The sequence below is a fragment of the Lates calcarifer genome, linkage group LG12, assembly GCF_001640805.2.
Source record: "Lates calcarifer isolate ASB-BC8 linkage group LG12, TLL_Latcal_v3, whole genome shotgun sequence".
Taxonomy (NCBI): domain Eukaryota; kingdom Metazoa; phylum Chordata; class Actinopteri; family Centropomidae; genus Lates; species Lates calcarifer.
Window position 1 is genome coordinate 16,066,911 of NC_066844.1, and position 121,896 is coordinate 16,188,806.

A 121,896-nucleotide genomic window follows, 5' to 3' on the forward strand; every position below is an offset into this window, starting at 1 on the left:
ACTATTACACGCACAAAAAAGAAGACTAAAAACTGGGTTATTATTGAATTCTCTTGAATGCAATAATTGATCTTCTCTGACGCCTGCTTGTTCCTCCGAAACATGGGAGCAAATCTTTTTCTGTTAATTTGAGTTTTGGTGCCAGAAATGTGGTGTGATATTTCACTGAGAGGAGAGAATTGTAAAGTCCAGCTGTTGGGTTTGACAGCTTTAGGGCACAGCTGGTCTCAGTCTGTGTGTACGTGTGTGTGGGTGGGTGGGTGAATGTGAGTGGTGTGATGTGTGTGTGTGTGTGTGTGTAGCTGATATGCACTTACAAGTGTGCATTACTTATCCAGTGGCTCATATCTGCTAAGTCAATTCACTTTAATTCTGCTAAATTGTTAAAAGCTGATGTAATCAAGTATGGTTTTCACTGATTAATTATGCCTTTGAAATTATATTTCAAGGCAGATTAAGAAAGACTGTAATTAGGTGTGAAATATTAGTGAGGTGGAGATATAAAATCAGTATGAATTTCATCATTATTTAAACACCTCTGGGCTGGTGTAAAGTACTTTGCAGGATATAATAGGAACAATGTAATTATGAATATTTGATTCACCCAGTAAGATTTTGCAGATTGATTCAGTCTTTTCTAACCATGCTTAACTTGTCATCAACACTATCTCCCCTTGGTCCTACCTATGGGACTCCAGTGGATGGATGGAGGGAAGGAAGGAAGGATAAGTGAGGTAAAGGTGGCCTGTCCCCTGGGTGCAGTGGGGAGTTAGATGAGCCTTGGCTGTAACCTACAGGGATCAAAGGCAGCACAGTCAGACCCAAACACACCGTCCTCTCCTCTCCTCCTTCTCTACTCCTCTCCCCCATTGTTCTCGCCTCTCCTTCTTATCTGATCGGGCATCCACTCACTCCTATTTGCAATTCTAATGAAAATCAGACACCTGCCCTGCCAACCTTCGCCCCTCTCTGCAAATCCCTGCCACAACAACAAGAGAAAGACAGACAGAGAAGAAAAGCGAGTGAGGTAAAGAGATCGGGAGAGAGCCCCTATCAGAAGAGGGATATTATGTTACTGCTGGCCTGGTAGATTGGATTGTCAGATGGCTCGGCGAGGGAAGAAAAAAATGATCTCTTTCATTCTGGGTTGCTACGACAGAGGTCCTCTCACACGGTGAAAGACTCACGATATGATGTTGGCTGTCGGACTGGTCAGGGGACCTAATCACCCCCGCGGGAGGTCTGGCTTCTGTCATTCCTCCTCCATGTTGGTGGTGATCTACAAGGATTGTAAAGCCATCAGTCCTGATATGCATCGGAGAATTGAAAAAGGAGCTTGCTTCCAGATTGTCATTTCAGTTCCCTTAAAGCTTTACTGTATATATGTCATATGATTTTACAGAATATGTAACACCAGTTAAAGACTCAGTTAAAGTGCTCACTCCGAGCAAAAGTTCGCTGTGTGAATTTGTATTCTCCCCATTACCTTACCTCATCTATCACAGCACATTATCTGCCCTCACTCGCTGATAGCCAAAGGTTGAGAGTATCAGCAGTCCTAAATGGGGCCTTTAACAGCCAGCGGACTAAAGAGAGGAAAAGAAGCAGGTGGGGAAGGAGGGAGGTCAGCATGATGCTATCAGTCCATTACAGACCCCCAAGGACAAAAGCAGCTTCTCTCCCTTTCAGTCTGGCCTAGTTGCGGGCAATGCAGGACCACTTCCCTGCGCTCCACATATGGGTACCTGGACAAAGAGGCCTTGATCCAGGTGTCAAGAGGTGCCAGTCATTTTGACTGCTCTGTGTGCTGAGTTCAACCCTTGTTTTAGATTACTCTCTGCTAAGGGACAAAGCAACAGAGGCCCCAAAAGGCCTCCCTCTACGTTGGTCAATCAAAAGAAAAGACCATTCTGTAAGTAGACCACCCTGCTTGTCAGAATGTATTTGAATTTAGGTATTGATTCAGGTCCTGATATGCTGTGACATTAAGGATTTCTTGTAGCCACTGGAAAGCATGTGTAATAACCAGAAAAAGTACTACAACAATCAAATTTAGTTCAGCCTTGACTATAACCAGCCCCTTCCTTTGTTCCCCTTCCAATAACCCCAGTGCTACTTTGCTGGGACAGAGAGAAATGTTTTTGACATGTGTGGGGGGCCTAGGGGACAGCTAAGAAAAAGCAACACACACCTGTTTCCCCCCTTTTTAATGCCCTCCCCACCCCTGCCCTCCCCTTGCAGAGCAGCTACTGGGGCATGGAGAGTGGACCGTACCGGTTCTTAATCCAGACGGGCGAGGACAGTGGTATTGTCACCCATTTAGAGGGTGCCGGGGACACGTGGCTCACCCTTTAGCACGCTTAAGGGGTGTGGGTGAAGGCAGGCTGCGGGCCGCAGTGGCAGGTGCTGTGACGGATGTCCTGTGGAGTGCCAAAACAAACACAGGGAGGCGAGGTGGGGTCAGGGTGGGGCAGTCAGAAGGGTAAAGCGGGTATGGGGAGATTAGTGTGCCTGGCCCTGCCCTTTAGAGAGAGGAGAAGGGGAGGGAGAGGTATGGGCAGTGAAAAAGAGAGGTGTCAGGACACAGGGTCACATTCTGCTGCATCATGCCTGTGTGTTTTCAAGCAAGGTGTCGAACAAATGACCTCAGAGTCGGGTGCAGTATGAAATAATGCAAGGGAGAACATGAGAAATGTCCAAGTCAGCTTTACTTTCTCGGGCCAAACAAAGAGGCAGTGTTTGTTCAACAGTCAGCTCTTCATCTACTCGTACTTGTGAGACAACTTTGAAGTCCAGCTCCAACTTGCAGCAGTGGCAGTGGGAGGAAGTATGAATCAGGTAGAGTTTCACTTGCCTCATGTCCTCTAATGGCCCACCCAATCACCAGGACATGAGCATTACACAGAACATGTGCACAGGAAGCCTGGAGGTATTGCTGTTACACAACAGAAACTGGATACGCCTTGTTCGCTAACCTTGGGTCCCTGTCCTGCCCTCAGCCCCCCTCACACCATTATGAGGGCGACGAAAGAAGGGCACAGAGAATGTGTGAGCTTGAACCTATTCTGGACCCAACACCAGTGGGCCAATCCGGAGGCAATAAGAACAGTGTGGATAAAAGGTTGCATGGAGTTTGTGGAGATTTCGCATTGCTAGCTAAAGGTCCAAGACACATCTGGAAAAGTCTTTAATGTTTCCATAGCAATGACATGCGGGGCGCTGGGGTGCTGGGTTAAAGGAGAGCTGGGAGTGGAGCACTAGAGAAGCCACAGGTTAGGCTGCAGGCTGTGATTTGGATCAGGCAGATCTAGGGGCTAAAATACAATCTGACTTTCTGGGTGTTGGTCTGTACTTATGACAGTGGGTCAAAGCTCAACACTGAACCCTAAGTGGATAGAGGGAATAATCTGATCACAATGGCACAAATACAATGCGTTCTCCTCTAGATAAACACCACTGCCGAGGCAGTCATTACATGGGGAAACAGGAATGAGAGTAGCAGGTGGCAGTATAACTTCCAGTCGCCTTGACCTGCTCTTGAGTGAGCCGTGGGCCTCTGGGATCCTCTTAGTCTAGTCAAACTTGATAAAACGTCTTTTCTGTTGTTTTAAACTTTTCCTACCTTTTCATATGCTAGTCTGACTCTCTTGTCCTTTGTCATTATAGCTGTCTTTCTCACTACAACTGACCACATGTGAAGGCAAAAGTGTTCATAGCTGTTCAACACTCAACGGCCTGTCGCCATGGACGTGATAATCGCCCTCACAGTGTTGCAGTCATTTTTATATACACAAAGTGATGGATAGCAATTGTGTGAAGACTGAAAAAGCCCTTGCCTACATTTATTCACATGCAGTCAGTTGTGGTGTGTAGTGGTAGTGCTTTTCTGTTTCTGTTCACAGCTTCCCCTCAGTTTCAATGTATGACACTGGTTTTCAGATGCTGATTGACTAACCAACAAATTCTTTTGGTCGAAACATATGGATGCCTTCACTCCGTCTTGTATAATTTTTCATTATGTATCCGCAGCATACCGTTCCATAACCAGGGCTGAGGTGTTTAGTCAACCAAGCAGTGTACATGAGCGGTAAACATGAGCCGAGGAATGTCTGATAGAAGTTCAGAGGTCAGAACGAAGCATGCCTTGGCAGGGACAGAGGGACATAGCCACCTGGTCATCTGGGTTAATTATAAATGAGGCAGGCCGCAAGGGGGGAAGATGAGCTGGACAGCTGTCTCTCCAGACACACATATAAACACACACACACACACACACACACACAGGATCACAGCCCATATGCACAGTCTGCTCCGCTGAGCACCAGATCCCAGGGGCCCGTCGTGGCTGAAAAGCCCTCCGCCGCAGCCAGGTGGAACTGGGGAAAAGTTCACCATCACAGCCGCCAAACTCTTTTTTCACTCTCTCTCTCCCCGTCTCTGTTGCTCTCTCAGAGCCTCCCACGGAAATACAAGATGAAGTATGTTCCTTGGATTCGTCTACTGTAATTCTCTGGTATTCTCATGACTATTCCGATAGGAAATAGACTTTGGAGGGCCTTTGGAGGGGAGAAATTACTGATATATCAAGAGTTAGAAATTAGTGGTGAAATGAGCAGAGTGGAGATCAGTGCTCAAGAGGTGAAATTCTTATTATTCACGCTTTCTGAATTTGAAGAATTCAATCTTTTATCTCAAGGAAAATTTCAACCTGTGTATTTGTGGTGAAGGCTGTACCTCCTTGACCCCAGACCATCGTCATGTATACACAAACACTGAGTATGCTCATAATATCGCTGGACAGGGCCCATTATCAAACAGAAATTTGTCACTACATCCCTTTAGCTGTGCCCGTGGGGCTCTGCGCTAATAGGAAGTGCTTGGTTTAATTGTGATATAAGTGTTCCTCCGTGCACAGACAGGAATATGAAACCCCACAGGTGCGATTACAAGACACACACCAGCACACAAGAAGTTTGATTATGACATGATGACGAGATGTAGTGGTAATGACACAGAGGAGGAAAGAGGGGAGAAAAAAAAGCAACGCAACAGGAGAAGATGAGGAGTGATGGATAGGGATACACCAAGAGAGTGAGATAAATGAAACTGAAAATCAAGCAAGAAATGGAGTAGGAGTGATCATTTGCCAAGGAGACTGATATACCAGCCATATGTCTTCCTCACAGGTTATGAAACCGGACCCACATCGCATTTTGAATATCAGTCATATTCCACACCCGTGTTTTAACTTGATAATATTTCCCTCGCTGAGTGTTGATGGAGGTAAAATGATGAGGGTGATTATTTTTTGCTGATCTTGTGCATAAGGCAGCGCGCTGCTCGAGACATAAGTCACACAGCCTCTGAAAAGTTATACTGTGGTCCCAGCTGATAGCGAGCTACATGAAATATGTCTTGGTTTTCCTGTGCCAGATACAAGAGATCTAGGAAGCAGAGACAGACAGTTGAGCATGAGCTTTTGTGGAGGCATTGTCTGCAAAAGTGCTGACAGTAGAGAAACAACCCCCCCCCCCCCAACACACACACACACACACACACACACACCTCCCCCCACCCCAAATGAAAGAGCTTTACTGTATGCAAGTGTCCAGTCACTGGAAAAGCCATTGCAATAAAGTGGAGGCGTAATCCTGGCAGGGCCTGTCTTTTCACTTAGGAAACCCATAAGAATCCAAGCCCTGAGCTCAATGCCTCCCCTGACGCCCATAGCTGAGATAGCAAAGACGGCACTACAGGCCACTGTGTTTGAAATAAACACAAAACCGGTGTCCACTGGGCACAATAAGACTGATGCTGGCTTAATCACTCTCATGGCATCAAGAGAATACTCTATTTACGTTGTAAACAAGTGTGCGTGTGTGTATGAGTCCTATTTGTGTGTTGTAAGAAATATGTGATGTTTCATGCAAATCAGTGTGCACATCTGAATGATGCATGAGAGCTTCCTCGTTCAAGGACACATCCTATTAATATGATACCCTTCCTACAACCTTCTCATAGCACAAATGCCAAACTGTAGAAAAAGCCCCCCCCCCCCTTCATTTTTTCTGATTGTCATACTGATCTGCTTCTTTTGAAGTCCAATCCATAACGATCACCACACTTCACTGTAATGTTGTTTGTCAGAGCCAAACAGAGGAACATCCTTAGCCTTTCATTTCTAGCCGCACAATGACAGCTGGGGGCAATCTGCTGTGTATCAACCACGCAAACCTACTTCTTCTCACAGGCATGTGCCTTTGAGAAACGACAATGTCACCTGTCACTCACAAGCACCATTAAAACAATCAGCCACCCCACCGACTCCCCCAGGAGATCTGATTAAGTGGTCCTGGCAGCATTGAACTCACTAAGAAAATGAAATGCCTTGCTGTTGTCCCCTCTTATCGTGGTTGAAACCCACTGTCAGCAGCATGCAGAAATTGGCCTAGAAGCACAAGATGGATGGGGAGTCTCATGTAGAGATGTGGTCCGATAGAAATGTTAAATGGATGCGTGGATTGATACTGAAATGAATGCGGTTTTGTTAAATTGTGCAATCGGTGCTCGGAAAGAATCAATAAAGTAATTTACTTGATGGTAAAATAACATGCTCTCTTATAACCATTGAGTATCATCATATTCTTGTTTCTTGTGCGTTTTCCAATTTTAACAACAGTAACAAACTTGTCAAAGTGCAGCAAAGTGAACCAAAGACCTTCAACTCAACACACAACTCAGTTTTACTTGGAAAGTACTTGAATTGTCACTTCAAGGTTACACTGTAACTGACCATGAACTTTGAACTCCCCAGAGTGAAAAGAGACTTACCTTGTAAGAATCCTTAAAGTACACAATAAAAACTGTTGAATTACTTTACTAAAACATAACTTTGAAATTAAGCACTTTACTGGTCTCAGTGTGAAACACAACTTTCTCAGTTTAGAGAAGCTGATCTCAGCCCTGTGTCACCCAGCAACAGCATCCAACCACAGCCAAACAGAGCAAAAGTTGCGATCAGCTGCAAGCTGAGCCCAGCTGTTGCTGGGGCCGGGGGACACAGAGCAGAGAGTAGGGTGGGGTGGCAACTGACTGTCCACCGCAGGGAGAAGGGAAGGGGCAGCGGTAAGGTGGCGATGGCAGTGGGTGTGCAGAAAGGGAATACGGGGGATGGAAGGGATCAGGCTAGAGTGTTGGATGAGGGATCGGGTGATGTTTGGCCAAGGCCTGAGGAAGTATCATATGCGACACCTTCATGCGAGAAGGTTACTCCGGGCTGAGGCAGCCTCCTGGACCACAGGGCTCAGGAAACGCTGACGGACACGCATACACAAGTCGGCACAACAGACAACAGTCTGCTCACACTCACACATAAACATTCAAAGATGAAGGCAGACACTGAATCACATTCTCAGCAAACGTCCCGTTTGCCAGCATACACACTCATTGATTAATCCATATGGGCTAGCACAAACACAGCAGCTCCTAACAGCTGAGCGGTGAAATTGGAGGGCTCCACCCAAACAAAGTTTAGCAGGTCACAATCAGTTCAATAGTCTGCTGTCCCTCTCGGGGCCTTGGGACCATGGGAACTCTGCACCATGTGCAAAATCCTGAGCAGCCATTTATAATCTCATCAAAACAGACATTACTCTCCCGTGATAGCAAGTATTTAGGCAGGAAATGATAAGATAATGCAAAACAGAAGTCTCTTAGAGGACAGTGGAAACATTTGGCATTTCAAAAGCCAGACTTTCCATATGATGCAGGAAGCATTCCTAATGCTATGAGGATAAAAGAATACCATTTATCTTGAATGTTAGGTCATGTGAATGCATCATCATGCCTAAAAGATAAAAACAGCACTTTCTATTTTATCTATACATCTGTCACTCTTTCATCCATCTATCCATACAGGATCAGCTTTAGTGCTCATGTTGCGCTTTTATAACAAAGATAATTATGCTGAGCTTAGAGAAACTCCTTTTCCTCTTGGCCAAAGTGTCCAATCAGCAGGTGGTGATCCAGAGATTGACATCTGAGCGAGATGTGATCACAGATAGCCCTCCCTCTCTATTCCACCTGGAGTTGGCCCAGCACTCGTGACTGACAGCTCTGCTCTTAATAATTCATCTGGCCCTGGGTGTCTGAAGGTCAGGAGATCATCTGCTTGGGCTTGGGCGCTGAGGAGAGGTGGCACCGTCATCAAATATTTATTGACCCGCTGTACTCCCAATACACTCTCAAAATACACAATCTCCTTCGCTAAACACAGCACAGATTCGCACCCAGCAGCTCCAGCGGAATAGCAACAGCACTGATACCGTTTGACTGTGTGCGAGGGCTGCTGGTTACAGAAGTGGGGGTGCAATGAGGTGGGGTATGTCGGTCTCTGTGCTGCGCTTGTGTATGAGTGCTGTTTTGCTTTGTGCGCATATGGATTATGAGTGAGTCAAGAGACACAACTGCTGATGAGCCAGTGTGTTATCTTGTTTTAACTGTACAGCCAGATGGAAAATAGCTCTGAATGCACCGACGTTCAACATTGCACACACTCAATGGGAAATTCCAATATTTGTCAGTCTGTGTTATTTTCTTGTATATTTATGTATTATCACTATTGGTCATAATAGTTTACTCACTGCCTCTTTTGTGGAAATGTGGGGAAAAATGGAGTCCAGAAAGCACACCATGACTCAGGGAAAGGCAGAGCACCTCCTCCAGCTTTTCAAAAAAAAAAAAAAAAACAGTCTAACAGAAATCATCTCAGTCTCATGAAAATGTCTCTAGGTGTTGTAGAAAATAGCAGAGCACTGTGCATCCACTCCTGGTCAACTACCCAGATGACCCAACACACACTAGTTTGTTTCCATTAGTGTGAAGCCATGCTTTGCTTTCAAATTAGCTTGTGCATACAACAGAGAAGTGGTAGTAAATATGATGAAGTGGTGCGTGTCTGTAACTTTCCGAATTGCAACACAGGGATTCCCAAAGAGACCACTCTCCATGTTTAGTTTCAGTTGGGCTCAGTTGCAAGAGTTTGAGATGATTTTGATTGGAAAGACATTTCTTGGAAAGCTGAAGGAAGTTTATGCTCCCTATCATGATTCAGTCCCAGTTTACATGCACAAAATATTATTTCTTTCCCTTTATTCCAAAAAAGACAACATTCCTCCTCAGCTGTTTACATGGCTAATGAAAATGAATATTCCACTAATATTCCTATTTACATGTTGCTGTGCATACTCAGACTGTGCATGTAATACTGCCTTGCAAACTGTTGTCTAGTTGGTTTCTGTACAACAGATAGAGCTGACTGCAAGAGAGGCTGTGTCACAAAGTGCTGTAAAAACCCAACTGAGACACATAGTCCGAATGTACTGTATAAAAACCTGAATAATAGCGACATGTTCTGCATGTACTCCTTGATTGGAAAATGCTAAATTCAGAAAAAGGCAGAATATTGCAATATGCTGTGTATATGATCTGTATCAAATTCCAAATATTGTTCTTGCCAGAATCAGGTTTCCCAAAGCTCTACAGCAGAGGTTATGTCATCGCCAAAGTCAAATAATGTAAGAATACTGGTAAATAATTAAATTTCCCTCCAGACCCCCCACAACACTTATGGATAAGCGGTATAGATAATGGATGGATGGATAAAATTCCTCTCTAATGAAACATATTTTCCATACACTTGACCAGCATACAGCATTCATAAATCCACGCTGCATTATTAGTCAGTTCAATATTTGTTATTGAAAGTATAAAAGCTGCAGCCAATCATCTGACCCATTATACCCCAGAAAGTCACATTTCTGGTTTCAATTCCGATCTAAATGCTGTTCATATGAAATATTTTGTGAGCAGCAAGAACCTCCATATGTGGACATGTCTCCACCAGTCAAGCCCAGCAGCTGCGGAGACGCCAGCAGAACTGATGACCTAATGCTAGTCCTGCTTCATCATGATCACTCCTGAAGGAACACACACACACACACACACACACATACACTACACACTGAAATGCACAAACTCTCTCTAAAGCCAAGGCATTACGCTCCACTCACTCCCAGATTTCAGGCAGGTGCTGCTGTTGTTTGTCGGAGCGTTTGGCAGTACAGTGTTGGATTGCAGCATTTTGGTGCATCTGTATCAGCTTGATATGAGCAATTACGTGCTCCTGGTGGTATGCTGCAGACCTAACTTGCAGTGCCTGACTGTTCTAGTAACAGGGTTTCTCAATCTCAGTCTGTTTTATGGCTTTTAGAGACTATTTGCACATGTCAGAATAGTTATCTAACTGCATTCAGTGTCTTTGTGTGCAACTTGTGTTTGGGGAAAAGTTCTGCATGCTTTATGGGCTAACGTGAGTGCACATGCAGTATGTGTGGTCGGTCCTGTGCTTTTACCACATCACCCATAGGTGTGAAGGAAAACAGTGTGTGTTTCCTCAAAGTTTCTGAGAATGAGCCATGCAGCAACATTTTGAGGCTCTGCTTATAAATCTGCATATCACACTTTAACAAACCAAACCGGGGGTGTCAGGGCACGGAGAGAATATTAATACACGCAGGTGTGTGACTTGAGTAAGAGTGCATGGTTTTGTGCGTGCATCGCTCCGGCAATTATAGTCTGCCGGTAAGAAGTCTCCATTGTAAATTACAAAGTTGATTATTTACTTTATTCATGAGGTAAGAGACAGGGATTGTTTATCATGCAGTAGGTGAGTGAATATCTGCCTCAGATTGAGTGTGCTCATGCGTGAGTGTGGAGTAATTTTCTCCCGCGTAGAGGCTGATGAGTTGCGCATGTTTGACTAGAGGCGTGCACATATCAGAGGTGGATGTGTCCATGGTGACACAGTTGGTGTAGTGCCAGGGAGTGGGAGTGGGTTATGGGGGAGGAAAGAACTGGAGAGGGGAGGAGAGAAGGGAGGGAAGAGATAGAGAGACAGAGAAAGACAGACACCTCTTATTTAAATATTTGTACAGCAGGGTTTATATGTTACAAAGTAGCGCTATGTGTTTGTGTATAGGTTGACTTTGCAATAGGTCTGTGGCACAGAGTGATTTAATATGCTGGCATTTTATATCCAAGCCGTATAATTATATATCACTGTAACTTTGTCAGATTAATTAGTCTGATTTGCTATTTGGCATTCTGCTGGAGATGCCACAGCTACGTTAATTGAGTTGATGAATTCACTGGAAAACAAACAAACAAGCAGGCAAGATTTATAGAATACAGAAATGGCTCGATATGGATAACTATGCGCATATAAGGTATACAAAAATGTAGGTGTAGTTTGCATTTATATATGTTCACATACTCAAATAATGAACATGTTTAATCTCTGTTTTTTTGCTTTTTAAATCTGAAAATCTGTGGTTTCAAGACACACAGCACTCATGCAGCTTATGTCATTCACACAAGATTCTAACAAATTATTGCTGCATTCATGTGCACAGAGAACAAGCCATGACAAACAACTGCGCATTGTGTGAGGATATATGGAAGATATGAGCAGTTGTGTTGGAGCTCAGGGGATGGAACCACAGGTGTTAAACAGCTAAGCGCTTTAGCTGCTCTGGGGGAAAAGATGTTATTGAACCAGAAAGGCTTCTAAAACAGCCCCTCTCTGCAGGGCAACTCAAAGCCCAGGGGTCAAAGGTCACCGTGAGAAGCGCTGGAAGCCATTTGTTTGGTTGTCATGGCTCAACAGGTGAGCCCTGGGTGGGGGACCAGGCTTCTCAAAACATCTCACCCGGCATGAAAAAAAATAGCACCAGAGGCTCAATATCAGGAATGCCCACCACACATGGTCACTCACTCACCACACACGTCACAACAACCTGTATTTACCCTTATTCTGCCCAGTGTTCACACTACACTGTTTGCTTTGTAGCTTTGTGAGGGGAGGCTGCCCCTGAAAAAAAAAATGCAGAGGGAAGGAGAAAAAATGGAAAGAAAAGCCATGGCCACCATCGATGCTCAGACCAGTGTTTGTTTTTGTTTGAATGTCACGGGGTCGGGAAACTTTTTTTTTTTTTTTTCTTTTTTGAGGGAGACACCAGAGCTGCACCTGTGCTACAAGTGCCTCTACACTGGTAGCTGCCCCTCCAGCTGGGTTGTTTTGTGAAGGATCAAGACACTGGGTTTGGACCACAGCAGACTAATCATCACAGTGAACATGTTGCTGCACACATTCCTTCTCAGTCTATTATACACACTGTGTGGCCAATGAAGCATTTTCTATAGAAGCTGCACAGCTCATTTATACAGCTTTTGGCGGATTTCCATATCTTCACAATGAAGCCTGATTGCTTGTTGACCACAAGTCATTTAAAGCAAATTTTAAATTGTCAGCTACATATATGAGCCAATGATTTTCTGTTAATGGTTGCAGTGTCCAAGTTAAAGTATAAAAATGGGGCATACAACATATTTAACAAATAGAGTGCATTAAATTTTCACTGGGAAGCACTCTTTATGATTTGGCAGTAAACTGCTGCTTGCGTGTTACTGCATCAATAATCATACGTTAATAATAATTAAAGCTGCACAAATGAAGATTTTCATATTAACAACTGATTAAATGAGTATGTGCAATGTCAAAGGGGTCACTCATACTGACAAACACAAATCATATCACAAACCAATTTTGCAGGTCCCCTGAGTTCTATGGGGTGTTAGCGTTTTTTTGTTTGTTTGTTTGTTTGTTTTTACAGTGTTATGAATTTATATCCAGCATCCATTGTATCCAGCAACAAACAACAGACAGCTGAAGTTCGTGACTATCAAAGACCTTACACTGATCAAAATAAAACATGTTTCTAAACACTTTAAAAGCTGATAATATGCAAATACAGCTTGAAATTCACTTACCACTGCTATAAGTACATATTGCTTTTAAAAATATTGCACTTTTGACAAAGCCATCTCAATTCAAGGTCCACTTATTGGCTTGCTCGGGAGGTTTTGACTGTATCATGCATAGTCTTCCATATACAGTCAAAAGTTCCAGAACAAGCACAAAGGTAGACCCTGAGAGGGCCTTGAGTTGGTCAAGAAAGAACTCACTTTTACATTGTACAAATTCTAGTTTTACTTAAATAAAAGGCCAGAATGCTTCTTAGACCACTGACTACCAGCTGCAAATGTATATGAATAGACATCTTATGGTAACTGAGGGTAACGGAGCATAGCCTGTTCCTCAGACAGCAGATCAGTCTACTAACAAGCATGAAGCTATGGTCCAAAGCCGAACATGACGGCGCATTAGATGAATTATCAGAAGGGGCTGTGACTATTTCAACGCTGTAAAAACAAGGCAGTACACATGAAAACATCTGTTGTGTGTGTGTGTGTGTGTGTGTGAGAGAGAGAGAGAGAGAGAGGGAGAGAAAAATATGGCAATTTCAGACCAAGAAAAATACATGGAACATCATCATCTCAATTTTCCAGCAGTCCCCAGGCTCAACAACACATGTGCAAGTAGACACACAAACACACGCACGCACACACACACACACACACGTACAAGCACAGATGTCCTGTGTCGTCTCGTCTTGATGGGCTCTGCGATAGAGATAATTATGTTTAAATGCAGCCGTTTAAAGATAAATGAGCAATAGTAAGTAATGGTGGCTTATTTCCCATCTGTCTGTGCATCGCTCGGCAGCTGAGCCTTGTGAATGAATATCAGTGTTCTCAATGCACAGAATTACTTCAGAATCACACTTTATCTCACCCATTATAAGCATGTAGTATAGGCATGCAGCAGCTCAGAGGCTGTGTAACACCCACAAAATCCTCTGTTAGAGAAATGACACCTTTAAGAAGATAGTTATTTCATGGTAAATAATGTGGAGCAAACATGAATGAAAACCAGAAAGGATGGACTTGTTGTTCTTTGTTACCACAACAGTCTTCCTTGTTCTGACTCACAGACCTGTAAACCAGATAGCAAGAGAAGAGTGTTTAAGGAAGACTTAATGCTTTGCAGGTTGATTGAAACCAGGCCATTGACATGCAGGAGAGTGCTGTTGGGTGATTGGAAAAGCAACTGTGCAGAGGGAAAATAAAAGACGGTCCCGGGCTGAGTGAGGGAGGCCCCCAGAAAACATCCTGCACGCACTTTAACAGAAACTTTACAGCTTCTCCCAGAGAGAGCGAGAGAGAAAATGGCCGCCTGGAGCCTCAGCCACCTGTGTCGATACATTATTCTGTTTTTGTTTGTCTTAGTTTCATCTCTCTTACTGTCGGTTGCCTCTAAATCTCCTCCTTCTCTTTTTCTTGTTCTGTGGCCCTTTTTCCCTTCCTCCTACTTTCTCCCCTTCACACACACACACACACACACACACACACCATCAAGTCTAGGGTGTGCAGGTGTGAAGGTTGTGTAAGCAACTTATCCCAGGTGCAGATCAAATGTTTCTGCTATGACAAATGCTGCATAGCATTTCCACATTCCAATACGTTATTAACCTTCTGTTGCATTCTAATTGTTTGAAAAGTCGAGGCACTGAACGGCAGATTTGAACATTTGATACATCTGTTGTTTATGTCATATGATACAGAGACTTCAAAGATTTCTTGACAAGGTTAAGCTGGCTGTAAAATCTGTTTGGGAGAAGAATGAAAAACAGTTACTTACTTTTTTCAGGTCAGTTGAGTTCGAGTGAAGTCTGTTCTCGTCCACTGTTGGGTTTTTTTTGTTCTTTGGCAGAGGTTTCACCAAATCAAACCCTTGTAATGTATTGGGCATGAGACTGGAAAACAGACGGAATAAGCATTTGATAAAACTGGGTGAAATATGTGCTCAAATTGTTGCACAAACTATGACAGGAAGCTTTTTTGGCCTGCTGAGCCTGACCTGCATTTAACAGAACAGACCACAATGTGATTGATAATCTCCTAAAGAGGAATTAGATTGAAGAGGTAAGCTCATCATAAGACGCACAGACTCCCATTTGACAGTGCCAGAGCCCATATAACTGTCACCAGAAGCAGAGTTTTCATTAAACCCTGTGGAGTTATGATGACAAACTGGCACTATAAAATATAACTGTCTCAGTAAGTAACAGTAAGAAGGCAATAAATTGACAGGTGAAGCAAATTCTTTGTTTCTAAATGGATCAATTACCAGCCTTTACAGTGTATTTTAATTGAGCATTGAAGGGTTAGTGACAGGAATCTTAGATGTACAGTATATCTAAAAACTCTGTATGGTTAGACAGCACCAGAGATAGGTATGAAAACCACTATTTAGCCCAGAAAATAGCTTATGAATAACAATAATTTCATGTGTTATCTCTATGCATTTTTCACTTTTTGCGTGTCAGTTCATGGCACGTCATACCTCTACTGACTAAATTCTAACCCTAACTAAAATGGTGTGAAATGATACACAAAAAGCTTAAAATGTGTAGATGTAACACATGAAATGTCCATGAAAATAGCATGCTATTTAAACATCATCTCATGATATTGAGATATTGCATAGTTTTAGCATATTGCATTGAGATATTGCATAGTTTTAGCAAAGTTGCTTGGTCCAACCTGAAATATCTCAACTGTACCTACTGAGTGGATTGCCCTGAAATTTTGTGTAGACATTCATGGTCCCCAGGTGATGAATCCTAATGACTTTGGTGACCCTCTAACTTTCATCTAGTGCCACCATTAGGTTAACATTTGTGGTTTTGAGTAAAATATCTCAAGAAATATGGGATTGATTGCAATGACATCTTCTTGTTTTGTTTTTGTAGTTTTGGTGAAATAATGCTTTGATTACCAAACAGGCACCAGTAGATACCTCTTTGCAGAGCATTTAAAAACTATAAGGATACACACTGCCTCGCAGCTCAGCAGGGGAGCGTGTCTCCTTACCTTCTTGTGTCTTCACACATTTCTTCAGCAGCTGGCAGATGCTTTGCTAATCTTTCCAATCAGGCTGGCATTTCCTGTTCGATCTAGTGTCAGAAAGACAAGAAAGAGAGGCAGGAGGAAGATGAAAAGGCTAATAATGGAGGGAGATGGAGAGGAATTCTTACAGGAAACATTGGTGTCATTACTCCGGTGGACTGTGCACGTCTGCAGGCACGGACACACATATTTACACCTGCATATGGGTCAGCAACAGTCAGACCAAATGTTCAATCACATGCCTGCATGTATGCACTCATGCATGTTGACATATAAACACACATAATGGAAAAGGGCGTGAGGAGAAACACAATATGGCAAGCATGCATGTCCATAGAAACCTGAAAGACAGCAAAAGTAAACACACTGTACACTCACTTTGGAATCATACTTTAAAATAATATTATGTAGCTGCAAATAAATGTCTGTCTTAATTAATTCGAAATCCATCTCAATCGTGCAAGCTAAATATGACATTGCAAGTAGAGGAGGGCCCCATTCCAAATAGGTCCAGGACGAAATCTGAGATGAATGTGTTTAATCCAAGACAATCAATCTTCTCCCCTCAGTGACTGCCAGACTTCAGCGCTCGCCCATCTCACCTAAACCCCAAGTTTGATTTCCACTGCAAATTTCCCGTTATGGTCATGTTTTAATCAACCTCGGTTTGTTTGACTTGGAGGCTCCTCACAGGTGTCAAGAAATTGATTATTCTTAGGACCCAAGTCTGACTTCTCCCCACATGAGGTGAAATATCCAGCAGAGGCCGGCATGCTCAAGATATGCGATTGTTTCACAGGACTGGTCTGTGAAAAAGAATAGAATGCAGGTGTGCTGAGTATTGTTCAGCTGTGTTGGTTTTACTGTTATTATTGCAATTATTAAAATACTGTCGTTGGCAATATTATAGTGTATTTTAGGCCTCTGCTATCAACCTGGGCATACAACCAGACTAGTGTCAAAGAAAGAGAGCAGGCTATAAAGCAAGAGACAGAGAGAAATTGTGAGTGTCTGGCTGGAGACATGCGGAACTGTGGCGCATCTGCCTTGTCACGCTCCTGGCCTTAAACAGCCTGAGGTGCCCATGCTAAATAAGCATAACAAAATCAGCACAGGAGGTGGGGAGGGGGAGGTGAGTGTGTGTATGAACAGGAATGGAGAACATCAGCCAGATTTGACACCTAGCAGCACCTCACCGGCAAAACTAATCACCCCGTCGTGTCTGGAGTGCAAAAGGTTAAACTGATCTGCAGGAGTTAAGTCGAGATGGAAAAGATCCAGACAAGTGTGAATGACAATTCATTGCTGTCAGAAGTTGTAATGAGCTAATGGGGAATAAATGCAACCTGTTGAATGACTTCAGCAGTGAAATAAAGCGATGTTTACAACATGGGTCTCAGATGTCCAAATCTTGTTATTAACTCGAATTTAATGCCCTCCTCCCCACCCCCGTCCACAAATCCAGACATCTGCTGTGTGTTCATAGTTACAGTACATGTTGAGCAACTCAAAGCCACCAAGAAACTTCAAATTCATGGGTGTTTTGTGGCTTTTTGCATTATGCCAAATGCTACCAGCCAGTAGAGGATTCAGTTTTGGGAGTCTGGCATATGGAAGACATTGTCAAGATCTTGTGTAATACTAGATGTAAAATTATCACATTTGATGGCAACTTGTTTTGCATAGCATACCACATTTGTCAAGGTGCTGAGGAATGTTAATTTACACTGCATGGCTGATTCTTATTTTGGTCTTATTTAGTTTTATGATTCACACCAATGAGCAATATTGTCCTTGAATTTGACTTTTTTTTTTTTTTTTTACTTTTTTTTTTTTTTTTTACAATGTGCAAACGGTTCTTATCTGTGTTTTTATGTCTGTAAGAGAGAGCGAGTCCATCCATGCACATGTCAATAACACTGTGTGTGTCTATGTGAGTGTGTGCGTTCATATGTACTTTGGCTCAACAAGTGAAACTCTCAATGTGAGTCCAGTACACCACATTTCATTTCTTGAACTCCAGCATTCTTCCAGCACCGGCTCCAAAGAATAAAGTGGAGGTGCATGCTAAAATGTTATGAGTGTCGATCGAGAACTTTTCCAGCTGGATGCACAGCCCCGACAGTTTCTGGCTCTGCTTTTGCTCCACTTTATCTCCCCGTGCTTGCTCCTTTACGGGGCAGAAAACATCAGCGGAAGGAAATCTCACTTTACCTTTCCCCTTAACTCATTCCCTTGAGTCTCTTATATACATACCCATGCTACAATGCTTAACTTTGATATTGTTTCAAGGAGGAAGATGCAGAACTCACTGGCTTTGTGCACACAAGTCAGATGTGTGGCAAGAGGTCTCCTGTGCTGCAAAGGAATTGGACATACATCAGAAGCAGTGAACATCTGCTAGGTAGTTTAAGCAGCACCTTCGAAATCTGGCCCAAACTCAGGAAAGCTCAAAAGGCCTTTTGTTATTGTCTACTCGTTTTTCAATAAACAGATGCAGATAAATGGAATATATTTTCAATAGGCTATAAATCATGCTGTATCTCGCCTACTTTCACTGTTCAATACCTACGAGATCTGGTCTATAAAAGTGTCAGCAATCTATCTTCAAACTTCTTACTTAGGCTTTAAGATTCATAGAAGAAGTTTTTTTTTTCTAAAATGGGGTCAAACAACTAAGAAATACAACCAGTTGCACAATCTGAAAACCATAACTTATTTTCTGCATATATTTGGATAAAATCCTGCTGATTGCATTCTGTATCTGAAAAAGTTTTTAAAAAAAACTCTATTCAGGAAGTTTATATCAGTTGTCAAGAGATTAGCAAGCTCCTAATTACAGAGTATGAGTTATGGCCCACAGTCCCAGGGCTGAGTAGCCATGGTGAATGGTGAGTACTGCAATGTCTGTAGATGAGGGCTTAAGTGGCCATTACTGTGCTTCTAAAGCCTGAAGAGGAAAATGGTGAAAAGTTTGCCACTGTGGTCTCTGAAATGTTTTATAGCTTGTGGAATCCTGAGTGTAAGTGTGTCATTTTGTTCAATTCGACTTTGGGTTAGGGAGATGGAGAAATTCACTCCCTCCCTGCAAAGAGTTTTACATACTTTTAAACACATCCTGCATTCCCCACAACCCGATGGAGAAGGCAGGCGCACGCACATATTCACACATAGGCATGCACACACAGCCCCCGGCGCTGCTCTGTGGGTCTTAAGTGTGCATAACATGGCAGCCATTATCCTATTAGCAGCAGCAGCAGCAGCAGCAGCAGAGGCCTGGGGGCAGGCAGGGGTGGGGAGTGGCAGGATGGAGGGGGTAGAGAAAGGAGCAAAGAAACTGGCATCAAAAAACAGGAGGTATAGTCAACGGAAGGTGAGGAGGCAGCAGCCTGGGCAAAACAAAACAAAACAAAAAAAAATGAGGGAGGGAGGCAGATGATGAGGGAGGTAGAAGGAAGGAAGAAGGAATGACAAGTGCACGTGGGAGGAAAACAAACTGACATAAGCTTAGCAGCTGTAGCTACAGCAGTGCAACAAATATACTAGAGATGCGTAAACTACAATTACCACAACACAGGATTAATAACTGGAATTAATAGAGGAAACATGGAAGAGAAAAGAGAACATTGAATCATTCCAGAAATAGTGCCTTAAACAGGATATACCCACAAAAATCTCCAAATAACCACGCTGGGAGACCTGCTGTGTGAATATCATTACTACTGTACTAGGCATGCATTTGAAAGCTCTTTAAAGTACTTATTTTCTCTTTGAGCTTCAGCAGAGGCCCTGCCAAGCTTGATTTGGCCGGCATCCGCAGATCCCAGCTCCAAAGTCAATCTCCCCTTTGAACTGCCCAAATAATGGACTTCTCCAACTGCTTCATTATAACATGCTAATTTCCATTATGATTGATTAAACCAAACTGCTCTTCTTCTCTGTCACAGACCAACCCCGAGAGCTCTGTGCACAGCGGGGGCGTAACGACGGGCTTATACAAACTCTGTACCCTCTCTACTCCCAATTACCCCCCCCCCACTCTCCCACCACCACCCTCCCTTTTTCTTCCTTCCTTCTCTCCCTAACTTCCATTCCTCACTTTCTCTCTCTGTATTCAGCCACCCTGTCCAGGGCTCCTTTCACAAGGTCTCTATTGAAGCCAGGGGAAAAAGGCTCAGTGGCAGCAGCTGGCCGCTCTTTTCTCCGAGGCAGGTATAGAAGGGCTGGGAGTTCTCTGCATGAGCGAGCCCCACTCCTCCAGCTCCATTCAGCTCTGCTTTTGCCTCCGCTATTCACCGAGGCCCTACTTTGTGAGGAAGCAAGGGAGCACAGAGAAAAAGGAGGGATCGCCCTTTTCTCTCTTTGTACTCCACATAGCTATACAAGCGTTCCCAAAGCCTCCGCTAATGAGTAGGCCACTGCAGTGTTGTGAGTGGAGAGAGAAGCAGGTTTGTGAAAGAAAGAGAAAAGGTTTGATTAATATGGGTTCATTCTCTCCACTGATGGACTGTCAGTCTTGTATGTTCATTAGCCTACTGGGTGGCTTTGCTTTTTAAGTACATTTCTGTTGTGTATGCCCACTTTAGAATATTTTAGAGGAGGAGCAGAGCAATTAAATGTTTTCATTAAATGTGCAAGTGCAAATGCAACGAACTGTGGTTTTATTGAATTGCTGCAATTTGTGTGCTTCAGAGGGAAAAGTGTAGCAGTTCTTAAAATGTTTCTCTGAAGCCTCTCCTTCTTACACACACATACACACACACACACACACACACACACACGCTGCTCTCTCTCTGTGACATCAGTTAACACACCATCTAATTGCCATTTCTCCACAGTTAATGATACACTTAAGATAATGTAATGATGCTGAATGAATTGCTCGTAAACATATACAACGCACACCAAGGGAGAGGCCATATGGCGTGCCGTGTAGTAAATGGGTATCCAGTTACTTCAAATAAATTGAGTTTTCCACCTCTGGCCTGTGGTGCCATTGAGCATGTTTGAAGACCTAATTGAATTTAGACTGCTGGCGGACCGTTCTGATTTAGCCAGCTAATTAAACCACTCACTAGATGCCGAAACGCCGGGCCTAGGTGTAACCAACCATGAAATGTGACAGGTCAAAGGTAGGTCTGGTGATTTTGTATTTCATGGGTTTAAATGAGGGAGAGTTCAATGTGGAACACCAGGGAAGAAAATGGCCTTTTCTAATACAAGCTTACTGAGTAAAACGCACATGGTTGAGTATAGGAAAGGCAACGAGTTCAATAATTCTAACAGCGATAATCATATTCTATACAACAACAACAGCTGCATTTAAACCCCTCCTGACAATGAAGAGACAACAAGAGTGAGATAAAGACAAAGGACAGAATGAGATTCCTTCTTGGTGCAAACACATTCACACTAAAAACACAGAAACAAAGAGTGCTGGCAGACAAAAAGCTGTTTGGCTGCCGCAGCCGTGCAACACAGAAGTCACCTTTCAGAGAGTGAAACAAGCACATTCCTCTCCTTGCGCAGAACAAAAACTGTTCCAGGCCATCGCTTCTTTTATGAAATATTCAATTGACAAGGCCTATTAAAACAACCATAGCCAAATACACAAGAGAGTCACCCTTCCCCACCCTGTCTGTCAAAAAGGCTGTAAACCAACAAGCCACGGCTTTGACTTTGTCTTCGCAGGGTGAGGATGTGAGCAATGTAGACACAAGTAAACACCTGTTGAAAGGACGTGGAAACTAACTGCCATTTTGGCCCTGCTTTCAACAATGCATACCTTCATTGCGAGTGACACTTGTGGCTTGAAGTGTAAGCATAACAGACTGGGCAAGCACCTCTAGCCACGCCTACCTCATGATGGAACAGGTTAGGGAGCTGGTATGGTTTGTCTCTCATCGCTTGCCGTTGGGCTGCCTTAACCCACTGACAGGAACTTGGCACAGCAGAGCCTGATTCACTCTCCTTCATTAGACAAACATCGATGAGAAATGTAAATGTTAGCACACACTTTTAATATAAATAAAAAATAATACGGGGAGAAGAATAGCCGGAGCCGTGGTGTTTAGACACCTGCAGATCATGTGGTTATGTTGAACACAAACAGCCACAGAACAGCTCTTTATTCAGACTTTCTGTTTTCACCTCCTCCCCCAAGAGTTGTTTAGTGAAATATCAGTTCTTTATGGGGCCAGAATCATTCATCGTATTAATTCTGATTAGGGATTAATCAATTATTGATATCAACAACCAATTTTGGTTAAAAAAAAAAAAAAAAAAGAATATGAAATCACACAATGCACACAATTTCTGTAACAACGTTTTTAAACTTATGTGAAATCTATTTGACGAATAAAATCAAAAAACATATTTTAAATAGCAAAACATTTTATGTATCAAATAGTTCTGCACTTAGAAATTACTAATAGAAACTATTCATTATTGGAAAGTACCATTTGCCCCAGAGGTAGCTTACACCTGCAGTGACTGAGCAGCTAAAATGAACTTATTCGTGTGATTATTTGGAGTCTGTCACGTATGTTTCTTTTATACTTATACAGGTTCAATGTCCTCTAAGAAGCAGTGTCACGTTTAGCCAACTATAGAAAATCTACATTTTCTTTTCACCAAGGTAAATGGATGGGATAATGACAAGATAGGCCATGATAATAAGTGCCTTAAATAGTGCTGCTGTTGTCTGTACTTAAAATGAACTTTTGTAAACGCTGTGCACAAGGCAATCCTATTTCATTAATGCCCTGAAGAGGAATTTAGAATCCACTAGGCAGCACTGTGCTGAAATGTACACCCTGAAAGAAAAAAAAAGCAATTTTTAATCAACCAATCAGTTTGTGTGATGCGATACCTTTGAATATGGGTGTGTGTGCAATGACTGCAAATCTCTGCAACCCACAGTCATAAGACCATTCTCTGCGTGGGTATCTCCAACAAAAGCATAATCCCAGCTTTAGCTGCTCCTGTTGGAGCTGGTTATTTGCCATTAGCATTAGCCTCTGGGTAGCCACCAAACAGCAAGTCGGTTGGATTTATACTGTGTTACTTTATGTTGACACGAATCACTGACACAGATCAACCAGGTACTCATCCAGTGGAGTTAGCTGGATTCTCACCACTGCCACAGTGACCACAGTAAAATGCAATTACTTTTCAGCACAATGGGGTCAGCACACACACCTTGGACCCCATTTCATGATAGGGGAGAAGAGGCCCCACCTATAATGATCTGACCACTCTGTTGGTTAATATATATATCTATCTTCTTTAAACTTTGAATATTATTGGTAATGAACTGATAATCAAGTGACATTCCTGAAAAGGTGCTTTCTGTGTTGCACGGCTGCAGCAGCCAAACAGGAGAGGTAAACCAGAGCCTTTAGTCCAGGGTCTGTTAGGCAAGAGGATTTGGTCTCTTGCCCATGACTACTATCACTTTGCGTGTTGTTCCTTTATATTTTCTCTTTCCCTACATCTGTTTTGCTTTCCCCGTCCCCTCTTCACTCATGTTTTCCCCCTTGTAGGCCACGCATCACGCCACTTAGCAGGCAGCCTGGTATCGACAGAAATGCCCAAACTGTTTCTGCTTCCTATTAGTGAGGCATCTCCGCGCTGCTCCTGCAACACCCGTTAGCCATCTAGTCCCAGTATGATGAGCTGGCTGGGTTTCACGCCTCTCCATTTTATAGTTGATGAATAGCTGCAGCAGATGGTTTGTTATCTTTGAAGATTCCAGTAAGAAGAGCGTGATAAATCGCTCCAGACCTTACAAACCGCCCCCCCCCCCAACCCATCTCTCACCATCACCACCATCACATTACCCCTCCAGCACCAAAAAAAAAAAAAAAGACGAAAAAAAAAAGTGAAATGTGAACAATATGTAGTTGACTCATCAAGTTCACCTAGGAAGCTACAGCTTTCACTTCTCTCATACCAGCCTCAAAATCTTCAGTCTGCATTGACACTTTCATTCTACTCCAGCTGTGTAAACACCAATATGGTTGGTGTTAAAAACGTGCAGAAAAAAAAGAGTCAAGGGCTCATCTGGTGCAGTCATTATCCTCTTTACAATGCTCTCTCATGACAGACTCACATCCACTCTTCTCATCAGTCACAGCTTCACACAGCAGCACACAGGAGAATGGGGCGTGGGGTGAGGTATGAGGAGCGGACCAGTTATGGTAGCAGAAACCTGTTAATGCTTTCCTTACAATGTGAATTCTTTTCAGGACCCTCTGTTTCTCAGATTATAAATCAATCCATACCTAGAGAGAAATATCACCTCAGGATGGTGCCATGTGAAACGTCTGGTGCCCTCAAGGAAGGAAACTTAACGTCTGGAACGGGGTGCACACTTGTGCTGCTCAGTGCCATAAATTTATGACAAAAACAGCACAGCATGAGTGATAGATGAGAAAATGTCCATCCACAGTAAAATAAAAAAAAACCCCACAAGAAATAACTGTATATTAAAAATCAAGCAAGCAAAAACTGGTTGATCTTAATCAGGCTGGATTTACAGAGACAGCAAGTCACAAACTTCCACATTAACACACACACACACACAACATTTCTTGCGAAAGACCACTGAACCTGAGCTTAGTGTGCTGGTCAAAATTTTGACCTGGCATTTGCCTGCCGTATTAGTAAAGTTATTTGTGCGGCGAGTCATCCTGGACAGGTCATCCACCAAATAAATCACATTAAAAGACGTGTCAGCGGTGCTCTCAAAATAGACCCCCAAAAGTACCTGGTCCACATACCCTATCTGTTGAAGGAGCATCAAAATGCGGGGTTGAGCATGCTTGAGATAGCTGCAATTGTGGACATCCTGCCACTTATCGTAACCACAATGTGTACTGGACACAGAACGTTTGAAATAACAGACCAGATCAGTGAAAACTTATACTTAATACTGCATTGTACCACATGGTGCAGATATATATGCTTATTAAACTTCAATAAACTGCAGCTTAACTTATCAGATATTCGTATTGTATATACAATCCTATCATATCAAACCTTTATATTGAAGCAGAAAGCATAAGTTGTTTATCTCAGTGTTGAAATAAAACTACTGTATATCCAATCATGCTCTGTGATAAGTTGCCTCTCTATATTTTTAAACATAGGCTACTCTTGTCAAATTTATTTACAACTTTTAAAGACATTTTACAGATCCATACAAGCTCCAAATCTAAAAGTGATATGATTGCAGAACAAACTATAGAAAGTGGTTGTGCTGCATTGCTCAGTTTTCCATCACCAATGAAGTCATGTTATAACAGGGTCTCATTTCTCAGATATTTTCCTTGCTTCTAAGAGCTATAGGGTCTCACCTGTAGGGCTACTGTGCTCACTCACACATGTATGATGCAATGTGAAACCTTTGTCTATTCATTGGAAAAGCAACGAGGAACTGTGCCACTAAACTGCCTGCAGTGCTGCAGGTGTGAATATCTGTGTCCTCGCTACTGTGATTAATAGCAACGAAATCTGGGACTTCTCCCAACGCCAAGTGATCACAATAGCTCTGACAAAGTCAATCAATACAATCTGTCAGTGCTAGGAAAAAAATGTGATGAGGAAAAAGTGTTCACGGACCATGAGGCTGACAGGACCGGTGATTTACTGCAGATGTGCATTTTTGAGATAACGGCCGAACATGGCTCCAACATTTGGGAAGGATTTTGTTTTAGCGTTATAGGGCATGCTCAAGTGGTGAAAAGATCAGTTTGGATGCACTGGATGCATGGGTGTGCCTGCACACACACCTTGTAAGCACACAATCACAAACGCAGATGCTCAAACACACCTGCACAAAGTATTAGCTTTTGAACAGTATGCACTTACACTGTGGTGGAGAAAGGATTCTGATTCTTTAGCTAAGTAAAATTTCATTGCCACAGTTTCAAATAACAAGTAACATTTGCTTTCAGAATTTTACTAGAGTAAAACTATTACCAACTAAATGTACCAAAGTATTAAAAAATTAAAGGTATTCATTATATAGAATGGCCCTTAATAAGAATAGTACTAACTTATTATTACATATATATTATAGATATAGATAGACATTATCTGTATTATTACTAATGCAATAACTTGTAACCAGCATATTAATTGTTTATTTAGTCAATATATGGTATATAGGTGGAGTGTATTAGTTACATTACAAACATATGATTACATATGATTTTATGCTGCTTTGTACTTCTGCGGCTCTTCTATATTTTGTAGGCAAGTTCTGTACGTTTTACTCCACTACATTTGTTTACTAGTTACTTTATCAATACAAAATAAACTAATACATCATGATTTATTTATCGCAGGTTAAGCTACCCAGCAGTGTGTAAAGACAATAAAATTAGCAGCAAAATTAGACTTCGCTACATCAATGGTTATGATCCAGTAATATGTATTATTGGGAAATAGGCCATTTGACACAATGAATACTTTCACTTTTGGTACTTAAAGTGCATGTTGATGCACTTTTACTTGTAACAGAGTATTTCTGCACTGTGGCATTGTTACTTTTACTTGATGAAAAGATCTGAATACTTCTTTCACCACTTCTGCTAGAAAGTAACATTTATTGCTTTTTATAAAAAACACATTTTGAAAGGTAATTAGTAACTAGGCATCAAATAAATGAAGTGGTGGGAAAAGTACACAATTTCACCTCTGAAATGTACACAAGTTGAAGAATAAACTTAATTTAAACTAAAGTTGTAATCTTAACTTGGTAATGCTCAAGCCTTAGAAGAAGTACTGTGGACCTACTCAAGCACCATATTTCAGTAAATGTATTTAGTCGCTGCCTTCCATTGCTCAGATGCACAAACACTGAAACAATGCACAAGAAAATTCATATTGTCAACTGAACTCACATATCCAGTTTGAATTTTATCTTACTTGACAGAGCCTCTGAGTTGTTGATGTGAATTTAGGCACACATCAAGAGAAGTTATAAAGCAGTTGCAGCCCTTTTGGCATGCACCATGCATGCTCATACTCACACTCACATACACCTGTCCATCTCTTAACATTTTCTTACTAAAATACATGGACTAATTCCTCAGGATGTGGCAAACGCAATACTTTATGGGCACATCATATTAAATGGATGTTATAAATACATGCAACTGTTGAATCTTTACAGATGTCTTGGCTGAGTTTAATAACATGGATATAAAAGTGTTTTAGGACAAGTAACACTAGCTGTTTGTTCCCTCCTGCAGAATTTCTTGTGTGAAAATTGGAGGAAACATAGTGCACTCTTTATGAATTCCTCTCTGACTTCTCCTTTTACATGTAAGTCTTGTTTTCATTCTTACTAACAAACACTTTAAATGGAACTGTTATGGTATTCAAACCAATTATGTTATTATGGCTTGTTATAATGCGATTACAGAGCTTGATCTCGGTGATTGTGTCTTTAAGAAGTAGTGAGAGTGAGAGGAGGTGGTGCGGTTTCACACCCCGGGGTGGGAAACAGAGGCGGGGCCAGAAACCGCTGATAGACAGCCTCTCAAACTCTCTCCAACTTCGCGATACACCGACAGGCCGTAACGACCAATGAGGTGAGGACTTGACCCGCCCGTCAAACCGCAAGAGCCAATCGCGGCGAGCTAAGGGAGGGCCTTGGAATCGCTGTTGTGCATCCAACGTGGGACTACGGAACGATCACCCAAGAAAAAAGGAAAAGTAACTCAAGAAAGGAAAAAACTCATGGTGGTGGTACACGGTCGGAAGGAGGGGGGGACTCTATTTTACTATTAATCGGTTCGTCGAGATTTTGTGACCACAGACTGCACCTGATAAGCTGCTGGTTGAGTTCCTCTGGAGCGAGTGTGTTATTTCAAACTTGGATTTATTTGGCCACAGCGGCGAAGTGCTGTTGAGATTTGGACGATACGCTGCGGCGCTCGGCTTGAGAGACCAACGCTGGAGTTTTCGGCACTGTTCCTGCGGGACTTAACTTATTTACTACATCCTCAACTTTGTGGTGGACATTGTACAACACCACCAGAAGTCATCGGGTAACCGTTTTGCCAAGTTTGAAACAGTTTTGCTGCTGCTCCGTTGATCAACAGTTATTTTGAGAGCTGTCCGGGCGCACTGTTTCCTTTAACATTTTGCCGTTGCATGTTTTCAGTCATGTCACCACAAGCCGTGGTCCTACCGAGAAAGTAGTTTTTAGCCTGTTTAAGGACACACTTTAAAAACTCCTAAGTTCAGGGCGACACACAAAGTTCGCTGTAACCTACTGTGAATCTCATTTGATTTTTTTTTTTATCCCGCGTCAGACACCAGAGGAGAAAGTTGGACTGGGAACTTGTGTCCTAAATGACTGTTTTGGGGATGGAAAGCGTTTTATTACACCACAATTGTTTGTACTAGCCTCTGCATGTCAAGAAGACTATTAATGTGCTATAAAAGTCACCCATTCTTCCTGAAACTACATTAATATTCCAATTTGTGGGTAAGAGGAGAGAGCTCAGCGGCCGCTCTATTAAAACTGGATACAAAATGGCGGCGTCCCTGGGACGATTTGGATATGTTTCTCGTTGTGTTTTTTATTTAATTTTGACGGTCGAACTATTTAACAGTTATGGATTGAGTTCAGACTTGCCGTGTGCCCAGAACTGTACCTGCGACGGAGATTCAGTGGACTGTAGCAATCTGGAGCTGACAGCTACGCCTCTGGACCTTCCAGCCCGGACTGTTTCCTTGTAAGTAAAGCGCTTAGTTGCCCTAGCCTATTTATTGACCAGTCCATAACGGGGTAACAATATTTGCAAAGAAAAAGTGCACAGTGGAAATGGAAACTTAAAAACTTTTTGTCAATAACCGAAATTAGTAGTCATTCGACAGTGGACCTCAGTTGACACGGGTTTCTCTACAGGAATCCCGTCTGAGAAGATTTTTGCGGTTGTGCTTTGAGTTGCATAATTGTCTCACAATTGTATCTGGGAGAGAACGTAAGTCAGAGTAGTTGTGTCTATTCCCTCTTCATAATAACAATTTTGAATGAGTACGTTAGGAGTAAAATTAAACCGATTCTGATTTGCTGTGGACCCCCTGTTGCCCCATTTAAGTCCCCCCGGACGTCCCTGCACCCCACTCTGGAAACCAGTGGAACAACACACACCACCGGCATTTATCTTTGCTTTGACAGTTGTTACACATCATGTTATAATTTGATTAGGATTGTCATTCATTAAAAAGTCACATAATCCTGCACAACAGGACAGCTCAGGGAAAATGAAAACTTGTTTGAGTACGACAGTCAACCATGTGTAGTATTTTAAGATTTATTGTGTCTTCCAGTGAGGACTTTTTGAATTTGGTGCTTATTGAATTAGGCTTGATGACTATCACTGTTACAGCAGTTTAACAGGTGTTTTATCACTGCTGGGGGGGGGGGGTGTGCACAAAATATTTCGTAAAGAGTATCCTGTTTTAGACAATAATCAGCCCATAAAACGTAGACTAATTTGCTATTTTATCACACCTTATTTTAAGGTTACTTTCCAACATATCTACTTTCATAAATGTAATTGAATATTACAGGTCAAAGCTTATCATCATCTTTGCAGCCAGTAAATTTTGATATCTCTCATAGTTTTTGACACATGGATATTAGACACATTCATTCTAATGTAGCTATCTAAAATGTATTCATGTTTCCAATGCTAGAATGAACAAACTGTCCCCTCAGGGTGAATAAACAAATAGACCCGAACATGTCATAACAAATAAACCTCTGCTTAATTCATTCAGATTTATGACAGGTATTATCCTAATTCCTGTTTCTGTGTCACTAGTCCTAGTTCTCAAATTAAATTTCTTGTGAATTAAGCATTAGTTCCCCAGGGTAAGACTGACAACAGTTGAAACCCTGTTTGCCAGCTCATTTAGGAAATGAGCCAATTTGGGACATTTTTATGAAACATCCTCCAATGTTTAGGGAACTTCAGCACTTATCATGCTGAATGACACAATTTATCCACAGACAACACTAGCCTCTGTCCGCCCAATCAACATTTTGGCCCTCACCGCCGCATATTGCAAACACAATCTTCAGTGGCAACTGTGCATCCTCACTGACAGTTAGGCATGTTTTTATAAACTTTTCTGTGTCTGCTGGTGTGTTAGTGTTGCTGGGAACGTGGGGTTAAAGACCAAAGATGCAAAGACTCTTCTGGCTCCCAGGTTCCAGTGTCAGGCAGTTTCTCTTCCCCTGGGAAGTGAGGAATGCAACTTTTAAAAAGTCCTCTAAAAACATGAATAACAGCACTTGTGCCCGGGTAGCCTCATTCCCCTCGAAGCACCACTTAGCCAAGTTCAAGTGCAGAAGCTGTTTATCATGTGTGTACGTAGACACACACTGCTCTTCCTGTCCTCATGGAGAATTGGACAACTATTGTAAGACGACTGTCCCAGCTGAAACAGCTGCTCTAAACCGTGTGGTTCGTGCAATGATGTGGTCCTGCATGAGCCTTGTCTCGCTCCAAGTCTGCTTCTTTTATCTCAGCCAAACCTTATCGGTCAAGATTTAAGGACCCGCAATCTTGTTGCTTTCAAAGGGAATAGCTTTATGGCTTTGAATTATCTTTTAAAACACCTAGGTTGCATATTTCCACACCACTTGAGATAGTCACATTATGTTGGCAGGTAACTCAAAGGGAACCAGCTCCATTCCTCCCAGGTCTGTAAACGAGCCAGATTAGTAGATGATTACTGTAAACCCAAAGAGACAAGTATGGACAATTTCACTTGTGGCCCAACGTGATCCCATTATAAGGTAACTACGCTAAGGCCTGTCCACTTGAGCTGAGGAAATAACTTTTTGTGTTGTGGATTGAAAGTTATTTTAGTTTTTGCTTGTGCACAGAAGGAAAAGCCGATTGTGGTTACATGTTATTTACAGAAAAAACATAAACTGTAATATTCTTGCAAATGTTACTTGGCAACAGTAATTGTTTTACCCTTAAAGTAGAGCTGACTAAGTGTGTTAGTGTGCACAATGCCTTAGTTTAAGTAAAAGGCGTTTATTCACGTCTACGTCCAGGCATCTGAGCAAAGTGAAATCAGTGTGGAATCAACTGTCTCTGTTATGTATACCCCAGGGAGCAGCAGTAGCAGTAGCAGTAGTGGTGGTGGTGGTGGTAGGGAGGACACTGTTGGTGGCTGTCAATAAACACAAGTCACCTTGGCCAGCTCTCCTCTCCTCTACATAATGTAGATGCAACACTCGCAGGAAAATATCAGTAACATGAGACACCTGTAGGATTTGACTGTTTAGTAAATGGCTAAAACATGTGTTATTGCAGTTGTTAATCAACAAGAACAACAGTTAGTCATACATATACTTGTGCAGACTTTAAAAGTCCTTTATGTTCTGCTTTTGCTGTCTGTAAAATGAGGACTGCTCAAGCAGAGAGTGCAAATCCAGCTCAAAACGAATGGAGATTTCCCACCCTTTTGTGTGGGTGAAGAATGATTGCACTGTCATGTAGTTGTTGCAATTATCTTTATACAAGCTCTTAAATTGGGATCACAGTAATGAACACACTGCAGTGGTACCTCAGGACTTGCATTTATACAGCAGCTCACAGAAGGAAATCGTTCTTAAGGGGAGTCATCCTATCTCCTCCAGGGTGTAGGAGAGGGAACATGCTCACTTTTTCTAATAGATGTATAGGATGTATTACTGTGACAGAAAAATAGGTCTTGCAATTGTGAAAAAGAAAATAGCTTGACAATAGCAAAGTTTTAGGAAAAGCCTTTTTTGTCACTATCATGAGGAGCTCCCATACAGTTGCTTTAAGCAAATAGTGTTGACTTGATGTTGCAGCTAGAAAAAGAACAACAAGGCCCTGTGTTGACTAATTGAGTTCAGCCAGGTTACCTTTACATTTAATGTATTCAAATAAAAAAAGGAGTTTTGACTAACCCATCACATACAGTGTGAGGTCTAATTCTGGTGTGAGCTTTTTAGTAAAAGCTGTGTGCAAGTAGCCTCTGTTACCCCGGACACACTTGTGAGGACAACATGTGTTCTTTAGGGGTAATTCTGGAGATCTAGATGAATATTTGTCCAGAGAACATAGGTGGCCAGAGGGCACATGTTGGCAGTTTATCCATCAGTAGCAGTCCTGTGGGTCTAGGTGAGGAAAAACCCCCTAATGCTTTCCACTTGTCAAAATAATCAGCTTTCAGGACCCTGATTTGAATGGTCCCGTGTGAAAAAGTGGCCTTGATGAGGATCGGGTGAAACAGTCATTTTGGTACATCCTGGCTGAGTTAAAAGTGGAGATGGTGAAGGGTTGTGGGGAAGATGTGTGATTAACTCTAATCGTTTTCTGTTGCTTTATCAATTATTTATTCCATCCCTATATTCACCCACACTGTGAACACTTAAGGTTACAAGGCTGATATAGCTTCTTTAAAGCCTCTGCTGTCATTAATTTTTTGTCAAACACATCCTGTGCTGTCTTGCATCAGTGCCTGTAACATTTAGCAAACTGACCACCAGCCTCAGATGTTTGTCCGTTGTTTCTGATTGATGAATAGCCTAATAACATTCAAAGCAAGTTTGCTCTCTCGCAGTCGCATATTCCCTCTCAGGAGTGGTGCCTTATCTTATTTGCAGCCACGGTAATGTGTATAAAAAGCATTTTTGCCCACAGTGCCACTGGCGTAATGGGATTTTGCAAGTAAATAAAAGCATGAGCATTACTAATTTTGGCTGCAATTGATGTGGTTGGATAGAGATAAAGCAGATACATGGTGTCTGTTTGCCAGTGTCTTTCTCATGAGAGACTGCAAAATCTTTATTTTATTTTTTTTACTTTTAGAGAGTTTTATGGGGTTTGTCTTCATTTTCATTTGTTTATGTTAAATCCTTCACCGTGATGATAACCAACTTGCAGGGAGCTCTGCTGAAAACTAAGAAGAAGCCTGATCTTGATTGATCACCTCTGTAACCTAGCATTACTCAAGTGGTTCCCCAAGTTTCCAAATGTGCTGGCCATAATACACAGTGTGTACCAAACGCTCTGCTTTGACTCAACCCCAAGACGTAGCCTTAAACCTCACAGTACAGCCTTATTGGTAAACACCACCCCCAACAGTTGGTTTTGGCTTCTGCCCTCAGGAAATGGGTTTGTGTTGGTGGTTTCCTGACAGGGGCTGGGAGCTCAGCTGGCTGGTTGCGGACTGGTCGGCAGAGGGTGGAGCAGCAGATCACCTGGCCTGGGGGAATTGAGGAAAGGTGGGGTGGGGTGGATTGGAGTGGGGGGTATTTTCCGCCCACTGCATTGAAGTGTTTTGTCAATGTCACAGTCTGCTGCTGCCGCCTCTGCCTTCAGGCTGGTTCCACTAGTCGGTGAAAGTCGTGTCACTGGTCAGAAACCTCAACCACTGCCACACATGTTTCAACACACAGAGGAAACCTAGAGGAAATGAAATATTACAGGACTGTCTGCTTGCATGTTACACATTATCAGACACAACTCCTTTATTTTTAGGTAGTCTTTTCATCTAACCTATTAATAAGCATGCAAAATCATTTTTGACTGTAGGACTATGGTTGCCTTTGGCCCAGTATTTATTTTACGGCCATTTCTGCTGCCAGTAAATTTGAACATGACATAAGGACTGACTGATACATGAACACTAAACTTCACAAATGCTTCTTCTCTGGCTTAAACAGATGAACATGTCAGCAGTTGGGGCAGAGCCGCAGCAACAGCAGCAGCACTCAGCAGGGCTGAGCCCCTTGTGGTTTCTAGGGCATTTCTCACTACGCAGCCTTGTAATCTTGTGGTATTGGGAGTGATTATACCAAGTTTGTTTATTGTCATAGTTTCCCCAGCCTTGTGACTTGCTTGTCCTCTGGCAGATATTTTAAAGTCACAACTCGAGCGTTTGGAAGGGTTTAGTATGATACTATCATTGGCACTGATTTTTATCAGCTGCTCTTCAGTTTTTCCTCCCTTATCAGCCTGTTTTGTGTTAAGTTGGATTGTAAAAAGAGTACAGGGAATTCCTATATGGAAAGTGTCAGTTTATTTTTTTTTTAATTGTAAATGATCCTCTTTTAACAAGCTGAGATGATTCATACAAAACATTAGCTGTGAACAAATTAGGAAGGAAGAGCTAAGGTTGAGCCCCTACTCTAATAACAACAGATAAAGCCTGACATTAACATTAAGATCTGGAATGAGCTCATGGCCTCACACTGGCTTTAATGACAATCAAACAGCTGCTGCCACAAGTCATTCTGCAGGAATCCAGTCAGCAGAATAGGATGGCCCTTTTGTGAAGACACTTTAGAGCGCCAAGTGTTTTTTTCCCCCTTTCCCTCTCCCCCGAAGTCGGTGTCTACAAAGTGGGCTTGATCGATGAATCATCTGTGAATTCTCTACATCTGGTAAGAGTTTGGAAATCTGGAGATGATGTTAGAAAAAAAAGCGTGACTTGGATGGAGAGTGAGAGGGACTGTGCAAGTGAAGCAGCTTCTCCCCAGAAAACAGGCAGTCCTTCGAGAAGTGAGTGGAGCTGTGAGTACTAAGTTGGGCCAAACATTTTTTTCAGAACCCCCCTCCCCTCCAAATATGCCTCTTTACTTTCTGATACTGAAGAAAGGAACATCTCAGAGCTTCACTGTCTAGACAGCCACACATTTGCATGCAATTAGATTGTAAAGATAGCACGGTCCACTATTTAGACACTTCTTTCTTCACTGGCTGAAGTGTAATTATTGCTCTGCTAGTATAATAAACAATACGTACAGAAAAAAATTGACCAACGATCATTCTCTTTCTTCACTTTGAAGTTCAGAGCGTAAGGTCAGTTGTCTGAGCAGTACTAAAACAATAGTCCCACTAAAGAGACATACACTATTTCTGTTATTTTTTCAGATTAATTGCGCACAGTCATTTCCTTTTACTCTTAATGAAGTAGTCTGGGACCATTTGTAACAAATTACAATGTTATCACACTAGAATTCAGTGCTTAATGCAGGAGCATGATCCCATGTGTGTAGACAGTGTTTGCACATATATACATATATATATATATATATATGCAGTGTGGACAGCATGAGTGTTACTGTGCTTCTCATCTGGAGTGTCCAGGCTGGCGTCATAAGGCCTGGCCAGGGGTTCACGCAGTGCCTTGGGCGAGCACGGATCCTTTTCCCAACCTTCTCCTTGTTTGTTTTGAGTTCCCCACTCCATCTCCTGCTTCAGCCCCAAACCAGCAGCACAGAGAACGGCAGTGCACATGGCCCCAAGATGTGGCCTGCCTTCCTGCCTCGGAAAACTTCAGAAACTGAGTCATGCTCCTAGCCCAGACTGATTTCAAAGGCTGGAGCTGTTCCTTTGTTGTGCTGTGTGTGGGGGGTGGTGGGAGTCTGTAATGCAATGGTGAATATGCTGACACTGCGCTGCATTTCTCTGATCTTACACCTAAGTTGTCCTTACCTTCCCAAGATCTTACACCTACTTATATTTTGCAGATCTTAGAACATCACATTTATCATTAAAGTAGCAAATTTTGTTCACAGGCTTATGCTTTTATCCTTGTCAAACTTGATAAGATACTGGCTTTTTTCCCCCCAGACAGTTTCCTTCCTCTGTTTGACTGGTGTGTAAAATGGTGGGCTGGAGCTGGTGTTAGCCTTGTGTACACTCTCACTGCAGTTGCCTGGCTATAAACTGGCCTTTAATGACAGGAAGAGTGGTATGTATGTATGTGTGTGTGTGTGTGTGTGTGTGTGTGTGTGTGTGTGTGTGTGTCTGCCTCTCTGACACACAGGTTATTATTTGACTAGTTTTATGATGAGCTGAAATCGACCACATTAAAGGGTCTTTGTCTCCCAGCTGGACTACAGAAGGCTCATCACTGACATCACTTCACACTTTCAGTGAGCAAAGTTCATACTGCATTTATCTGTGATAGAAATGGGAAAGATAATGATGATGTATCTCTGTATGTGTAAGTCCCTGCTCTCTTCCTCCCTCCCCGTATCTCCTCTCTCCCACACACAGACTTTGCGTTGACTTACAAGCATGGTGTCATATGCTATGACATCACTTCTGTACTCCCAGCTTTCCTCTACTCCCACAGCACGCATAACACAACTATTTTTTAAAGCCTTTTAATGAGTTTTATATGTCAGATCAGCTGCATGGTCCAGCTATGACGGCCTACTGCAGGCACTGAGCCCTATTTTTCTTGCTGAGACAGTTCACATAGTCAGATAGGCCTCTTTTTAGTTTATCACCTTGTCTTTTGAAGTCTTCTTTTCCAAGCAGACTAAGATTGAAGTTCATGTTTTTTTTTCCCAGTAGTTGGCTTATTATCAGCTGATGCAGCAATTCATTTTGTTTTGCCTTTAACAAGTCAAAAAAATAATAATGATAAATGCCCTTCTCAATTAGCATTGTAAGACAAACAGTTCAAAAACCTAATGTGATGCATACTTATAATGATGGGAAGAAGAGAAAAGCAAGGGCTCAAGTCTGAAACTAGCAAATACTTGTTTTTTTACACTTAATAGATGACCCAATCAATGACCTAATGAATCATCAGTGAATTTTGATTAATTAACCAACTGACTGTTTCAAAACCAGAAACATATCTTCATGGCAACAGGTGGTTGATTTCTGTTTCACAGAGAGCCTTCTTCCTCTTGATATGTGGTGGATATGTGTTGGGAGGTGGGAGGTGGGAGTATAAGTGCATCCCTTTATTCCAGACCAATCCTCACTCCAGCTGCCCTCTTTTTTTTCGTGTCTCTCTAGTTCTGTTGACAGAGAGGAGGTTATGCTGACCTTTGTGCTCAATGATGGTCAGTAGTTTTCTTGAACACAGTCGGTGCCCTTTGGAATAGACAATGAATGTTAAAAGTGGCCTAGTATCAGACAGCCCCATACTGAAAATGATCATTTCCATCATTGATTTTTTTCTGTGGTTCATGCAGTAATGGTTGTTTTAATGGTTGGTTTAATGAATTGCAATTTTTTTTTTAATGCATGACCTGACAAATTAACATTTACAGTAAATGATGCTTGTAATAACATGATCGTTAAATGTGCCTTTTGTTAAATCTATGTAATTATTGTTTTTAAAGGGTGAATAATTTAATGAAATGAATGTAGAAAATGAGCCAGGGGTGCACCAGTCACAGAAGTTTGAATTCAGTGGGAAAATTTAGTATTTGGCTTAACATTCAGATCTAAATTATCACACACTTTCTTTGGTTAAGTACCTGGCAGAGAGAGCTTTTGATTTTGATCCCGCTGACTAATGTCAAACAGTCCTGCCCATTTGTATAAACTAGTTGTACCATACAATGGAATGTAGTGTTTGAAACTTTCAGGGCTTTGAGAACGACATTGCTTTGTAGTGTTTGCCATGTTTAATCACAGTGCCTGTTCCCATGTCAAGTATACATCCTTTTCGGTTGATTGAATTATATGACGTGAACTTGTTTTGCCAATGTTAGATCGTAGAGTTTTAACTAGTTATTTGGATGGTTCTCATTTTCCTCAGTGGGTTTGTTTCTCCTGGTCTTGGTGTCTACCCCCCTGTGAAGAAGTCAGAAACTCTAATGACTTCTAGGTTTCTGATCCTGGCTTGGCAAATTCTTCCAGAAACGACATGATTGTAAGGTCACTTTCTGGAAAGCATTAACCACGCTTAGCACTGGCGTCTCCCCTCCCCAACCCCCCTTCTTCCACAGGAGAAAGGGGGGGGAGGGAGCAAGAGAGGGAGGGAAACGAGTGTTATCACCATCGCCTCATACAGTAGGTGTTAAAACACTGTGAAACTTATCTCATCTGATAGGCAAGAAAATAAATCTGGCTGAATGAGATGGAGAGAAAAAGACACAGTTGTGTAAACACCATAGGTGACTCAGAGAGAGGCGCATGCATGCCTGCGTACACACACACACACACACACATACACAAAGGACCAGTTTTGTTTGTTGCTGTGGCCTTTTAGCACCAGTATGGCAGGTTTTGCTCTCAAACGTGACTTTTTTCTTAGTCATCCCTTTGTTCTGTTTTGCCCTGTTCTTTATTTTATGCTTTGAGTTTCATGCCTATGACTATGTGCGTAGCCAATTCCCTCCACCTTTAAATACAAAAAAAAAAGCTGTTTGGAGGCAATGTTCCTAGATATAACTTTATTTGCTTGTAATTCAAGGTTCACTAGTAAAACTGCTGTGCCAAAATGGTGCCAAAAGCCGGTTGATAAAAACTACTGATTACTCTTCCAGATGACAACACTCTCCCAACTTAATCTTCTGTCTGTGTGTGTGTGTGTGTGTGTGTGTGTGTGTATGTGTGTTGGCTGAATATACTTACCTCCAGGCAGAGGCGGCCCATAGGAAAGCCGTGTGATTTTTCACTTAGCTTCACCATAACGAGGTAATTGCCCTCTGTTGCAGGGGACGCCAATTTAGCGATCGAGGCCACAATGGGAGGTGCCTCAGTAAATGATCAAAACATAGACACGCATGCACACCTCCCTGTCAGGCCTGTGCCTGGAGGGCAGACACATGCTCTGCTATTATCTTGTCACCCACACACAAGCAGGGAGAAAGGACTGGGGAGGGAGACTCTCATTATCTGCAATCAAAGACAGAAAACAAGAAAGGGAAATCTGTCAAGTCAGGCAGAGATTGAGATTGATAGACATAAATGGTATTAAAAAGTGAAGTGTGTATGATGTTAGAGAATTGACAAGTTCTTTGCTATAGTACTACCCAGCCTCCTCAGATTGGCTTATTATCAAATTATACATTGCTACTTTCTTTAAAATGAAGAATGAGCAACGTGAAGTAACCGCTTTGGCCACAGAGTTTGGCCCCAAACCTCTTCTCTTCCCCCTCTGCCACAGCATTTTATGGCCGCAGTGGTACAAGAGAATGAGGAATGTGTTGCATCAGGTAAAAGTGTCCCCAGTCTCTGGGAACAAGCAGCCATCTCTCGGCAGGCCTGTGAAACATTCCTGGGCCGTCTCTCACGTCTGGACAGAGGGATGGAGGGGTGGGAGGCAGGCGGCCCCGGAGCTGTGGGCTCCCTTTGTCTCGCCCAGCCTAACCCCACCACACAAACACAAACACCACTCTCACTGCAGCCTCCTCTCTGCCAACAGGCAGGCCGCATGCCAGTCAGACAGGAGGTGTATGTGTGTGTGTGTGTGTGTGTGTGACAGAGATAATACTTGTTTATGTGTGAAATAAATTTGATTCATACGGCGTGGGAAGCTCAATCTGAAATGCAGATGTGTGTTTAGGTGCACACACATACCCCCTCACTCGCTCTCTGACAGCGGTAATGCTATATCATCGGACAAATCACTCTCTAATAAGCCTTTGTACAAGTCAAGTGCCAGCTATTAAATACACTGTTAGCCTAAAGTGCAAATTGACTGCTGCAGATGAATGGGCCTGTGGGCTATGTTTGGAAAGTGAGCCAGGAGAGAGAGACACTCAGTATCAATAGTATTGATCTGGCCCTCCTTGAAGGCCGGCTGAATTGATGTACTGCAGTGTTTTCAGGCGTACTTAATGTGGGCGGATGAGACTGTTTGTCAAATGGGAGAAATAATTGTTGCTATTGATCAGGATCCGTATTTGTACCACTGAAAAATGCCCATGATAATAAAGTAAATGCTATGGAAAATATTGTTGCACTGCTGATATTTTGAGTGTTAATTGTGTTCCTCTGTCTAATAGTATAAATATAATAGTATATATACATATAAGGATTTGCACTATGTTCTTTTTACATCTTCTTTTCTTTTTCTCAGAAATCTCGGCCACAACAAACTGACCACCATCAGCGTTGAAGCCTTAGCCAACTTGCCCAACTTGAGAGAGCTGTAAGTAGTCACCAACAAAATACTTACATATGCTGATGATTTCCGGTCAGACAGTTGACAGCAAACCCCTGTACTCGTTCTAATGGACTTCCCAAAGTGTGTCGTAGAATCTGTTTTTCTCCAATGTTAAACTTTGAGTGTAACTTTGTTTTTCATTTTATTATCCGTGACTGTCAGTTGTGATGAGATTTTATCAATGACTCAATTCTGACGTCCACAGTTGCCACTCTACTTCCTAACATCATTCTCGTATGTGTTGCCTTGAACTAAGTCCAATTGAGAATAAAGTGGTGGTTTTCTATATTAAGCCTCCCATCCACCACCCGATACTGTGGCCAACGCTGGCCTTGTAAATATTTTATATGGTGAGGAGAGGGCTTGGCTCTGTGTCACCCAGCGCCAGTACACAAGACACGTACACACACATGCACGAGCTAACTGGTGATACACACACTGGTGACATCTTTGGCAGGCCGACCGGCCAGTCATACGCTCCTCGACATCTGTTTTACTCCCATGCTATTTTTGGTTTTTTAAAAGGATGACTTGCTACTTGCTCTGCGGCAGACGTGACAAGTCGTGCTTGAAATTTTTGATTTACACAAGGTTTGATTGAATTTAGCCACAAGTGATTGGAGCATGTGGAGTAGCCGCAATAACATTGTGGCATCTCAACTGGCATATACAATTGGTGGAGAAATTACAAGAACAACTTGACGAGCACTGAGTGTAGCTTTGGTTGACATGGTCTGTTTTTTTGGTCTAAATTTGTATTTATTTTTCTTTGTTTTGCACCTGTTTAGTGTCTTACCTAGAAAAATGCCTCCTTAGAGTCCTTTGACCTCATAACAACAAATCATTCTTGTGCATTTCTTTGTGCTTTCCTTCAGGGCACAGTTTTGTTCTCTAACGTATTCCTCTCTGTCTGTCTGTCACTTTTAGGCGGCTGGACCACAATGAGCTGACCTCCATACCAGATTTAGGACAGGCTGCTTCCAAGATTGTATTGCTCTACCTGTGAGTACCACCCCATTTACTGCTTAACATGGTCCCAGAATTATCTGGCTCTCTGTTACCATATTCTTAGGTCAGTGGCCTCTTTCAAATGCTCTTGAAATAGTCTCTTGACATCTGTTGACAAGGATGCATATGCTTGTACATCTCAGTAGCAATACTGCATTAATGTGGCGTTAGCAATGAATGTGACTGACATAAAACTAGTTTAAAAAAATCCCTCTCCCTTTGAGCTCTCTAAGTGTTAATATCTGTCATGAGTGATTAGTATGTGGTCAGGTAACTGGTTAGTCTTATTAGCTGACCATGTTGTCATGTCTACAGAGAGCAGTTCTGGCTGCTTGGAGTGTCAGCTCCAACTTGGTTGCTCCCAGCTGTGAAACTGTGCCCGTGGGGACTGATGCACTGGCATCTCACTGGAGATTTACTGCCCTATTTGGGAAGGGCATGTGTGCGCTTGTGTATGTCACAAACGTGAGCTTGGTAGTCCATCAACAGTCTCATTTCCACACCGTTGAAGGAATCTCATGGCGAGAAAGAAGTAGTTTGGTAATGTTATTCAGGCTGCAGTTTGAGGGAAATGCAGAGTGATATTGCATGTTAAACATTTTGATAATTGTAATAGAACTGAAGTTCAGAATTCTTTTATTGGTTAGAAGTTGAATTTCAGATAATAAACTGAGGCAAAATCGAGGTATCGGTATTTAAAGAAATGCTTAAGAGATGCCAGACCCCATTATTCATTCAAGGCTTTTAAGTCTTCAGTGTTATATAAGCACTGACAATTTTCTATGTAACTACGATGCTCAAGGAATGCTAGGCACACAAAACAAACAGAGTACAATGAAAGGCTTCCCAAGGTTAGACTGAAATAGGCCTGAGATAAAAATCAACAGTTTGAAGCTGATATGAAAGCTTGTTACAATTCTTATAACAAGATAATTGGCAATGCCTCTTGTTATGATTGTGATACCGCATAAACCCACACACAGAGTCATAAGTACAATCGTGACAGTGTTCCACCCATGTCATCTGTTGGGTGGGCTGTTGTCTTCTACCATGCCACAGTTTTTCCCTCTCATTTGACCAAGGAACATTCTTACATCTCACTCAACCTGAAACAAGAAAGTTAACTCTGTCATTTTTTTTTTTTTTCACACCTTGCTAGCATGCCAGCCGACTTCCTGGTAGTAAAGTACGCAGCTGCTGGTTGTATCATTGGTCATCGTCGTATCATTTTCAGTGATGAGCTTTGTGGGAGTCACACCGTTGCCTCTCCCTGTGTGTCATCTGCCATGCTTCTCAGAATTTATCATGATGCACTAATGTGGTCAGAGTATTTCTGTAGGCTGTGGGCCGTTAGTAAGGGAGGGAATTTGAGGTTTTGAGTAAGCAGTTCTGACAGCTGTCTGTTAAAATGTGTCATGTTTCCAAAAGGTTTGAACTGTTATTATTGTGTGATCTAGGTTTTCTGTCTGTCTTGATTTGTAGGGTTCAGCACAAACTCGGACTTGCCTTTGACTCTGCCTTTGATACAGAACAGATTGAAGCCAGTTAACCTTTACTTAACTGTGCCGAGTTGCAGCCCCTCCAAATGATCAGGGTGTCTTTTTTTGGCCTGACTTGAAGCCTGTTGCTAGGGGGAAGGCCTGTAGGCCTGATGGGAGTGGAGGCTGGAGGGAGGGTCGGATCTTTACAAAGCCACGCAGCTGAAGTGAAGGCTCGCTGAAGCACTTGCAGCTGCAGCTGTCAGTCACATGGCTTACAGTAAAATGGGTGACAGCGAGCAGGGGAGGAAGGATGAGAAAATAGGGAGGGAAGAAGGGACGGGGGATGTGAATATGTCAGATCCAACCATTCCTCTTCTACCACATGTCGAAAGAGAACTGGTTAAGGAGAAGTCAGTACAAGGGGTAAGGAAATAAAAAAGGCAAGCAAGAGGTGAACTTAGGTTCAGGGTTATTCCCAAAAGTAAATCCAATGCACTCTCCAAGCCCTGTGGAGTGTGAGGGTGTCTGTGTGTGTGCCCTGGCAGAAGCAGCGGCATAGAATGCAGGGCAGTGTTCCTGCGCCATTAGTTGGGAGATAGTCTGGAATGTCGTCTGATTACAAGTTTGTGCGAGACGGCGGCTTACATTCACACACACAAACGCACACTCACCCAAGCAAATGGACAGAAAATCTGTCTTGAGCCCGTCATCCAACAGTAAACTGTCCAAAAGACTGAGAGCCCATTATACTGTATATGGTTTCTACTGTCTGTTCATAAGCTAAAGTAAATGACATATTTCCAGGATTCCAGGATGGTTCTCTCGGTGTTCTATCAAGCTTATATTTCTGCAAATGAGGTGTTAGGGAAGGGACAGTAACTGAACAATAAACATTTGCTGTTAGTTTTTACTACTGTCCTTATCCTCCTACATACAGTATTTATCATATCAAGAGGTGACGAAAGGAGTCGTTTGTTGGTAATGACACAAAGAAGGTCAAATGGAAGGTTAACATTTTTACAAAAGTAGAAATACATTTTAAAATAAACGTCTCTATCAGTTACAGTATAGTTAATACTACTTGAAGATTTCCATTTCTATTCAGCAATTGTCAAGATTGAGGATGATGATTAACTTCTGCCAAGATAATCATCAGACTGCAATCTTTTCAGCCAGAGGTTGTTCTGGGTTATTTGATTCAGAATCTTTGACAGTTTGCACTGACAAAGAACTTGATGACCTACCACTGTGGGTGTACAACATACAAAATTATAAAGAGTAGAAGATTAGTAGTCATTTCTAAACTAAATATGAAGTAGGTGGACTAAGAAAGAATAGGTGACTGGGCTGGGTTTTTTCCTTGCTTCCTTTTTTCTTTTCTTCTTTTTTCTTAATCTCTTGCCTGGTTGGGAGGTGACTCAGTCTTTTTCTTTTGCCTTCTTTCAGCTTGCCTTTCACCCCCTTCCTTTCATTGACATGTCTAGCAGCTCTTTTTGATTCCTGCAGCTGTAATAGAATTCATTAGGCCCAAATAAGCCAGGATTGTATGTGGTTATATTGCTGCATTTGTAATTTTTTTTTAGGCTAATCAGTGTCAATAGGGTAAACATCCATCAACCAATCGGGGCAGAGCTCTGACAATCATTTTAACAGGAACATAGTTTCACATAAAAACAAAAGTCACCTGATTATGTAGAAGCTTTTAAAGTAACCAACCAAAGACCATATGCCATGCTCCCACAGTCCCACAATGTACTTGGCGAGCCCACTGACATCCCGCTGGCTCCCAGAATGCCACAGCAGGATGGCAAAAAAAAAGTAGCGACAAAAAGTTTTAAAAACACAGTGTCAAAGTGACAGCAGAGCAGCACAAACTTTCCCATTGTGCTCATCGCCTATCCAGTCAACATCAAAGGGGCTCTTTAAAACAGCTCGGGATAGAAATCATATGGCCCGCTGGATGATCTGATTTTGAAATAATTCTCCTTTTGTCCCGACCACCAGCTTCAAACGAGAAGGGACGGGCCGAACAATCGCCCCCAAAGATGACACTGGAAATGGGAGAATGAGCATGGTAGTGTAAACCCCGATGCACTTTCCATACATCAAAAGAAGTGTCAAAATGAGCCGGGCTCATGATAATCTGATGGTCAATGGGGCAGGGTAATGAGATTTGGAATTAAATGGAATCAAGGGCGAATAAGGCCCGCAGACATCAAAGAGAACAAGAGTGAACCAAGCTCCTCTTTATCAGAAATGTCACTGGCCATATGATAATCAGTTTTTATAAACGCTACTATTGTGTGTGTGGACTTCAAACACACTGAGCGCAGAGGCTTTATCTGTCTCTCACACGCAGCTGGGCTCTGGCTGTGGGCGGGATAGAGGAGAGGGAATTTGGTTAGAGCGGTGGAAGAGGAACGGGGGTGAGAGAAAGAGTGAGAGAGGTCAACCTCTCCCACCAGTTTGAGACTGATCTGTTTTTCCCAGCAAAGGTTACCAGCTGTTGACCCTACCTTAGCACCCCACCCCCCCACCCCATCCCTCCCATGCCTCCCCTCCCTCCCCGTTTGCTCATGCTCACTGTAGCCACTGTCTGTTGCTCATGTGTGAGTTTGTTGTTTGTGTTGTGTATCCGTTTGTGTGTGTGTGTGTGTGTGTGTGCTTGTGCAGGCCTGCCTGCATGGCTCATCGTTAACCATTTCTGCCACTGTTTATTCAGGTGGGCCACTGTGGTGTGACCCCTCCTCCTCTCAGACACCAATAAATGACTGTGTGTGTGTGTGTGTGTGTGTGTGTGTGTGTGTGTGTCCATCTGCTGGCTGAAGGCTAAAAAGGGAGGAAGGAGGACCTGACCTTGTTTTGAAAAGTTTGACTGATAGAACACCTACTCTCTTTCTCTCTTGCTCTTTCTGGCAAACACACACAAAACACACAGACACACATATACACACACACACACACACACACACACACACTAGCTTGGGAAGTGAAGCAGTCAGAATAATAATGCTGAGCTTTGAATAAAAATAAAGCCTTTTTTCTTTCTTTTTGTGCCTCTGTTGTTGGTTTTCCATTGAAACACTGATAAGCCGTTTTTGACTCATGTGAATCACTGTGATTCACTTCAAATTTCTCGTTACGTGGGTCGCTCTGTGATAAGAGGGCAATGCCGTACAAGTGATTAACTGGCCGAGCTATGAGAAGACAATGATGTGATGCGCTGCCTGATTTGTCTCTTGGCTGCATCCTGTGTAATTGGCTTGACACGGGGATACTGTGGGTCATCGCATTTGGAGTAAAAGGATCGGAAACTGGTCATCTCCATGTTGTCTCCTCAAACACAGCGTCCTTGTTGTAAAGGAGAGGGAATGTGAGTGTGTGTGTGTGAGAGAGTGACTATGATAACATTAGCTGGGGTTTAAGGAAAGATTATTTTAAAGAAATAGCTAAATAGCTGTCTTGTGAATGTGCGCATTCACTTTATTTCTGAGTTAGATGAGCTGATATCACTCTCGCCCTCATATCGTAACTTAGCATTAAGGCTGGAAGCAGGGGGAAACAGCCTAGATCTGTCCTATCATTTTATCTCACTTGCTTAATTTACACAAAAACCAAAGTGTAATAACAACTTGTTGTTTCACAAGTTCTTTGCTTGGCCGCAATGACGTCATGAAGTCTAGTCGCAAAATAAATGTGCTCTATTTGATTTCTCTCTCATGTCCTTGCTCCCCTGACTCATATACTTATCTTTTCTCTTTGACGAGTCGGGCAAATGAAAGTGATACTAAATGAAATTCCCGTCCCTAGTTAGCACCCAGGCATGTGTCAAATGTGTCACCCAGCAAAGGCTTTCATGTATGCTCAGATAACATTGGCCTTCAGGCTCCTAGCACACTCACATGTACAGACACACACACACACACAGAGTGTTGGTGTAGAGGATGTCTGTCTGTCTGTGTATTCTGTGTTTACCTGCCTGTCTAGCTTCCCATATTATATACCTACTGTATACATTTGTCTCAGTGTATTTGCAGTAGAGTAGAACAGTGTTTGGGTTTCTTGTATGCCCTGTGGCCTTCCATGTGCTCTGCTGACAGGGGATTTTCCGATTGTGTACGTGTGTGTCTATCACTTTGGCTGTCGACAGTGTTTCCCACAATCCTCTTCTCTTCCACGTAGTAGGATAATGACTGGGACAGTGTCTTTTACTTTCTTTTTCTCTTTTTTTCCTCTTCTTCCCTGGGTAAAATGGGTCCTGGTAAAATAACCTGCCACAGCAGTAAAGCACAGGGTGAGGCGGGTCACCCTCCACACAAGACCCCTGTACAGGGTCAAAGTATAAATTGAAATTTGTCCAGTTGTCTGTAGGGAGTTTGGCTCACCCAGGCTAACAAAGCCTGACAAAACTGAGCCGAGATATCTTGATCGAACGTTTTCTTATGTGGACACTCACTTGAGATGGTTGTTTTTCTAGTTAGCACAGAAATTTCTGAACCAGAGGGGTGGCATGCTACTGCTTCTCTGGGTATAGGCTTTTTTTGTGTGAAAAACATGTTTTTTTTTTTGTTATCCAGTCAGTTGTTCCCACTCCTATGTCCGGGGTAGATTAGGACTTCAATGGTAACTAGTCCCTCTTGAGAATCACACAGCCACTGCTCCATTCCATAACACACTGAAGTACTCCAAAATCCCCCTTCAAGTGGCTCCGGTTGATCACAGAGGCCCCATCTATCTAACAGGTTTTGCAACTAAGCTCCGTGGAGAAGCACAGGTGTCCTTGGAATTGTTTAAAGAAGGCCAGCCTCTATTTGGAAGCTCTTAAAGTACACATTTTGTGGTAGATGAAGACCACTTTGTTCTGTGTACCTTACTCTCTTGTGCCTGAGTGGCCTTAGAGAAGCAGGGGGATTTGGAGTGTCTTCTCTCCTCAGGTGATGGGAAAAGGACACTGAAGTATTATTTTGTGAGATAGTGACGTGGACATTTCATAGGGAAAAGATGTAGGTCTGTTAGAAGGATTTTCAACCACACCTAATGCCTTTTATGTGTGCTTTTTCCAGACATCACAATAAGATCCGCAGTATTGATGGCAGGCGGACCAGAGAGCTGGTGTCTGTGGAAACTCTGGACCTGAGTAATAATGACATCACCGAGCTACGAGGGCACTGCTTTCCTGCTGGCCTCCAAATCCGAGACCTGTAAGTATAATAGAGAATCACTGTGGGGCATAACAAACCAGTCTTTAAAAATGTATTAATTGAAATGAAATAAATTATAAGGAAACCTCACCAGTGTGGGGAAATAAGCAGTCAATAGCAGAAATAGTTTGCACAATAGCAAGTGGATATCCCTAACATTTGTATCCAAAAAGCTACATAGATTACAGTATATTAATGGAGACATATGGGGATTTATTAATTACAAGTAACTCAACAGACAGAAACAGGGCTATTCATATGTTTGATGTTTATTATAAATGTCTGATGTCACACTGTGCTGTGTCTGCATTCAGGTACCTGAGCAACAACAAGATCAGCGTGTTAGAGCTCGGAGCTCTGGACCATCTGGGCTCAACACTACAGGTCCTGAGACTGAGCCGAAACCGCATCAGCCAGATCCCCGTGAGAGCCTTCCAGCTCCCAAGGCTCACCCAGCTGTGAGTACCGCTGGATTTCGTCAGTTGAACAGCATAGTTAGTGTGTTGACAAAGTTGTGTTTTGATCTGTCAGAACAGTTTTCCCTGCAAAAACAATATATTTTAGAAATTTGTTTTTAGGCTAAAAATGAATGGGTTTCCCAGTTTTAGCCCTTGGAGACATTACAGAATCGAAAAGAACTAAGAGTTTGAGCAAGTCGGAGTTTGTTGTGTCTGTTGATTGAGCTGTGTGTGTTGAACACGTGGAATGCTATTAGTGTGAGCTATACCTCTAGGGGTGGATAAGGTCTGACTAGGTAAACATCCTAGCCATATTATTGGTGATTTATTGCCGTCTTCCATATCCCCAAAGTGGTTTGTCCATTCCCTGCACTGTGCTCCATTATCTTTGTCAAACTTCCCTCCAGCGTAACAGTGCGGTCGACCCATTTGTAGATCAACGCCTCCATTCTATAGGGTGAAGGGGCTCTCGTAATGGGAGTCTCCCCCATTGTGGCTTCAGTAGTTTCCCCAGGTGCCTTTTGTTGGACAGGTGGCCCCGGTGACACTGTATCTGCACATGCTAGTGGTGATGCACATTAGACACAAAAGAACCTGTGTGGATGTTTATCTTTGCCAACCTGGGGGCTTTTACAGCCTTCACAAAGACACACATACTATATGTACAGTTTCACTGTTACATGCAGAAGATGTATCAGACTTGATATGTAGTAGAATGACTGAATGAAAATCTTATACCACGTTTTCTGTTCATTCTTCCTGTTAGTATCACTGTTCATTCAACGCTTCATAGCTTTGACCCTTGTTTGTAAGCTTAAGTCTGCGGGTATACATGGCTGGCTCTGTGCTACAGGCGGAAAGGACACCACTGAGGAATGCCTGTTAAGCTGGGGGTTTGTTAATGACAAAATGCTGCAGCTGAAGCGTGCAGGCTACAGGATTCTTTAGTTTTGACTTCAGCGTGATGGATGTTCATGTACAGTAGAATGAGGGCAAAACATGCCAAAAGAAAAGAAAGAAGAAAAATGGTTTTCTCGCTTTGAAACGTGGAGAATATTTTGAGAAAGTTTATAAAGTATGATCAAGTGCCTTACAGATTTCTTCCCATGACCACATTTTTAATTTGTCTTGTATGTCTCCCTGTCTACTTTGCAGCGAGCTGAACAGGAACCGCATTCGTCAGGTGGAGGGTCTGACCTTCCAGGGTCTGTCCAGCTTAGAGGTGCTCAAGCTGCAAAGAAACAGCATCAGCAAGCTGACTGACGGAGCGTTCTGGGACCTGGCAAAGATGAAAGTCCTGTATGTCTTTAAAAAAAAAATCAAAAAATTGATTCCATATACATAGTAATACATTTAGACAATTAGAATTTTGTGTTGTATGACCTTAGAGCAGTTAAGTTCTTTTGCACAAAACATATTGAATCAGTATAAAAAAACATCCAGTCTCTAACCTAATATTTCAAACTAACCACCTGATAGTTTTGCCTTGAATCAAACACTACCTGATAGGCTAATCCTATTTGCACCAGTTAGTGACTATTACGGGTACATCCACCGACCAAACCTTGTTAAGAATAGGATCTTTTTGTGCACTTACTGGAACTTGGTTACAATCTCAACAATCACACCTTTTCTAGCCAACATGCAATTTTTACACAATATTTCAATTACATGCAAAATAACACAGTAATTGTCACAAATTGCATTGCAAGTTCTCAAAAATGCAGCTGCAATTTTAGTCATTTCAGGCCACAATAGTACCACTCAACTCAGCTGACATTCTGTTGCCAGCAAACCAACTATGTCAAGATCCCAGAATTCTCACCGTACTAATACCTGTAATACTTCATTTTGTCCCATGCAGTCACCTGGACTACAATAGTCTGACAGAGGTGAACAGTGGCTCCCTGTATGGCCTGAGTTCCCTTCAGCAGCTATTCCTCAGCAACAACTCCATAGCCCGCATCAATCCTGATGGATGGAAGTTCTGCCAGAAGCTGAGGGAACTGTGAGTACCAGCATTTAAATTAGCCCGAACACCCAAACTCTCGTGCCAGATGTCCTCTTGCAAAAACCTTTCAGCAGACTGCGGTTAAAACTCCTAATGCTGGAACGGTAACTGTTGTTGAGGAGAGTTGGAGGCAACAAAGAACATAAGTTTACCACAGTTTAGCTTAAAAAAAATAAAAGGTGATTATTTAAAACGTTGTACCAACACCAGCTGTAGAATGACATTTAGTTTGAAATTCTTAAATCTTCTGTGTTTGTCTCAGGAGATCTAACCTCCTTGTCTTATAGCCTGAGAACCCAACACTCCTCACCCCCCACCCATATCATCCATCTACCTCCCCTAGGGTTAAATGACATTGTGCTTTAACACTCAATACGCTACGCTATTCTCAGGATAAGCCTGTTTATCCCATAATTAGAGCTGGGCTCAACAGCACTCCAGCTCTTCGACAAGAGTTTTTGTACTAAGTTCTGAAGCGCCGAGGTTTGGCAAACCGGCGTGTAATCCTCTGCTAGCTGTGTTGTGGTAATTACACTGAGGGATCACCTTCACGGCCTTTGTCTACCGAATGAGGAGTTATTATCTGAGAGTCTTTCCTGTGCTGTTGACATGACTGTCGTATTGCTGCTGTAAAGTGCTTTGCTCAGCTGAGGCGTTGCTAACTGCGAGATAGCCTGGGGAGTGTGTGGTACCTCTATTTGTTTATGCATAACAGTCAGAAGGAATAGAGGTACGCAGCGTTCATGTTAGTTTGCTCTGTGTATCTCAATGCCGTTTCCTGTGCGCACGTCTTACGAATGACAGATTGCTCCCAGCGCCATCCCTGAATCGTCCTCCTGGCGCTATACCAGTCAGTGGTTATATGATTTTATTATCTAGAGTTATGATGAGCCCCATGGCTGATGCAAGAGAGTGACTCGTCTTTATGAGGAGCCTGTTATTGCATTCCCAATGGGCCAGGCTGAGCTGGTCATCAGGGAGAATCTCTGCACACATGACTGGTCAAGCAGACCTGAGGCCTGGCCACAGAGACAGACAGCGAGGCCCACAGAGAGGGCAATAAAATACACAATACTGCCTTTGACTACTGTTTGAAAGATACCTTTATGGGCTTTATCATCATTTATAATCAGGATTTATCAAGAGGTATTACATGCATACTATTAAAAAAAAACATCCCGTCATGTAATTTAAACAAGTTTTGATTCTCAGTTAAATCCATTTGTACCAAAAATGTCCTGAGGTCAGGTATTATCTTGGTCCTAGCATAGAGCATTCTTTCTTTCCAAAATCCCAAAACAAGTGAAACTACTTAGAAATCCATGTAGTGTTCTCATCCCATTTGGATTTGAAGGCTGGATATGAAAATAAGTAATGTTTTAAGGGCTGCAGAAGACATGAGTGACAGTGCGTTCCCCTGGGGTTTACCACATGCTCAAGTAGGCTTATAAACAGAGGTTGTAGACATGTTAAGTTCAGACCAAGACTTTCTTTTCTTCCCTGTCAAACAGTTAGGTCCTTAGTTGAGCTTTAAGGTCTGCTAAGCCCATTCTCTGTTAACATCTTGTGGCGAAGAAAAAGGCACAATGGAAAAACGCATCACAGAGTGGCAAATAGACATGGAATCAGCCATGAAATTTAAGTATAATGATGTCGCGAGCTGCCTCAGCATTCTGCCAACCTGTCATCTCCTTCCAGACCTCACACAGAACATTTCTCTTCCTTTCCCCCTTTTTTCCCCCCTCTCCGTCTCTCTCTCTCTCTCTCTCTCTCTCTCTCTCTCTCCGTCTCTGTGTCTGCCTCTGTCCTCTTTTTTTTCCCTCCTTGTCTCTCATTCTGTTTCTCTCTCTCCAGCAATCTGTCGCACAACAACTTGACTCGTCTGGATGAAGGCAGCCTGGCTGTGCTGGGGGATCTCCACACCCTCCGTCTGGGCCACAACTCCATCAGCCACATCACCGAGGGAGCCTTCAGAGGCCTCAAGGCCGTACGCGTCCTGTAAGTACACACCCCCAGCAACTGCCATTACTAAGCCTCAGATAACCCCTAACAACCAACTCATTATGGCCCCTGCTGACGATGAGGCCAAGATGTGCCACTTGGGAGCAGTGAAAGCTGAGATGTTTAATATTGGTTTTGCCTGTGTGACCTTTGATATTTAGGCCTAGTACCTTCAGTTGACTTTAGAAAGTATTTTTAAAGAAGGTTTGGTCTCATTTGCATTAATGCCTATGAGTTTTTTTTTTTACTTTTACAAAGTGGTCAGGCATCGCTATTGTTTTGATTTCTGTAGCAGCACATTATTTTTCATATCCACTCTCACATTGTACCTTTTGTCTGGTTTTGTTTTGGGTTTTTTTTTGTTTTGTTTAGTTTTGTCTCGGGACACTGATTCCCAACAAACTTGGATCTAAAAGTGTTCTGTGTCGCTCACCTCCCTTGAGATCCTTCCCAGCTTTTAGAAGCCATGAATAAAGACAGAGGTTTCTTTTCCCTCTGATCCACCTTGTGCACAAAAAGCCCAAACAGGCCTAAAGAAAGAAAAGGAGGGAATGAAAGGGAGAAAGTCAGGGGATAAATCCAGAAGAAAGACTTGGGGGTCTTGGTTCCTCACCAAGGTCCTCTTGGCTGAGCCTCTTCCCAGTGAGAGAGCCAGAGAGGAGAGCTGTGCCAGAGCTTGCTAGACAAGCCTCTCTCTCTCACAGTGAGGTGACAAGCCAAGGCACATAAGGCCTTTCTCTGCTGGCACACTGGGTACTAGATAACTAGCTACAGAGGGAAATAGAGGGTGGGATGGGGAGCTGAGCATGTGACTGCCATATCTCCACTCTTTTCTCATGTTTTTCTTTCTTGTCTTTAATTGCTCACTTTGTTTCTTTTGGCTTTTACCCTTTGAAAGCACACTTAAAGCCCATTTCTTCCCCCTGTTATCCTAAGTGTATTCTGTCATCTCCTCATGTTATCCCCAATACACTCACTATCTCTGTCTTGATTCTGCATAATCTTTTCTCTTCTCGTATCACTCCTGCGCTCTGTGTCTTTGAGGCAGGCCTAATCTAATCAGTGGTCGGGAGGACGGGCATAGGCTGGGCCCTGAAAAGGAGCCGGGGGAGCTTTAATTGGGCCTGCGCTGCTGGCCGTGCTGGCATGGGGCTGGAGCCTGCATCGGGGTGTGAAAGCCCCAAACAAGCCGGCCTGCCCTCTAATTCGGCCATGGGGGTCGTTGGCTCATCGGGGCCCCCCCCTTCTCTGTGCCCGGTCTCCCTGCTCCACGGCCCCCACCACTGGCCTAGCTTTAACAAGGCATCAGCCATTCACATCCAGCCAGCCAGAAAGAGTAGGAAATTGGCAGCCCCAGCCCCGTCCAACTAAGACAGCGGCCAGTGGAGACTGAAAAGAGCCAAAGGGGGGGGGGATAAGAGATGCTTGGAAAGCAGAGGAGGGAGGGTGCTATTGTGGAGGTGGTGGAGGGAGGGTGTGGCTGACCGTCAACCTCAAGCCCTTCACAAATGTGAAAGAAAGTCTTTTAATGGTTCAGGGGAGACCTCCGATTCTGTTGTTTTTCTTTTCAATTATCATGCAAAGGGGGAGGAGCAGTGGCTCCTCAGCAGCTATGATTTCACCTGCAGAGGTAGTTCTTTAGACTCTGCGAGGGGGAAACACAGTTTGTTCAACAAGTGTTTGGAAACCCCTTAAACACTCCCTTTTCTCTTTTCCTTCCTTTCATTGAATCAATTCTGTCTTTGCCTGGTCGCGGCAAAGACCTCATTAAGAGTCTTGGCTTTGGTTTTGATTGTGCCATACCTGCCACCATCGGACCAACAGACCCAACTGTCTGGCCTCTAACAAGGCATTGTGTTCCCGCCAATCCCTCCATGCCGTCATGAATTATACATGTGTTTCCCTGTGCTGGGGCTTGCCTCGACACCAACACACACGCACGCACTCTCATGCACAGATACTCACATGCACACTCTTTCTCCACCCCTCTAAGGAAAGAATGCGCTTGGTTGGCAGAGCAGAGCGGCAGAGGGGCTCTTAAGGCCAGGTGCAGAGGGGGAGTGGGGCGGGGGGGTGATAGAGAGGGGGGTAGTGTGGGCAAGGGGGTAACCCGTGACTTCCAGACCAGCCTCTGCCAGGGCTGCGAAACGCTTCAGCGCTGGCAGTCCCTGTTCTCCTCCTTCCCTCCCTCCCTCCTTCCATCTTTCTTATCCCCGTCTTTTCTCTCATTCTCCACAGGGAGCTGGACCATAACGACATCTCGGGCACAATAGAGGACACCAACGGGGCCTTCTCTGGATTGGACAGCCTCAACAAGCTGTGAGTGTCTCCCCTCGCTCTTTCTTCTATTCCCTCCGCCTCTCCTTCTCTGCCAATCCCTCCTTTTCATCCCTCTGTCCTGGCCTGTTAGTGATTCTGGGATTCTCTCTGCTGTTGTTCAAAAACAGACGATCAGAGAAAAAGCAAGTGAGCTTTCTCATTTTCCTCGCATCCAAAAGTTTCCCCTCCAATTCCCGACTCACCCTACATTGCCAGCTAAGTTTAGCCGGTCCAATTTAAGGCCACAGAGCTTGAGATATCTGTCCCCTGAAGACCCCACACTTCACTTGGAAGGGAAGTGTTCACAGTTTACGATGACTTATAGGGCCACTCTTTTTTTTTTTTTTTTTTTTTTAACAAGGCTTGTTCATGAAAATTGTAGGTCGTTTTTTAAACTCCCTTCATCCTGTAGAAGCCCAGGCCAGTTTTTCTCCAGTTCAATCTGGCTTTCATCTTATGATTTCATTGTTTCTCTGTAGCTTTATGGCCAAACTGAGTTCGATTTGCTGCTAATGGTTCTAGAAGGAGAGGCAGTGAATTACTTTCTATCTGTTTTTCATGATTACTCAGAGATGTTTTCATCAAGGCAGCTAGTTATAAAGTTCAGTGTCAAAAGCTGGCCAGTTGAGAAATCGCAGCGGACGTGGAGTTGCTGGCATTGAGCTGCAATCATCAACCCGCAGGATGAAAAGATGATGTCCAGCCAAGATGGTTCCCAGTGTGAGCACCGCTGAAAGAGAAAGAAAGAGAGAAAGGGCTTTTCTTCAAGCTGGCAGGGGTTCGCTCCCCAATAGGCTTATTTCTATTTCTCCTCCATGCCTCTGCTCCTCTCGTCCCCTCGTTCCCAGTCCCTGTTGTTAGGAACTGAGAGAGGGTGAAATTGAGGGCTGCATTCAGTTATCAACATCAAACGCCTCACACGCCCCGCCCTCTGACCCTGCCCCTTTTGACACGATGTTGGCGGAAGCGGGCCGCTGCAGCCCAACGCTGGCAAAGCGAGCCATGGGAAAAAGAGATGCAGTAAAGAGAAAGAAGGGGCGAGACATCAAAGTGTCCACCACACACACACACTGGGTTCCCCTAAAAGCAGCTTGTGAATGCCGCCACATGCAAGGGAAGTGAGCCTTACAGCTCTAAGCCAAGGAAAATGATAAGAAGATTTAATTCTGTCTTCATTTGTTTTCATTGGCTCATCTCATTCCTTCAGAATAAAAGTTGCAAAAATGACAAAGTAGCTCTCTCGTCATTCCCGTGACAAGACAGCCGTTTGTTTGTGTGAACATGTGGATGAGTTTGAACACTGGGGTCTTCATTGTGAACCAGCCAGCCGTGTCTCCTCTTCCTGTGAAGCGAAGGCTACAACAGGAGAGGAACAAGGGAGGGGAGGTGGCAGCGGGGAGAGGGCGGAAGAAGGGATTAGAACCCCAAATCAGAAGGAAAAGCAACTCACTTCTTGGCTCAAACCAGGCTTGACAGGCACAGACACACACACTCACATATGTCCTTACAAGCTCTGTGGGGAAAAAGAACCACCACACACACACACACACACACACACACACACACCGCTGCCTGGTCATTCTATTAAATTCTAATAAAGATAAAAGTGGTCTTTGAAGAGCAGTGCAGAGACCAGGTGCCCCCCTCCTTCACCCAACTCAATCCCATCCCTCACCCTTCCTCCTGGCTAATCTCCATGCAGTTCAGATTTCCAATACCTCAATCCCCTCAATCTTATCAGATTCAGCCTTGCTAATTGTGCCTCTCTCCCTCTTTGCTCTCTCTTTTCAACCCCTCTTCTCACCCCCTTCTCTCTCTCTCTCTCTTCATCCATCGACACCCTTCATGTTTGGAAACGGCAGGACTCTGTTTGGAAACAAGATCAAGTCGGTGGCCAAGAAAGCCTTCTCTGGCCTGGAGACCCTGGAACACCTGTGAGTATCCCACAATGCTTGGCTGCCCCTCCTCCTAGCCAGAAAAAAAAAAAGAGAGAGAGAGAGAGTGTGGAGTGTATGTGTGTATTTGGAGCGGGGGGGGGGGCTTTGCCAAAAGTAGCTGGCAGAGAGGAGGCTGCTAGCAATTTAATAGCGTCTTTGTAAAAGGAGAAGACAGGGCCCAGCTCTTTCTTTCTCGTTAGCCTAGCACAATCTCAACTTTGGCCTTTTTTTCCTGCCTCCACGCAAGAACAAAGTTATTGAGCATATGGCGAGCTCCGTAGAAGAAATGGAATTCCTATAAGCTCCTTCACAGGCCTTTGTCAAATGATGGTTGGGAGTGACGGAAAAGCTGGCATGCATTGTCTGAGATACAGACCTGGATATTTCCACCTTGTTCAAAAAGTGTGATTCTTGCCAATGAAAGCCAATAGGCAGGTATGGCTGTAATGTTATATAATTGCTGAGTAATGCAATGTAATGTCCCAACAGGAACTTGGGAGAGAATGCTATTCGTTCCATCCAGCCCGATGCCTTCAGTAAGATGAAGAACCTCAAAACCCTGTGAGTTATACCGATGCTTTTACACAGATACACATAATTTATGTGCACAAACCCGCACATGCAGTAACCGCCAGAAGCAGATACGCACCCACACACGGGTTGAAACACACTCCCACAGTGCTTTTGGCACCCATACAAATTCAGAAACACATATTCAGTTACAGATGCAACAGATGTGATGTATGACTGTTTCTCTCTCTCTCCTCTCCTCCACAGTTTTATTCAGAGCGACAGCTTCCTGTGCGACTGCCAGCTCCACTGGCTACCTGACTGGTTGGTGACACGTGGTTTGCAGGCCGGTGTCAATGCCACCTGTGCCCACCCGGAGAGCCTTAAGGGCACCAGCATCTTCCAGGCCCCTTCCAGCAGCTTTGTCTGTGGTAAGTTGTGTGTGGTGTGTGTGTGTGGTGTGTGTGTGTGTGTGATCTGTGTTTATGTGGGCACATATGTTGGGCAAGAGGCGTTGAAGGCACAGATGGGCCACACTGACAGCTTGGCGCTCTTCTGTTATTTACATACTCACACATATTTGTTTGTGTGGTGTTTTTTGTTTAGTTCTGCATTTGCACTCAGACATGCTAATGGATCCTCGTGTGTTTCATTTTCCCCAGTCACATCCACTTATGCATAGTAAGCAGACGCCTACTGAGAGACATTTGTGATGTTTGACATTGGACCACACATGTGATCTATGGGTCCTTCTTCCTTCCTTCTTTTTTTGTTTCTTCCTTCCAATAACTGTCCCCACTTTTGGCTTCTTTTCCCCCAAACTATATTCTTCCATTTACTCATGCCTTTCCATCATTCTCCACCTTCAGACGACCTCCCAAAGCCCGAGATCACGGTGCAGCCGGAAACCACAGTGACAGTCCTTGGTAGCGACGTGCGTCTCACCTGTATGGCCGCCAGCAGCAGCTCCTCCCCCATGACCTTTGCGTGGCGCAAGGACCAGGAGCTGCTTCGACACGCCGACACGGAGAACTACGCCCACGTGCGAGCCCACCACCACCAAGGCACGACATCCGATGCACCCGGTGCGGGCGGAGGCGTGATGGAGTACACCACTATATTGCACCTGCGGCGCGTCACCTTCGCACACGAGGGCCGTTACCAGTGCATCATCACCAACCATTTTGGCTCCACCTACTCCAGCAAGGCACGCCTCATCGTCAACGGTAGGGTGTTGTTTATTTAAGAGATTTTGTGCTGATAGAATATAAGACATAACATAGAATATTTCATCATTACTATTAAAGGGAAAGTTGGTGTGTTAGAGAATAACATATCAAGACAAGATACACAGAAATTTACATGCCACTCCAATATCTCTGCTGACATGTGTGTGATTATATCATTTCCACCAAATGAAATGCCTGTTTATGTTATACTTATCAGAGTTTCAATTGTCCGGTTTGACAGAGGAGCGATTGAGATAAGTGGCCACGCTGAGTTCTTCTCTTTCACTTGAATAAAGTCCTCTCTCTCCCGCTCGGCCTCCATCTCTCCCTGGATGGTATTCGGAACAAATTGATTTAGCTGCATGTCAGCGCTAACAGGGGCCATCTCTTCTGCACTCTGTCATTCTGCTTTCCTGCAAACGCAGAGTATTTATCTAGAGTTTGGTTCCCTGCCCAAGTCTGCGTCGGACCTCTAGCTGAAACTGGCAAATGAGCCAAGTTTCCTATAGGGGTTAGGAGACATTGGTTTGGGACCGGAAGTTCCCTGGTTTGAATGTCAGCACCAGCTGGGAAAATGTGGTCGGAAGAACTGAATGAGTAATGCTCTGTAATCCGCAACAACTGCTGTCAAGGTTCTTTACCCAAGACTGCTCCAGTAGAGCTGCTCACCAGTTTGCAGGTGCGAAAGTGTCAAACTACGAATGAGGGAAAAGTCGACAATCTTGGAATATGAAAAAGGTTAAAGAAGGTCATGCTGTTTTGATCAACCCATACTGATGGAATTGGTGTGTTTGTCACCCACAGTTCTCCCATCCTTCGTGAAAACTCCCAAGGACAGCACCATCAGGACGGGCCACACGGCCAGGCTGGAGTGCGCCGCTGAGGGTCACCCGGCACCTCAGATCGCCTGGCAGAAGGACGGCGGCACGGACTTCCCGGCCGCCCGCGAGCGCCGAATGCACGTCATGCCTGACGACGACGTGTTTTTCATCATGGACGTCAAGCCGGAGGACATGGGCGTGTACAGCTGCACCGCTAAAAACACAGCCGGCACGATTTCTGCCAACGCCACCCTCACCGTGCTGGGTAAGAGCTGTGTGGTTCTGTGATATTTCTGTCTTTTAATTGACTTGAGCTAATATTGTCCCATTTTTGACTTGTGTTCAGTGTAACATTGTGTTGATCATATTCCCACAACCCCAAAAAATGAGGACTTGTAAATAGCTCTGTGCCCAGTTGGGAATTGGTCAGTCCGAGACTGCAGAATGAGAGGCTTTATATTTTTCTTTTCTCGGCAGCTGTGGCCTTGCTGCAGGTCAGGGGCCATAGGTCACAGTTGGGGGTCAAAGGGGGATGGTGGGGGAGTGAGAGGGACTCACAGAGGGGTGTTTGTTAGGCATTCCCACCCCCTCTTGTCCTCTCTTGGTGGGAGGGACAGTCATGGCTGCTTCACTGCAGGCCTCAGTGCTCCCAGTTTATTGGCTATTTTACACTGTTAAATCAAACAAAACAGAGCAGTTCTCCTATAGCCATCTCAGCACATAGATCATCTTTGTCCTTTGTCTTTGAACTGAGGACAGCAGTCCCTTGTTGGACAGAGCTAAAAAAAAAAAAAAAAAAAAAATTTTTGAGGGGGGGGTTCTTTGCTTTGTTACAAGCTTGAAATTTCCCCTAAAGGAGCACATAAGCAACAGTGTCTATATTTAACATAGACTGGTGCAGTTAGTGTATTAGCAGCACATTTGCATATGGTACGACTTCTCAGACTGCACAGCAGTTGAAGCCAAGTGCTAATCCACCCAACAATGCAGAATATTAGCAGCAAGCGACCATACCTCTGCACTGAATCTGTGATGTTTGGGTTTGAGAGGCGGAGGGGGTGGCTGCAGTCGAGAGGCCCCTGTCTGGAAAAGAGTGGCGGGACGGAGGGGGGGGAATGGGAGCCAAAGAAGAACTGGAATGGTTGGAGTGTGTGGGGGAAGGTAGGCAAGTGGGATTAAGAGAAAAGAAAGGTGGGAGGAGGGAGGCGGAGAGAGGGGGATTGATGGAGACGGAGAAAGTATTGATAGAAGAGTGAGGGGGCGACTGAAGTGGGTTAAGTGAGATCTCTTAATCTGTGTATGTCCCACTGTGAGGGGAAGTGCTCAGCCTGAGAGGAGAGGCCTACCTTACTTACACACACACACACTCAACTCATTCAACAGATTGTGAAGTTGTGGGGGAAACAGTAAAAACATGGTTCTGAAGAGGATTCTGTCCCCAGAGAAAATCTTGCTGGTGTGTCATAATGAAAATGTGTCAACAGATTTCAGAATTTGTCAACATCTCAGCTCTGACCTCAGATGTATAAATATGTTTGTTAGATGAGACTGTCCTCATGAGATAAGCTTTGCGTGGTTGGATATCACACTCAGAACATCACACTTTGTGCTCAGTGGATCCAGCTGAATCACCACGATCCCACAGTCTGTAACAGATACTGTGAACAAAGCAGAAACCCGAGAGCAGAAATCTAAAACTTTGATGCCATAGAGTAACAATAATAGAAACACTGACCTCAGGAATCCTGCAGTCTCCACACTTTTTGATGAGAACCCTATCACTCGTGCCCTCTGCAGAAACCCCCCACCTAGCCCAGGACCTGGAGGACCGCAGTGTGGTGGTCGGGGACACTGTGGCCCTGCAGTGCAAGGCACTGGGCAGCCCGCCGCCCCGCATCACCTGGCTGCGCAACGACCAGCCCCTGCGCCCCTCCGACAGGCACCACTTCACCCCGGGGAACCAGCTGCTGGTCATCGGATCCGCCTCGCTGGAGGACGCCGGCCGCTACACCTGCCTCATGTCCAACACGCTGGGCACGGAGCGCGCTCACAGCCAGCTGGTGGTGACGCAGCGCAGAAGCCCCTGCGCCTCGACGTCGGGCCCCAGCACGGTCACGATAGGGATCATCGTCATCGCCGTGGTGACGAGTATAGTGGTGACGTCGCTGGTGTGGGTGTGCATCATCTACCAGACCAGGAAGAAGAGCGAGGAGTGCAGTGTCACCAACACAGGTGAGGGGGATCAGTTCTGTGTGGTTATAAAGGGTAAAAGTAGAGAGCTGGATGTTGAAAACTTACAAGTAGTAAGTATTTCCAACTGCAAGGTCACGTAAACATATTTTAAAAGGGGCTTACATAGTTTGTTTTGTCTGTGCAACAGTGCAAATACCACAATATTCAGTTTAATGTCATATAAGGAGGGAAAACCAGCAATTTTTTAAAATTTCAGAACATCATACCAAAGAATATTTAGCATCTTCTCTTAAAAAAAAAAAATCAAAACCAAAAAAGACTCTTGAAAAATAGTCATATTTGAGAAGGTATCTTTGCTTAAATAATGACTGAAATGAATCAACTATCGAAATAGTTACATAGATGTATTTCCCACAATTAATCGTTGTGCCAGTGCCAGTCTTACAGTATCCACAGCCCTGGTTGTAACGTCTCTTGTTCCGATCCTTTCATCTCTTTCCCCAGATGAGACGATAGTTCCTCCAGACGTGCCCAGTTACCTCTCCTCCCAGGGCACTCTGTCCGAGCGGCAGGATGTGTGCATCCGCGTGGAGGCCGGCGGTGGACCGCAGCCCAACGGACACGTCGTGGACACCACAGGTAGCTGACAGTTGGGCCTCAGCTCGGTCTTCCAAATGTTTGTGCTCCCTAGCGGTTTCTCCCACTTCCCTCGAGAAAAAGTCGTCGCGTTGCGTAACGATGAAAAGAGCAAGGCTGTCTGCGAAGGCCTGCTCAGCATCAGAAATAATTGCAGCAGACACTCAAACCACAGTGTTGACACACAGTTGTTGATTCTCCGCCTCCAAATCATTTATTTTCTCCAACTCTCTCTCCCTTCCTCCCTGCAGGTTTCGACGGTGCAGTAGTGTGTACGGATTGTATGGAGAACAGCAACAGCTACTCCAAAGATCCCGACTACCTGTCGCACAGCTTTTGCCCCGCTGGAGGCAGTGAGTACCAGCAGCACTCTGTTCCCCCGCCTTATTCTCATCTCTATCACCCAGTGGAGCATCATGAACCGGTGTCACACACAACCCCGCTCTGCAACGGGACACCCAACGGGATCCGGAAGGACATTCAGGGATCCACGTTTCCAAAAAACTACAATACGTTACAACACGATAGAAAAGGTAAGACGATCACAGAGAGTTTAAACGCCAGCAGCCTTATCCCATAAACAAAAACCATAATTAAAAAGTAATAAATCCAGCAGGCTTCCTACAGCCCCAAACTGTCCCAATTTATCCAGGACTATCATTTTTATCAGGTGATACCATGGGAAACATCAATTTAATGAAGGCAAATTCCTTTGAATGTGATTGTTGATAGATTGGCTCCTACCAGCATTTGTCAGTGTATCGTATTTGCATGCCCAGAGCCCCTCAGGATATCTCTCTAAAAACAATGAAAAGCAGCTCTGAGTTCTCTCTGCTGCCAAACTCCTGCAGTTGCACGTCCGGGCCTGTTCTGGGATTCAGCTCCCTTTGCGAGCAGTAATACCAGACGAGCTGGCCTCCAAATACCAATTCTCACCTCCACATGTCAACGCAGCCCTATACACACATTCCACTGTCTCTATATCCTAAAACTGAATGCATATCTGTCTGCATACATGTCACGTCACTGACTTTGCCTGTCTCTAATTCCACCTCTCTTTCTCCTCTGCGTTCACCAGCGAGCAGAACAGGACAGACGCCGGCTTGCTCTCCCTCGCAGGAAGAGTCCTTCCACAAGCCGGTGAAGCTGAGCGGCGTGACGGGCCACGGCCGCTCCGACACGGACTGTGAGCCTGAGCTCAGGCAGACTCTGCTGTCCAACGGACACACCCTCAGAGCCTCTCAGAATGAGAGCACCCCCCTAAGAAGAGCCAGCGACTAGCAGGCGCTGCATACAGCCCCAAAATGTGGACTCGCAAGTAGATGAGTGAACTTTTTTTTTTTTTTTTTTTTTTTTTTTGCACTGGGAAATAAACTGCTACCTCATACCGAGGCGATTGATCCTGAGCCTCCTGGATGTGGACTGACAGGGAGTGCCAGGAAAAAAGGGGAAAAACGCAGGGGGCATCCGGAGTTTGAAGGTGGAGCTTGAGTGGGTGGCGTCCCATCTGAGCGTATCAGCTGTACATAGTTAAAACCTTCTCTTGGGAGGTGACCAATAAAAATTCTAGCTCCAAAAAAATGTGACTCGCATTTGAAGCATGTAAATGTAGGGAATCTTGTACAGTGTATGTATGTGCAGGGGCAAAAAAAAGAGAACTATACCTTTGGACATTTGTCTGTACATAAGAGTTTTCTTATATTATATATTATATAACTTTTACAAAAGAGTATTTGAATTTATGTGCATGACAAAGAAAGGAGTGATGGTATTTTTATTTTTCTTCAAAAAAAAAAAAACAGCCTTTTCAGCTTTTACCAACATTCAGCTGCGGTGCCTTATTGCATGATCAAAGAAAACTCAACTTGTAATAGCATATATCAAGAGACTTTTTGTGAGAGATACTGGTACACTCTTTATAGCAAACAAAACAAAACACTTGATTGCACTTGAATGTTTTTTTTTCTTTTTCAACAATTGCTGCCAACCATGGCCTTACAGAAACACAATTCACACTTGTTATTGTATGAAGGAAGAGCTTTGATGTAAATTATTTTGGTACGTCAGATAGTTCAAGGTGGGATATCTGTGGGAGGTCAGTTAAAGCACTTTTTAATACTCACTTCGTAAACATGCAGATTGCGTACATGATATCTGCCAATAGGAACGCAGGAACCTCCTCTGTTGTGAGGAGACATTCCACATATTTTGACACGGTAATCATACTGTAACATTAAGGCTCTTCCACCTGTTTCACAACACTACGTTACTGCGAAGCTGCTCTGAGCTGGCCGGGAGAAACGATTCTTCTCTTACTCGGGTTAGGTTCTTTATTTGTCCAGGGAAGTGACTTTGGCACAAGTTTGCAACCAAACGTCAGCTAACAGCTGTAATACGGAGCTGTGGTTGTATCTTCTAAAGCTGTAAAAGCCAGTAATGATCTCTCAGTATGGACACAGGACATGAAATATATCAGACATGGTAATTGGCCGAATGCTTAACTAAACAATTCTTACGCTTTGAATTTTAAAGAAAAGATGGAGAATCAGGGACAATGATGTATTGTGTCATTATGTTACTGCTGTAATGTGCCTCAAGATCCACCATTGTGCTTTCAGGAGCAAATGGCCAGTATTCCACCTCTGTCACACCACCACATTGTTAACAATAACTTTTCTCAGCATCACTACGGTTGAATAACGTTTCATGCTTGAGGTAACTAAAGGTGCGGCTCGATGCTGTGAAATGTGCTCTAACCAAACTTGGAGGAATAATGCAGTCAGACGCTCTCCCGCCCCCCGCGAACTGTCACAGTCCCTGCTACACACCGGGTCTGAAATCGGTCAAAGTAGTTACATTGTCCAATGTATGTCTAATGTGGTTCCCCAGCGTGCCCTCGTCTGAACTGCGCTCTGTTACCAGTGGCCTTATCAAGGTAAGCTGGAGGACACGCTCCTCTGGTTACACCTGATAGCACCTATCACAGGTGATTTTACCAGCTTAGACCAATCAGAGAGCCCCGCTGGGGAAACCGCTCCCAGTGTAGCGAGTAAAAGGGACAAGAGGGGGCGAGGTGCAGTTCACGTTCTGAGTAATTTATTGAAACAAAACTGTCCGAAACCGTTGTACCAATGTCAAAGCTGAAACAGTGAAGTGTCTAACATGGCATTGAAGTGTCTAATAAAATCACATTTTGCTATTATTAGAAGTGTTTCCTGTGTGTTTTTCTGCCTGTGTAACACACACGAAAGGATGGGTTTTTTTTTTTTTTTGTGACAACGGTATAACAAACAGCTGAGTTAGCATTTAGCACTGCTCACAAGTCACAGTGGTTATGGAGAAGCCATCAATTCAAATGAAGCATGCACAAAGACATGAAACCCAGAGACCTTGATCTTCAAAGCAGTCAAGCAACTTGTGCCTGCACTGCAAACACACACACACACACACACACATACACAGCGGCACAAACACACACACACACACACACACACACACACACACACACACACACAAAGCTAATCTTCCAACCAGGAATGTCTCCTGGCTCCCTGAAGCTCCAAAGACAGCAGGCATATTTTTTCCTTCTGTGTGCTGTTTAAAATATTTGCTATTGAGTCAGGAGCTGACTGAGGGTCAGCGACTGGCCAGAATGTGCATTCCAGATGGATGTTTGTCACCAGATGATTGACATGCCCCCAGCCATGGCCTCCACCAATCACACGCCGACCATTGTTGTCCAACAGCCTAGTGACAAGCAGCATGACAAACACTCCCACCTGTGAGGCCATCCATCTCCCCCCCACACACCCCACCGGCCAGGATTTAACCAAGTCTTCAACTTTACCTTCGGCACTGACTGCTGAAGGACGACACTGAGCTAACTCACTGGAAACGAGAGGGGAATGTGAAACGTTCCTGCACATGTCATTTAAGATAATCCTTCAATGTGAAGTAGAGGAGTAATTTGTTAATCTTGTAATAACTCTCTGGCTTTTTTTAAAAAAAAGAAGGGGAACAAGCATGAAGAGTGGAGATCATCAACACTTTTACAGCTGGCTGGTGCAGAAGAAAGAATCTTTTCACACATCTCATCTTAACTAAGAAATAAATCCCTGAAAAATCATCAGAACACATTTAATTTCAACCTTTGCTACACCACAGACCAGTGCAGTTACTTCATTATTAATCATCTTTTTTTTTTCCCAGTTGCAATTACATCTGTAGTTCATTTTGTATCATCATGAATACTGATACTTAAAAGGTCAGTTAACACATATCACGACAAAAAACATATTTTCCACACTAACCCTCAGATGATAAAGTCAGATGGATTTGGTTTGAGGCCTCAGTGGCAGATACTGTGTCCTACGGCCTTGGCAAAGAAAATCAGAACCATGTGCACGGCTAGATACCAAAGTGGGATAGTATTGTATTTTTGTAATTTGAGTGAACTGATCCTTTAAGAATTACAAACTAACAATATATTGTATGAGCTGTTATTATGCAACGGAGTGTGTTCAATATCTGGAATGTGTAAATTCAAATTAAACTAACTTTGAATAAGCCTGAATTTTAAGATCAGAAATTAGTCATAGTCACCATCTTAAGTACAATACTAGGTCATCTTTTCCAGTCACCTAGTAACAATATTTCACAATGCTAATATACTGCAAACTATTAATACAAAGGCTTGTGCTGGACACCTGGGGCTCCTAATAAAACCAAAGCCTTGTTAATTTAACAAAGTGCTCTATTGTTGGAGGCATCTTAAGTATAAATTTAAAGCTCTTACAGATGGATGAGCTCAGTTGTGCTCCAGCAGGAATGCAACAATGGTGAGATATTACTGCGTCTCCCCGGTGGGTCTTTACCACAGGTGGCTTGGCTTAAAGAGAAGAGAGAGTATGGATAAAACACTAAAATAATCATTCATTAGAGAGCACAATGAGCAGCCCACAGGGGAGCAAAGGAATCAGCAAACCTCATTCAAAGTAGAAAAGAAGAGAGAGTCTTTAATAGCAGAATTCATTCATTCACACACACACACACACACACATAAAACAGTAAAGATGCTTCACAGCTCGCCTTGTGTGATAGGGTGAGGCTCCGTTTCGCCAAACCACCGGTGCTGTTAAACAAGACGGACCCGAAGCTGTCGGACTCATTCTGCAGGGTGCCGATCGGGTGCGGTCGGGCTCGTGGACGACACCCCCCCTCCCCAAATCAGGTGTTCTTTGCTTCTCAGGGTGGGGCTAGGCGAGGGGGGGCAGCAGCATGGAGGCGCAATGGGACCCCTCAAGGGTACGAGGGTGCTACTTCCAGAGATGCTTTCCCCCGTTGTTCCTCCACCGGGTCGGTGCTCAGGACAGTCAGCGGGGACATGCTGCTATAGCAGAGTGCGGCGGACCTTCTCGTAGGCTCCCAGGAAGATGAAACCGCCCACGCTGATGAAGGTCATCCTCGGTATGCTGCCTGCAAACAGACTGCAGGAGGAGAGGGGAAGAAGAACAGTTGCTATAAAATTAGCGTAATCAGAGCAATATTTGCAATTTCGCACAGTTGATTGATTGATCTATGGATGTACAGATGATTAATCGCCAACCAATCTGAGAATGGAAAATCAATAATCATCTAACCTGCTCCTAAAATGTGGAGATTTGCTGATTTGATATCACTGCAAAGAGAAGAGTTTTGGGGTTTTGGACTGCTGGTCGGGCAGAGCAAGACATCTGAAGGTGTCACCTTGGGCTCTGGGAAATAGTGATGGGTGTTTTTTCACTATTTTCTGACTATTTTCTTCACAGCAAATTTCCCACCTCAGCTAAGTGTAAAGACTAACTGAAAAAGCATGTAAAAACAGCGAAACGTTTTGCAATATCCACGTTTTGGTCCTGGCTAGGGATCATTACTGTACGTCATTTGCTGTCTTTCTCCCCACTTGTTTCATATCAACTGTCCACTATCAAAATAAAGGCAAAATTCCCTCAAAAACAGTGAAGAAAAACAAAAAAAAAAAAGTCATCCACTTGAGACAGTAATTTTATGATTTTCAGTGGCTTCTCATGGTTTAAGAGTTTTGGCTAGTTATAACACAGATAACAGACAGGACTCACTCTAGCAATCACTGCAAGCGTCCCTTATTGAGAAATCTAGCAACAGAATCTACATTCTAAAGCCAAGGACATTAACTGAGTTTATTTTCGCTGGCGGTGTGAAAACAAGCAGGAGAGCTCTGTGCAAGGATGAGTGCTACTTCCAATCATACACAACTCAGAGTAGTTCTTACTGAGCACAAAGAGAACAAATATGTCCGCAGAAGAGGTGACATGACAGAAAATTAATAGCCTGACAGGAATACACCTGAATATGGAAGTATGTTATTTTCCCCCACAGAACAATCCAGTAAAGTCAAATCTCACTCTGCACGGCATGTTGGGAATTTTTTTGCTTTGCCACATGCACACACCCGAACTTTATTTCTAGGGAGCGTTAGAGGACGAAGCAGGTTTTTTTTTTTTTTTTTTTTTTGTACTTGGAAATTCTTGCACATTTCCCCAAAGTCTTCCTGCTACAGCTTTAATTATCTCCATGAATAAATGGGCTGAGGGCAGCGCAGACTGTATCATGTATCACTCCAGTGATCGACAGTATCTGCGAGTGATTTACGGCGCCTTTGTGGAAGCTGGGGCCTCGCGCTTGTGTGCGCAGGGTCCATGGGAGTGGGTCGAACATGAGGCCTCTTTTTGGTGGAGCCACGTTGGGAAGAGTGAGAGGGAAGCCAAGAACCACGGCGATCGAGCCCCGGACGAGTAGCCGTTTGACGCTGCAGGGGTTGGGGGATGTGATGGGACATGAGAGAGCGCCCATCTCCCTAGAACCACTGACCCCTCCGCCCTTTCTTCTCCACCCTCCAAGCTACACACAGCTGTTTTTGGGATTAGGCTTCAAGCCCCCACCCTAGGGCCTCCCTGGAGCCCCCCCCCCCTTCTCTCTCTCTCTCTGTCTGTGCATGACTGATGGCCAGATGACATCCACACATGTCCCTCTGCTGTCCATCCATCCATTTTTCTCTGTCTCCCTATCCAGCGACGGCCCCCTCAGCTGGCTCAGTTGTTCGGGGATTTCTCCTCCGTCTCCTTTTCTTGCTGCGTCATCCACTTTCTGAAACACGTGCTCACTTTGTCCCGTCTTTTCATCTGCCTTTTCGTGTCTCTCCCTCTCTCTCTCTCTTTCCTCTTATTTTCCCATCTCTCTCTGTCTCTCTTTCTCGCCATGTACTTGCCTACCAACACCTTCTGTCTGCCAATACGCCCCCACGCTCACATGGTCTGGACCCATCCAAGCCAGATGTAATGGATGGAAGAGTATTGTGTGTGTGTGTGTGTGTGTGGTGAATGTGAGTGTGAGTGAAGACAAGTGTGTAAAACTGTCTACGCATACAAAATGTCTGTCTGCAGTCATCATCTGCGTGGGTGTGTGTGTTCATGCTTGTCTTTCTGTCCGTTTTAATTTTTATGAGATTTTTTTGAATATTTTTTTGTATTATCGTGTAAAATTTGATGAAAATAACATAATCTCAAAAATGTATGGTTGAAGTAATTGTCGCAGTTGTTTGCTTTGGATCAATTCAGCTTCAGCTTCACGAGGAAAAAAGAATGCATACGTTGGTCGTCTAATGTACAAACTACTGTTCACACAATCCAGATAGAGGCCTTAACAGAGGAGTCAAACAGTGGCTTTGAGTGTGTACAGAAAATGTATACAGATTATTTTACACGCAACATTTAAGAACGTCACCAGTTTCTTTTCAACAGCCTGCAGGACCAATCTTATTTCACCATCACTGGTGCGTTTTCAATGCTACTTTTAAGTATCAAATGAGCACGTTGTATTTTTAACCACTATAACTTTAACTAGAAACGTGAATCAATTGCCTTGAGATTTTGTACAGACATTCATGCTCCCCAGACGATGAATCCTACTGGCTTTGGTGATCCCAGCTCTTCCTCTACCTCCACCAGCAGGTCAGAGTTTTCACATATCCAGTGAAATATCTCAACATAATATGGATGGATTGGTGCAAAACTTCGCCCTGACTTTTCCTCTTTTGCCACAATGAGGTCACGTTTCTGGTTCAGGGTGAGAATTTCCTTGTTTTTGTGTTCCCAGATAGTAGCTTCCCGTAGAGCTGCAGAAGAGGGACAGTAGTCATGTGTAGGTTTGTTGTTGTTAAGTAACCTTTACTTCTCATGTCAAGCTCTGAATGTGTTTTGCCGATTTGATAGCTCAAGCATTTCTGCACAAAAACAACTTGGTTAAAAAAAAAAAAAAAAGAAAAAAAAAAACCTGCTCTGACTGGATTCTATTTGCGCGTGTATGACATCTCGGAGTCAATCCAGCTTTTTCTCTTGTTGTCCTCCAGACCCCCTCGATCTGTTCCTGCCTCATCTGCGCCTTATAAAACACAGAACATGGTTAGTGTCTGTGTTTATCCAGGGTCTTCTAAAAGAAACAAGCGATGAGCAAAAGCATTCCATAGATTTCCCCTGAGAGATCCCGAAAGGACCAAGTTGTAGCTAATAGCGGCCAAAGTGAACTTAAATACACCATTTGCAAAGCTGAGGGGGTTAAGTGTATTTGGAGACCATTTCACAGAGGATGATTACCACAGTAGGAGAGTCTGAAGAGCAGGGCTGTGCCATAACCAGTCAAGCTAACAACAGCTGACAAGGCGGTAAGTGCAAATAAATACTTAGAACATGTTGTTATTTATAAATCAACCAAACTGAAGTTCTGTAGAGATGGGGGTGCAATACGTTGTTGCTACAAAAGCTGCAGTGATTACATTACACTCAGAAGCTCAGGAGTATAACAGTTTACACATTTGTTTCTACAAAGCTGAGGCAATGAATTCAACTATTTGTGTTTCTGATTCAGATGGCTGCAGCAGCAAAACCTACACATGATGGCTAGAGGGTATCCCTCCGCCCACAGTTCACCAAGGAACTACTATTCAGGCAAGCAAGATTTGAAGCAGTAATAGTTACAGTGACCGAGAACTGTTCTCATATAGATATGAGAACATCGATATTGTTGTAAGACAGACTTGAAAAATCCTGAACCTAACTTGCCCGAGAACAGCCTCACAAGCTCAAGAATGGCGGCCAAGAGGGTCGAGAATTAGCTTGCTCAACTTCTTAGCCAACACGGGCAAGAAGTGTTTTTTTCCACCAAATAAACTGACTTTTTCCTACAACAATGTCTGTGCAGCCTCAGTTCATGCGCTACAGACTATTTCTCCGTACTGACCTACATTGCTACTATTTCCAGCTGCTTAAGCACAGCTCTTTCACTGGAAATTTTAGATTTGGGTCACAAATGGGCTCACTTCTTGCAGATCACTTTTGTCAACCGCAAAGCTTTACAAGGAACCAAGCATGTCAGGGATCTCCCAAACATCCCAACCATTCACACAACTCCACGTTTCAGAATGCCCCGGCCCAGATCGGGTGTTTCTATAAGACGGCCAAGTGAAGGCTGAAGGGTTAGCTGCGCGTGGTTTGACTGGCGTGTAAGACACAAAGAGCGCATATGTGTGCGAGAGAGAGAATCTGTGTGTGTTTGTGTAAGCACCGGCTGGTGTAAATGCTCCAAATAAACGTTGAGACATTAGTCAGAGGTTGTTGTCCTGCCCTTCAGCGTGCTCTTTCCATCTCGACACAGCCATCTATCACCATCTGCTGAAACCCAAGCCACAGAGCCGCTCCAGGCAACTACTTAGCATTACTCACACAACAATATTAAATATGATCCAAAGCTAATCAAAGTCCAATAGCAGAGCGAGAGAAAAGTGAAGAGAGGAAAACTTGTCCACTGAGGCAGCTGGACGGCTAAACAGCGACGTGGTAGACACAACAAGTCCTGACATATTCCACTCTATCTTCTCATGTGATTGCCAGCAGTGCGAGGAATGAACTAATTTTAAACTCAACACTCTTGTTTTGTCTCAGCAATGTAACTGGCGTTACATTTCCTGTCTGGGATCAGGCCCACCTGTGGAGTTGGAGACGTCAGAGCAGAGCCAGAGCTCCAATATTTCCCCCTCTGCTCCCTGACTCACTCTGACATCACAAGCCTTGGCCGGCCTGCTGAGAGCTGTCATCCCCGCTATTGTCCGCCAATCACCTCTCCTGAGGAATCGGACTAAATATAGTCTCAGGGCTCGACGGGGACATATGGGAGAATAGTGATGAGCTCAAAGAAAATGTCTTGGCGTAGGTTTAGAAAGATGTTGGTGCTCTGGTAGAGAAGAAGGGAGGAAAAGATGCAGTCAAAGCCAATTTCTGGCACTTGCGTAGGAACAATGGTTATAATAAATAGCCTGTCTTAGTTATACGACTCTTTCATGGGATGCATTTAAAAGAAAGAGACCAGTTCTAACCTGTGTGCATCTTCATCAAAACTGAGACATTTTGATGTTCCCTCAGTAGGAGGTAGGCTTACTTGAGTTTCTTGGACAAAAAGGTGAATCGTAATATCAAGAGTCAAGTCAAAAACACAGATGTTAAAGCGCTTTCCTTAAAAAACACGTAACCCAAATTAGTCTGACCAAACACCACACACACACACACACACACCACACACACACACACACAACACAACACACACACACACACACACACACACACACACACACACACAGACACAGTGAAGGATGCAGACTGCGTGGCACTGGGGCTGTTCTTTAGCGATACAACTTTTCACAGCTGTATTCATACTGTTACTCAATCAAAGATGGTTTATCGTTTGTTTAAATTATAAGTCTGGTAAAATTCTTTAGGTTTTTTTTTTTTTATTGTCAGTTCGTTTTTCCTCTCACAAAAGAGTGAGTGACACTATTGCATTGCGTGACATTTTTTTATTGCTGTGAACATAGGCACTAAAGTTAATTTGGACTCACTCCCACATCCATTCTCCAGCCCAATCATTTTTTGGCATATCCACATTGTAACTGGATTGATTTTTAGAAAGTCGGGACAGTAAAAATACTGTTGTCATTTTAGCAAATCAGGTCACATTTGGAGGTGATTTGAAATGCGATTTCAATCAGATGCGTTTCAGTCTGGATGCTCTAAACGCTCACATTTCTGAAGAAGTGTCTTCTCTCACACACCTCTTGCAACGAGACACACAATGACAACATCGAATCAGCAGTGACGGAGCGATGACAATCCATGCTGCAACGTGACTTGACGGCATGATCGTTTGGAGGGCAAGATGATGAACCTCCATTCCTCACGCAGTCCGAACAAAGTCTAACAGGAGAAGAGAAGTCATTGTGGTCCATTTTTGGAGGATGGAGACGTCTTTGGGGTTTCCTGTTGTTCCTGGTTTCTTGCCTTCCTCCTAGCAGCTGCATCAAATCCACTCAACAAATGTTACGAATGAATTCCTTCTTTAGTTTGAAGTCTGGGTTATATCACCAAAGCAGGGAATTGATTAACATGGAATCCCCAATAAAAATGGCTTCTTGCTTCACAACACTCCGAGACCTTCTGGATCTCCACAAACACAAAGTCTTTGTTTTCACTTAAGCAGACAGGTTGACAGGAGAGAGTTGCTCATCACAGTGTCATCAGTGTGCAGAGCCAGTTATAGACTCCTACTGCAGCCTATGACTGTGTGTTTGAATAGGGTGGGTGAGGAGGTGCTCACCTTCCTCAACTTAATTTCCTATGCTGAAAGACAAAGACGGCCGATGCCATAAAAGTACAATTAAGGTTTACCGCAAACTTCCAGGCACTCCGCTTTGTTGTGCCTGTGCGGTACAAACATGTCATTTGTTTACTTTTCTTCCATTTTGGTTTACATAAGGTCCAAAGCAGACACAGCCTGGAGGACATGCTGCCTATTAGTCTTTGTTTTGACATGTTTGCTGGTGCAGTTTGAGCTTTTTTTTTTTTTTTTCCTTTCTTTTTACAGGTTACTGGGGGAGGTCGGTGTGAGCTCTACAGCTCTCTGCTCACCCGGGGTCTCTGGGGCATGGCACACACATGGAAGCACTTTAGAGCTTCACTACACTGCAATTGGGCCTATTACCATAATTACAGCTTTAAAGCCCCAGCAATTTGTATCAGGCATGCACCAGCGCAACCACCAGGCCTTTGGCCCTGCAGAACAACAGCCCCCCCCCTCCCACTTTCACTTTCTACACACACTTCTTTGTCTCTGCGCCTCACTCTCTCATCTCTTTCTCTCGGTTTGCTCTCTTCCTTTCTTTCCTCCACCTTCTCGGGTTACATCAGTATCAGGAGAGAGAGAGAGAGGGATTTTACAGGAGCTCATCATGCTGTAGAGTTCACGGTGCACGTCCTCTGCATTATAACGGCTAGATAGCGCTGAGCCCGGGAGGATAGATGGAGGAGATAAAGAAGGGGGGGGGGGGGGTGGACATCAAAGGTGTGGTGCAGAGGTGGTGACTGGCATCAAAGAGCTCTCCTGAACATTACCACTTGGTTCCTGTTGCCGCTAGGAGAGTGGGATTTGTAGTCAGGGCTTACCAACTATCACCTCGCTGAGATCGCTCTGGAGTCTCAAACGTGATCTTTATTGAAAATGAAGCGCAGTCTGTTACTGATGTGAAGCGGTTGGAGGAGAATCATCATTGGCTCATATTAAACAACAAAGCTGAAGTGTATTTTCTCTCTGATTAGATTCCCACACCGCAGCTACACAAACAAACAATGATACAGTGGCTTGTGAGCGATGTCCCACTGGTGTTTGGCCCGGTCCCAAACCAAATCTGCTATGAGCATTAAGTCGAGGTGCAGCCTAACTAAATGATGGCGGCTCGTACATAAGCGGGCCTATTATTCACTGTGGGCTGAGGGTTTGTTTTAGCGCTGGCAGCCCTCTGTGGCCCCATTAGACCTGGCCTTTTGTCTGGTGCGCATCATAAACACATCAAAACACTCAAATAAACCCTTCCACTTGGCCCCTGTAACACCTTAATCAATAGGACGGTGCAGCAAGATGGCAGGAAAAGCTTTTATACATCTCATTTTTCAGCTGCGGCTGTAAATTCACGTCCGCCCCCCTCACCATCAGAGCAGTGGCTTTAACATCAAACCTGATTACCTGAGGGATCGGGCCGACTTAAATCAAATAATGTAAAATAAGAGGGGGGTTTGTGTGCTGGGATAAAACGCTTTGTGTAAAGAGGCCATTTGTTTTTTAACAATCATGATTGGCTCACCCTGTAAGGCCTCGGCTCTTCCACACGTCATAGAGGACCACTGGGATGTTGCCACTTGCTGTGGTGGACCCAGCCTACAGAGAGAGAGAGAGAGAGAGAGAGAGAATAGAGGTGTGATGATGGATGGATTGTCTCCTTCGCTTCCTGCTCCCCCTGGACAGACACCGTGTTTTGGCTTCCTCAGCTGAGCCCCCACCCGCCCCCCCTTCCTTCCACCTCTCCTCATGGACAGCTGCGTCAGCGCAGGTGACACCTCTAACACCCAACCAGCCACCCACCTAGGCACCCATTTGTAAAAACACACCCAGCCATCTGCCCACCCAAAAACGCACTCATCAAGTTCTCCTCCTCGTCTTCCTCCACACCCGTCAGCCCAGCGCCTTTATTTACACAACACAGCTTAGCTGGCCAGAGAATTTTTAATCCATCACTGCGGAGTGGGAGAGCTGCAGGATAAGGCAGGGCAGGGTTAAGCGAGGGTGGGTGGAGGAAGCAGAGAGGAGAGAGAAAAAGAAAGAGGCGCGGGAGGCTGGACTTAAAATGAAGAGAGGGCGGCAGTGGGAGACTATGTGTGTAGGTGCACGCACGCCACAGCTCACCGAGCATGTAGGAAACGGTTTGCGACGTCTGCTGTAAATTGCAACCCCCAGATCGGTTGGAACGAGAGGAAGAGTCCCGCATTTTTGCTTCATGTGAGGAGGAGAGGGGGGGGGGCAAAAAAAAACACCCCTATTCCTTATGTTTCTGTTGGAGACAGGTGGCTGAGAAATGAGTCTCCCCTCTCCTCGTCTGACAAGTTTTCTTTTCCTTTACCGCTGTGGAATGGTGGGAGGAGGGAATGGAGGAACAGGGTGTCCAAAACACACACATGGACACACACACACAGTCCCTCTGTAACTTATGCTGGCATATAAAAATATCTTAATGCAGCTCGATCTATAAGTGTTCTCCGGTTTATGATGGTTTGCTATGTTATCTGAAGCACTTATGATCATGCTGACAGATTTAAAAATGTGCTTTTATACTGAACTTTTCCACGTAGCATCTACACTGTTTCATAAAGCGACATGAAGGCGTTCAAACGCAGCCGGACTCTGATGTGTGGCGGGGTAGTGAACGTGACATTGATGGCAGCAATGTGGTGCACCAGCGGGAATCACGCCAGCCTGAGGAGAAGAGCAGTGTTGTACAGTAGCAGCGTAGGAGGCATTGCAGCGGCGGTGCGGTGTCCCAGGCTTGCTGCCACCGCTGCAGGCAGGGCGGTGTGCCATGAGTCCTGCCCTGGAAGGGGCTTTACACGTCCAGCTGCGGCCCTGGACGTCCGCCCTGGTTGCGCCTCGGCCGCGCCAGACTGCCTACTGTACAACACCGCTCTTTCATTCTGCCTGCCGCAGAAAAGAAAGAACCTTCTCCTCTGCTGCCGTGGGAAGGAAACTAATGTGACAAGCTCCAACACCCACATTTCCTCCCCTTCGTCCGATCCAAACCGTCCATACCCATCAACGCCAGCCCTGCTCTCTGTCTGTCTCTCTTTCACTCTCCTGCCTGGACTTGTCATCCTTTACTGCTGAGGGACCAAACTTCAGTCTGAAAATGACATGTTACTTTTAAAGGTTTTAACCAGCATAGGCCAGTTTTGGAGGTTATTTTTTGTTTTAATAGCTTATGTAGCCTAATAACTTGAACAGAATTTTAAAATTATATTTTTTACAAAATTCTAATTAGAGCTAAAATGATTAGCCAAATAATGGATGAAGTGATAGATAGAAATGTAATCACAACTATTTTAATCAATTAATCTCAAACATTTGTTGGTTACAGCTTCTCAAATGTGACAATTTGCTGTTTTTCTTTGTCATGAGAGGCTGTAAACGTCATATCTTTGGGTTCTGGAGTGTTGATCAGACAAAACAAAACATTTGAAAATGTTACCAAAGGCTTTAGAAAATTGTCAACGATGACTATTCTGTGACATTTTATAGACAAAATGATCAATCATTAAATGATTAAACATAATTGGCATATTAACTGAGATTGAAAATAATAGTTGGCTGCAGCCCTAAGGGGTCAAATAAGGACAGAAGACAAAGGTTTAACAACTAATATCTGATAATACCAGTATTTTAATTTCTGAAATGTTACGTGAAATTGCACAGTTTGAACTGTTACCACAATGTTAACATTAAAAATTCTAATAATAAAAGTGTTTGTGGATAGGTTTTAAGCATAGACACCTCCAGTATAACAGTGTGAGAAGTTTAAATTGTACAGCAGTGTGCTCGCCTGGCTTTTATTCTGCTGAATACCTGGTGAGTACACAAGTTTTATTCTCCCTGAATGAAATCAGACCTTTTTCTCCAGCTAACCTGTAGTGCCTTAAGCGAATCAAAAACTTGGCCTTATAAAGTTATAACTCGAAGCGCTTTGAGGCAGCACAGGCCAAGTCCTTTGCTGGTGGTAAATTACAGCAGCTGCATTTCAGATCATGTTTACAGGAAGCTTTTGTACCGCGCTGTTCCACCTACGGCCAACGGCTTCTCGCAAGAGATCAAGACTGACTGAGTGTTTTGTTAATTCCAGTATCTCATTAGTTAGGTGGGTGGAAGGAACACTGTATCTTCTCCAAGGACGGTTGGTGTGTGTTTGTGGGGGGGCTGATTGGGGTAACTCTGAACTCACTACCCTTTACACGCGCACACACACACACACACACACACACACACACACACAGAGAGACACACAGGAGGTAGTGAGGGAAGCCAGACATACTGTTGGAGCGAGCCAGAAGCGAAAGAGGAGGTGGAGAGAGGGGAGGAACAGGAGGGACACCACTACACACACACAGAGAGTGGGGGGGGGGGCTGCTTGTTTTAGAGGACTTACACAGAGTATTAGAGTTAACAGGACGGAGACTGGCCCTCTGGTTCACCTCTCAGTGACAAGCAGCCTTGAGATGGAAATTCCTCTGGAGCAGCAACAAGTCCTTGCTCTAACACTAACCATGCGCACAAACACGTCTTCCCGACACTGTCCATAGTCCGCATCGGATGATAGATGTGTGTGTACGTCTCACTACTGTCCCGGTGCTACCTCAGCCTGCTCCGTCCTGTGTGCTGACACTGTTGAAATTTGCTCAGGCTGCGAGCCCGCTCAGCTCTCTGCCTGTGAGGCATCACCTGACAGCAGTGTTTAAATGTTGCTGCCAGAGGTGGTGGTGGTGGTGGTGATGGTGTGCTGTGTGTTTGTGTTTGTGTGTGTGTGTGTGTGTGTGTGTGTGTGGGAGCGTGCATGTGTTTGAGAGTGTATACCTTTGCGAGCATGATCCTGGTCTTCACCACGTCAAGAGGAGTGGTGACAAAAGCCGCTACCGCACCTACAAAAGACAAATGCACACATTCAAGTAAAGTGCAAACATAAAAGGCCCTCTCTCTGCTCTCAGAACAGCCTTTAAATATTAAAAAATAAACCCATAAAAAGTCCAATTACTTAACCGCAGTTACAGTAACATATTAATTCTGCAATAAACAGTGGAACTCTTGGCCCTCCTCTCCACTGAGTTCATAAAAGTGATAATATTCCCCATCCGAGACCTTCCCCATTATTAGACCACAAAAACCAGACAGACACACTTCTATTCCCACAGCCCCCCACCCCCAGCCCTCCCACTGCCTCATCCAACCCACGCCTTCCCCTAAGCTACACACACCCCCATCAATAACACACACAAACACAGGAATGCACAGACATACACCTGCTTGTACACACAGGCACGAAAAACAGACGCATTTGGATTCATTCAGGCGCAAATGGATGGATACACACACACACACACACACACACACACACACACACACACACACAGAGCCTCCAAAGAGTTTTATTAGAACAGTTACACCCCAACTTCCCTCCAACATTCCAAGTTGGAAGCTGGATGGGCGGTGCAATCCAGAGGTGTCCCCACTGAGCTGCAGTGTGTGTTGAAGTGTGTGTGTGTGTGTGAGTGTGTGTGTGTGTGTGTATGTCACTCTGCCACAAACATAGCAACTGTTCTGGGTAAACATATCCATATGGGCCACCAAGGAGCAATGTGACTGTAAGTGAGCTGAGGATACAGGAAAACATTAGGATCAGTGTGGTGTAACACACTGTTACATTTTACTAGTTAATTCTGGCTGATAGTAAGAGTGGATTTAAATTATTTTTTTTCCATCTTCCTGGGGTGGATAAAATTCAAATTTCAGCAAGGATAAAAAAAGACCCAGCCTTCTTGCTGTAGCCTGTTCTGTAATATTCTTGGAGAGCAATAAAAGGATGCATTATCCCAATAAATCTTACACATGGAGCGCTAAATTGGAGGATCTAAATTTGGCTGGAGATGCCATGTGATGTGATGAAGGTTAGACGCGAATGAGTCGGTGATGTAATCCCGTCTCGGGCTGGGGCGGTTTTCTCCAGGCGGTTCAAACGGGGTCAAGCCCCTCGTAAGTCAATGCGGGGTGCTGGTGGAGATATTTGCGATGATTAAACGCGCCTGTGTGAGCATTTCCAGTGTCAAGCAGATTATGTATGAGTGAAGGAGAGAGTGTGAAGTGCAATGTAAGGGGAAGTGACTGAAACTTGAGGATCCCTCCTGGACAGCAGCTCGGTAACAGAGGGGCGTGAACTTGACTCCTACCCTGGACTCACACCCCCATACTCCCCCGTTCCCAACCCAAGTCCTTCCCCCATCTTCCCCCCTTCTTCTGCTTTTAGCTCAGGTTGCCACTTATTCTAATTAAACACTCTTCAATTATTTTCCTGTCTCAAATTCTGTCAATATAGTGGATATGTAGGCTGTCGGGTTGCTTTGAGGTGATTACTCAAATATACACATCTTTGTGTATCCATATTTATAGCAAGTTACGATATAACCATCAACATTTTCATTTTCACAAAGCTTACAAAAGGTTCAACCCCCCCGTCTGTTCCTTATCTCTTAAGTCTTTTACATATTTTTTCTACATCTCAACCTACCACCTACTTATCCACATCTCCAGTCTCCTCTTTCTCCTCTTCTATTCTGATTTTTTTCCCTCTCTCCCCTCTTCTTCTTCTTCTTCTTCTTCCCAGCGTGGACTGAGTCCAGGTGGCACGGGGCCACGTCTCAGCTCCTTAGGGTGCTGTCTCCTTCACTTCCATCTCCATCTCTCCATCGCCCCCAGAGCAGCTAACCTCAATCTTCCTGTCCTGTCTGGCACGTTGTAGCGTCGCAGGAGTTATGGGCTGAAAGCTACAACCGTCCAACGACAGCTCCACGGACCGATTCCAGTGCGGAACTGTTCCTCCTCTAAAATATGTGTTTTAATTGCGGTTCTGCTTTTTCATCACAAAAAAGGTGAAGACTGGTTGGAAAGACAGATGATGTGACACCTTAGTTATTCAGAGCTACAATACTGGAGCTACATGTTCTGTTGCTGCATACCCTTGGGTTAAAATTCTCTCTCTCTCTCCCTTATGGATACTGTACAAATCAAATGTCCAACACTGTTTTGTAACCGTTTCTTGCTCTTAACTAAGCCACGTCTGTATCAGTATCAGTATCAGTATCAAACCATTTCATGTCTTTTTTTTTTAATGCAGGAAAATGTATTGTTCCTAAATGAGATTAACAAGATCACAAAGTACAAACAACAGCACCCACACACAGCTTCACACATATTAAAACATACCCAGCTACATCAAATAAAAAGATCATCTGAATTACAGTCCCTGCATTACCACAAGTGTTCTAGCTTCTCGAAGTTGGTGAGAGCTATGTGAACCAATAAGAATATCTGGTATAAGAGATGCTGTAAATTGGCCCGTACTAATAGATGCAACAAAAGTGAGGAAGATGCCAATCAAGCTCAGTCTGTACACACCACTACAGTCTGAGAAGACATTTAACTAGGCAAATTAAGTGAAGAAACACCTGTGTGGATGCACCCTGGGCGTGCAGAGGCTTTAAAAACTAAACTGTTACTTGCAGTCTACTTTTACACAGCGTGTCCTTTTATGGAAATGCACACACTAGCAGAGCCTTCCATTAACAACCGGTGTAAAGTAGAATCAGGAGTGCCGTGTTTTCCGTTCATGAATCGAAAGTAGAGGCCTGGAGAAAGCAGGTGAAACTCTTTATGGACCAGATGATCAGCGCATTTATGGATTGAAGGATTACAAGTTCTTTGGTCACATGTGGATAACAGCTGCCCCCAGCTTTAGCTCATCACTCCCTAACCATTTTAAAGGTTGATGCAATGATTGGGGAGTGACCACCCTTGTGAATCTGTCTCTATTTTATCAGACAAAGGCAACAACATCAGATTCAGTAAAAAAAAAAAAAAGAAAAAAAGAAAAACACCCCCCCCCCCCCCAAAAATCATCTCTCTTAAACAGAGCAAGCACAAGGTATACAAAAACTATAGTTAATGTTTGGGTATGGACAGAATTTCTTTCACTGCAGCTTCTAGCCTTTATCTAGCATTTATCTCTTGTGTTTCATACTCTTAATTCTCTCAAGTTGTTGCTTCTTCCTTTCTCACACTCATCTTTTTTTTTTTTAAGTCCACTCCCTTTCCCCTCCTTCCTTGTGCCTTTCTTTCTTTCTCTCTCTTAAACCACTTCAGGCCCCAGTGCTCAGGAGGTCGCACAGCTGCAGGGGCCCATACCCAGGAACTGGCCCCTCTCATCCCTCCTCTCCTCTCCCATAGTTGTCTGTCTCTCCCCCGATACTCATCCACACCAAGACAAAACCATAAAGTCTGCTATGGTATGATTTTCATTGGCAGAAGGACTTGAGAATTGTGTAAATGAGAACTTTCTCATCAGTGATGCACAATCACTGTATTGAGAATTGTCAGTTTTTCAATAAGCTATTTGGTAGCAGTGTTTAAGAAAAAGGTTGAAACTACTTGTTGTTCTTTTCTCCTCTGTCCTCTTCTCCTCTGCAGATCTGCTGTGCAGGTGAGGGTGTGATTTGCCAGCTGAGCTCACCTTTGTGGAATCTTTCAAGAATGTGACTTTGGGTAAACTTGTCCTGCCCTCCTGGCCATCTATTCACCTATCCATGTGTCTATCAATCCATCCATCTAGCCATCCAAGCCCCACTCCCCGCCCCTCCCTCCCTACACACACCCCACCCCCACCCCCACCCCCTCCCTCTTTCCCAAAGCAGCATATAATCCCCTGCACCTGCAAAAGCTCCGCACACTGCAGCCTGCCAAGAGTAGAGCGTGTGACCTTGCCTCCACGACCACAGAGTCTGGGAGAAAGGGAGAGAAATGTCGAGAGGGAAAGAGAGAGAGAGGGTTGTCGATAGAGGAGGATGATGAAAGAGCAAGAAAAAGGGAGAAAGAGGGAGGGAGACAAAGAGAGGGGGAGAGGAGATTGTAGTTAGTGGAGATATCAGACACATTGAAAACACATTGTGAACCTTGGTCTGGTCTGGGGTCCAGGCCCACGGCTGGGAACCGGCTTGTCCGGCTATTTTTGTGTTGCCTTTTCTCCCCAGTGATGTCATGCTACTTGTTTCCCAAGAACTGGGACGGGACAAGAGGGAGGCAAGAGAATATGCTGCAGCGCTCCCGCTCTCATGCTAAATCTTTTACACATTTGGATCCGAATGGCATCATTTTCAAGTGGGTCGGCAACAATCGAAGTCCATCCATTTCTTTATGTAAATTTATTGATGTACTGAAACAAACAAATTAAGCGTAAAGTTGGTCATGTTTGCTATGTGCAGCAACTCCCTGGAAACATCAAAACCAACAATGAACTGATCTTACTGACAAGTACTATCTGAAGCCAAAGATCTGATATATCTGATTCATCTCTGCCACAGAACTCCATTGTTGTCTAAAACCTTTTAAAAACATAAGTGAGTATCAATTTCAGTGACTCACACTGTTGCACTGGATGACATATTCCTTCATTATGACGAACATACAGTAAGTGTTTATTTTGAGTGAATTCCACACACTGTTCTGCTGCCATAAATACTCACTAATGCACCAAAAGTGTATCGATCCACAGCTGAAAATAGTGCCCAACAAATGCACAATTTAATCATTTTTGAGTAATGTTTGCTAAAAGTTACGAATGACCAGCTGTTATCAATAAATCTCTTAAAGTCTTTTCAAAAAACAAAACCTACACATTTTTGAGCTGATGAATGGGCTTGGGGCAGATTGCCACACACAGGGTAGTCTGTCTTTTAATACTCAAAAGGAATTAATGCTCTTAACACATTAATATTAATACTCAGAAGGCAGATGGACTTAGGACAGCACATTGTTGGTTTGGTCCTTTTAGTGATGTTCACTGACAATAAGAAAAACATCGGTTGAATAAGTTGAAGTAGTTGCACTGACATCTGCAAACCCCCCCCCCCCCCAGAGGTTAATTGGGCAAACAATGATGGCTATGTATTATGTTTTATTGTGCTGACATTGCACCATGTAGTACCTTATGCCATAAATATGTAGTAATCTGATGTTTGACAGTTCAGTTTGAGTTTACTTTAGTCCAAAGTACTTCCAATACAATAACTATAGAGTTTGGAAAATTAACTTCTTCATATATTGACCAAAAGCCTGCGTAGTTTTACAGGCCCTACATGTCTAAACTAAACTAACTGCACAGCATTTTGTTAAATGTAATATTATATGAAAGTTAAACAGTACAAATGTAGTGATTTGTGTGTCTGAAACCTCTCAGATCACAGGACGTCTTGCCAAAATGCAACTGGCTACTGAGTGAAACCACCTGATGTTTTTGTTTTGAGAATGAACTCAGGATGGGGAAGGCAGACTGTCCCCCCCCCCCCGACTAGTTTTCAGTAAAGCAGTGAAGGTTAGTCTTTGTACAAAATGCACAAGGACAGCTGGGCTGCCTCGGGCACCGCAAGGTATGATTACTTCTCAGGGAGAGCAATTGAGCAACAGCATGGAGCGATTACTAATATTTTCTTTGTCCATCTCACCCCACCCCCAGCAAGTTTAATCTGTAGCATGTTATCTCATTCTCCCCCCTATCGCACACACATGTGGACACCACAAGAGCCATGTGTGCGTGCATGTGCATGCAAACGCAAACAAGTAAACACAGAGAAAAAGACAGAAGAAAGAAGGAGCGTTGGACAGTGTGTACGAGCTCAGGATGTGTCATGTGTATTCCATTAGAGGGCAGATTAAAAAGGAGATTTTGTTTTCCACATCAAAGGCCTCGCACTGGGGGATTCCTCTCTGTCTCTCTCCCTCTCCGACTCTCTCCCTCCCTTTTCCTCTCGGTTTCATGAATAAATAATAAGGGAGTAAACCTGGGAAAACAAACTTTTTGACCTGCGAACCCTAATGTCAGGGTCAGACTTTGCACCTGGACGACTTCCCACAGGAAAGAGGTGGTGGGTCTGTGTGCGTGTGTCAGTACGTCACGTATGTGTTTGTATTTTTGAGGCCGGAGGAGGCTGGATTTGATAGTGCAGGTCATCAATTTAATTGGAGTTCCCATCATGCCTGCGAAGCAGAATTCCCTAAATGTTCTGTGGCTCTTTCTTGGTGTTTAATCATAACCTAAAAATGTTACACCCTCCTGTTTTGCTCATGTTGTTTTTGAGGTCAGAACAGATGGGGTAAACTGCACAGTTGACAACCACAATATTGTGAAATTAACGTGTGAAAAAAGAATGAGAATTATCCAGATGGATATTGGTGTCTGGTGTGAAAAGGCATTAAATCTCTACGCAGTGACCGATGCGCCAAATTCTTTCATATCCCGTGACTTGCTCGATTAATTTGCTAAATTCCCTGACTTCTCGTGCCTGGAACAAACCTGTCCATGATATCCTAAAATTCATCGACCAGTTGAACTTAATGCACTCTACGAAGGGATATGTCCGCTGACTCCTCTTCCAACAGGCCTACAGCAGTTGGGCGGTTGGTTTTCTCTCTTTTCCTCTTTCGGTTTCTCTCACTGACAGCTGCGCTGGCTCGGTGTGAAATAAAAAGAAAAAAGGCCATAACGCAGCACATTACTATCCCGCAGAGCAGGTGGGAGATCATGCCACACACATTCACTCTCTCAGATTCCTTCACTCTGGCATTTTTTAAAAACTAACTCATATTATTCTTGTTTATGAAAGCCTCTGAAGATCTTGGTGGTCACTCTGAAGGAATGGCAGTAAAAAATCTGTTTGGTTGCAAGTAGCTGCTTTTTTCTTTTCTTCTCTCAGTTAGTCTCTGCCATTGTAATTTTTTATTCAGAGAGCCATGTTAATATTGGAGGAGAGGAGAGGAGAGGAGAGGAGAGGAGAGGAGAGAGAGAGGTCCAGATTCCAGCAGTTCAACCCTCCGCCAACGGTTGTGTCCAGATGGCCTGGAGAGAGAAGGCCTTTTGACTGAGGGACAAAGAGACACTTGTGAACGACAAAATCTAACTCTCGCAAATGCACAGACACGCACATACATATATACACACACCAACACACACACACACGCACACAGCTGTGCCGCGTATTGTTCCGTCTTAGCTCGGCCCTTAGCTCCCAACACTGATGGAATGTTTGACTGTCCGCCTCTCGCGCCCCTTGAGACATGATGTCACTCCAACGAAACGCCGTCTTTTCAAAAAGAAACAGCTTTTTATGTGTTCAGGGCAACACAATGGAACGACAGAGGGGGGCAAGGAGAGTGGAGAGGCATGGGAGAAAAAGACATTAAGAACGAGGGCACGAGAGAGAGATGGAAAAAAAAAAAGGACTGGATATGCTTGAAACTCATGATAAACTGAAGGCTGGTTTGATGGTAGTCGTGACAACACATTAAAACGGGGCGTAAAGTCCCATTTTCGCCTGCCACAATGATACAGGGGAATGCAGAGGTTGAACTGGCTGTGAATGTGTCAGAGCATAAGCACACTATTATAACTTTACTGCAGATTTACCACTGAGTGTAATTACTGTAAATGATGGTACTGGCGAATGGTGGAAAGTGGAGGGATGAGGAAGGAATAAAATACATGGATGATAAAGACAGAGACAGAATAAAATGAGTGGGACAAACATTTATGGAAAGACCTGATACATACCTTTAAATATTCCCAAAGTGGAAACTGTACCAGTGAGAACGGGATCTGAAAAAAACACAGCAGAAACAAACTTTTAATCGCCAGGATTATGTCAGCTTCTAGTTTCTGATTTTCTGGAGGTTCGAGTTTCATCTTTAACCTCCAATCTCCTGCACTTGTCATTCCTGCCACCTTTCTCTGTCTCCTCTCACTCGTCTGACTGCTCCCTTGTTCCTTCTCACTGCTGATGATTAATGAATGAGACGGGCTGTGGTCTGGCAGTCCTGAATGGATAGACGGATGGATGGATGGATAGAGCAAACGTGGAACGAGGAATAGAGGGATGGAGGGAGGATCTAGAGTGATGGTTGGAGTGTGAGTGTTGCCTCTGGAAACACTAAATCGCCTCAGGCAGGAAGTTACAGCGGGAGGAAATCAATGGCAGTGCCAAGGCAAGGGGCAAATGACACACAGTCAGACCACACACACAGACACACACACACACACACACACACACACACACACACACACACACACACACACACACACTCACACAGCAGCATGCAGACACATGCACAGGAATGGGCATACTTTATATAAACAGACACATACAGAGAGACACGCAAAAACACAAATTCAGACTCAACACAGACACGTATATTCTCATATTCACAGAGACACATTGCAGACACACACACACGTGTTTCCTGTCATCTTACACTGCGGGAATGGCAGGGCAGGACAGGAAGGAAGAGAGGGAACAAAAACAAAACCAAAGAGAGAAATAAATAAAGTGACACTGAGTTGCGTCGTCAGTCTTTGATCACAGCAACAACAGGATCATTCATCCATCTGTGCCGCCTCCGCCAGCGTGCTCCATCAGACTACGTTAGCACATTGGTAAAAACTGGATTGATCCAACTCTGAGTCAGACAGAGCACAAAGACAATACGTGAACTGTGTTTATGCCACTTAATGAGCTTATTAAGTACTTAGTCCAAATGAACTGACCTCATATAAACACTCAATCTGTGGTAGATTAAGTTAAAGGGTATCTGCTGCATCTGCTCTCTGAGAGCTGAATATAAAACTTTTTAAGATCTTTGTAATGACTGAGTTTTATTAACGGCCATTTAAAAACAAAAGTAAAGACATAAAGCTGTCAAAACGAATGTAAATTCAACTGAGCGGCGCAGATTAAATTTCTGAAAAGAACTGGTAAAAGACCAATTGTATTAAAACGGAATATAGCAAATAAGAAACATGTTATTTTATTACTAAACCTAATGTACAGTAAGAAAAAAAAGTCAGTTTGTGAAAAACATAATACCTTCTGCAACTATTTAGGTGGCCTGACATGTACTATAGTACAAATGTGGATACTGTAAACCTTGACAGATGATTAGTACACCACCACACTTATTGTTAATTCACCTGTCAAGCTTTCCCTTTTAACAAACAACGTAGCTCGCAATAACGATGGCAGATTTACTACTTGAAATTCACAGTAAGTTCTGAAACAAGAGGCCTTTAGTTTCACTCAGAAGTAAACAAAAGCAGGTTTTGCATTTGTTGCTGATAAAACCTTGCGAGTTGGCTAAAAATGAGGAATAATCGATGTGAAATTTCAAATTAACTTCATTTAATCTAAGTTTAGAAGTGTGAACCTCCCCAAACCAAATAAGAGCAGGACAGAGCTTCACAGTCGAATATAGCTACTTCTTTGCTCACACAGTGGATGTATCAGTTATGAACAGTACTGGCACAGTATCGGTGGCCATGCAATATAGCAGTACTGAAGTTACTCCGGCATGATAACATTTGCAGCTTATGTTAGAGCTAATAATCTCACAAATACTGCATAATATGTAAGAGATAATACCTGACAAGTTGTACGTTCCATGATTGTAACGGATAATGCACACATTAGGTGATTTACCACGGCTGTGATCTGCAACGCATATAGGCCCTGTGTTTCAGTCCTTTTTACACATCCTACTGTTAGTTGATTTGGACTTCCAGATTCATACAAATATGATCCTTTTTTTCGTTTGAGTTGTTGTTGGTGGTTACACAAATAACCCTAGCTAGAGTTTCCTTACTGGTGCATTAATTTAGAATGGCAAACTAAATTGTGACCATGGTATAAAGAAATACTTACTTTATTTTTTGGATATAATTTTTTGGATTATAAATCATACGTATTGCCCAGTCACACACTTGGCTGTTGCTTGTTAAAGCAGACCTGGCACGCAAAGCTAACAGAAATGTTCCAGTGGAAACTCTTCATGCCCATCTGGTTTATCCAGACAGACAGAAGCAAATTCTCTCAGTCCTCCCGGGATGATTGAAAAACTTCATTTGACAGACTGTAGGTCTGCCAGCCCGCTGGAAGTGGGGTGTCATACGATGAAGAGTGAGCACACCTCTGTTTTTTTTTTGTGGTGAGATGAGAAGTAGTGAGCTTTCAGAAAGAATAAAAGTGCACCTGCCTTTTATTACCAGTCCAATGAGCCCTGCTTTCCAGGTCAGAGACAAAGAGAGTGAAAGAAAGAAAGAGAGAGAGAGAGAGAGAGAAAAGCACCTATTTCTAAATGTGATCAGGACATATTACAGCCTACTGGTATGAGTGAAAGAAAATTGAAAGTGAAAGAAAGTAAACGTATGTCCCAACTCATTTCATATTTATACTTGGGAACTTTTGGACAACCTGTGTAAACTTGTTCACATAATTTTAAAGTGACAGCACAGTTGTTCAAGTAATCTAATCTCAAATGCAGTACAGTTAATTAAATCTGAAAATTGAACCTGAAAGACACATGTGCACATGGAATTGTTAACAGCTGAAAAAATACAACAAATACAAGTTATCATTTTTCTCATTATTGTGTAATTTTAATCACCATGGTATTGACTTTTTAAAGTGAACATTCCTTAACATTTTCAAGTAATGTTTCACAATATTTATGTTTTATTATTACTCATTATCATCATATCAGCTTGAAATGAAGCTGATAGGAATAGCTAAAGGAAAAAGTTATAGAAGTTCTAAAAGTTAAAGTTACAAAACTTCAAAATAAAATAATAATCATAATATTCATTTAATGTGCAGAAAGTGACTGGAGGACTTTTTGATGCATTGCAATGAGTGTAGCAAGAGAGAGAAAGACTGATGGGTTCTGCAGAGGATCTGGAAAGACTGATCCATCAGTGATTTATGACTTGGTTTGACACCCCTAGCACGCTGTGCCTGCGGTGTGTGTGTGTGTGTGTGTGTGTGTGCATGTGTTGCCCAGCAGAGATTGAATGTCTGAAAACCAGATGTGGTCTGATTAAAATTGATAAGCCATTTATAGTTAAAGGAGAGTTGAGGGCACACACACACTTGAAACATGCATGAACCTGACTCTAAGTGGCATATAGCCGGATCCAGGTGTGTGTGTGTTTGTTTATTTGACTTATGAAATCAAATACACATGGTGGAGGATATCAGGGCTAATCACTGCAGTGTGTTTTTGTTTCCAGGTTCTGAAATGTTTTCTTCTCATCTTGCATCAACAAGCTCTAACTTACCAATGTAATACATAACCTGATGCTGGTGTAGTGATGGAAGGAGATGAGAGACATAATAAATCTCTCAGCTGAATGAGAAATGAAGAGAGACAGAGAGAGAGAGAGAGAGAGGAGGTGAAGAGGGGGGGATTGGACATGTAATCCATCTCTCCCTCCTTCTCCTTCCCCTCTCTTAGATCAGAACACTATCACACTATGAACATCCCAATCCCAAAAAGTAACCTTAAGTCTATTCATTTTCTATTTTACCGAGCAATGAGTGCAATTTGTTACTCTCTGTGGAATTAATTTTCCACCACAACAGCAATCCCTGTGCCACTGCTCTGACTTGCAATAAAAACACGAGCACGATTTCTCAAAACAGCCCAGGGTGGTGAACAGGTTTTTTTTTTTCTTGCTTTTGTTTGTGAGGTGGGGGGTAATCTTGGAGACAGACATGTGCATCACCTTCGCCCCTGATAGACACATTGTCAGTCATATGCTTCCTGTCCGAGTGGTTCTGAGTGAAGAGAGAGCATTTGAACCACATGTGTTTCCAAAGTAATATGAAATACACACCCCCACCACCACCCATTCAAGGTTCATTACTCTATGACATCATGAGAAGGAGTTCTGGGCAAGCTATAGCTTTCAGACACGCTCTTATTTTGAAGTTCAGTCCACCATTCATTGGAAAGCTGTATGCTTTCCATAAATTTAGAGTACTGTAGAAGAAGAAGAGGGCAAAGAATCCCACACACTCCCACACACAACAGACCGGTACCGCAAAGTAATTTTATAGGCAGCCATTTTAACGTCACTATAATCGGCTGACGTACAAAGATTCAGTATCAGGCAATGGGAACTCAAATGATAAATATTTGCTCAATTCCTCAGGCAAAGCAGCTAATCTCTCCACAATATCAGAGATCTGAAAATACAGTTCTTAAGGAATTATGTGTGACAGATATTATTCAATAAGATTATTGTGCAAGTGCCTCAAGGTGAAGTATTGGGTAATGTGTTTTTCACACTGATTTTGGGCAGCTGTCCCCCACATTCCTACTGGAAAAAATATTGAAAAATAACTGTCTTGCACAACTGTGACAGATACAATGAAACACACACGATGACTATCCCTCTACCTCGAGTTTTATCTTATTTTAATAATATTTTATCTTAATTGTCAAAGTTTAAGCCTCTCAGTGGACGCACAGGGAAAGCCGAAACTGTCCATGAGCAACTTCGACTTAGCCCATTTCATCACAATAGACACAAAATCTTTTACTATTGTGGATAAACCTGGTTTTCATAAACTGTTGTTTTAATTTTGAATGAAAGTCCAGTTTGGATATGATACGGTTGATTAGATTTTTTTATTGACTACAGATGAAATCATCTCAGATGTTTGTGATGTGACTTTTTTGATTAGTTGTTGCAACCTGTAGCTCTAATATAAAGATACTGGATGTGAATTTTACGCCTGACAAAAGGTCTATGACTGAAACAATGTATTTTCATCTAACAGGAATTTGCCACTTTCTTCGTCATGATTCCAGATTTAATGCATCTCTCTACCAGCTACGGATTCAATTGGGAGTTATTATTTTTGTGTTACAATGGGCCAAAGTATGTTATGGTTTTAAAATATAAGGACTGGATAGATTTTTTTAAATTATAGATACAGAATGCTTTACAGTAACACATTTTAAAGTGTTTTGTGACATAATTTGTACAACGCTGAGGCACAGTATGTTTCAAAAAATTTGTCAGTTGGTGTCAACCATCACTGAGCTTTCATCACTGAGCAAGCTTTGTACTAGAGCTGAAACAATGAGTTGAAGTTTACTGACCACAGCCTCAGTTTCAGTTCAAAATGTGAATGCTTTCTGGTTTTCTTAGTCTTCCATAGTAAACTGAAAATCTTTTGGCCTTCATCTTGGATTCCAAGAAACTGTGATAGATATTCGTCAATATCTTTTGACTTTTGTTAGACCATTGATTTATCAGTTAATTAAGAAAATAAATATCAGTTTAGTAAATAATGAAAATGATTGTTAGATGCAGCCCCACATTGTGCTTTGAAACTGTTACCCTGTGAAGCTTGTTACTGAGTGAGTCAGAGGCCCAGTGTGTTGTTCTAGGACACTGTGAAGGCCCACCTGGTTGTAACTGGTCGCAGGTGCTGAACCTGCAGTCGAGAGGGGACACTTTCTCTAACCGCTGGGCCAGTGGGCAAACCGCATGGTTTTGATATTCTAGAGTTACAGAGAGGTCTGCCACAAGTGTTAAGGGCATATTTAGGCTTCAGCTATGTCATGGTAGACGAGCACATAGCTATGCAGGCAGCTAGGGTCGTGCTACGCTAGGCTAGCATGAAGGTAGCCAGGCAGCATAAAATCCACGCTGCTCCTTGGTGCTAACTGCTGACTCTGTCTCAGCCCCCTCCCTCGTATAATGCCTCAGCTACCGTGGCCTATTCAGCACCATGAAGCCAAGCCAAACTTGCTGTGTGTGTGTGTGTGTGTGTGTGTGTGTGATGGCCACTCAATCCAGGGCCGTTATGTTAACTCCAAAAAACAGACAGGACTTCATAAATTCCTTTAAAAAAACGATGGAAAAGAGACGTCTGTCAGCACCATCAGGACACAAACAAACAGGATCCCACTATTATGTCATCATTATTATATCAGCAGAGTATTCAGTGGCAAAGAAAACAAAAAAGAGCATGTTTTTATCTTGTTTCAGTATCTCATTTTCACACAAAATAAATGTGTAGCTGTTATTCGAAGGATCAGTTGGCAAGACAAATCACTACCCTGAAGGCAGAGCAGCAGTGATGTTTATGTCCACTGAAAACGACTGAGGTTTTCCTCTGCCTGCCAAAACTTTTACTAGCTCGCTCAACTCCAGCTTAAGCCAATCAGTGCGCTTCCACGGCCACATGAGCAACGACCGAATCGTAATGATAACCGGGGAGTTGAACACACCCAGTGCATTAAACACATTGTTGAGGTCTGTGAACATGACCTGTCACTTGACATTAAAATCTTGACAAAACGCTCACACACACACACCAGATGCATAAGTAATCATTTCTAGAGCTATGGAAGAGGGAGACTAGTAAAGTCAACTAATCTTTAGTTGCAGCCTCACTTTTTTCCTATCACCTGATTCCAAACTGGAGTATTTTAAGGATAAGACATTTTATGAGTTCGAAAAACCAGTTTGACTCTGGAATAAAGCTTTTCTGAAATGATTCAGCAGGCCTTAGACAAATCTTTTTTTTTTTCCACACAGTCTGGCCCCTTATTTCTGTTTCTAGTGTCTAGCCTTGAGTTTCTGGCCCTCTAATACATCTGTCCATCTGAACTACAACTTCCCTCTTCACTTTCTGCATCAAACCTCCATTAAATTCTTCTCTCTGTCTCCCAATCTAAACTCACTCTTTTCCTCTTCTCCTCGTGTGCTTCTAGCTGCACTTCGAAGTAAATACTACGGATCATGACTGATCGCCTCTTAGGTTAGAGCTATAGGCACAATTTTATTTAAATCGTGCCCAACTTTGGCTCTGCGTCTTGGCCACAGCATAAAAACTGTGTTCCAGGAGCTCAGCAGCATCTGCTCCCAAAGCCCACAAACATCTGTGTCATCCAGCCAGCCTCCGGGGACAGGATTCCCCTGCTGGGAAACACATGATCAGCTCTCACACGGACCTGCTGTAACTGCATGTGTGTGTGTGTCTAGCATTTTTGTATGAATATGTCAACGTGCTTAATCATATTCCCGCTGATGTGTGTGTGTGTGTGTCTGAAGAGCAGCCTTATATGTTTACTGGATGACACATTTTGCAAGTGATCAAAGTTGACAGTGCCACTTGCTGTGACTGTCAGGTACTATATTATATGAATATGGAGATTGCATCTGCTGTGTCATTCTGCTGACAGTGCTCCAGTTTGTGTACGTATATGTGTGTTTGTGTGTGTATGTGTGTGTGTGTGTGTGTGTGTGTGTGTGTGTATACATATGCGTCCTTGCCAGCTGTATTAGTGCTAACTTTATTAGTATTCTGAGAGGCTCTGGCCTGTCACAGGTCCTTAGGCACTCAGCGGAGGGCAGGAAAAACACATGTCAAAATATATTCACATTGAGTCTGATTGCAAGCAAGCCAGTTGGCTGCAATTTGACAAATGACTTTTAATAGGTCATACTGCAGCCTCTGCATACTGATGAGTATTTTGAAGGAGACAGAAAGAGTAAGGGAGATGGGTATTAAGACGGAGAGACAAGCAGACAAATGTATAGATGGCCAGAGAGACATTATTCATCTTTTCCAACAGACTCTTTTCCAAAAAACCTCATCCTTCAATGTTCGGAGATTTCCTACTACTACCTACTGCTACTGTGGAATATTTATCCAAAACCAGCTTTACTGGAAACCAGAATTCTGATGCTTTCCAACAAAATGTAACAATTTGTCTCAGCATTTAGCATAACACAGTTTCATTAAGATGATATAACGCTGGTTTGTACCCTCCACTTAACATTAATAGCACACTGGAGACTTTTATACCATGGCCATTAAAAAAAACAAAACTGATTGGCTGGCAAATATTCATCAAATTCAGCAACAAAATGACAACATCTGGTCAACTGTTTAACCACAGTTCTGAACTCTGCACTGCTGATAAACAGTACTTTGACATTATGCTACTAGAAAACTCTCACAGTCCAGACAATGAGTTAAAGTGACTGGAAATGAACAAGACTAAGAGTCTACAGTCATGGATAGACTGACACCACCATCTCTAAAGCCATGCTGCTAGTGAGGCTAACAATGGATTGAGATTTGAGCATAGCCTACCTCTAACTGTGGTAATCAGGAAAAAAAAAATCTCACAGCTGATGATGATCACACAGCTTGATTTAATCCTCTTGTAATTCTTTACGTGAGACTGAAAAACATATTACATTTCACAGTGGATAATTTACAAGCAATCTGGTTGTTTACTCTGCAATCACGCTGATAATTCTTATCGTGGTTGAGATGGCTTCAATTTTTGTTTCCTCCATATTATTATCCTCATGTAAAGGGCTCCCACCTGACTAAAACCTTTTCAAAACTCTCATATGGTTTCAAAAAGTAAGTACAAGCTTGATGGCATTGTTTACTGTCATCATTATGACGGTAAAGTATGCCCTCCCAGATTTTACTGCTATATTATGAAATCCCAGACACAAATAACGCTATTCTGAAAACCACTACTCACACTAACTCAAGACAGTCAAGACACTGTGGTGCAATCTTGAACCCAACAACTTACACACTCACTCTGCTCTGTTCTTGCCACCAGATGTGGAGCAAATGAGTAAATGATTCATGAGCCAGAAAAATCTGCTGGATCCTCTGTTAGTACTTGATACTGAGTGACCATTCCAAATCCATTTGGCAAAACCTCCTAAACCCGTGGATTTGGAATTTACCAAATGTACCATTTCAAATGAGACCATGTGTACTCTCTCAAATTCAATTTACACAGAAATTAAAATCAACAATGGCTCACTTCAAATGTTTAAGTAGTCATTTTGAGAAACAGTGAGTCACTAAAGAGTTCAGGATGAGATTAGAACAACAGATTGACTGTCTTGTTGTTCTTCTGTCTTATTCAGAGTCTTTTTCAACTGCATCACAATCTATCATTCCCAGTATTTCCTTGCACACTGATACTCTTTTAGCAGTGGTAATGTACACTCTAGAGACCTGAACATTGTTTGCAAAAGTAGAGATGAGATGAAATTTTATTTATTTATTTATTTTCATGGTAATAGGATGGCTGACCATGGTGGTCACCAGGGCCCTTGATGCTGAGGGTTTCTGCGAGAGATGACATGAAAAGCAAGTTCAACAGTGTCTCACATACATCCTGGTTAGAGAGAGGGCACAGTGAAAGAGTTGTGAGGGGAGGGGAGAAGGGGGGAGGAGAGGAGGGAGGAGGGGAGGAGTGGAGAGGAGAGGAGAGGAGAGGAGAGGAGATTTTAAGAGAAAGCAGATGCGAGTCAGATGGTGAAGTGATCAGCAGAAGCCTTATTCAAAGTGAGGAATCACTATGGGCCATATGAAGACCAACACACACACACACACACACACACACACACAGACAAACAGAAAAAAAAAAAATCATATGGACTGGCAAGGCGGAGCAAAGCCCCGAGTCTAAGTCCACATTTATTACCTGCTAATGCAACAGTGCTGCGAGCTGGATTCACTTGCCAAAGTCATACAAGCACACACACTCACACTTCTCACACAAACATTCAGACACACCCAGATTCCATCTGCTGTGTGTCACAAAAGTATGACGAGGAGCTGACTGTGGTGACACACTGATAACAAACAGACAGAGATCAGATTTTAATATGTTGAAAGTTGATAAGGTCATTAATCATGTCAGAGAGGCAGGTGGTGCTGGACACCACCACTATACGTTACTGTGCCAAGAGTTTAACCTCAGTCTTAGAAAATCACTGAGCAGGAAGAGGCCAGAACTGTTTAGTCTGTCAGTTGACCGACAATGTGGATGAATATATGATCACGACGTATGCACACATGAGCACGCAGGCTAGAGAAAAAAAAAAAAAAAAAATGAAACACAAAAGTAATCGCAAAAAACTTCACAACAAGTGAGTGCATGCCAGTAAGCGCAAGAAAATACACAGACACACACAGGCATGTTGCTGGTTAGTCCTATTCTAATGAAGTCTGACAGATACGCGATAAGGATGCATGTTGCAATACCCTGAGCTCTGAGTAAACGGTGAGTACGGGGCAGCAATTATTCCCCTAAAATAACTCCAGCTGGACTGTTTATGGCAAGAAAAATCTAATGATGTTCACTGCAATTCACTGTATTCCTCAGTTATCAATTACATCCAAAATGTATGATGTCAGGAATGTCTCACATCTCTCTTACTGTAAATGATAATTTTGTGATGATTCAACATCAAGAAAATTCTGAGCTTTCTGTTAAAGATATTATCCTATATTTTTAATGTGATGAAGATTATATTTCAAATGTTATGACTTTAATGCCAAGTATTTTAATTCAAAATTCAGATTTTCTTATGAATGCATATTTGCTGTCAAAATTATAAACACAACTAAATGTTACAGGGGCATTTATTTTATTATACTGTATTTTTTTTTATTATTATTTTACCTATTCATTTTTGCTCCAGTTGTTGTCCTTTTTACTGTATTATATTTCCATTTACAGGATTAGTTTTTATGTTCAATTTACACAGTTTGTTAATCTTTTTATTAAAAATGGAAAACTTAAAACAAACATATCATGACTTCTTCGGGATCATACATTGGACAAAAACATTGATCCAACAAACATGATTTATCATCATGATTTGATTCCACTGAAAGTCAATACACAATAATAATATATTATTGAATTAAAGCTATGATTTAAAAATAGAAGTGGTTCACTTAGGCCAGCTCTAGCCTATTGAATTACAACATTGCCCCTGTTTTCACCACGTATGGACTGCTAATTAAATCTACGTATGTTATGTTATGTTACTAACAGCAGACCCAAGTCGTGCATGCATGTATGAACTAATGTCACACCTAGTTACTGCAGTGACGACACACGTTACACCCAGCTGTGACGCTGCGAAACCCCTGGCTAAACATAGGAGTACAGATTTGTATGTATACAATCCAGTAAGAGGGCGGCTGTGTGTGTGTGTGTGTGTGTGTGTGTGTGTGTGTGTGTGTGTGTGTTGTGTGTGTAGCACCTAAGTACACCTCAGGGACAGAGGGGTTCAGGGCCTTTTAAATAAATAAACAAACACATAAATAAAGTCAATCGATAGAAGGAGACTGATCCGGCACTCTGGGCCTGTGTTTGGCCTCTCACTTCATAAGAGAGGCCTGGAGGAGAAAGAGAGGGAGGAAGGAGGGGAGGGAGTGGGAAACTGAGAGTACCGGGGGAGGGAGAGAGAGAGAGAGAGGAGAGTGAGAGAGCGAGAGAGCGAGAGAGCGAGGGAGAGAGAAGGTTGGATTACTTCTCTCTTGGTGGTTGTATAGTGCTGGTTAGTGGAAGCTAAGGCCTGCACTCCCTATTACAGAAAACAGACCCCCATATGTGCATGTCTCAGCTCTCTCTCTCTCTCTCTCTCTCACAGACACACACACACACACACCTGTTTTTACACTCCCCTGAGGCACACTTCACACAAATCATACGCCTATCCAAACCTAAACCCATAACACATACAAAGCATAACTCCCCTTGTGCTCAGAGCAGTTCCTCAAAACCTAAATTTGTCACAGATTGAGTGTTGGAGGCCATACAGTTGTGTGCATCCTCTAGTGTGAGCACGTGTCCCTTTAAGGCCTATACTGTGTAACTATGAGGAGTGTTGAGCCTTAAGCGATGAGCAATCACTCATCCCAACCTTTCCAAACTCCCCGGCGCTGTAGAAACTAGAACGAGTGTGACTGCACTTGCTGAAGAATTCCACCTGACAGTTTTGAATGCCAAGGGCAGTGTGTGCATATGTGTGCGTATGTGTGTGTGTGTGTGTGTGTGTGTGTGTGTGTGTGTGTCTGTGTTTAAACAAGCCAAACTAGGGAGAGGTTCAAGCGCCGGCACTTCTCCCATGAGCCAATCAAATCGCAGCTGGCCCCGGTTCCCATAAGCTGCCGCAGCCCGGCAAATGTCGGCACAGGGCGGTAATATTCCTGACAAATTAAGACTTGTTCTGAGGTGGAGGGGGCGGGGGGCAAAGGAAAAGAGGGAGAGGTAGTGGGGTGGTGGGGGGATGGTGTGGTGGACAGTGTTCTGGCATAGATTCAAGAGAGCAATTCCATCGACATGAGAGAAATGCTTCCCAGAAACTCTGAATAATATTTATGTTGCGCTGGTGATTTTTTTCTTCCTCCCACCTGTGTGCAGCCTTGTGCAGCTTGTTGCTTCAAAATGGACGCGTGATACAGCAGAACAGGCACAAGTACGGAGGGAAAACACACGAGCTCCCTCATCGACAGACACCTGATGCTTCCCTTTCTCCCCAGCCTTTAATAAAGGGAGCTGAAATATAGCCTGATGCTGGTGAAGCAGGAACATTCACGTGATGCAAAATGTAAATCAGAGGCAAAAGTCTATACATGTGCTGTGTTATCACAAACACTGACACACTGACAAATAGCACATCTAACCATCTATATGCTGTCTGTCTGCATGCCAACAGCTGGTATTTGCATAGGATATTTTCATGAGGAAAAAAAAGGAGACCGTGTAATTCACTTTCTATTTAGACTTTTTTCTTCCATAATGTTAAAAAACATGACAGTTTGGACCTGTCATAGCCACTGACAGATGACATCAATGGCAGAGTGCATATTAGCCAATGAATGGTGGTGTTTTGTGACACAGGATGCCCTGAGGGCCAACCAATTAGCCGCTGACAGGAAGAGAGATGTATGGCTGCCCTAGGATCTGGCTGAGGCTGGCAGTCAAACGTGGGGGAAAAGACTGAGAGTAAATGTGTTGAAGGGTGTAGCGAAGGAGAGGATGGCAGTGGTTTCTGCAGAGTTAGCCTAACGACACGGCCAGTTGACGAACGCAGATGCTACCAAGCAGCACCCGTCTTAGTTTATTACCAGCAAATGATCCCTGCACTGACAGGAAGGCTTGGTATCATTAACAAGGCTGGAGGTTAAAGGGAAATTCTCACAATTTTCAACATAGTCTTTATTTTGAGTCAGAGACAAAAAAAACAAGCTCTAATTTCTTGGGTATTAACACATACCCGCAATGGGTTTGACCTTGTCTTTTTCCATTGTGTTTACAAATACTTCCATTTAGAGTGATTTTAGACAAAATATTCAATCGACAGTGATGCTAACACTAACTGCATGGGATGAGTTTCAGTGTAGATGGTTTACTGTGTGAACAATAGTGTAGACAGACATCTGAATGGGTTCATGAATGGCACTTTACTCTCCCTACTAAGACAAACTGAAAGGAACAACAGGAAAAACATTGTCATTTATACAAGCTACAGACACTGGGGAACCAATATGAAGCTTTGACCTGCAGTGAATCAACAGCAGTGGCTAACTGCAACCTGAGAGATAAAAACTGACACAGTAAGCAGCAAAACAAACTAGCTGAGATAACTAGCTCCAAACAACCCAATCAGCCTGTTAAGGTGGACTAAACTGCATATTCTTGTCAGATACTATTGTGGACAGCAGCACAAAGGAATTCTAAACTTAGCTGCTAACAGTGTCAGCATAGGTCAGCTGCTAATATCAACCACTTAATAGCAGGAAATGAATTCATTATTTGGTCTGAAACTTCCAACTCACACAAAAATGGCACTATTGTTCAGCTGTTTTTGTCTGTGTTTTGTTTTTTTAACCGATCATGCAAAACTGTGGTTGTGCATAATATGCCAGACAAAGCATTTGCATACTTACAGTGGTTTACTGTAACCAGGCGTCATCATACCAGTGCAGTGTTTGCAGTGAATACTGGATATTGTTGGAACACTTGAAAATAACCACGCTGGCTGAAAGCAGAACGTTTTGTATGTATTCTTCCAGCGCTATATTTGAAAAATGTATTAAATAGCCACAGTAATGATATGAGAGTTTCCCTTTAAAGGAAAGAGAGCAAACTAGAGTAAAGGGGGCAAGAATATCCAGAATAAGGCTGCTTGGTTTGATATGTCCAGCATGGCACACGCACGCATGCCTGTATAAAAACACACATGGCAGAGGTGCAGATACAGACACACAGACACACAGACACACACACATACACACTCACACTCACTATGTTCTCTGGGAGCAATGCCCATAGCAATAAAACACAGACCAGAGTCATTCTAGCTAACCAATCACTGCCTGAAGGCCAACTGAAACGTTTCTCTCCTTGTTTCTCACACACGCGCACACACATGTGAACATATCTTATCAGCTGGGAATCAGATAAGCACAGCAGCAGCACAGCTGGAAATAACAGAAACTCCATAGAGAGAGACGTGCTCTACTGGAAGTGACGCAACCAGTTTGAAACACACACACACACACACACAAATAGATGGATCTGCCAAACAAAACCATGTATGGATCTGATCAGTTTGTTATGGGCCTCAACAAAACACAACATAATGCTGAGCTGCACTGTCATCAGTGAACATAAAAACACAAGTGAGGTGTAATGCTCACCATGTTCACAATCTTAATTTAGCGTGTTAGCATGCTAACATTTGCTAATTAGCACTAAACACAACATAGAGCTGAGAGCAATGGAAACTAATTTAAATTCTGACAGGAACGGAATAGGCAGGCAATCACAAATATCATTGCTAGCATTCACCCTCTGGGGAATATGAATGACAGAATATATTTAATGGAAATTCATCCAATAGTTGCTGAGATATTTCAGTATAGACCAAAGTGGTTAACTCAACAATTGCCTTTTTCAAGAAGAATGCTCCTTTCTTTTGTTGCCACAAAATGTCTATAAAAAATGTAAAATCTTTCACGAATCTGACATTGTTTGAATGATTATTGTGGCATATAAAGAACAAACTTTAAGCTAACCCCTTGGCTCACATAAAGAACAGCTTCAGCTTGCCATGAATGTAGATGAGTGTTGAATTATGGATTGGTCTGAACTCCTAACCTTTACTGGGGTTGAGTGAGGTAAATGCTCGTGGTGCCGGTGACACTTTATATTTCTTTTTTCCATTGAACATTAAGCAGTGACATCACAGCGTGACCCTTGACATTCAGGTGGTTTGTTCCAGATGCTTCTGGGTCGTAAGCACTGCTGCTAGCAGGATGATGATTGTGGCTGAGGAAACGGGGGCAGGCATATGGCTGGCTGGCTGGCTGGCTGGCTAGCTGGGGGTGGGGGGTGGTGGAAGGCAGGTGCTTCTTCTGGAGATCCTCATATGACTGTCTGGGAAAAAGGGCACTTATGCAACAGAAAAACTCGCAAACTACTACAGTAATCGCAATGCGACTGAAAACTCCTAACTCACTGCCTGACTTTAGAATGATTTACATTCCAAAAGCCAACTGAATTCACAAGGGATCATATTTTACATTTTGAATTGAACGTTACTGTAAATCCACAGCAATGAGAGATGAGCCTGGTTTTGGAAAGGAAGGGAGAAAAGGAGAGACAGAACGATGTGCATTGTTGCTTCTTATGAAAGTGTAGTGGTGCTGTAAAAAAGAGTTAGGTTAACCTCTAATTACTGGGTGCTTCCCTATGTCTGGCTATTGCACAGCACTGATTTATCCTCCTTCCACTCCCTTAACTCGCACTCTCTCCTGTTGTTCCAGGATAAAGTGAAAATAAGACATTACTGTTACTTAGAGTGGATCTGACTGAAGGGTTAACTCATGTAAAGGTTTCTTTCAGTAACTTAAAATCAGCTGATTGAGTAAGATGGGTATTACAGTAATTAGGCAGTTAAGGTATTATGTCACTTTAATGTCTGCTAAACTCAAGTGGAACAGGTGTCCAATTCACACAAAAATCTGCATTGCAAGTATTGCTGTCAGGGGAGTAATGTATCACTCTCAATCTTGTGTACTGGCACTGAATTCCAACATACAGAAGCATGGTCTTGACACTTATTTCCGTCCACATGACGGCCAAACCACCGCTGTCCCTTTTCCCTCCATTCCAGACCTACTCCCCCCTTCCGCTAAATGCACTCTCACCCCCCACCCTCAGTCCCTTGCCAGGCCGATGGGGCTGCGTGCTATTAGAAACACATGTGAAACACCAAAGTTTTTCTGCTTGGGTTGAGACAAACATGCATAAAGTTGTGGGAAGCAAACATAGCCCCAAGTCCCGAAGAAACACACACACACTAATATGGCCATCGTGGTCATGTAGGCAGCACTCTCTCTCTCTTACACACGCAGACAAATAACACGCACGCGCACACACACACACATACGCAGCAGAGGGGAGAGGCATAAAAACAACTATAGTTGCTGTATCTTTTTCCTGGAAACATGTCTGGCAGTAGATATTGGTAATAAGTCTCCAGACAAAAATGCCTAAATTCATAGAGAATCCCTGCATTACGAATTATATCCACAATGATGGATTTTGAGTGGACTGAAGAGCTCAATGGGGACAAACATACTTAACATAAGTGTGTGATCCATGGGTCTCAGTGGCACACACTTCCAATGAATCATCCTGAACAGAGAAACATAGAAAGCCCTGCACTGTCCCTCAGCCAAATTTGCACGGAGCAGAAAGCACACATGGGGGTCTGACAGCATGGCAGCTCACTCCTTAAACCCATCCAACTGTGGAACTCATCAAAAAGACTGCATGTTGATCTAAGGAAGGTTACTGAGGTTTAGTCAGATTTGCACCATAAGTTGCCTTGCCAATGTGCACCCCAATGTGACTGGATGTATGAGGGGGATGCGATGCTGTAAATGCATGGGCCAGCATGGACATATGATGAGGTACAGAAAACCAAAAATGTGAAGATATGATTGTATTCACACAACTACACTAATGTGAATGACAGGTGCAGCCAGTCACTGTGAACAGAAGCCCATCCATCCATTATCCAGAGTGACAGTGGGAGTAAACCATTAATCCCTGGAGTGACGAGTGTGGTAAAGTGATAGAGATCATCCAGAGACAAAGAGGAATCGCTCTCTGTAGCTTAAGAAGGCCATCACTCTTTCAACAAAGGTCGGCTCAACCTGGAATCGGCTCGAACAGGGACAGCATTCAAAACTCATATTCCATAACTCAAACAGGCAGACAGAGAGGAGATTCATCAAAGAGATGAGTATTCTTATAACTCACAATACAAATAGACATATCAGACTTAGACTTGCCTATAGCTATTGTTGGATGCCTTTGAATTCAATGAAAAAACTTTAGACATTTTTATCAAAGTGTTAGGTTGAGTAATAGATTCATTTTGGCAGGTCTTATCAGTTAACTCAAGGCACAGGCGTATTAACAGTTCATGAATGGCAGCATGGTGAAACTATTCTTGCAGAGCTGCTGCATCCGCCTGACCTCGTCCTTTTCTTTTTGAGAACTGCTAAGCCAGCTACCTCCGGACTGCTTTCCTTCAGACGAACCATAACGACAAACCTTGAACAACAACGTTCTCAATGCATGCCAGTTTGGTAGGCCACTTGAGGAACGGGTTGAGCAAGCAACTCATGGTAAAGCTTAAGGTAAGACCCAAACAACCTACTATCATTCACCTTTCTATGCCTTTACCTAGAGCCAAGTCACACGCACACACACTGCTAGTTCTTATATCAATGGCTTCTTGGTTAGCACTGTTGTCCTGCACCAAAAAGAGGTCCCAGGTCCCAAACCCAATCTGTCATTCATAGTGTTTGTATAATCAGCTTCTCTTGCATAGGCCAAAGCTAACAATTACTTTCATTATCAATTAGTTTGTCAGTTATTGCCAGAGTGATGTCTTCAGATACCATCCAAACCCAATGTTATAAATGTTTGGTCAGTTTTGCTTGAAAAATGATTTTGAATATTTTAAACATTGAAGTTCCAAAAGTAGAGTAATTCAGAGAGCAAGATTGTTTTAACAAGGCATGTGTGTGCATGCTGTATGGAAGAATAGTTGCTCTGTTAAAAGTTCTTAACTAAATTTCCTGGACAAAATGTGAGGCAATTGATTAATTGGCTGTAACTCAGCCTAAACTAGCCCCAATTTAATCAGTTACAGGAATGCATGAGGAATCGTAGAGAAACAACCAGACAGCAATTCTGAGGGGATAGTTTGATATTTTGCGAAGTACACTTGTTCTTCTTCTTGCCTAGAGCTAGAAGAGAAAAATGATATTACTCTCACGTCTGTATCATAAATATGATGCTACCAACAACAACTTAGCTTAGCACAAAGTGTGGAAACCACAACCAGCACCTTTAAAGTTCACTAATCAACACTTTGTATCCATTTGTTTAATCCATACAAAATGTAAAAATGTCAACTTGCTGCTTTACCAGAGGTTATGTGCCAAATGACTCCTTGGCCAGGACCAGTTGCCAGGCAACCAGCAGAGACTCTAAAAACTTAGCAGCCGCAGCCAAGGAAAGGTCTAGTACACAGGCCTCTGTAAAACAGTAAATTGGTGTTTTTATAGAAGCAGTTTTTGCACAGACACAACATGTTAACGAGTGAGCTTCAGATGTATTGGTAGGCAGATTTTGTTACCTTTGGGCAGAGCCAGGCTGGCTGTTTTTTCCATTTCCATTCTTTGTGCTAAACTAAGTTAGCCTGCTGCCAGTTGTGGCTTCATACTCAGCGTACACTCATGTGAGTGGTAGAAATAATTCTCAGAAAAAAGGGAAATAAGGGTATTTGCAAAACTATCAAACTTGATGCTTACGTACATCTGTATATACAGTTTGTACAGTATGTATATGCACTCTCCTACATCATACAGTACATTAAGAAAACCTAGATCACTGGCTTCTATTATTTTGCTATATCACATACACAGTCAATACACCCACACAACACACACACAACTATAGGTCTCAAGTCATGTCAAGGGTCAGATCGGCAGAGGTCAACAGGTTTTCTCAGCCCTCTTCAGCTACTCACGGATTGATTGATCACAGTGTAAACAGATGGGGCAACACCAGTAGCTCACATACTTAAAAACATCACTTCCATCCAACCAATGGAGCCAAACTCCATTTCATAGGCACTTATTCTACTGGCTTTCAGAGGCTGATAAAAATCTTCTTCTATGACTGTGTAAATAGCTACAAATTGAAAACGGCCCTTACAAACAGTCCAAAATTTAACAAGAAAAGGCACAATATAAGTGAAGAGACATCTCACTGGGAGGTATTGTATTTCATTTTCAAAAGACAGTTTAATATTTTCCTTAGTTTAATTTCTCCTTTTTCCAGTACAATCTTGTGACATTTTCCATTTCACTTAATCCAGTCTAGTTATGCTTTTTTAAGGTGTTGAACTCATTTAAAAGAGTTGGTTTGCTGTTTGGCTCTGACAGACTAATGGCAGCTGCTCTGACAGAGTCCAACTCTAAACACAAAGCAGTAGGAAGCCTCTGCTCCTTCACACGTGTCCCACAAATCCTGCTTTTACATATGTTAAGGAAAATAAACACCTATTGCTTCCCCTGCCCTGTCTCTCTTCCTTCTTTCTGCTCTGTCTCTCCTCTGCTCTGTCTCAGTCATATGAGGGTGTATAAACACGAGCCTCTGTGGATCAGTGCGCACAGAGACAGGATATGAGAGATTCCCCTCACCTCTCCCTTTTGAACCTGCGTCACAGACAGCGAAAAGTGGCTCCTCTCCAAAAAAGGGCCATAGAGGGGTCAGCTCTGCTCTGCTACATGCCTGTTGATACAGTTTCAAGCTCAGCATCCCAGCAGAGGAAGCAGAACTCCCTCATTGCTCTGTATGGACTCTGACTATCGTAACTCAGAGTTCATACCACAACAACTGAGCTGTCAGTACATGGTTGTGATTGCACATACTGCACACACAAACATGCAGACTCAGACACAGAGTTTCACCTTTTAAAACTGAATCCAGAGTGAGTGAGGCTGAGCAGGAGGGCAAACAGCAAGAGAAATCAAACACACTGGAAGGAGTTAGACTAGGGCCCTGAGGGGCCAAAGGGCCCTGCGAGGATTAAGAGAATGGAAGTAAGAAAATGTGCTAGGAGGCCTGTGTGTCTACTGGTTAAAACTGGCAGAAAATTAATTAACGACTACTTTGACATTTATTGTTTTTTTTTTTTTTTTGTCAGTGCTGAAATGCCAATTATTTTATTACTCCAGCTTCTCAAATGTGAAGATTAGCTGCTTTTCCTTGACTTACATTACATAGAACTGAATATCTTTGGGTTTTGAATTGCTTATTAGCCATAACAGGGAATATAAAGACATCACCTTGGGTTATAGTTAATTATGGTGGCCATTTTTGACTGTATTTCTATTTTTTTATAGACCAAATAAATAATTGATAAATTAACAAACAGATGATAGACACATAATAGGACTATCCATGACTGGTTAAAGCTTCTGAAATGTGAATATTTGATGGTTTCCATAATATTAAAAACAATATCCTTGGATTTTGGACAGTTGGTTAGGCAAAACAAACAATCTGAATATGTCAGCTTTGACTATAAGAAGCTGTGGTGGGAATTTTGACTTTTTATTTTATGGACTAAATGATTAGTTGATTGATTAAGAAAACATTCAATAGATTAATCAGTGATGAAAATAGTGCTGCCCTAGTTTGATGACTATCAATACAATTATGTGAACTGTGTGATAGACATCATGTTGTACCACCATCATCAACACCAAATGAGGAAATATGTTTTGGAAGAATGACAATGAAGTTGTTGTGGATGCTCGTGGTGAATCTGATCAGTAAAAACCCAGTTCTAAAAGAGGCCGCAACTGTATAAATCCTAGAGTTGGAGCAGCATCATTTCACCTGTTGGTACCAGTTGAAGGAAACCCAAGTCAGCAAGTCTTTTCTAACAGCCATAACCTTAATGGAGGAAGCAGAGAAGGGATCAACTAAGGATTGAAGAGGAGGAGGGGAAAGCAGAGAGGAAGAGAGGTGTGGCGGGAAGGAGTCTGGATTGAGAGGTGTTTCATAATCCCCGCCGCCAGATCCTTTACCTCAGATTGCCAGGACCCAGCTGTTGGGGTGGGGAAGCTCTGTGGCTGATTCAGAGGCTGGCCTAGGAAAAATATATGTATAACTACAGTAAAGGGAAGATCAGGAACACATTTTTCATCCCAGGGGTGGACTGTTCACTCTCAATCACATTCCTTCCTCCCTTCTTTGTTTGTGTGCTTCCCCAATTCAAATGTGTGAAAAAGGGGATTCATATGAAGTGGCTTCTAGGCTGAGAAGGTGAAAGTGCACAAGAGCTGGAGATATATGCGGCATGGCCATATGCTACAGTTAATCAGGTGATGTTCCAGGTGCCTGAGTCGACTATGTCAGACCCTGTCGACTTCACTTACACCTATCCCTCCACAGTCCTCATACCACCACGTTAATAAATTACTATCTAATAACCCATCTCAGGCTCATTACTCAAACTCAAATTGGAGCGGTTTAGATCAAATCTGAGATCAGCCCACAGCACTTTAGATCACAAAAATAAAGGGCTCACGATAAAAAAAGCCATAATTTTCAGCATGGTGACTGCAGCTCATAAATGTCATAAAGCAGGACTGGTGTGCGATGGGGGAGCAGAGAGTGGGGGTTGGCGGGTGTACACAGTAAAGAGTTGGGTAAAGAGTGAAAAGAGAGAAACTCAGGCTCTACGTTTGAAGCACTACTAATCTTATCATGTCATCTAGTGGTCAGAGGTGGTATTACACAACAAGAGATGTTGGGGCTTGAAATTTGGAGATCCTGACAAAATGACAAACATCACTAGAGGATGAAATATAATTAGAGTCTTGATTAAAAAGACTGCCCTGTGTATTTTCACATAATGAATACAAATTAACACCCAGACAACATGAGCAGCTTATATCTGGGACTTGGAACAAGTGTGTACACTTTCAGAAAGTCCTGAACAAAGTCTTGCTGATGTTAATTAATACGCCCTCGTTTTCAGTGTGCAGAACAAAGTCATTTTTCACGGCACAACTTTATTCACCACAATCTGAATCTTACTGATTTCATGCTCTGCTCAGCTGGAACCCAAAAGGTGCTGACTCAGCGGACAACTTGACAGAACAGACCACTGTAAAGATTAATGTGGTGCAAAAATAAAAAGAATTTAATGCCAATTGGTCAATAGTCCAGATGGAGATTTTAAATGAAAGCTGGGTCCCTTTAGGGGTGTGCTGTGTAAAATCCAACACCTATCCACAGGCAGTTGCGATGATATGGATGTGTGTTGGCACTACAATGCAAACTCGATCGCCAAATTAGTCAAACCTCCACTCCACCTTCCAACTCCAGTCCAGCCTCCCCACTGCGGTAGATCCTCTCACATCCTCAACTAATGTGATATCATGCCCAGCAGAAATGCCTTCTGAAGGCTGCCTAATGAATATATAGCACAGAGAGGACCCCAATTAGTGGGCCAGCTAAGGGGGGGAGGCGCCACGCCATACCACATAAACAAACTTATCTTGACAGGGTCGCTTCGCCAAAGGAGGGAGACGGGCAGATAGTGAGGGAGGCTGAGAGAAAATGAATTACCTTCCTGACACACGTTAAAGCCAATCACTGCTGGAGCATCCTTTGCCGTTCCCGCGCCCCAAATCCCTGCCGCCACCGTTGCGTTTCATCTGCCAGTGTTAGTATGCATACAGGCCGTGCGCCAGCCTCCAAATGTATTCATTTATTCAGAGCCCCTCGGAGAAATCACAGTGTCTTGTTGTCCTTTTTTCCCTGGCTGTCCAGATGGAATTTGCGTGAATAACATCAGTTTAGTGAGGCAGAAAATAAGTACAGGCTAGCACAGCGGAGGAGACTAGATTACGCCCTCTCCCACCTCCCCAAAAACAGGATGGAAAGACAAGTGTCACCTTCATATACTCCTTTCTCCCTCTTCCCTCTGCCTCTCTCATTTTCTTTTCGAGTTCTATTGACACTTAGCAGGTCGGGGGGGGGTCTAAAAGTAAGAGATCTATACAGCTTTCACTACAATTATTTTGTGTTATCATGCACTGCAGGTGCAATTAAACAGAAGATCATGAATCAAAGAACTAGAGCGGCTTTCTCATTACAAAAAGGTGAGCGGCCATCAAGGGAGTGCAGCCCAATGCTCATTTATCCTTGTTTTGTTTTGCATTTATAACACAACTAATTGCATTAATTAATCAGATGTACTTCCAATAAGAGGGAGAGCATCTTGAACAAGTAATTGAATGAGATGAAAGCAGGGAGGAAAAAAAACTGTAAATCAATATTTCCAACTTCAATAAAGCCCAAGAGAAATTAAAATGTCTTCAGTCAGAGGAGTGGAAAGCCTCAATATTCATCTAGCCTACCAAAAAGAATTCACTATACAGCCTTCAAAGAGTCAAGTAAGTGTCTTTAGAATAAAGTCTTGAAGTTGATTTCAGTGGAAGAATGAGGTGTCCTACACGGTTGACTGAAACTAAACTTAACCGCACACAGACATGACATGTGTGATCGGCTTTAGAACAGGTGTTATTGATTGTGATCACTGTAAGAAGTGAATGACAGACAAACACAGATATGAGTGAGTGAAGGACAGAGAACAAATCAGCGGAATTAATCCTACCTCTCTGAGAACTGTACTCCCGAATCCTCTGTACAAGCCTCGAACACCCTGCTCAGAGAAAACAGATTCAAACAGACACATTTTAACAAACACACTATCACAGTCCACACACTTGATGTCATTTAATCTGATTGGATTTGATTACATAAATAAATAAATGCTTTAATTTAAAAAAAAACAGTCAGATTTACTGGATAGCACAAATAATATCAATAAGTCAAACTGGTTTAGAGGTTGCAGATGAAAGGTTTGTTTAATTGATATGTGAAAGCAAAATACAGGATTAAAGAATAATTCTGGTTTATTACATCCTCTAATTTTCATAATTCTGGGATTTTCTCTGCTTAACTGTCTGACTACCTCTTGCCCCAACAGTGGTATTATTACCAACAGGAAAAACACATTCAAAAAGTTGCATTAAACTAGAATTATCCTTAAAGAAATGATTGCTGTGTACCTCTTCTCTGAACGTAGCCAGAAGCATGTGGTAGGTGGTGGATGAGGGAGAAGCTTGGGTCCTTTGTTTGACCACCTCTGTGGGGACACGGATAAGACACGCCACCTATAGGATGGAAAGAGCATGAGTAAAACCAACCACACAGCTACAATCTCAATCTAGAGCGTTGTGTTTGCTTCTTAAGGGCTTTGGATACTGTAAACATATTGCATTTAATTGCAGGTTGTTGAGTGAGCAAAGATGCTCCTCACTGCGTCACAAAGGTGCCCCGTTGCTTTACACAATACTATCCTGTATATGTTTTTGCTACATGGCAGGTGGCCATGATATGGCACGGCCTGAGGAGAGCAATTAAATCGAGCTGGCAAGCTAACAAGTGCTTTAGTTAGTCTGCAATTGAGCCAATTAACACAACCAGTACACACAGCAGACATGACACCTGAGCAAAAGGTAAGAAGGTCATCAGGCTGACTGTGTATCTGTGTCCAAACAACATGCACTTCCATCAAACACAGTGATAGATCCAGACACACATGTACACCTCAGTAACCTCACTCCCTGCTACAAGTTCCAACCCATCCACCATATGTCAACAAAAATATGGAGTGCCAACAGCTAGTGAAGATAGACATGAATATTTATGCTTCATAACTCCCATCGCCCTAAAGGCAGGCAGGCAGGCAGGCAGGCAGGCAGGCAGGCACAGCTGCCCACCTGGCGACTTGATTTCCCATTTATCCTGTATCAGAGCGGAAATACCGGCTAACGGCAAGCAATCTTACAGAGCGATTGGTGAGCCGCCCCCCCTGCTGTGACTCCCCTCGGTCATACAGATGCCAGTCTGCCTGGTGCCACCCTCTCGCCACACCGACGTGGAGGGGTAGAGGAGGAAAGAGAAAAAGAGTAGTAGAGGCACTGCAATAAAGACAGAATGCACCCCTCTTCTGTTTTGCACCTTCTCTGTTCAGTTATCCATACTGACTGCATTTGGGCCCTAACATAAGTTTTAGAGCGGACGGACACTGGAGGATAAGGCTCTTCCGCCGTGCTCTGCGAGGGGAGAGAAGGCTACCCCAACAGCTGTTACAGGGCTCATTTCTGTCAGCCGCTCATCCTCTCTGTCGTCTCCTCTGCCAGACACCAAGGACACCTTATGAGCAAAAAACGTGAGTAAATGTCGAGCACAAAGAAGAAAAGATACCTCAGCAGTGCTAGGAGTCAAGTGAAATCACAGACTTAGCCACATAATACATGGACCTAAGCAGGCAAAGATTTTTTTTCTCTGTATCTCTAAAAATTCTATCAATTTTGGTTTGGCCCATTTTTCAGCTTTGTTTTGACCTTCACTGACTATATCACTTTTGATGTAGGCCAGTGCAAGTCCCTCCTCTGTTCAATACACAGTGAGCAGATAAACCTCACTCTCTGTACATAAGAGCAACAACAAAAGGCTTGAATGAGTGTCTATAAAGAATTCAGTGCATTTCTCATTGGTAATTCAGGTGAGTATGACCATGTTCTAGCTGCATCCTAACCGTGGTGCAACAGTACCACCAAGTGGCCAATCTTCCATCTGCATCACCACCCTATGATAACTAAGCTGGCTGCATCCATCTCAGAGATCTCATTTGCCCTCCCTTTGGTCAAGTTACCATTTATAATACATTGTACATCATGTTTTCCCCAAACCAATTCTCCAAAGGAGCAGAATAAGGCAGCTAAACAGAAAGAAAGTGGCTATGACAAGTAATTACTGACGTAATTGGATGGGGGGCTCTGAGTGGAGACGGCCTTTCCTCTCTTGTCACTGCAGAGTGGGAAGGCAGAATGAGGCTGAGATTATACCAAATAAATTAGGGACATTGTTTATTTGGGAGTAATTTGCACACCAAAGGGTGGGGAGAAGGATGTTGAATGAATAGAAGATAAAGTGTGCAGCCTCTGAGGCCATTTCAGATCTCTGAAAACAGCAGCAAATGGGGGCAACGTTGGTGATGGATCGGGGCCATGATAAAATAGGGCTGCAGCTAAAGAAAGTCTGGCTCATATTTTGGCAGGAGATGTAGAGGAAGTTTGCCATTATGTTATAAAGAATCAAAGAAAGACTTAAAGATTTAGGAAGGTGCTTCTCACTAGAAGTCAGTCTTGGTACCTCACGTTTAGAGGAGGGCTGTAGGTGGAAGGCTGTGAGGACATCTGTTTCTTCACCCACTTCGCTTGCCCTTCATTCTCAATCCTTTCCTCTGGCTTGTAAACTTATTACAAACCCATTGGCAGTCTTTTAAATTCCTGCTACCATTCATCTTTATTTACAAGCTGTTGAATTCATCAAACGGCGTTAATTAGGAGGCTGTCTGCCTGTGATTGGAGCCTTTCAGTTTCCCTTGGCCTGTTGTTGTTAATCCAAATGACAGAACATGTTTTCAATTTCCAGCACTGGCCGCCAAACAACAAGGTAAGAAGCTGGTGCTCGATCATTGGCAAACCACAGTAAGGAATGGGAAATTAGCAGAGACTCACAGCACATTATCGGCATAGCCAGCGAATCAATCTGCAAATTGAGTCATTACATCCCTCTCTCCTCTATTCCATCGCTCCATCCCTCTTTCACCACTAACAGCCATCAGGACACAGTGGTTGGTCAATCGGGACTGGGAATACCATTTGGCACCACAGAGAGACAACAGGTAAGAAAAACATACAGCCTGCATCAACCTCATTTATTTAGATTTATTTGTCATTAAAATTTACTGCATTCACCAGCAAAACAAACAATTTGCCAAAGAGGAAGTGCAGTAGCCACACATATAAAGAAACTGCAGAACAAACAACAGAGGGAAATGTGCAATTTACTTGAGAAGATAACCAAGCAGAATTTTTCTTTAACTGCCTGCCACAACTTTTTATTTTAACAATTCCCAAACCAACAGACAAATTAGTTCCAGCTGAAAAGTTTGCTTAACAACTTAATCTCTTACAATCATGAGATGATAAGTGGAACAAAAACTGCTCTAAAATCCTGTTGTTTAATCTAATCTGTGGTGGAAAAACAGTGGCCTCTCACTCAATACCAGAATTTCACAAATCTAAAATCTCTGTGGCAACAGAGTAAAGCCAGTGTGGACACCAAAATCTACATCCCTCCCTTTGAAAGACAGTACGTACCAGTACCAAAATCACATGACTTCACAAGCTCATTCCTGGAAATACATCATAGTAACATGAAAGACTAAAATATGGGGCGACAACGGAAGAATCAAGGAAGAGAGGGAAGAAAAAAGGTCATGAAGAAAAGGGGTAGAGATGAGGACACTGTGCGTCTCCAACTTTGAAACAACAGCCAATAAATCACAGCGCGTGGCGCTGCTCGAAGGCAATGCATGGATTATTCCTCAGTGCCAAGTTAAGTGGCTGCCAGTTTCTCCCCCCTCCAAAAAAACTCCTCCCTCGTGCTACCTCCTTCTCTCTGTCCCCCTATCTTGTCACGTCACACTGTATTTTCCAGTACATCCTCCCACAGACGTGTGGCGGTGAAAGGGGAAGAGTGGGGGGTGTGGGGAGGGGAGGGTTTATAGATGCGGGAGAAGCCCGCCGCCTGGCCTTGACAAATGAGCTTTCAGGGCAGACGTCGAGCGAATGGGAATGAAGATAAATCTGATCTAATGGCTGGATAACAGCCTGCTAGAGCCTGACAGACGCCATCAGCTTACACATTCTTTATGGGAGCGTCCCACCACTGCAGTCACACAAACACCAGGACACTTCTGTCGAGGGGATTTCTCTCATTGTCTTGACCCTCTTGTTATTTCTCCCCACAACTTCCTACCGTCCTCCTCTCTGTCCTCTCCATCTCCATCTCCTCTGTTTTTGTACACAAGTTGAACCAGGTGTTAAGTAGGTTACCACAGAAATGACATAAGTTATCCACCAGCCCTCTGCTGTGTATTTCCACCACCCAAATTCTAATGAATTAATTAACATATTTAGATCTTTAATTTTCAATTTATTTTTGAAATAATGATTGTTGTACTCTCACAAGTATTTCACATATAGTGATTGCTGTGATGAGGATTGTTGTTGCTGAATAAGCCTAACCATTCTTCCTTCCCCTCGATGAACATCTGTTAGACCGAAGGCTTGACTATAAAGATGAAAATGCTTCAATTTAAGTGTGTATATGTCTCCTCGTTTCTTTCTTACAATTCCCATCTCATACTCTATGCAGAATAAATTCTGCTACAACTCCCTCTGGTACGATCATAATAGACTTTGAATGAAGTCCACATCTAGTAAGTTAGTGCCAAGTCGAGCACATCATCCACAGAGAGAGGCTCGGGGATGGGATTAGCACAGCAATAAGTCCCATAAAGCTTCTGTTGTGAATGTTGCAGAGCGGAAACAGTTGGTAAAACACAACTAAATGGACTCCTGGGGAAAGGATCATGGGCTGATGAAGGGGTGGAGTCAGGAAGTCAAGCAAGAACCAAATAAAAAGTTGCTGCTTCTTCTTCTTCTTCTTCTTCTTCTTTAAGTCCCTGTGTGTCAAAGCCTGCCAGCACCCAGCTGCTCCCAGCAAGAGAGAGACAAGCAGGAGGAAGAGCCACAGAGAAACACACTGAAAACAAGTGGCCCTGTCGCACACTGGCAGAACAGAACTATAATGCAGAGTGGAAGATGAAAAATAATGCTAATGAAAATCTGTTGGGAGTCTACATTCATGTTGGCATCAATGTGATCTATGCTACTGAATAATAATTCAGATTTCCACTGAGGTAGGTGAGAGGAGAGAACTTGAGCTGCTAACATGATTACATACTGTACTAAAATACATTTAAAAGAGCAGCTAAGAAATGATAAAGATGCAGCTGGTGAGATGGCTTCTTCTTTATGAACATGAAATAGAGGCAAAAGGGGCAATGGTGGCTTAAACCTGGAGGATATACACACTGAGCTGAACAGGTACCTTACAGGTAGAGTCTTGCTGAAGTGTGTAATTTTCATCTTGCCTCCAGCCATCATAACACATTATCTCAAAGGATTTTGCAGGATTTGGTAGAGCCTGTGTAGGCTCTATCAAAAAGTGCCACAATATACCTTACAAAAAAGTAAAATATAATATAATATAATAAAGAAGGGGAAAAAGGGGAAAAAGACACAAAATATGTGATGAAAATATATAATGAGAGCTGCAACTATCAACTATTGCTGTTATCAAAAGATCTATCAGTTATTTGCCTATAAGCAGACTATTAAAAAATGTTGCAACTTCACATTGTTTGTATTGTCTGACCAATAGTCCAAAACCAAAAGGTATTTAGAGACTACAAATCTTCATTTAAGCAAACTCTTGGCATTTCTGCTTGATAAACAACTTCAATGATCAATCGATTATCCAAACTGATTCAATTCATTTTCTGTCAATCTGCTAACTGATTAATCCACTAACTGCTACAGCACCAGACGTAACAAATCTATTGCACCTAAGCTAATCTAGCTGCCACCACCTCCATTAGGCCCTCAGTGCAATAACTTTTAATTAAAAGTCATTAACAAAGAGTGAAGAGGCACAGAATCATATGTGGCAGCAGTTGCATCATAGCGCAGGCATTTAGGCGTTGCGTACAACTCGGGGCAGCACTGGGGTAGACCTTTCATGGCTAAGCCTGAAGATTACTCTCTTTGAACAAGACGTATCCAGTTGCCAGAATGCAGAGGGATGCCGCCCCTGCTCTGCTCAGCTCCATTCCAAGGATTTGTGCGTTTGATGTGCTCAAATCCAGAACAGCAGGAAAGGGGTTAAAGGTGGCCGCAACCCCAGCCTCACCTTTCACACTCATCTGCACTGTGCCACAGAAAAAAGTTGAAAAAATTTGCAGACTTTTAAATGTTAAACCCCTACAGTATCTGCAATAACTGCCCCACTGATTATGACAACTAGAGGATATAAACCAAGTGCAACGCTTATTGAATTTGTGCTAATCTGAGAGTAACACGGTGTCCTCTTCTCAACACTGTGACACGCCAAGACACGGATCAACTCAAGCACAGAGAAAACCCTTCCATGTGGAATAATCCCATTTCATAAACATGCAAAACTTGGCTAAATTACATCCATCCAAAAGCCATGAATACTGAAAACCTAGTATTTTGCAGAAAGCTGTGGTGGTATAGCAGGGGGGCATCGCTCTTTCCATACCCCCCCATACTTCCCTCTACCCCCCTTCATGCCAGTGCGAATACCCTCAGCCCCCATATGGCTTGGATTCCATGGTTCACTGTGAGTGATTGGGAGAGGATGGGCTGAGGAAATTGCGCTGTTCCTCGTTGCGTTCGAGCCCGAATTCCCCAGACTAAATTGGTAGAGTCTGGGGGCCCGAGCTGGGAAAGTAGATGAGTCAATAGGCAGTAATGAGATCTTATTTACCCAGCTGGTGAGGGGGAAATGCTGGAAAGGTCCAGAGGAAGCCCCCTTAACTCGCCCAGCTGGACCGTAGGGCCACAAGCCAAAACCACACACCCACCCACCCTTCCCCTGCTGCCCCCTTGTATAGTGGTCTGTGAAATTTGAAAGGCAATAACGTTACCAGACATGCCGGTGCGCTCATTTGGGATTACAGTAGTGGGAAATGAACAACAAGGGAGCAAGTGCGTAAAAGCGCAATAAAAAGTGCGTAGGACATCTGGCTATCTGAAGATGGAATGACTGAGATTTGTTTAAGCAAACACAAATACACAGGATTTAAATGTGTCCTGGCAAAGTGAAACAGAAGTATAAATCCACACTTAAGGGGAGACAAAAGTTGGAGAGAATGAGGGACAGCAAGACTTACTATTTCACCCAGGGAGGCGGCCAGCATGTGAGTGACAGGTGCCACGTGCGGCGCTGCTACTGCTCCGCCAGCACCAAGCAGGGACTTTGTGCATTCGTAGGTGACAAAGAAAGCAGCAGCTGAAACCAAGCAGAACCACAGCCATTTAAGGCCCATTAGTCAACCAGCATACAGCAATTAATATCCCTCACTACCACTGACAGGGGAGACACTGAGGTGTGTGTGTGTGTGTGTGTGTGTGTGTGTGTGTGTGTGTGTGTGTGTGTGTGTGTGTGTGTGTGTGCCTGCGAAATAGAGGTAAAAGCTAAGAGTGTGTCTCGTGTGGAAAAAGCTCAGTCTTTACTTTTGCTATTCAAATCAATTCATGCCGCAGAAGTGTTGAAATCACGAGCAAACGGCATCAAACAGATTCTATTCAAACCAACAACAATATCTCATGTTCACAAAAAAGGGTTTAGGCTTAGTTATAATGATCCATTAAATCAGCAACAGATTTGCTTATAAGTTTATTGATTTTCAAATACCACTGCTTCTATTTACATCTCACAGAATCTAAATAGAGCTGCCTGCAATTATCCATGAATTCTTGACTAATGCAAAACAGTGACCTCGACTTTTGACCACCAGAAATCTAATCAGTCTATCTTTGAGTCCATCTAAATGTTTGAGCCAAATTTGAAGAAATTTGCCTCAGAACATTCCTGGGATACCACAGTCACAAGGTCACGGTGACCTTGACCTTTGACCACCAAAATCTATTCAGTTCATGCCTGCACACATAAAAATATATTTCTATATTTATAACTTCTTACACTCAAAGAGCTGCTCAGAAATACAGTGGAAATAGCAGACTGACTTTGAACAGTTTGTAAGACTGGTGCATATGTAGTAGGTTTGCTTATAGATGCAATGATGTGTTCCTTCCAATTCAAATAAAATTCTGTCTTCAAGAAAGTCAACTTAAAAATTTAGGTCATTTTTTCATAATAAGTAAACAAAATAAATTAATGTGTAATAGCTAAAGGAGCTCTCAACACCCAACTAAAATCATTACTCTCTGGGATGTTATGACCCATACAGGAAGGTTGAGTCTCAATATGATTTCAGACAAAGAAGAATCTTTGTTGTGCTGTGTGTACCTCTGGGAGAGCATTCTTCACAAACAATAGTGAACAGCAAACCTTCATCAGAACATATATCCAGCAATCACATTAAGCGCCTTACCATTGGGGAAGGAGCCGACAGCAGCAGATGGGACCCCAGCGTAGATGCCCCTGAAGCCCCCTGCCTTGTAGAAGCCCTGCTGACTCTGCAGTCTGGTCTTAATGGTGTCCAGGGGGAAGAGGGTCAGATCCACACACATCCCTGCACAGCCTCCTGCCTGGGGATGAGTTGTATCAATTTGAGATCACTTTGTAAGACGCAGAGCTTCAATATACACTCTTTAACAGCAGTGAGTAGAAGAAGTATTCAGATTTAAACCTGCTTTTTAATTATTTTTTGTCCACTTGAGGGCAGCACAAAGAGCATTGACATATCATTGTTGCTATGGTAAAGAAAATTACACATCCAGCAGACACAGGGCAACATTAGGCATCACGGATTGGTATCCATGGTCTCTTAACAACTCTGGTGGAAATATCTGGTTCTTCAGCTGCTAAATGCTATACTGTGTTCTAATTACTAACTTTGTATTCAAGTGCAGGGCAGGTAATATAAAATGGTCTTGTCAGAGCTTTTTGCTTAAAAAAAAAAGCTGGCTCTCAAAGAGCACATCAACACGAAGACATTTTTACTCTTTTTACTCCACCAACAAAAAAGTAAAGATATGGGCTGTACAAGTAAAGTAAGTGTACACCTCCATGAGGTTGGCACCCCATGTGATCAGGATATGGCTAAAATGACTTCAATTCCTTTGTGCACAAAAAATAAAAATTTGTGCTTGAACCACTTTTTGAGTAATTAATTAATTTAAATTATTAAGCCCATTGACGCCCAAGTGACTCCAAAGTGGAATCATTCATTTGTATATCGTTTGTGCAGTACATATCTGTGCCTCATTATGTACTTTGGACATTAAGGTACTGATACATTTCTCAAAAACAATATATTAGAATTTTTTTTTTTTTTTTTTTTTTTGAAAGACTGGCTCAAGTTTAGATTATCTATTTCTACATACTTTCAGTAAAATAGAGTAAGTAATTTTCTGTGCTGGCAGGCATTTAATTCTTTGACACTGATTACTGGTGGCAGTGTCCAAAGTTCCCAGTAAATTTAGACACACATGATAAGGCAAATATGAATAACTCTTGTCTAGAATATAAATATATAATAAAAGTGAAAATGACGGTCTACTAAACACAGCTGGTTCTGCCTGAAAGCACACACAATGACACTTTCTGTCTAGTTCATCCATGATAGTCCTTTTAATAACTCAGTTAGGTTCCTTCCATCATATCAGAATATTGTATTATCTTGCAATTATCGAGCTTGCGCAGTGGCTGCGAGAAGAAGACTCATCATCCGTAAATATTTAAAATGTCAAGAACCTGTGTGTCCAGGAGGTTACACAGGTCACTGTGGTCTACATTTATTTCGCGCTAGTCTGCTACTGCTTTTTGCCAACAGGTTAATATTATAGAAGGTTATATGCAGAACGCAAACAAATTTCAAAACTTAAGCTCTTGTTGTAAGTCCGTGTTCATATAGCAAGTAACGGACAGAATTTGTGATACGCTGTGGTCACGTTAGAGACTGGCTGATGAGAAAATTGACACATTCGATAACAATTTGTAGAAAATGACCAACTTACAACCAGGGACGCGACAAACTCTCGTCTCTCCATGTTCCGGTCTTGCTGTCAGCCGTTCAGCCCGTGAAATTTTCGACTGCCGAGCATGTTTGACACGCCACTGAAATCAAAACATGCCTGTCAAGGACGCTGCCATCTTGCCCGAATTACTTCCGCGTGACGCCACGACGCACGTTCTTCACGTGACGCTCAACGCCTTTGAGCGAGTGAAGTCGTGTCCTACTGACTTTACTGACAGCGTGCAGATCAGATAATCAGGAGTTATAGGGAGAAAGCGAAGGAAAACAGAGAGAATACATGCAGTCACTCAGCAGCATTGCTGTTGTTTTAAAAAACATAGTTGTACTAAAAATTGTCGCAAGACACAAAAAATACCTGCTTTCCTTACTCATGCACATATATGGTGCTCATGGAAATGCTGATTAAAAGTGGTTAAACGTTCATTTTCATGTGTTCCATCTCAACATTCTCTCCTCAACAGTCAGACTGATCACTTCTATGGACTCAAGGGTGTCACCTGATGAGTGAAACTATTGCAGGTCCTCTTAATTTGGTGTTTGAGTGATGTGTGGTAGTTGCTAAGGTGAGCTATTTGGCCACTATTTAGTTCAGTTGAATTACAGAATATTTTGTGATGGAGCTCTTAAACAACGCTCAATTTTGCCTTTTCAACATTTCAAATGAATGTGGAGCCACAGGAAATAAACACACTGAGCAAAGTAATCATTGAGTGGCAAACTCTAACTTCATTTTCTCCTGAACTAATCAGACTCATCATAATTATCATATTCACAGGAAAACAAAGGCAGAGGATGAAAGGAGACTTTTAATGAGTTTAAAAGTATATCAGTATGGTCTTAATCCAACCTGATTCTATCTAAAATAAATTTGTTTTGGGATTTTTTCTGTTATTCGACCACAAATCAAAAATTTCTGATTGATATAATAAAGTAATATTATGTAAATTAAATCTTGTTAAAATCAGATTTTTAAAAAAGTATAAAAGTCAAAAATGTGATTCTGTGACCTACCTTCACACACACACACACTTGTGTTGCTACTCCATAACTGAACGGGCCTCTCCCTGGTGATACCGTTGAGTGAGTGTGCTCAGGTGAGTGTGTTCTTTTCCAGTGACACACCGACTGGGTTATTTATGGGCTGCTGTCAGCCAGGCAGCTCCTCCTATTAGGGAAGAGCAGGCGAGGGGCCACCACCTCTTTATTCAGCCCGGACCCAATGATGTCTGGGCTGAGTGCGCCCAGTTTGAAGCTCTGTGCCCATCATCCATCTTGTTGAAGCGGGTCTCGCAGGGATCCCGTTGGATGTGAGCCCCAGCTGGATCTGGACGAGGCCGCTGTCTCCGCTGTCTCGATCTGTATTAGCCCTGAGGACAGCAACAGCATCGCTTACGCTCTGCTTTTCACGCTTTTATTGTCTTGATGCAGCACTTCAGAAGAAGAAGAAGAGTTCAGAGGACAAATGTGTAAGGATTTCTCTGTTGCTGTGGTCTCTTTTAGCCATATTATTCAGTCATATTTCACTCCCCTGAAAATACACAATGGTTATTTATCGTGACACTGACTTTGTGCTAGTGAGTCAACATCACAGCACATCCTCAATGCAGACTTAAACATTGCTGTCCCCCAGCTCAGTCAATACAGCACATTAATTCTATGCCATACCTGAAATTGATTTTTTTTTTTCTTTCTGTTGTTGTCAAGAAGCTTGCAGAGTCCTGTCTGTTCCATCATGTAAAGCCATTTATCACTCTGTCACCACATGTCCTTGGTTATTGGGATTTTTGTCATTTGTGCTCCAAATGCTGTATTCCTATAAGTCTCAATTGACTGTTTGCAAATCTTAAGGTGTCATTAAAAATGCAGAAAT

At 43.1% G+C, this 121,896-nt stretch overlaps 2 protein-coding genes across 4 annotated transcripts; one reads left to right on the plus strand and one right to left on the minus strand.

Moving 5' to 3' along the window:
• The first annotated feature begins 27,625 nt into the window (after positions 1-27,625).
• lrig1 (leucine-rich repeats and immunoglobulin-like domains 1) lies at positions 27,626-64,883 on the plus strand. Its single transcript, XM_018680103.2, has 18 exons — positions 27,626-28,685; positions 39,790-39,861; positions 40,804-40,878; positions 47,429-47,566; positions 47,881-48,024; positions 49,180-49,323; positions 49,889-50,032; positions 51,890-52,033; positions 54,275-54,355; positions 56,218-56,289; positions 56,782-56,853; positions 57,070-57,233; positions 57,672-58,028; positions 58,836-59,117; positions 60,650-61,084; positions 61,550-61,684; positions 61,933-62,214; positions 62,760-64,883. Exons 1-18 carry the CDS (start codon positions 28,483-28,485, stop codon positions 62,960-62,962), a joined length of 3,147 nt encoding a protein of 1,048 aa, XP_018535619.1. The 5' UTR covers positions 27,626-28,482; the 3' UTR covers positions 62,963-64,883.
• A 1,793-nt stretch (positions 64,884-66,676) lies between these two features.
• Positions 66,677-120,172, minus strand: slc25a26 (solute carrier family 25 member 26). Of its 3 annotated transcripts, none has more exons than XM_018680104.2 (10): positions 120,007-120,172; positions 118,419-118,575; positions 117,195-117,313; positions 110,365-110,469; positions 109,908-109,955; positions 86,040-86,084; positions 82,149-82,218; positions 78,248-78,312; positions 74,940-75,013; positions 66,677-67,167 (listed from the first exon to the last, which is right to left on the minus strand). In XM_018680104.2, exons 1-10 carry the CDS (start codon positions 120,037-120,039, stop codon positions 67,071-67,073), a joined length of 813 nt encoding a protein of 270 aa, XP_018535620.1. In that variant the 5' UTR covers positions 120,040-120,172; the 3' UTR covers positions 66,677-67,070. The 3 variants fall into 3 exon arrangements, with proteins under 3 accessions (XP_018535620.1, XP_050930769.1, XP_050930770.1); XM_051074812.1 differs by lacking the exon at positions 66,677-67,167 and adding an exon at positions 69,380-69,872; XM_051074813.1 differs by lacking the exon at positions 66,677-67,167 and adding an exon at positions 71,950-71,983.
• Positions 120,173-121,896: the final 1,724 nt, after the last annotated feature.

Bases quoted from the DNA above. Each gene is read 5' to 3' on its own strand.
- lrig1 (XM_018680103.2), top strand. From the start codon at position 28,483: ATGGCGGCGTCCCTGGGACGATTTGGATATGTTTCTCGTTGTGTTTTT. The intron at 52,034-54,274 runs GTAAGTACACAC...CATTCTCCACAG, and splicing joins CTCAAGGCCGTACGCGTCCT to GGAGCTGGACCATAACGACA. The intron at 56,854-57,069 runs GTGAGTTATACC...TCTCCTCCACAG, and splicing joins ATGAAGAACCTCAAAACCCT to TTTTATTCAGAGCGACAGCT.
- slc25a26 (XM_018680104.2), bottom strand. From the start codon at position 120,039: ATGGAGAGACGAGAGTTTGTCGCGTCCCTGGTT. The intron at 117,314-118,418 runs GTAAGGCGCTTA...GCTTGGTTTCAG, and splicing joins TGTCGGCTCCTTCCCCAATG to CTGCTGCTTTCTTTGTCACC. The intron at 75,014-78,247 runs GTATACACTCTC...CTCTCTCTGTAG, and splicing joins CCAGGATCATGCTCGCAAAG to GCTGGGTCCACCACAGCAAG.